General features: G+C 40.2%; 1 protein-coding gene across 1 annotated transcript; it reads right to left on the bottom strand.

Moving 5' to 3' along the window:
• Positions 1-39,549: 39,549 nt before the first annotated feature.
• CFAP107 (cilia and flagella associated protein 107) lies at positions 39,550-137,963 on the bottom strand. Its single transcript, XM_053690426.1, has 6 exons — positions 137,510-137,963; positions 128,228-128,362; positions 91,628-91,843; positions 78,626-78,739; positions 47,818-47,992; positions 39,550-40,542 (listed from the first exon to the last, which is right to left on the bottom strand). Exons 3-6 carry the CDS (start codon positions 91,706-91,708, stop codon positions 40,265-40,267), a joined length of 648 nt encoding a protein of 215 aa, XP_053546401.1. The 5' UTR covers positions 91,709-91,843; positions 128,228-128,362; positions 137,510-137,963; the 3' UTR covers positions 39,550-40,264.
• Positions 137,964-144,179: the final 6,216 nt, after the last annotated feature.

Here is a 144,179-nt window from a genome sequence, read left to right as displayed (position 1 = left end):
TCCTAGATCTTCTTCCCATTTTAAGACTATGTTGGGCTTAGGTTTATGTTTGCCTTCCTGAATGTCAATATAGAGTTTGGATATCATATGTTTTTCCCTATCTGTCGACTTGCAGGCCCTTTCGAGATTTGTATTTGGTTGTCGTTTATAATGTTTAATGTATTTAGTTAGGGCTGATGTAATCTGTAAATAAATGTACCAGTGTAATTTATCTGGTTGTAGGGTTTCTTGTAGCTGATTGAAGGTGATTATACGACCACTTATCATAAAGTCTGCTACTCTATAAAGCCCCTTGTTTATCCATTTACCTATCTGTCTCTGTGTTTCTTTGGGTAGAAGGTATCTCAAGGGTCTAACCCACGTATGTGTAGGCAAGAGTTCTTGGGTCTTTGTGAGAGAATTCCACAGGGATATTGTGTCTGAAATAATGGGAGTCCCACTACTGTCTCGTCTCGGTTTCAATCCAGAGTCCCATAGTATACTATCTGAGTTGTCTTGGCCAAATAGTTCTTTCTCTATTATTGTCCAGACAACATTATGTGTCTGCTTGCTTAAAAGCGAGGCTTGAGATATCCTTGAAGCTCTGTAATAATCTGTCAAATTTGGCACCCCAACTCCTCCCAATTGTCTGTGCTGGGCCAGGACATGGGATGCTATTCTCGCCCCTCTATCTCCTCGTAAAAAGGAGTGGAGGTCGGATTGTAATTTCTGCAGATCCAGGGGGGGTATAGTAATAGGTAGTGCCCTGAACAAATACAGCAACCTGGGGAATACATTCATTTTAATAATGGACAGACGACCATACCATGAAAACTTTCCCTTTTTCCACTTTCTTAGATCCTGTCTAATAATTTTATATAGTGGGATATAATTGAGTTTATATAATTTATCTATTGAGTCTGCTAATTTGGTTCCCAGATAGGGAAGTGAGTGTCTAGCCCATGTGATCTCAAAATTAGTTTCTATTAGTTTTTTTGTATGAGAGGGGATCGACAATGGCAAGGCCTCGCATTTGTCCAAGTTAACCTTGTATCCTGAGATTTCCGAGAATTCCTGCAGAATCTGATATAAGTGTGTCAAGGAGTCTAAGGGCTTAGTTAATGTCAGCAAGACATCGTCTGCAAACAGCGAGAGCTTGTATTCAGAACCACTTAATCTAACTCCTCTAATGTCCTCTGACTGTCTTATTCGGGCTGCCAACGGTTCGATGCAAATTGCGAACAGCAATGGGGATAAGGGGCAGCCCTGTCACGTACCATTTAAAATACTTATGGATCTGGATTGGTAGCCAGCAGCACTAACTGTTGCTGAAGGTGCCGAATAGATTCCCTTAACTGCCTGTATGAACTCTCCCTTGAAACCATAATGTGATAAAACTTCAAACATGTATGTCCAATCTATTCTATCGAACGCCTTCTCCGCATCCAGTGATAGGAGCAGAGAAGGCGTCCCTGTCATCTTCAAGTATTCCGTTAAATCTATGGTCCTTCTGATGTTATCCGGGGCCTCTCTCCCCTGAATGAACCCCACCTGGTCAGGGTGTATAATGTCTGGGAGTACTAATTTGAGTCTATTGGCTAATACTTTCGTAAGGATTTTTACATCTTGATTGATCAAGGAAATTGGTCTATAATTCTTGCACTGTGTGGGGTCTTTCCCTGGCTTTGGGATGACAACTATCTTGGCTCTTAGAATATCTATTGGGATCTCTGCCCCTTTCATAATGTCATTACAGAATTTCTTAAAATGGGGAACTAATGCCATCTTGAATAATTTGTAATACTCGCCAGGCAGGCCATCCGGTCCTGCTGCTTTGCCTGTCTTGATCTCCTTGATCACGTTAACTATTTCCTGCTCTGAGATCTCTGCATTCAGTCCCTCTATATCAGTAACACCAAGAGTCTTACCTTTGGTTTGTTGTAAAAATCTCGTCAACAGTCTCTGTGTCTGATCTGATCTTATAACTTTCCTACCATCATATAATGTTTCGTAAAAATTTGCAAACGTATCTGCTATTTCTTGTGGGTTAGAAGTCTGTTTCCCCCCCTGGATCTGTATACATGGGATAGAATGCATTTTAGTTCTTTCTCTGAGTTTGTTGGCTAAATACCTGTCAGGCTTGTTTGAATGTATAAAGTAAGTTGTTTTCAGTCTCTGGATTGCTCTCAGCGCCGAATCATTTAATAACTTTTCAAGAAGCATTCTTTTAGTCTGAAGTTGTTTGAAAGTGGTTCCTGACAAATTTTGTTTATGCATAGCCTCCAATGTGTGTATTTCTGCTTGTAACTGATCTATATTTTTGTGAGAGGTTCTAATGAGCTTTGATTTTTCCTGTATGAGAATCCCTCTTACATAAGGTTTGTGCGCAGCCCAAGAGGACAGTGGATTGTTGGTGGAATGCTCATTACGTTGCCAATATTCCTCTATTAATTTAATAGTTTGGTTATGTGTATGTTCGTTATTAAGTGTATTTGGGTCATACGTCCACGATCTCTGTCTGTCGAAGTTAAGTATGCCTGTCAGGTCTACCTGCACCACCGAATGATCTGACCATACACATGGGTGTATGAACGCGCTTATGAGATTGGGGATCATGATCTGGCTAATCATCACATAGTCCAGTCTAGTGTACGTCTTGTGTGCATGTGAGTAGAAAGTGTGGTCTGACGTTTGACCGTAGAGTATCTCCCAAGTGTCCACTAAGTTGTGTAAGTCTAATGAATCTTTCACTGATTTGGCAATCGAGCTTTGTCTCTATTGTTTCTTTGTAAATGTTTGCCCTGTGTTCCTTTTATGTGATGGCAAAGAAATATTAAAGTCTCCAGCTATGATTGTTCTGGATTGGGACCATTGAGTGAGGTGATGAGAGATCATTTTAAAAAAGGAGTGTTGTTGCTCATTCGGGGCATAAACATTGCAGAGTGTAACCTTCGTGTTGTGTATTCTTCCCCTAACTATAAGAAATCTACCTTCTGGGTCAGTTATAACTTCTTCTTTTACAAAATCCAGGGATGAGTGAATGAGAATAGTAACCCCTCTTTTTTTTTGATCAATGGTGGAGTGGAAGTGTGTGGGAAAGGACTTATGCCAGAAGTTTGGGGTTAATGTTTGTGTGAAATGAGTTTCCTGAAGGAAAATAATCTTGGCTTTCAGTCGTAAATATTGAGTAAGGGCTATTTTGCGTTTGACATTTGTGTTTAGGCCTCTCACATTATGCAAGAGAATAGTAAGTGTGGAGGACATTGCATACAATGGTAAAAATTTTCAATCTCTTAAACCATACCATATGTTTCGTTATCTTAGACTGACATAGTTTCATTAAAAAATCGGTAACCCAGTTGACCACATAGAAAGAACAACACACAGAAATTTTGAACAGTTTGAACTCATAACAATAACTAACTAGGCTTAACGCCTGCATATTACTCTTGGTTTCCTTATATATCTTACTAACACAGGAAATAAGATGAAAAATAATAGGGAGAAAAAAAAAAAACAGTTAAATACTACGTGCAGGATAGTAGTATTATATAGATTAAGCTATAATAACAAAGGTTATTTCAACCTGACTCTATCATGGTGTGAGTCCTGAAGACCTTTCTTAGTGTCCAGTCTTATGACAGCATGGCTTACTTAATCACTCTTATGATCTTTCTAGAGTCCCGTAGCCATTTGACAGTCTTTAAAGCATGTACAATTATTAACCAAACATCACTTTAAGTACTTATCTGTTACTTGTCATTCCGAAAGGTCTGAGGATACGGCAGTAGGCTAAGCATCAGTCCCCTGTTCTTTCTGATGTCATTTTGGTTTCTTCTTTGCTACTTTGGTCCACTTTGCTCTTTTATTGTTGTCTTCACCTCGGGGGTGTCGCTCCTCTTCGGGGTCGCCATTTTCTTTAGGTAGATCTGGTGTATCTAATCCAATATATGAGCATATTTCTGGGATGTCTTGTCTGTCCTTTATTGTCAGAGTTTTCCCCTCGTGGAGGATGTATAATGCAAAAGGGAATCCCCAACGATAAGTTATTTGATTTTTCCTGAGCAATGAGGTGAGAGGTCTGAGTGCACCTCTCCGTTGTAAAGTACGTATGCATAGATCTTGATAGAATTGTACTACCACACCTTGGTATTTGAAAGTAGGACTCTTTCTTGAAGCTTGAAGAATTGCTTCTTTTTCTGGGAATCGGAGCAATTTAACTATTACATCACGGGGGGGGTAGTCACCCTTCGGTTTTGCCTTAAGGGCCCTGTGTGCCCTTTCTATCTGAAAAGAGTCTTCTTCTGTACATCCTGTGATTGCCTTAAATAATTGCTTTAGGTAATTCTGCAGATCAGACTGTGTTATGCTCTCTGGGACTCCTTTGATTCTCAGGTTGCTTCGGCGTGAGCGGTTCTCTAGATCCTCCAGTTTATCCTGGAGAGTATCTAGTTCTTGTTGATGATCTTGTGACTTTTGTGTTAATGTGGTCACCATCTCCTCTACGTTGTTTTCATTGTCCTCTAAAGCGGACACTCTGGTGCCTAAGTCAAGCATCTCATGCTTTAATTCCGCTAGACTGTTGGTGATGGTGGTTTGAAAGGAATCCATCTTATGCCACATTTTTTCAAAGTTCTTGTCTATGTCCGTTTTTGAAACTAGGGCCAGAATATCCGCTCTCGTGACCGGTGTGGTATCGTCAGTGCTGACCTGTGTCCCCTGTTCTACATCTGACTCCTCCTCTTGTTCTACATCTTGGGGTGCTATTGCTTTCTCCCCCTTGGAAGATTTAAAAAATAAACTGGCCGCTGCCGATTTTCCTGCTGCAGATGGTTTGTTCATCTTCCTGGCCGCCATTGTGTATGGGCCAAGAATTTACTTCAATAGTGAAGCAAACTGTCCCCTTATATAGTATAATGTGTGAAGTGGTGGCTGTGTAAATATAATTGGGGTGTCTGTATCTTTAAACAGAGTTCCTAAGATCAGATCCCAGCATTTATAATGTGTTCCAAACTTCTGTTATAGCCAGTGTGGGCTTTATTTGCTCATATACAATTTTGGTCCCTTGCAGCCTGTTATATTTTCCTCCTAGCAGCAATCACAGTGTTAAAGTAATCACCATTTGGGTACCGCTTCAAATAAGGGAGCTTCTAATGCCAGGAGAAGGACTTATTTCCATTCCGCTATTCTGCTTAGTAGTTCTGTCATCAGGGTAGGGTGACAGTGTGTCTGTTAATGTAGATAATGTGGGGAATCCCCTTTCCCTTCCCCGGTAGCTTTCAAACAGCCCTGCCGCCTCTATCTTCACATATGACTAGCCAGGATTTTACATATTACCTCCGTGGAGTTTGTAGTGTATTTGCGCTGACTTGCTGCTTTCGTTACCGAAGCGCTACTCCACGTGGTCCGGCAAGATGGCGCTGCCTCTAGCTGCTCTCAGAACGGCTTCTTTGCTGTGCCCCATGTTTATTCTTAGTTGCGATCACTAAAAGTTTCAATGTCACCTTCCGATTATCCTGGAGGTCTGTCTCTGCCTGCCTATGGCAGTTTGGTCATCTTTTGCAGGTTTAAAATCCCCTTTTTATATTATCCTGCACGGAGCTAAGCAGTTATGCTTCCATCTCCGTCTGCGGTCAAACTCCGCCCTCGCGTCTTTATTTTTAAAGGGACATTACAACAAATATTTTCTTAAAATGATCCTGAGAGAGAATACATTTTTATACTTTAAAATGAAACTATCAATTTAGATTAATCTTTAGATATCCTTAACAGAAGAAATTGCAATGCACATGGTTGAGCCAATCACACAAGGCATCTCTGTGCATCCACCAATGTTCAGCTACTGAGCATATCTAGATATGGTTGTAAAGGAAATAATCCAAAAATAATTATTTAAAATGGATGATAGAATTAAATGTTAATAATTAAATTTTATTTATGATTCCAGAAAAAAACGCTTTTTAATTACCGTCCCTTTCATGAGCTAGTATGCAATCTTGAACTTGATCTCAATACATCTGGTAGGAAGCAGCCTGCCTATCACTGACTTTGGAATGAACTTTCCAGCCTTTATTATTCTAATTTCATCCTCATTGTTTACAGTATTGGATTGTATTGTAATTTATATTTTGTGCTTATTTATTTCGTTCATACACATTTTTCACATGTTTTTTTTTTTTTTTTTTGTACGTTTAATTTTATTTTTGACCCATTGATCACTATTATTTTCTAATATATGCGGATTCTTTTGCATATATATATATATATATATATATATATATATATATATATATAGGTACAGCATTTTGTGCAAAATCTAGCACAATAACGCACTACTGTGACTACGTTATTATTTATATCTTCCAGGCCAATCTCAATTTTTTGGTCCCAGCTTTATTTTTTGCAGCCCTCTTAAAAAACACCACTTCCCCCTCTTTTATTTATTTCGTTCTTGCATTCTTTTCTATATTGTCCACAGACCACACAATATAAGGGGATTTCCAGCACATAACATTAGTTTATAAATTTTCCTTTTTGAGTTTTATACGGCCATTTTCCACGAGTTTTCACGAAACACAAAAACACACCGTATGACACACACCTTGGCGCACACTATTATCTATATCTTATATATAGTATTTGGTAAATCTAAATACATCTGTCTAAACATTGTAAATATGCATTGTTGGCCAGCCACAATGAAGTAGATATTTCCCAATAATGCTTTGCTGATCATAAACCTATGCACCTCCCTTTCTAAAAATTAGTATAACATGAGAATCAAGCATATTTGCATTACCTTCTGTATTGTTTGCCCCACTGTGAATGAAATATCTTCTAATGGCTGTATTTATACAGCTTTACCTTAAAGTGACATTAAGCTATATGTTCTATACTGATTTAGATGTATAATACAATGTTAAAACAACGACACATTTGGTTTTATTCTCTCATTAGCTTTTTTTCCATTTATATTCTTGACTGAAAACCATATATAGATAGGCTTTTTTGCTGCTGATTGTTGGTTGCACATAGATGCCTTATGTCATTGTTTAATAACCCATGGGCATTGCTATTTCTTTAACAAAGGATATATAAAGACTGAATATAATTAGATAATAATAGTACATTTAAATGGTGTTTAACTAAAATTTGTATTGTCTATAATTCACTAAATGAAATATTTTTGGAATGTCTATTTAAGGACCAAACCATTAGGAATATGTGGAGTTAACATTATATAAAGAAACTAAATGGGACTGAAAATACATCTAGTTATGTGATATCTATCCAAGAGGCAAGGAGAATAATTGCTATAAGTTATCTTTTGATCTATCTATAGTTAAATGACCCTTCAAATGACTCCACTAGAACTGAAAAGTAATCAATATGGCATACAATAATTAGCTTGGTCTAAATATGAAATTAACTTACTTTTCATTTACAGATAATTTCTAACATATTACCTTTAAGAAAATTAAAGATGAATAACCTATATTTATTGTAATAATGTTTTTGGATACCTAAGGAAAATCCAAGATATTATTATGTAAATCTAACATTCAACTACACTGTCACTTTAATGTAAGTTAAACACTTTCCTTTCTTAAAAGTGAAATGAACAATGATGTTTTGTATAATTTAGACTACATATCCTCGTCATAAACATTTTATGATTTTAACATCTATGAATCACACAATAAAAGCATAGATTTATTTAAGTCCAAATTAAATTGTTGAAAGATACTTCACTTTAACATTATCTGAATAAGCTGTGTTGATATTTTACATTCAATAAATTAACCAAAATGATTCTATTTTATATCTGGTATGTGCTTGTCAAATAGATGGCTAACAGTCATGGGAGTAATATTTGGTTTACTTGTCAGATTAGATGGATATGTTTCTTCTTATCTTACTGTGATAGAGATATGTCCCTAAGAATATGTATTTTAATTTAAAAAAAGGGAAGATATAATATGAAAATAAATTTATTGACAAGAAAATAAATAAAATTTCTTTTAAAAAAAAATCATCACAGATGAAACTCTGAAAAAGAAAGAAAAACATTATAAACATTAGTTATTTCATGAACACGTCTTAAAATATTCATTAAATCGAATAATTGTTAAATCCTCTTGTGTCTATGCTCTAACATGTATTTTTTTGGTCTTGATATTTAAAAAAAAGGTTCAGACATGAAATCTATATCTATCCATAATTAGAAATACCATTATATTGTCTAATCAATCTTAGAATTAAACATTAGCATTTTAAATTAGACAAAATAATACATATCACATTATAAAAATCTATTTATATTGTATGCTGAACATAATTGAATGTAATATTTCATGTCCCTTCAAATAATATACCTCTATATCAACTATAGAATGTATTCCTTTGTCTGATTGGTCAGAATGTGAGTCCTCTCTAGCACAAAGTAGGGGTAATGTATGTAAAATAAACATTCTAATATAGGACATGTATCTATTCCTAATTCTTTTAACATTCTTCCTCCTGTGATTATTAACTAGCATGCATTGTACAAACTAACCTGGATGTATGGTCTTTGAAAGGCAATTATCTTCAAAATATCAGTTTATCTTTATTAGGTGTCTTATTCATCATTTTCAAAATAGAGGATTGTGAAATACCATCTATAAAAAGAAAAATAATCTAAGTGTCTCCAATAGGATGCATCCACAGCCTCAGTCCATAAAATTGTTGCCACTTACCTTGTGAACGTGTCTTTGTATGGTTTTCAAGGTCAGCACATTTGAAAGACAATGCCAGACATGATCATATTGGTATTCATCACTTTCAATCTGGGATTCTTCACTTTCAGTCTTGAATTCTTCACTTTCAGTCTTGAATTCTTCACTTTCAGTCTTGAATTCGTCACTTTCAGTCTTGAATTCATCAATTTCAGTCTTTAGATGAAGTCATCTCCCTAATGGCCGAAAAAGGGTAAATAAAATTATTAATGGAAGTGTGTGAATTAGTTCTGCACCCCCCGATTTCTGAAACTATTTATATCACTAGCTTACTAAGCATGTGTAGCATCTTGTGTTATGTTCTATCAATCAAGTGTGAAGATGAGTCATACATTGTGCAGACCTAACCTCTGATGTGTGACTTTGAATATGACTTTGAAGCATATAGTCTTGCTAGAGGATCCCTTTCTGAGTATCCCAAATTCTAGTAATGTGTAAACTAAATACTAGTTTGTAAAATGTATGCCATATGATGGGTGATTGTGCCAAATTCCCGCCAGCCACAGTCCATACATTATTTATACTTACCAGCTGATGTCTTTAAAAACCAGATGGCGAAGTCGTTACAGGACCCAATGCCAGGAGCATCACCTATAATAATCAAAATACATTTTTATAATCATTTGATTAACAATCCTAACATGTTTGCACAATTCTCTACTTCTCATTTCCCTAGAATTCACACATATTCGCAATACTCCAATCTAACTTCTATTATTTACCGTCTAAAGTGGCGGTTGATGATGTTTGCTCTGACATTAAGCCCCTCGTCCTGGATTGGCCCCTCTAGAACAGGGTCGTCCTCCTCATCTTGGAGGAGGCCTTGGGGTGCCTGGAGGGCCTGCAGCATCCCAGCCCGCTGTGCAATGTTATGCAGGACACTGCAGGCTATAACGATCTTCGCCACCTTACTAGGGCTGTATAGGAGGGCTCCTCCAGACCTGTCCAGGCATCTTAGTCTCATTTTGAGGAGCCCTAACATCCTCTCCACTACAGCCCTAGTCCGCTTGTGCGCCCTATTATAGCGCTCCTGGGCCTCGTCAGTGGGGTTACGTATAGGCATAATGAGCCAAGGCCGGCTCATGTAACCAGAATCACCTATAAATAATGAACATAACAAAATGACAAAAATTAATAATTTATTTATAATTATTATATTAAGATACTTTTCATTTGTGTACACGAAAATCCCCTAAAATAAACATTTTCCTAAAAAAGAATTATATGTTTAAATCGCATTCTTTATCTGCACATTTAAGCTAAGACATGCTACATATCTGTTTTGAAATAAAACTAGACAATTGCGGAAAGAGACAATGACATGGTTAAATTGCATTCTCTATCTGCCCATTTAAGCTAAGACATGCTACATATCTGTTTTGAACTAAAACTAGACATTTGCGGAAAGAGACAATGACATGGTTAAATTGCATTCTCTATCTGCCCATTTAAGCTAAGACATGCTACATATGCGTATTTCACGTAAACCAGACATTTGCTAAACTAAAAACAAAATGGTTAAATAGCATTCTCTATCTGCCCATTTAAGCTAAGACATGCTACATATCTGTTTTGAACTAAAACTAGACATTTGCGGAAAGAGACAATGACATGGTTAAATTGCATTCTCTATCTGCCCATTTAAGCTAAGACATGCTACATATGCGTATTTTGCATAAACCAGACATTTGCTAAACTAAAAACAAAATGGTTAAATTGCATTCTCTATCTGCCCATTTAAGCTAAGACATGCTACATATCTGTTTGGAGCTAAAACTAGACATTTGCGGAAAGACAATTAAATGGTTAAATTGCATCCTAGAGCTGCACATTTTGCACATTACACAAACACAACTGTTTTTTAAGACTACAGTGGCAATTGTCTAACTAATTAACCATGTTGTGCACAAGTACTCACCAACGAGCCACCCAGGTGGAAACTCTCTGTCCTCAAACTGCCGCCACAGGGATGACTGTCTGAGGATGCGGGCATCATGACAAGCCCCACCGAAATTCGCACACACCTGCATAATCCGCATACGTGCATCACATACAAACTGCACGTTGAGACTATGGAAGTGTTTGCGATTTCGGAAGGGCAAGTCATGTTGTGGAGCATGCAGCGCAATGTGGGTGCAATCTATTGCTCCCAAGACATTGGGCATATGAGCGATAGCAAAGAATTCCCTCTTCAGGCGCTTCCAATCACCATCATTCTGAGGGAATCCTATGTAACGCTTACTGACTCGTACCATGGCGTCCAGAAAATTGTCAAAAACCACAGAGAAAGTACCCTGAGCAAGCCCATGCATGTACCCCTCTCCAGATTGAAAACTCCCGGAGGCCAGGACGTGTATACAACTAAGCATCTTGGTCATACCAGGGATTGCCATTGCCATACGTCTACGTGGCTCCATATGAGGTCTAAGAACATCGTAAAGGCCAATGAGCTGTTCGCGATTGAGCCTATACTTGTCATAAACCTCAAAGTAACTCATGTTGTCCAAGGTGGGTCTTACCCTATGAACACAAGGACCTTGAACCAAACTAGCCCTTTGTCTCTCTTGGAGCTGCCGAGCCCGCCTGATTCTATAGAACGCTACTTGTGCAGCAGCACCAGCAGCATCTAACTGAGCATCATCCATATTTGCCAAGCTAAGCAGCACAAAGCCAAACAGCAGAGCAAACGCACAAGGAGTAACAAGGTATGCAAAAACACAAAAGCGATTTGATACAATGTCGATCACAAGGGTCGCTTTGGCCATGTTGTTTGGGGGATTTATAGTGCAATTAGTCCAATGGTAGCGTGTTCGTAAGGATTGCTGATTGTATACACTTGTTTGTATGTGAGCGGCGCGAATGCTTTCAAAGTGGGCGTTTTTTTTCAGCGTTTGCTAAAATTTTGTTTTCCCCCAATGAATGGCAATGTGAAAATGTAAAATGTAACATATACAGTGCATCATCGTAATGTTTATTCATATGCGTAATAAATACTTATTAAACGCAATCTTATAAAAAAAAGCACACGTCCACGCTAACATGAATGAAAGTGCATACTTGTGTATAATGGCATAGAATCTGATCGATCAGTGTTGCTGCAATATTGTTTGTAAACGATAAAGTAACTGCTGACATCTATAATATTGTATATATATATATGTATAAGTGATTGGCGAGATGTTTATTAGTGATGTTGCGAACCTAAAATTTTGCGTTCGCGAACGGCGAACACAAACTTCCACAAAAGTTTGCGAACCGGCGAACCGGGCGAACCACCATAGACTTCAATAGGCAGGCAAATTTTAAAACCCACAGGGACTCTTTCTGGCCACAAAAGTGATGGAAAAGTTGTTTCAAGGGGACTAACACCTGGACTGTGGTATGCCGGAGGGGGATCCATGGCAAACTCCCATGGAAAATTACATAGTTGATGCAGAGTCTGGTTTTAATCCATAAAGGGCATAAATCACCTAACATTCCTAAATTGTTTGGAATAACGTGCTTTAAAACATCAGGTATGATGTTGTATCGTTCAGGTAGTGCAAGGGTTTTTTTTTTTAACCCCTTAAGGACCAGCGACGTACCCTGTATGTCACTGGCAGTTTTTGGGGACTTGATTGTTTTATAGCGCGGTCTTGCCACCAGCGTTGAGACTTCTTTATTCCACAAAGCCTGCTGGAGGGAGGGCATTAATAGTGTGTTCTTGCTAGACTTGTGCTATTATGTCCTGAAAAAACCCTTAACGACCAGTGACATACAGGGTACATTGTGGTCATTAAGGGGTTAAATGTACACTACTGTTTTAGCAGATATGACTTGCACTGGTGTGACACTGTGCCCTGGCAGGACCTGGAACGCACACATGTGAGGGAAACTGACTGCTATTATTTCACAGTAAAAAAAGGTTGTTTTTTTTTTTAAAATGTATGTACACTACTGTTTTAGTAGATATGACTTGCACTGGTGTGACACTGTGCCCTGGCAGGACCTGGAACGCACACATGTGAGGGAAACTGACTGCTATTATTTCACAATAAAAAAGGTTTTGTTTTTTTAAATGTATGTACACTACTGTTTTAGCAGATATGACTTGCACTGGTGTGACACTGTGCCCTGGCAGGACCTGGAACGCACACGTGTGAGGGAAACTGACTGCTATTATCTCACAGTAAAAAAAGTTTTTTTTTTTTTTAAATGTATGTACACTACTGTTTTAGTAGCTATGACTTGCACTGGTGTGACACTGTGCCCTGGCAGGACCTGGGGCGCACACGTGTGAGGGAAACTGACTGCTATTATTTCACAATAAAAAATGTTTTTTTTTAAATGTATGTACACTACTGTTTTAGCAGATATGACTTGCACTGGTGTGACACTGTGCCCTGGCAGGACCTGGAATGCACACGTGTGAATGAAACTGACTGCTATTATTTCACAGTAAAAAATGTTTTTTTTTGTTTTTTTAAATGTACACTACTGTTTTAGCAGATATGACTTGCACTGGTGTCACACTGTGCCCTGGCAGGACCTGAAACGCACATGTGTGAAGGAAACTGACTGCTATTATTTCAAATTAAAAAAAGTTTTTTTTTTATTTTAAATGTACACTACTTTTTTTTAGCAGATATGACTTGCACTGGTGTCACACTGTGCCCTGGCAGGACCTCAAACGCACACGTGTGAAGGAAAATGACTGCTATTATTTCAAATTAAAAAAAGTTTTTTTTTTGTTTTTTTTAAATGTACACTACTGTTACACCAGATATGAGTGGTGGCACTGGGCAAGTGGGCACAGTATACGCTGTGAGCCTGAGCTGGCAGGCAGGCTGCAATTAGAATACATTAGATTAGGCTGCAATTAGAAGAAAAAAAAAGCAGACTGATGTTCTAGCCCTAAAAAGGGCTTTTTGGGGTGCTGTCCTTGCAGCAGAGATCAGATGAGTCCTTCAGGACTGTAGTGGACACTGAATACACTAGCCTAGCTATCGATTTCCCTAGCTATCGATTTAAATCAGCAGCAGCTACACTGTCCCTCCTCTCACTAAGAATGCAGGCTCCGAATGAATCTAAAATGGATGCTGTCCAGGAGGTGGGAGGGTCTGGGAGGGAGTGTCTGCTGCTGATTGGCTGGAATGAGTCTTGTGACTGTGAGCTACAGGGTCAAAGTTTACTCAATGATGACGAATAGGGGGCGGATCGAACATCGCATATGTTCGCCGTCCGCTGCGAACGCGAACATGCTATGTTTGCTGCGAACTATTCGCGGCAGAACTGTTCGCGACATCACTAATGTTTATATTATACGCGTCCCATTAAAATCGCAATAATAATGACGATCTTCCGGCTGACATCTCTAGTATTGTATATATAAGTGATTTGCGAGATGTCAATATTTTACGTGTCCCAGTAAAATCGCAATAATAATGATCTTCCAGCTGACATCTCTAGTATTGTATATATAAGTGATTTGCAAGATGTTAATATTTTACGTGTCCCTTTAAAATCGCAATAATAATGAAGATCTTCCGGCTGACATCTATAATATTGTATATAAAAGTGATTGGCGAGATGTCAATATTGTACGCGTCCCATTAAAATCGCAATAATAATGATGTTCCAAACTCTCGTTTACGTATATGTAGTATTGTAGTATTGAGTGCTAAACTTCTGAAAGGGGCGGTACAGTCCAAAAGCTGTAATGTGTATGGTTGAAGCTTCTAATGACGTCATCATATTATCAACCTGCCTGTCTAGGTATCAAATCCTCATTGTGTTGTTGTATTTTACTACATTGTTATTGTGTGCTGATTAAAATATAAATGTGTGCTTTGTGGTTGCGTGATGCGTGTTATGTACATATACGTATATATTGTGATTCTCTCCCACATATGCTGACTTATATAAAGCAGTATAGCATTGTTGTTCCTTCCCAAAAAGTGACAGCTGTAATCTGTTCTTATTGTACGTAATTCCTAATGGTATATTCTGAGTGAATCGTGATGTTAAAGGGACAGTAAAATCCCTATTTTATGTTTCATGATTCATAGAGAGAATGTAATGGTTTTTTTTGGCCATAATATCAGTGCACATGTATGAGTGAATGATAAAAGTAATGTATGTGCATCCATTAATGATCATTTGTTAAGCCATTGTAGATATGCTGTTCATGCAAGCATATGCGTTGAATAAATGAAATGCTATAATAGAGGTAAATGAGACGTGTTTCCAATTGTCTACTCTTTGTGAATAATGAAATGTTCAAATTATTTTTCTGTCCGTTTAAATATGATGTAATTTATTAAATATATTTCGTATTGTTGATGGTGATTTGTAGTTTATGTAATGTAAATGTATAAAATAATTTGATGTTGTAGTGAATTTCACAGAAGTAAAAGCCATAACTCTATAGGGAAATAGCCATTTCTTGATCTATTTGTCATAGCAGAACTAACGCAAGAAAGCATGAGTTAGTTTCACAATTTTAACGCTGGTATTACGAGTTTTCTTGTCTACGCTTTTTCCGTGCGTTAGGTAAATCTGGCTGTCGCGTGCACGAGCACGTCTTCCCCATAGAAGTCAATGGAGGATAAAAATGTGTGTAGAAATAAAATCCAAGACTTGTTTTTTTTTTTTTGTGATTCGTGGATGTTTTTTTTCGTGGTAGATGTTAACTACTGGGTCTGGGTTGACGTAAATGATTTCAGCGGAGACGGATATTTTTATGGTATTAGGGAAACTCGTAATGCCAGCGGGCGGTAAAAAGCAGCGTTAGGACCGGCCAATGCTGCTTTTTTACCCTAACGCCAAACTCGTAATCTAGGCGTTAATGTGCAAAGATATGTTGCCTGCATACACGGTTAGTAAAGAAGACTTCAAAAGAATGATACACACACTCGACAAGAGATACTAACTGCCATCTCGCAATTATTTCTCAGTAGTTGCAATCCCAGAAGTGTATGCAAAATGCAAAGCTGTAGTTGAATCTGAGATAAAACAATTGAAATACTATGCAACAACAACAGATATGTGGTTAAGCCGAACAATGGAGCCTTATATGAGTTTATCCGTGCACTTAATCAATGATGATTTTGAGATAAAAAGTCTATGCTTGCAAACATCATACTTTCCTACTGACCACACTGGAGAGAATGTGGCTCAAGGTTTGAGAGAGGGTTTGACCTCATGGGGACTCCGTGAGGAGCAACAAGTATCAATCACCACAGACAATGGCGCAAACATCGTCAAGGAGGTCACTCTGAATAAATGGACAAGACTACAGTGTTTTGGGCACAGGTTGCATCTTGCAATTAAAAATGCAGTGAAAGTTGAGCCTCGCATTTCTAAAGCCACAGGCTTGTGCAAGAAAATTGTTTGCCATTTCTAACACAGCTGGGAATAGAAGATGGCATTAACTCAAGCCCAGGAAGAACTTCAACTGCCAAAGCATTCACTTATAACAGAGTGCCCAACAAGGTGGAGCTCAAGACAAAAGATGATAGAGAGAGTTTTAGAGCAACAGACAGAAAAACCAGACATCTGGTTCCACAATGGCAGGACACTGATGTTCTTGAATATGTGAGTAAGGCACTGGGTAAAGTTCAAGATCTTACTGATGCCCTTTCTGGAGAGAACTACGTCAGTGTATCATATCTGAAACCAGTTCTGCATCTATTAAACACAAAGATACTGGCTCTGGAGAAAGATGATTCTGACCTGACTGTCACAAATACTCCGTGATTGAGATGCTAAGGGGTTCATTTTCTGTAGTTTTGTGCTAAAAACATTTGGTTTTCAAGAAGAAATGTGTCCTGTGTTTAATTTGATATTCCCTTTGATGTGCCAGGACCCTCATAAATACTTTGTAGTATACACAGAAGAGATCTTTATGGCTCAAACTATCAGCAAAGGGCATGATGGAACACAGAGCCTCAAACCAGGAACTACACTGGAGTCATTGATAGGACAGCCAGCTCAGTAAATAAGTGATTTTATAAGAAATAATGCTCAGAGAATGCAATATATATGGTGTTGGGTATTAAAATTCTCCTCACAATATTCCTAAGAGATTGCATTTTTGTATATATGCAATAGATTTACTTAGCAGAAATTATAATGTGTTCTATAATGTCAGGCAAAGACTTAGAGTTGGAAAACTGGAAAAATATACAGAGGGCGACTCCTAGTGCAAATCAGTTGATACAGTTGTAAACCCCAAATGATCCCTTTAGAGAGATACTCACATATTATGGAGCACACTATAGTGCTAATGAGGCTAGCTGGGTATATTATGGTATTGAAATCCATCCTAGGGGAAAAACCTCTTTGCACGTTTAGGTGAGCACCAACAATAAAAGAAAAACTGGCACCGAGCAAAATAGTGATGTGTAACAGAGAAACAGACCCCTCTTATAATAGAAATCCATCATCATTAGGAACCACACACAATGCTAAGATGGGTTTCTTTAGATGTAATAAGAGTAGATGCAGTATGTGTAAGCACACAATCAATGGACAGAATACCATTGAAGCTAACAACACAGGGGAGATTTTCACACTAACACAAAAAATAACATGCAGCTCTACATATGTGGTCTACTGTATCACCTGCATTTGTGGCCTACAATATATAGGCCGCACCTGCAGGATGATAAGACAAAGATGGTCAGAACATCTCAGATGCATTAGGAAAGGACTAGATAAATATAGCACTTCTAGACACCATACAACTACACATGGTACTATGAAATGTCTTATGAAGATTACTCCATTGGAGATAGTAACTGCCAGCAATTCACAAAATAGGATGACAAAACTCCGTCAAAGAGAGACCTTCTGGATTTATAAATTTTCTACTCTATATCCAGAAGGTCTAAATGAAGTTATAGACACAGCAGCATTTTAATACATATATCAACACTGTTAGTGACATTCAAGTATTATCTTATATAATAAATACCATGTTTATATATATATACACATTAGAGGAATTTGTCCTTAAATTTCAATTTGTTCATATAGGTAGAACACTTATTTTATTAATATTTCATTCATCACACGTAATTTTAATTAGTTTATATAGGTAGAACACTTTTTTTATTAATATTTTATTAATCACATTATTATATCACAGATATACACGTTATAGGTTTATTTAAACAGAGGTGGAATATTCTTCTACCATCACACATATAATTAGTATATATATTATATGATCTCTTTATTAATAATTCACAGTTAGGTAACAACTTATAATACACAAGCACATTATAATAGGGTAATTATTATACACGGGGTCACTATAATAGTTTGTCATATATCAATAAACTGTATACACACATATATTCATTCTTTATTAATAATTCACAGTTAGGTAACAACTTATAATACACAAGCACATTATAATAGGGTTATTATTACACATGGGGTCACTATAATAGTTTGTCATATATCCATAAACTGTATACACACATATATTCATAAATACACATTATAGCTTATAGACATCAACATCAAATGTTGGTGCCCACTGTGAGTAGTTATGAACTAGAACAGCTAATATTCTATTACTTGGTTAGCTCCATCTCAAAAGTAATTCATATATTAATTTCATAAAAGTTAATAGTTCACATCACACTTTTAATGCAGCCTTATAGAAATCTAACGGACACTCCATTGGTAGTAAAGTTTAGTTAATATCATAAGATCAGCTCGTGAGCACATTTAATCTATATATACAAGTGTTATTAACATCTATAAAAGTAAAGTTTAGCTAATGTCATAAGATCAGCTCGTGAGCACACTAAATCTATATATACAAGTGTTATTAACATCCATAAAAGATCATTGGTTCATACGGACACACCTCTATATGGGGGGTGAAGAAAAACATTTTTTTAGTTCAGCATCAACATTGAGATTACGGCACAATTGTCCTTTATTCAGTTTATGATTTGCGATCAAAAATTAATTTGACTTAATAGATGAGGGTATTTTTCTATATACAGTAAGGAACTTAAGGATCAAAACTAGTAATAATATAGCCGGATATTCAGTCTGTTCGGTGACAGCTATATAGGCTAAAGGCTATACGGGTAAAGATCAGCACTAATTTCAAACATAGAGAACGACAGACTTACACTGATTGGCCCATTCTAGAAAATCACTGATTGGATGACTGGCACACACCTCTATATTTCATTGGACATTTAGTGCACAACACTGTAATTATACAACAACATTGGTCTAGACCGCAACTGCTCATGACCACTTCCGGCAGAGAGCGCAGCAAATTTTAAGAGTAAACATAAGAAAATCCTGTCAATTGCATAAGACAACACAAGGAAACAAAAGTCGAGCGAAAAATTACATACATCGATTAGCTATATCTCACACATACTGCAACACAAGATGGTTCTAGCACTGCAAACAAAAAACAAGAAGATGAAGCTAAGTGCCATATACTTATTTTTATTTGGAAAGTATATACACTACAAATAAATACAGTCACTCTATATTGTGATAAATATAGGTTTTTGGTTGATAGATTTATCTATACAAATGTAAGTGTTCCTTAGTTTTATAGGATGATCTGTTACATTGTACTAAGAATTTAACCAATGTTGAATAACATACGAAGTTATCTTTATCAGATCTCTGTAGTAAATATATCAAACATGTTGTATATGCCATTTAAGGAATGTTAGGTGTAGTCAGCAGAGTTGCTATGGTAATAGTAGCAAGAGCTAATTAAAAGGGTGTGTAATGGGTGTAACCGACATCCCAATTAGTTTTTTTGGGTTTAAATAGGAGACTTCAGTCATATTTCAGTAGAACTTGCCTGAGGAAACAGAGTGGTGAGCTCTGAAAAACGCGTAGCGTGTTTTACTGATTGTTTTTATGTTCATTTATTTATTTTTATAAAACTTATTTTTGATATACTTCTGGAGTCTCCTATCTTTTATTTGCTACATTGATCCACTGCTTGCCAGAGTGTTATGTGCGCTGGGCCACCATAATATACCCAGCTAGCCTCATTAGCACTATAGTGTGCTCCATAATATGTGAGTATCTCTCTAAAGGGATCATTTGGGGTTTACAACTGTATCAACTGATTTGCACTAGGAGTCGCCCTCTGTATATTTTTCCAGTTTTCCAGATCTTTTCCATTCAAGAGGAGCAGCCCTTCCCATGGTGCACAGTCAACTGGGACACTGATAAGTTTCCAGACCATCTACCTAGGCATTATCGTTGCCTTCACTACATGTGAGTATAAAATCTGCTAATATATATTATCTACTTACAAAAATTGGCTACACTAGGAGGCGCCCTTTCTTTTTTTGTTTCAAAAGACTTAGAGTTTATTGACTGTCATAAAAGATAGGGGCTTCCCAGCCCCTGCAAAGAGGGTTGGGCAAGCAACCTGATCTCCTGAAAGAGGTATAAAGTTTTGTGTTTTAACATGTAAAAGTTGTTCTTCTTACATGGGGGGGGGCATTATAACAACAGAGTGAGAGACCATCTTTTCCTGAGAAATCTCCCTGGCACAGATACCAAGGCTAGTAAAGTATAATAGTTCTGCTTTTTTTCTTTAAAAAACTGTTTGCTTGTGTAATTCTATTTGTTAATATCCTTTTATTATTAATGCAGTGTGCTATTTTTTCGCATTATAAAAGTTAATTTATTAAGCTTTGGCCTTTGTCTAATATTTGAACCACATTAATGAAAGAGACTGGTAGTATTAGTACTGTGATTTTATGTTATTTTTGCTAAATTGTAAACTGGGATTTAATTTGTAATTTTCTGGGTTTTCCTTAAGATTTCCCATATCATATGATTCAGTGGGTGCAAGGGTTAACAGCGCTCTCTAGTCTGTGCTAGACATAAAAAGAAATGCCCAAAACTCCCCTTTAATGCCACCCACACTAAACTAACACTATATCTATCTGCCACCTCTTAAGATTTTAAGTAGTGGCAGCTAGATATAGTGTTAATTTAGTTTGGGTGGGTGGCATTAAAGGGGAGTTTGGGGCATTTATTATATGCCTAGCACAGACTAGAGGGTGTTGTTAACCCCTGCACCCACTGAACTAAGTCACAGGCTTGCTTGGAGTGGCTAAACTGTGACAGAGTAGTGACAGTAGAAGGGATCTGATAACCATTTCTGTGCCAAACAAGTGACTGGCGCAGGTTTGGTTAACCTTGGTCGTCACACTGACCAAGACACTGAAATCCAAAATTCTTGAACATATGAATAGAAATTATGAAGATGAAGATACTCAAGATCTGCTAGATATGGCATCATTCCTTGATCCATGATTCAAGACAACCTACATAAATGCGGATAAAATTACTCAAGGCCAGGGTAATGTCTGATATGGCCATTGTGTCTGAGAAGCAAGTCATGCAGGAGCCAAGTCAAGCAATCAGCAGTCCCCCATGCAAAGTAATAGATGTAGAAGAAGAAACAGTGCCAGCAACTGCAGCAGATGGTCCTCCTCCCGCAAAGAAATCAAGAAAGTCTTTAGGAAGCTTTTTCAAGACTGAGTCCGATGCACCATCTCTGCAACTTAAAGAAGCCATAGCATCAGAGCTAAACAGCTTCTGCTTTCTCCCTCAATTGATAGTGAGAAAAATCCTCTGCAATGGTGAAAACTACATCAGATTAACTTTCCCAAATTGAGCAAGCTTTCACAAAAATATATTTGTGTTGATGCAACTAGTTCATCATCAGAGAGGGTGTTTAGCACAGAGGAAAAGTGGTGACCTGTCAACGTTCATGCTTGAAGCCAGAAATGGTACATATGTTGTTGTTTTTTTAGCAAAAAAACTTAACCACCAGTAATGCTTGAAATCCAAAATGGTACTACTGTCATAATCAGATGTTGTTTTTTAGCAAAAAAAAACCTAACCAATCAATAAACCATACAAATTTTTAAAGTTATATAATATATTATTTATGTTATTCTCTTGTTTAAATATATATAGTAAATAATAATATTATATATTATGTTATTACATATTACTAAATGATTTACTAGTAATACAAATTACAAATCATCAGAATTTATTCATGGGCCCTCCTGTTACAAGCTCTACTTTATAGTTTGTACTTAATGTGTCACTCACTATGACTAACTAACCCATTGTGATATTGTCAGCACAAATTTTTATTGATTCACTTTTCCCTCCTGTGTGAAACTGTGCATGCACTTTGTGCACTGACTGCAGTCTGGCTGTAGGGATGGCCAATGCCTTAACCAGGGCAGGTTCCAATGTTTTGTATTGTATTCTCTGTTTTAATTTTGAAAAATGTACTCTTACTGTACTATGCTGCAGTGCTGCTGCTATTAGTTGATGCATGGATGTTAAAAGCAGGTTGCAGGATTGACCTTATCATTGCCACATCCCTCATGTTTTCCTGGACAGTCACTCAGCTATATGACTAACACATGAAGCAGTGTGCGTTATACTAAGTACTACCTTCACTGTGCACTTAGAAACACAAATCAGACATGGTGCTGGACAGTCAGCACTTTGCAGGTTTCTCTATGCATACACTGATTCATATGTTACTCATACCACAGCTATACTGACTGCCCAAGAAAACATGGACAATATGGTAAGAACTGGCCAGCTAATTTCATTTCAAGTAAATGTGTGTGTGTTGAGTTCACTTGTTTCTATTATGTACTTTAACTATAACTGTTCTTAGTGTTCTGTACTACAGCTATAGCTGTAAACATTAATGTAATAAGACAGGCTGCAGGATGTGAGAATTGACTTTGTCAATGCCACATCCCCCATGTTTACCTGGACAGTCACTCAGCTAAATGACTAACACATGCAGCAGTGTGCATTGTACTACCTTTACTGCACTTAGAAACACAAATCATGCTGCTGGACAGTCAGCACTTTTCAGGTTTCTCCATGCATGTACACTGCTTTATATGTTACTCATACCACAGCTAGACTGACTGCCCAAGAAAACATGGACAATGTGGTAAGAACTGGCCAGTTCATTTAATTTCAAGTAGCTGTGTGTGTTGAGTTCACTTCTTTGTATTATGTATACTCTAACTATAACTGTTCTTAGTGTTCTGTACTACAGTTATAGCTGTACAAATTTATGTAATATGACAGGCTGCAGGATGTCAGGATTGACCTTGTCAATGCCACATCCCTCATGTTTGACTGGGCAGTCACTCATCTAAATGAATAACACATGCAGCAGTGTGTGCATTGTACTACCTTTACTGCACTTATATTATACACAAGTCATACTGCTGTAAAGTCAGCACTTTTCAGGTTTCTCCATGCTTACCCTGCTTCATATGTTAATCATACCACAGTTAGAATGATTGCCCAAGAAAACATGACAATGTTGTGTCAGAAGACCTAACAACTGGCTAGTGGCTACTATGTAACCACAGCACAGGCAGCTAATTTTATTTTAACTATTTTGTGGTTTGAATTATTATGCTCCAAGAGTGTATTGGACATTGAGAAACATGTACATTAAGATTCTTTAGTGTTAAATAAATATTTTATTGAAAAATGAAGGTGTTATAGTCATTTGTAAGAAACTTGCGATTAAAATCGCAATCACGATTTTTGCTTCCAAAATCGCGATTTTCATTTTTTGCCCATATTGCCCAGCCTTGGTATACACTATTATCACAAAAAAACACACATCCGTCATCTCAAGTGCAACCTCAAGGTGGGCCTTAATAACACAAAATATAACATAAAACATGGTCACAGCTTCTGGCTTCTAATGCACGGTTCCATTCTGCATTGTGATCATTCGAAAAACATGCTGACCAATTTGGCTGAAAAGAAAAAGCCATCTCTTGAGCAAATAGCTTATAGATTGTGATTGTCTACTACATCTTTTATATATTAAATGACATAAAACCCCCAACAACTTTCCAATTTACTTCTATTTTTTTTTTAGTTTTACCAAGCTTTATTGTAACAAAACAATATACATGTTACATACCACTGTTCTACAAATTAACATTGATACATGAGAGAGTCCCACAAACTTTTGCCTAACAACTTGAAAAATCGGGTATTATTGTAAGTCCATAAAAATAGATCCTTTCTTAGTCCAAGTCAATGAGTCAGAGGTTTTGCAGATAAAGGCAGTAACATTCCAGTGAAAATACATAACCAACAAAAAACAAATCAACTGATTACATTAAACTTCTTAGATAACATAGTAGCATGCTTCAGAACCTTTCAGAACATTACGTAACGTGTAATGTACATCTCTGTATAATGTATGTAATGTGTTGAGGTGTAGTATAAACTTTAAACATTATTGTAGTTGGAGATTAGATGGAGGGAGGGGGAGTTCCTTAAAAGTATGATTGGTAAACTGGGCTATGTGTTAGCATCTAAGGGTGTCAGGGAGAGGTGGTACTCTTCCCAAGTGAAACGGATAGCATGGAAGTCATCTAGTTTTCTTATTTTGGAATAGTGATATTGTTCCAAGGTTAAGGCCACATCGACCCTTTCTCTCCAGAAGTGGACAGTAAGGCCTAGATTTAGAGTTCGGCGGTAGCCGTCAAAACCAGCGTTAGAGGCTCCTAACGCTGGTTTTGGCCGCCCGCTGGTATTTGGAGTCAGTGATTAAAGGGTCTAACGCTCACTTTACAGCCGCGACTTTTCCATACCGCAGATCCCCCTACGCCATTTGCGTAGCCTATCTTTTCAATGGGATCTTCCTAACGCCGGTATTTAGAGTCGTTTCTGCAGTGAGCGTTAGAGCTCTAACGACAAGATTCCAGCCGCCTGAAAATAGCAGGAGTTAAGAGCTTTCTGGCTAACGCCGGTTTATAAAGCTCTTAACTACTGTACCCTAAAGTACACTAACACCCATAAACTACCTATGTACCCCTAAACCGAGGTCCCCCCACATCGCCGACACTCGATTAAAAATTTTAACCCCTAATCTGCCGACCGCCACCTACGTTATACTTATGTACCCCTAATCTGCTGCCCCTAACACCGCCGACCCCTGTATTATATATATTAACCCCTAACTTGCCCCCCACAACGTCGCCGCAAGCTACTTAAAATAATTAACCCCTAATCTTCCGACCGCAAATCGCCGCCACCTACGTTATCCCTATGTACCCCTAATCTGCTACCCCTAACATCGCCGACCCCTATGTTATATTTATTAACCCCTAATCTGCCCCCCTCAACGTCGCCGACACCTACCTACACTTATTAACCCCTAATCTGCCGAGCGGACCTGAGCGCTACTATAATAAAGTTATTAACCCCTAATCCGCCTCACTAACCCTATCATAAATAGTATTAACCCCTAATCTGCCCTCCCTAACATCGCCGACACCTACCTTCAATTATTAACCCCTAATCTGCCGACCGGAGCTCACCGCTATTCTAATAAATGTATTAACCCCTAAAGCTAAGTCTAACCCTAACACTAACACCCCCCTAAGTTAAATATAATTTTTATCTAACGAAATAAATTAACTCTTATTAAATAAATAATTCCTATTTAAAGCTAAATACTTACCTGTAAAATACATCCTAATATAGCTACAATATAAATTATAATTATATTATAGCTATTTTAGGATTAATATTTATTTTACAGGCAACTTTGTAATTATTTTAACCAGGTACAATAGCTATTAAATAGTTAAGAACTATTTAATAGTTACCTAGTTAAAATAATAACAAATTTACCTGTAAAATAAATCCTAACCTAAGATATAATTAAACCTAACACTACCCTATCAATAAAATAATTAAATAAACTACCTACAATTACCTACAATTAACCTAACACTACACTATCAATAAATTAATTAAACACAATTGCTACAAATAAATAAAATTAAATAAACTATCTAAAGTACAAAAAATAAAAAAGAACTAAGTTACAGAAAATAATAAAATATTTACAAACATAAGAAAAATATTACAACAATTTTAAACTAATTACACCTACTCTAAGCCCCCTAATAAAATAACAAAGCCCCCCAAAATAAAAAATTCCCTACCCTATTCTAAAATACAAATATTACAAGCTCTTTTACCTTACCAGCCCTGAACAGGGCCCTTTGCGGGGCATGCCCCAAGAATTTCAGCTCTTTTGCCTGTAAAAAAAAACATACAATACCCCCCCCCAACATTACAACCCACCACCCACATACCCCTAATCTAACCCAAACCCCCCTTAAATAAACCTAACACTACCCCCCTGATGATCTTCCTACCTTGTCTTCACCATGCCAGGTTCACCGATCCGTCCTGGCTCCAAGATCTTCATCCAACCCAAGCGGGGGCTAGACATCCACTGAAGAAGTCCAGAAGAGGGTCCAAAGTCTTCCTCCTATCCGGCAAGAAGAGGACATCCGGACCGGCAAACATCTTCTCCAAGCGGCATCTTCTATCTTCTTCCATCCGATGACGACCGGCTCCATCTTGAAGACCTCCAGCGCGGATCCATCCTCTTCTTCCGACGACTAGACGACGAATGACGGTTCCTTTAAGGGACGTCATCCAAGATGGCGTCCCTCGAATTCCGATTGGCTGATAGGATTCTATCAGCCAATCGGAATTAAGGTAGGAATTTTCTGATTGGCTGATGGAATCAGCCAATCAGAATATAGTTCAATCCGATTGGCTGATCCAATCAGCCAATCAGATTGAGCTCGCATTCTATTGGCTGTTCCGATCAGCCAATAGAATGCGAGCTCAATCTGATTGGCTGATTGGATCAGCCAATCGGATTGAACTATATTCTGATTGGCTGATTCCATCAGCCAATCAGAAAATTCCTACCTTAATTCCGATTGGCTGATAGAATCCTATCAGCCAATCGGAATTCGAGGGACGCCATCTTGGATGACGTCCCTTAAAGGAACCGTCATTCGTCGTCTAGTCGTCGGAAGAAGAGGATGGATCCGCGCTGGAGGTCTTCAAGATGGAGCCGGTCGTCATCGGATGGAAGAAGATAGAAGATGCCGCTTGGAGAAGATGTTTGCCGGTCCGGATGTCCTCTTCTTGCCGGATAGGAGGAAGACTTTGGACCCTCTTCTGGACTTCTTCAGTGGATGTCTAGCCCCCGCTTGGGTTGGATGAAGATCTTGGAGCCAGGACGGATCGGTGAACCTGGCATGGTGAAGACAAGGTAGGAAGATCATCAGGGGGGTAGTGTTAGGTTTATTTAAGGGGGGTTTGGGTTAGATTAGGGGTATGTGGGTGGTGGGTTGTAATGTTGGGGGGGGGTATTGTATGTTTTTTTTTACAGGCAAAAGAGCTGAAATTCTTGGGGCATGCCCTGCAAAGGGCCCTGTTCAGGGCTGGTAAGGTAAAAGAGCTTGTAATATTTGTATTTTAGAATAGGGTAGGGAATTTTTTATTTTGGGGGGCTTTGTTATTTTATTAGGGGGCTTAGAGTAGGTGTAATTAGTTTAAAATTGTTGTAATATTTTTCTTATGTTTGTAAATATTTTATTATTTTCTGTAACTTAGTTCTTTTTTATTTTTTGTACTTTAGATAGTTTATTTAATTTTATTTATTTGTAGCAATTGTGTTTAATTAATTTATTGATAGTGTAGTGTTAGGTTAATTGTAGGTAATTGTAGGTAGTTTATTTAATTATTTTATTGATAGGGTAGTGTTAGGTTTAATTATATCTTAGGTTAGGATTTATTTTACAGGTAAATTTGTTATTATTTTAACTAGGTAACTATTAAATAGTTCTTAACTATTTAATAGCTATTGTACCTGGTTAAAATAATTACAAAGTTGCCTGTAAAATAAATATTAATCCTAAAATAGCTATAATATAATTATAATTTATATTGTAGCTATATTAGGATGTATTTTACAGGTAAGTATTTAGCTTTAAATAGGAATCATTTATTTAATAAGAGTTAATTTATTTCGTTAGATAAAAATTATATTTAACTTAGGGGGGTGTTAGTGTTAGGGTTAGACTTAGCTTTAGGGGTTAATACATTTATTAGAATAGCGGTGAGCTCCGGTCGGCAGATTAGGGGTTAATAATTGAAGGTAGGTGTCGGCGATGTTAGGGAGGGCAGATTAGGGGTTAATACTATTTATGATAGGGTTAGTGAGGCGGATTAGGGGTTAATAACTTTATTATAGTAGCGCTCAGGTCCGCTCGGCAGATTAGGGGTTAATAAGTGTAGGCAGGTGTCGGCGACGTTGTGGGGGGCAGATTAGGGGTTAATAAATATAACATAGGGGTCGGCGATGTTAGGGCAGCAGATTAGGGGTACATAGGGATAACGTAGGTGGCGGCGGTTTACGGAGCGGCAGATTAGGGGTTAAAAGTGTAATGCAGGGGTCAGCGATAGCGGGGGCGGCAGATTAGGGGTTAATAAGTGTAAGGTTAGGGGTGTTTAGACTCGAGGTACATGTTAGAGTGTTAGGTGCAGACGTAGGAAGTGTTTCCCCATAGGAAACAATGGGGCTGCGTTAAGAGCTGAACGCTGCTTTTTTGCAGGTGTTAGGTTTTTTTTCAGCTCAAACAGCCCCATTGTTTCCTATGGGAGAATCGTGCACGAGCACGTTTTTGATGCCGGCCGCGTCCGTAAGCAACTCTGGTATCGAGAGTTGCATTTGCGGTAAATATGCTCTACGCTCCTTTTTTGGAGCCTAACGCAGCATTTGTTTGAACTCTCGATACCAGAGTTAAATTTATGGTGCGGCCAGAAAAAAACCTGCGGAGCGTTAACAGCCCTTTTACCGCCGAACTCCAAATCTAGGCCTTAGTAAAGTGGTCTTTTTCCAATTATATGGAATATATCACTTACCTGCATTGATCATTAATGTCAAGAGTTTAAGTCTATATGTGCAGCGTATGGGGGAGGTATATTGAACAGGAATGTCCATGGTGTAAAGGGGATAGGTGAACCTAGCACCTTCTCTATTTCTTTGTTAATGTCTGACCAGTATTGTTGCGCAGGCAGACATGTCCACAAGATGTGTGTGAATGTGCCTCTGTGTTCGCAACCCCTCCAGCACCTTGTGTCACAGCCAGGTATAATTTTTCCCAGTTTATCAGGAGTATAATGCCATCTGCAGAGCAGTTTGGTGTTCATTTCAGTGACCTGCATAGATGAGGTTGAGGAGCTCATTAGTCTGTATATTCTATTCCAGGTCTTAGTTGGTTGATGGTCTTTCAATTCTGACTCCCATCTAGTAACATATGTTGGTGGCTGTATAGACTGATGAGAGAGGAGCATTTTATAGGATAGAGAAAGGGTGCCCCTATGTGGTAGAGGTATATAGCACGTAGACTCAAATGGTGTCATAGGCCTAGAAATGTTGGGTTTGTTTGGGTGGATCTGTAGTCCATGGAAGATCTGATGGTATACCAACCAATTATTATGATCAAAGTTCAGAATATCTAGGATTTCCTGTTTAGTTTTTAGCTTGCCATTTTGAAGGGTAATATACTAGGGTAGAGCTTGGTGTATTTTAAGAGCATGCTGGGTGTATGTTTGAAGTTGAGTAAGGGACTTAATGTCATGGAGGAGTGGAGTCAAAGGAGATTGCGGTGTCGAGATTGATTTGTATGACCTTAATATCTTATTCCATGTCTTAAATGTTTCTTGGACTGCAGTGGGCCAAGAAGATTTACCATGTTCAACATGGCCTCGGGTATCCGATGACCAACACTATCCCCCCAACTGGATACCACTGCAGATTGCGGATTCTAGGGTTACCCATTCCTTGTGGTCTGCATGTTTGCACCAGTCTACTTTTCTTGACATGAAAGTTGCGTGTTGGTAGAGCTGGATATTCGGGGCTCCTATGTCGCCATGTAGTTTATGGCGATATAAAGATATAAAAGAGTTTATTATTTTTTGGAGTTGGTATACAAGCTTGTCAGGGATAGGGAGTGTTTGGAGAAGATAGAGGATTTTCGGGAGAATAATCATCTTTACGGAATTAACCCTACCTAACCAGGATAAGGGTCTGTGTTTCCATGATGTTAGGGTAGAGATTATATGTTTTTTGAGGGGTTCAACATTTAAAGGAATTACTTTTTTGTGGAAAGGGGGAAATATAACCACCTAGGTATTTGAGAGCTACTGTTTGTTGTTTAAATTGATATGTCATGAGTAGGTGCAATTCTTGTTGTGGTGTGCCTATGTTGAGAAATTCTGACTTTGAGTAGTTAATGCGAAAAAATGGCATCTCGCCATATTCTCGCAATGTTGACATGAGTGCTGGTACAGTTAAGGTGAGTATGACGTCGTCTGTGTATAAAGAAGTCTTAAATTCGGTTTAGTCTACAACTATGCCTTTTATTTCCGGTGTATGTCTAATATACGTTGCCAAGACTTCCATTGCTAGAGCGAACAAGGTAGGAGATAGAGGGCAGCCTTGACGGGTATTATTGTTAATTTGAAAAGGTTCGGATAGGGAGTCATTCAGTCTAATTTTGGCTGTGGGATTGTTATATAGGACAAAGATTTTATTAAGAAACTCAGTGTTAAAGCCAAATCTTAAAAGAGTGTGTTTGAGGAAGGACCAGTTCAGGCGGTCGAATGCTTTTTCAGCATCCATAGAAAGGATTACTGAAGGTATATGGTGAGCTGTTGCGTATTCTATGAGGTTTAGTATTTTAGTAGTGTTGTCCCTAGCCTCTCTGTGTGGGGTGAATTCTACTTGGTTAAGGTGAATCAGGCTTGGGAGGACTCTATTCAGGCGAGTGGCAATGATTTTGGCGTATAGCTTAACATCTACATTTAGTAGGGAGATGGGGCAGAAATTTGAGGGGTTAGTAGTCAGTCTGCCAGGTTTGGGCAGTACCACCACATGTGCCTCTAGCATAGAGGACAGGAATTTGGCTCCCTGAGCTATTTTGTTAAAGATCGTGGCTAGGTGTGGAGCCAAGCTGTCTCTGTCTCGGAAAACTTTGTAATATTTTGTGGAAAACCCATCCTGCCTTGGGCTTTTTCCATTTTTAAGTGATTGAATGGCCTTTAGGATTTCTGGGATAGAGAAGGGAGAGTTAAGCTGTTCCAATTGGGGGTTTGTCAGTGTAGGAAGGGGGCATTTCTGAATGTAGTGGTCTAATTTATTTTGAAGTTAAGAAGGGCTCAGCATTTGGGGTTATATTGTACAAATTTGAGTAGTAAGAATGGAACACCTGTAGAATCTCGGGGGTAGTAGTTTGTGGTGGTTTATTAGGGGGTCTTAATTCATAAATATGTGACTTGAGTTTCCTTTTTTTAAGCATTGTTGCGCAGGCAGACATGTCCACAAGATGTGTGTGAATTTGACTCTGTGTTCGCTACCCCTCCAGCACCTTGTGTCGCAGGCATGTATAATTTTTCCCAGTTTATCTGGAGTATAATGCCATCTGCAGAGCAGTTTGGTGTTCATTTCAGTGACCTGCATAGATGAGGTTGAGGAGCTCATTAGTCTGTATATTCTATTCCAGGTCTTAGTTGGTTGATGGTCTTTCAATTCTGACTCCCATCTAGTAACATATGTTCGTGGCTGTATAGACTGATGAGAGAGGAGCATTTTATAGGATAGAGAAAGGGTGCCCCTATGTGGTAGAGGTATATAGCACGTAGACTCAAATGGTGTCATAGGCCTAGAAATGTTGGGTTTGTTTGGGTGGATCTGTAGTCCATGGAAGATCTGATGGTATACCAACTAATTATTATGATCAAAGTTCAGAATATCTAGGATTTCCTGTTTAGTTTTTAGCTTGCCATTTTGAAGGGTAATATACCAGGGTAGAGCTTGGGGTATTTTAAGAGCATGCTGGGTGTATGTTTGAAGTTGAGTAAGGGACTTAATGTCATGGAGGAGTGGAGTCAAAGGAGATTGCGGTGTCGAGATTGATTTGTATGACCTTAATATCTTATTCCATGTCTTAAATGTTTCTTGGACTGCAGTGGGCCAAGAAGATTTACCATGTTCAACATGGCCTCGGGTATCCGATGACCAACACTATCCCCCCCAACTGGATACCACCGCAGATTGCGGATTCTAGGGTTACCCATTCCTTGTGGTCTGCATGTTTGCACCAGTCTACTTTTCTTGACATGAAAGTTGCGTGTTGGTAGAGCTGGATATTCGGGGCTCCTATGTCGCCATGTAGTTTATGGCGATATAAAGATATAAAAGAGTTTATTATTTTTTGGAGTTGGTATACAAGCTTGTCAGGGATAGGGAGTGTTTGGAGAAGATAGAGGATTTTCGGGAGAATAATCATCTTTACGGAATTAACCCTACCTAACCAGGATAAGGGTCTGTGTTTCCATGATGTTAGGGTAGAGATTATATGTTTTTTGAGGGGTTCAACATTTAAAGGGATTACTTTTTTTGTGGAAAGGGGGAAATATAACCACCTAGGTATTTGAGAGCTACTGTTTGTTGTTTAAATTGATATGTCATGAGTAGGTGCAATTCTTGTTGTGGTGTGCCTATGTTGAGAAATTCTGACTTTGAGTAGTTAATGCGAAAAAATGACATCTCGCCATATTCTCGCAATGTTGACATGAGTGCTGGTACAGTTAAGGTGAGAATGACGTCGTCTGTGTATAAAGAAGTCTTAAATTCGGTTTAGTCTACAACTATGCCTTTTATTTCCGGTGTATGTCTAATATACGTTGCCAAGACTTCCATTGCTAGAGCGAACAAGGTAGGAGATAGAGGGCAGCCTTGACGGGTATTATTGTTAATTTGAAAAGGTTCGGATAGGGAGTCATTCAGTCTAATTTTGGCTGTGGGATTGTTATATAGGACAAAGATTTTATTAAGAAACTCAGTGTTAAAGCCAAATCTTAAAAGAGTGTGTTTGAGGAAGGACCAGTTCAGGCGGTCGAATGCTTTTTCAGCATCCATAGAAAGGATTACTGAAGGTATATGGTGAGCTGTTGCGTATTCTATGAGGTTTAGTATTTTAGTAGTGTTGTCCCTAGCCTCTCTGTGTGGGGTGAATTCTACTTGGTTAAGGTGAATCAGGTTTGGGAGGACTCTATTCAGGCGGGTGGCAATGATTTTGGCGTATAGCTTAACATCTACATTTAGTAGGGAGATGGGGCAGAAATTTGAGGGGTTAGTAGTCAGTCTGCCAGGACTCTAGCATAGAGGACGGGAATTTGGCTCCCTGAGCTATTTTGTTAAAGATTGTGGCTAGGTGTGGAGCCAAGCTATCTCTGTCTCGGAAAACTTTGTAATATTTTGTGGAAAACCCATCCTGCCTTGGGCTTTTTCCATTTTTAAGTGATTGAATGGCCTTTAGGATTTCTGGGATAGAGAAGGGAGAGTTAAGCTGTTCCAATTGGGGGTTTGTCAGTGTAGGAAGGGGGCATTTCTGAATGTAGTGGTCTAATTTATTTTGAAGTTAAGAAGGGCTCAGCATTTGGGGTTATATTGTACAAATTTGAGTAGTAAGAATGGAACACCTGTAGGATCTCGGGGGTAGTAGTTTGTGGTGGTTTATTAGGGGGTCTTAATTCATAAATATGTGACTTGAGTTTCCTTTTTTTAAGGGCTCTTGCCAAGTATTCACCAGCTCTAATGTTCTTGTAGTGGAATAAGCTATTAGTCTTAAGTGAAAGATTATGGTACTCTATTTGTAAAAAGTCATCAAGAGCTTGTCTAGTGTTTGTTATTTCTGTTAAGATATCGACGTCTGATGGGGATTGTTTGTGAAGAAGATATAAATTGGATAGTTTGGTAGTGACGTTGTCATAAGTTATCCTTTGGGTGTGTCTCATTTGGGCTTTAAGTTTTATAAGTTTTCCCCTAACTGGTTGGGAGTCGAGGGGGTATTTATTTGAAAATATTCTTATAAGAGTTTATTTAGCTTGTCAATTGTCTCCACATTGGTGATCAAGGTGTCATCCAATCTCCAGAGGAATGGTATAGTGGAGTGTTCTGGCCAAATAATGTGTAGTGACACTGCAGAATGGTCTGACCATGCTGTAGGGGATATTTTACATTTTTTCACCTGGGGTAGGCCTATTTGATTAGTGAGAAAATAATCAATGCGGCTATATGATCCATTGGGTTGATAATAAAACTTGTAGTCCTGGGTAGTGGGGTGTTGAAATCTCCAAACGTCATATAATTTGTGAAGTATAACTGTTTCCAGAAATATGCAGGGAGTTTCGTACTGGGTTGGGAGTGAGGGTTGTTACTGTCTAAATGTGGTTGGAAGTGCAGATTAAAGACCCCTCCAATATAGATGGGGCCTTTTGAAATATCTAATATGTGGTTAAATAATTTTGTAAAGAAGGGCTTTTGGTCACTGTTAGGTGCATATAGATTAAGGAAAAAAAGCCCCATTAAGCCCAAGAATCGGCCTTCTTTGTCTGTTTCCTTTTTTATTAGCGTAAAAGGTACATTTCGTCTTATTAAGATATTAACGCCACATTTTTTAGAGGGGGCTGTGCTGTGGTAGTGCTGTGTATACGTTTGACCCAAGAATTTTGGTATGTTTTTCTTTTTAAAATGAGTTTCTTGTAGATAGAATATGTAAACCTATCTTTTTGAAATATCTGAGAGAGCTTTTGAACGTTTACATGGGGAAATGAGGCCCTTGGCGTTTTGGGACACTAGAGGGTGCGCCTTGTTAGACATAGTAAGAGGCATTGTCTGGATGAGGTCACCAGCTGGAATTAGATGTGTCTAAGCTTGTCAGGTATATTTTGCATGTGTGAGAAATAATAAGGGTCCCCCATGAGTCAATCAGGTCTGAGCATGCATTTTCCTTATGTAAACAGTAAAAACAAACAACGTATCTTTTCAGAAAGATAAACATAACACTGTATATAACAATAAACAACAAAATAATAAATACAGATACGAATTTATTTCTAAGTCTGAAATCAGACATAAAAAGAGATACCGGACTTCCGGTGGGTGGCGACCCAAGATGGCCACAGAATCCTGGAGCTCCATGCTGCTTTAGGCAAAAAGTGGCTAAATATTTAGCCATCCGCATATCCCTTGGCAAATTTTGTGCCTGGGAACTTCCCTGGATCAAGGTACACCACCCCTTGGCTGCCGAGAAGCAGATTAAGGCCGTTTGGCGCCGTGGCAGGCATTTGGCTGCCACGCTGTATATAGTTTCATCCTACTGCGGCTGCATATCAACCTCCTCCCTGATCCTGAGAGATGGATATGCCCACTACTACTAAAGCAAGCAGCGACAATGGTATACTCGCTGAAGTTAAGGCTATATTTCTGCCCAGGTTGGATAGACTCCTGGCGTCCTGCATGGACCTATGCGCAACAATTGAGGTACCGAAACAACTTCCCCGACTGCAGAACCATGTATCTGGTCGACATGTCCCTACCTCACAGACTATGGGAAGTACCATTACCTCCTACTCTGGCGGTACAGATGACGGCCGCATGATCTTAACTCCCTCAGGGGGTGAGGGGATAGCAGCGGCAATGGAGACTGGAGCAACTCACGCCTGCCTGAATCGGTTGGAGCCCCGCATGGATCCTATTTCTTCCCCGGTGATCGCACCAGACACAGCCCTTGGATCCAGAGCGGAAGAGAAAGCCGCCTCCATTGCTCCTAATCTCGCAGTGGCGGCAAAGATCCCTCTCAGCACACAGGGTGTGAACGCTGTTAGTTGTGGAGACTCGCATGGTAACTATAAGTTTGTATATGCCACCAACCCCGGACCGGACGTGATAGTCAGTGGAATTAACAACTATGCAGTAGAGAGGGACCAAGACACAGACTTACAGAGATCACTTTACTACCCATCCCACAAGTTGTCCTACGGCTGGGAACAGTGTAGGACCCGTTTGGCTACAGGTATCGGCTGAATGGCAGGCCTTTTGCTCATCATGGTCGGGGTACACTGACTCTGACGAAGCAGCTTGTGTATCTTGCTGCAAGATCCTACTGAGACTTTAGTTTCACTGTGTTTGCCATATAGGCTGTATATACTGTTCCTATGCAAAAATGTCTGAATGTGAATGTATGCTGGACTCGATATGCACACCCATATGCTTTCTTTTGTTCTCTGGTACTCTGTCTACAATAGACTGCATAAGTGTAACAGCTAGTGATTTAAAACTTCCTTCTAACTCCTTATAGACCTGAATAATATACCTAAGGCTAAAATGGTTCAATTGTGCCAGGCTGTATGTCATCCATAGTAATAGAAGGTGTCAACCTACTTTTTCATATTAAACCACTGAAGGTCAGCAATGTCTAATGGGTGTATGGGTCCCAAATATACAATTTATCTGGTTCGCTGCCCTGTCCAGCATTATCTCTTCCCTCTCGACAATTAAACACTGCATTATGTCCCTCAGTGTTGTTTATATAAAAATGTATCTCAGCGGATGTGGTATGTTAACGTAGCTGGATCCTACAGGTTAATTTAACACTTATATGATCTTTGAAATTTCATAACTGAAACGCATGCCCTAAGCCCAGATTTACTTTCTGACACCGCCAATATACCTCCAGGTTTTCAAATCTGAATGATGCTAGGGAACCTAGTTGACACGGCGGTCCTATCTGGAAAATATGGGGCAGGATGAGTCAGCTTTATGGTGTATTTTTAGTTTAGTTTAGTTTTTATGCTTATTTTATTGTTATTATTATTTTTTATTTATTTTTTTCCCAGTTTGTTAAGAGTTATAAATCTTGATGCTATTATTGAATATAGTGGCGGTCCTACTGTCAACCCTGCTGGGGGGGGGTAATGGATCTAAATAACAATTGGCGCCCGATGTTTACTCTAGCATTTAAGTCAATGTATAAGCTTGTTTCATTAGTTAAATAGTCTCTTAATCCGCAGACATGCTTATTTGTAAGCCCAACTACATCATAAAGCATTACCAATGCACAAATCTATGTCTTAATTACATAACTTAGTGCACATTGCTAAACTCGACGTTATCTTAATTAATAACATGACCAAGCCAGGCCACAGGACAGTATAGCTTCATAAGCACCGTACCTATAAATATTGAGCCAACAGGTACTTTACCACCAGCATAGAATTACTCTCTACCTGATCAACAGTTATTTGAGAGATACAATCTAAATGTACCCCGCGTCCACTCAGACAGGCCTGACTATGAGCCCTTTGTGCTATACAGTATCCTTACAATGAATTAGCCCACTAGTTCCACCACCCTAAATACAATGCACTATAAAACCCACAAGGTGCACCACACCTTGCCCAATAATTTCTAGACATATTTGGGCATGCAGAAAAAACGGAATGAGCATTCTAATATCATGCATGTCCTCACTTAACTGAGTCTGGTTTCTAGTAGTTTAGTTTAGTTTAGTTATAATATAATAATAAAACCTGACAACATATCAAAAGACTTGAATGCTGGGCTTCGGAGGGGATCTAATATACAACAAACATATAAAATTGTGAAGCGAATATTCACCCTAAAAGTATATAACAGCTACGCTGCACATTACTCGGAAGCCCTATCAGGCCCACACAGGTTTTTTTTTTTTTTTTTATAGACTAGGTATAGGCAACTTTATTTTTTTGGTTTTGTTTAGTTTAGTTTAGTTCGTATGATGAGGTTAATAAAGTTTAAAAAAGGCAGAGAGTTCGGGTAATAGTTATTGAAGATACCTTGGTGTTCATGTGCACTGAATATATATGATTATGTATTATATACACCTTTTCTATAATTTAAATTATTGTACATCTTGGAAATGCACCTCTTCTCACGCACGTTTGTATTGTGAGCCAACAGCTATTGTTTCCAAATGCCATGTATTCTGTATCAAGTGTTTTCTTTTCATAATGTCTATTGTTGACTTACTGAATGTGACTTCAAACATTGACGAAATATCTGTATACATGTATTATGTACCTGAGCTCTCTTTAATAAAAAGAATAAAAAAAAAAAAAGAGATACCATGTTTGGGGGGAAAGTACAAGTATAAGGTCTCAAATTCTGTAATAGTAAAGAGTTCTTGCCTATCCTGCACCAAGGATGAGGCATAGTTATAAATGTCCTGGTGTACGTAGTAGCCCTGGTAGGGACAAAGAGTGTGGTGAGTCTATCATGATACTCCATACATTATTGTCGTTGCATATGTATAGAATAAAAATGGAGTACCTTGTATAAGACGTTACTTACTGCGACCCCATACCCGGCGGGTGTCTGGCGTTGGTCAATCTGCATGGTCAGGCAGAGTTCAGGTAGGTGGACCAGCAGAGCATATGCTTCTGTGTTTCTCACTCCACTTCAGAGTTAGAGGAGTGACTGGATCTCGGGGAAGGCTGGCTCTGTTCAAGTTTGTCCGCCTTTGGTGGTGTTCTGTTCCTTCAGGGCACCTTTGTTTGCCAGCATGCAGGATTAATGCTTTGCCTTTTGGAAGTTTTCTGTCGTTGTTCTATGGGTAATGGAGTTAGTTCCGTTGGGTGGTCTATAGGTCTTTGCTGAAGGCATTCATATCTTCAGGTTTATTACATATGAATCTTCTGTTGTCCTGTATGACCATGAGATGGACGGGGAACCCCCATCTATAGGGGATCTTCTTGTTGCGAAGTAAGGTGGTCAGTGGAGTGAATTCCTTCCGTCGCTGAAGAGTTTTCGTGGAAAGATCTTGGTATATTTGAATAACATTAGCAGCAATACACAACACTTGTGCAAAAATAGGAGCGCTCAATATGTGCAAGCAATATCACAAACCAATAAATAGAAGTGCATATAACACAATTAAGGTGCATATAGCGTGCATATAAATAACACAACTAGTATATGCCAATCGGCACTAACAAAAGGATATGCTTGCTTCAGTTTTTAAGTACATCAGTTAGGACATCAGTTAGGAGTTGCAGCTTCCCATTAGACACAGCACTGGTGGCTGGATACAGCTAATACAAAAACAAGAAAAGAGAAAGGGAGGCGCAAACACCTCTAAATGCAGACTGTATGTACAAATTGTAATTTATTAGGATATTCACGATATAACACTCACACTTAGGACCCTCAAACATATGAGGTATGTAAATTCACAGCAAACATAAGGCACTCAAAGGTTCCTTAACGATATGTACAATCCAACGTAAAACAATCCTCCTTAAATGATCCAATGTTCAGTCAGTTGCAAAGAGTACTGTTAAGTTCACTGTAGAAGTACATGTATCATTCAAAACAAGTATTAAAATTATCGCCAAAAGCTCATACTACACCAAACTGTCAGGATGAAAAAAGCCGGCTCTCCTTCAGCTGATGTGTACGGCGTGGCGTAAAGACGGTGGGCGGGGTAGTATGCACGCTACCTGTCTATATATCTCTTCAGCAAAGAATAACATGAGAACAAAGCAAATTTAATAATATAATTACATTTGGAAACATTTTTAAAATTGTATTCTCTATCTGAATCATTAAAGACAAATATTGGGTTACATGTCCCTTTAACCTTCAATATATCCAGTTTTCTCTTTTAAATCCTCACTTGAACAATACAAAAAAACATCAATTTACTGTGTGAGACAAATGCCAGCTCATGTGTGGAGAGAGGTAATACAGACTAGATAAAAAGAGGTAGAGAAAATGGAGTAAAAAGGGATTAAAAGGATTGTGGCAAGATAAAGCGATAGTAAGAAGCCTTACAAATGTGTCATCTAAAGCAAATAGAAGAATTTCTTCTGGAATGAGAAAGAATCCAGTTCAATATTAGATCTCCAAATTGTTTAAATGTATGTAGTTGAGCTCCTTTTCCACTGATCAAGAACAGGTGTTGAGATGTCCATCTCCAAATATATTTCCCAGTAAGGCAACACATTTAAGTTTTGCAATTTATTTATTGGCAATGGTTACATAATAATTACATAACTGAAAGCAAAACTTTGTCAAGGTCTAGATTATTACTCTGTTATGTTACCTATGTTAGAAGAACTATTACCAGATTTTAATATTTATTTATTTTTCTCTTGAACATATTTATGATTTTAAAAAGCTTGGTAAAGTCCATACTATATCTAATCATTTTTAGGATTCAGGTTACATTTGTTTAAGAATTAAATGGTTTGGGAAGTCTTCAAAATGTTCTATTTGGCAATTGTTCTAGGACCCTTAAGAAATAAAAAAAAAATAATATTATTTTTTTTTTATTTTGCTTAAAGGGATACTAAACCCACATATTTTCGTTCATGATTCACATAGAGCATGCACTTTTAAACAACTTCTAATTTACCCTAATTATCATTTTGTCTTCATTCTCTGGCTATATTTATTTGAAAAGGCAGGAATCTAAGTTAATGAGCCAGGCTATTTTTGGTTTAGCACCCTGGATAGCACTTTCTGAATGGTGGCTACATAGGAGTAAATATGAATCATGAAAGAAAAATATGAATCATGAAAGAAAAAAAATTGGTTTAGTATCCCTTTAGTATAGACTTGAAAATCATAAAGAAACAAATAAGTTGCAAAGTGTCTCAGGAAATCATAAAAATGACTACTGGACCTGAAAATTTAATTGCGTAATGCAAACTGATAGCTAAGCATTGGATCTTATCAAAGAGTTGTCATTTGAACTTCCTACGGGGAAATCTGGGACATGAAGATGTCTTTGACCCCTAAAGTGTAAACTTTTATTGACGTTATTGTTAGTATAAGAGCTACTGGAAAGAATCCGAGGAACAACTCCATATCTCATGGTAATAAGAGCAGATGATGGTGGTTGCTTGTAAGAAGCTGAATAGATGCTTTTCAGATCAGAATTTTCACTCCATTGTTTTTTCTTTTCTTCCAACCGACCAAAATTTGTTGGTGGATCTGAAATAGCATTGAACATGGTTATAGTAATTACCCTGTATTTAAAATAATGTTTTATTATTTAAAAGCCACTATTACTTTTAATTTCTAGCAAAACCTGTTTCAATATCCCATTATAGGGACAGTTAAGCCAAAATGAGTCTTCATGATATAGACAGAGCATCTTAAGTGAGACAGTCTACTTGAAAATTAACAACGGCCTCTATGACTACATGTATCTAAGTCTCTGTAGACTGCCCCTTATCTCAGTGCTTTTTTTTTGTTTAGCTTTTTATAATCTTGCATTTTAGCCCTGTTAGTGCTGGTTCTTGTGAACCCTTTATAATTTTCTACGGGAGTGAGCACAATGTTATGTAATTGGCACCCACGAACTAGCACTGTCTGACTTCAGTGCAAAATTATAAAAAGCTAGAAAAGTATTGAAATAAGGGGCGGCTTGCAGGAACTTAGAAACAGGCAACCTAGAGGTTTATAATAAGCTGGTTATCATGCCTCTGAAAGTGGTTATCATACTTTTAACATTTAAAGGCAAGGCTGTAGAGTACAATAACTCCTTTTATATGTGTTTTATATGCCTTTTTCTACGTGTTTAATCCCTTTGAAGTGGAAGGACTAGATTACAAGGAGACCGCGCTAACTTCTGTGCTTATTACAAGTTTAAACTAAACAGGTGTGCTCAAGCACAAACTAAATTTTCATTCATTGGGTTAGCACAAGTGAAGACCCAGTGTAAAGTGTAAGGGTTATAAAAAAAAATTCACCGAACACAGCATAAATACATTAGCCCCTTAAGCTAATGTACATTAATGTACAGCGACATACCCTTTACGTTGCTGGTCTTTTTTTGGGGCTTGTGTGTTTGATAGCAAGGTCTCGTCGTCATTGGCAAGACCACTCTATAACACAAGGCCTACAGGAGGGAGGTTGTAATAGCGCGGCCTTGCCGGGAGCGAGACTCATGCTATTATGGGCAGAAAAAACTTAAGACCAGCAACATAAAGTGGTCGTTAAGGGATTAAAATAAATTGCTACACTCATATATACAGTATGTTATAAAATTATTAATATAAATATTGATAAAAAAAATATTATAAGGGTTAAAAAGGTATATGCTATTTGATAAGGTGTTTGAATGGAAAGGGCTATATTGTATACCTATATGTTTAAAATGTATACTTTCAGTGGTGTTTGAGCACAAGCCGAAAAATAAGTTACGGTAGAATATGATATTAATTTCCAAATTAACCAAAATAAACATTTTTGGCCAGATTACAAGTACAGTTATGCACAAGTGAAAAGGAGTTTATTGCTATTGTTTGCGCGTGTTGCGTCTATCGCTCGTATTACAACTTGAAAGTAAATGCGATCACTTGAGTGCAATTGGCGTCAGGATCGTCAAGATAGTGCAGCCTCAGAGCTCTGGTTAACTGTTTTGCAAAACAAAAAAGTGTCACAAAACACATCAAAAATACATTACAAAGTAGAGTTACACTAATAATAACACTATCTAATAAAAATATTTAAAAAATATTGCACAAAAAAGTTATAAGGGCTCAAAGATTTGAGATCTCAGGTAGGTAAAGGGCTTTAACATAGTGATACATACAAATACTGTATATGTCTAAAGATATGTATGTATGTAGGTATGTATGTATGTATATGTATATATATATATATATATGTGTGTATACATATGTATACCTATATAGACATATATAGAAGTGCATTGTAGCCCTTTGCAGTTAAGTAGATGAAAACATAAAACATATAAATGCAATATTCATTTTTAATAAAGTGTTAAACTGTGTATTTACTGTAAATATTTCACATTCCAATGTTCTGCACATAGCAGAATATGTTCTAAGTATTTTTAAATACATATGCCTATATATATCTGTATAGATCTATACCATGTAAATCATGTATATACTGTATATAGATAGATAGAGATATAAATGTATTTGTGCTAATATATATATATATATATATATATATATATATATATATATATATATATATATATACCTCCAACAAATGCAGGCACTCACCGGGCTTGAAGTGGCAAAAAACCTTATTCCAACAGAGTGACGTTTCGGGGTTTTACCCCCGTCCTCAGACTCAAACAACAACAATGAAATGCTCAACAACCTCCATTAAATACCCTGTTCACCTTACATGTGTTTCAAATAAGCGTTAATTACCTTGTGTGCAAAACCAGGTGTTAGCAAGCACTTAGCAAACATTACTAAATAGCATTGCTTGTAGCCTAGCAACCAAACACTAGGAATTCAATATGCACCTACATGTGTTTCAAATAAGCATTAATTACCTCGTGTGCAAAACCAGGTGTTAGCAAGCACTTAGCACACATTACTTATTAGCTTTGCATGTAGCCTAGCAACCAAACACTAGGAATTCAATATGCACCTAAGCAGTAGAATCTATTACATTAACAACATATACCAATATATGTGTGTTTTAAAATGACCATATGATATCCGCTAACGTGACTTATAAAACATCCGTTTACCAAATTATGTGTAGCGGTGATTTACCCAGTGTCTGTGCGAGTGTCACTAATGGATGCTGTGAAAATGTGTGACTTAGCAACTAATCGCATACCAGACACATAGTATCCAATGTGTTAACTAATTCCATTACCCAAAAAATACATATAAACATGAAAACATGTGAAGAAATGTTAAAAAAAAACTCTAAAACTCTAGTCAGCATGTTAAGAAACCTATATATTAATGCGGGCTATTATAACTATTCCTAGGGCTCAAAAGGCTACCTCTAATGGAAAGCATATAAGCATAATTGACCATAGTGGATTATAGTGAGGGCATATACATAGCGCCTATTAACTAATATATCCTAGGTCAAAATTAGACTGGGTGCAACGCAGCAGTGTACATATGGGATTTTGTATACAGAATTACACACTATGCTACATATAACTGAGTTGCCTAAACTGAGCGTGAATTACACATATACAAATAGCTAATACAAGGATATAATTTGTGCTAGGCATGGAAAGATTGGCACTGGAAAATTACAGAAAGCTGTGCCATTCAATTTTAGTATTAAGGCCACTTCAAACCCGGCGAGTGCCTGCATTTGTTGGAGGTCTATGAAATATGTTGCTGAGCACCCCGGTCATAAGGAAAGTATTGTGAGTGCTAAACTGCTGTGTATTGATTATATATATATATATATATATATATATATATATATATACACACACAGTCCTTGAATGATCTGCACAACACCAACTTTACTTACATCCCAGGTGCAAGGTTAATCTTTATCCAGTAGCACTTGTGAACAACCTGAGACTGGCTCCAGCCCTAGTAGGTATCCACAGACAGGCACTCACGGCACATATAACGAGAAAGCCTTTATTTCAGCAAGGAATCAACATGCCATAACGTTTCGGTTCCAACCTGAACCTTGTTCACATGGAGGCACATTTAACCTAACATTATGCGCTAAACACCCCCCTTATATAACCATACATTACCTCTTAATTACCTTTGCAATTACCAGCAGTTGTCAATGGATTCACTTGTGCACGTATCAACACCCTGCGCCGTCTGATGACGTCATCAGTATGCACGCATCACCATGACAACAACCGCATAACAACATTCGGTCACAATCGCAAAATCTGAGACATAAGTGTTCGTGCCATAACCATAAATGTCCCAAAGCCTCAGGCATCATGTTAGGCTGTAATCATGGACACTACACATCTGCTGCTATCAAAGAAGATTGCGTGTTTCTGACATTGTTTATATGCGCGTTGCCATAGTAACCATAGACGCCATGAACAAAGTACCGTGTCAATTCGAGAACTACTAACTGCTGGATTTGCAATAAAATAGTGCAATTAAAAACAAATAATGTAGGCAAAAAGAGATGTAAATTGTTATCCAAAAGACTATACCTAGAGGTTAAGGTTATGTATATATTGGCCGTATTTGTACCGGCAATCTAATTATCTCAATACATAACATATTCTAGATACAAAAACATTATACACATCTCAAGTGCTCATATGAATGAAAATTAAAAAAAACTTTTTACTTATGCAACAAGGAGTATTTTAGAAACTTTCACTTCAAGAGAGGAATTGCCCACATTTATTTCTGCCAACAGCTATAGTCTATCACGGAGTCCTCTTGGACTAACTGTATCCAAGGTATAGATCCAGTTGGTCTGAAGTCTCAGTAGTGGCAAAGCAAGATCTCATCTGGGGTATATGATCTATGAGCATTGTTCGCAGAGAGGATACCGGATGCCCTGCATGCTGGAAATGCCTGGCCACAGGTTGCTCTGATTCTCCCTTCTTGTATGCTTGTCGTATTGCAGACTTAGGGGCATATTTATCAAGCTCCATATGGAGCTTGATGCCCCTTGTTTCCAGCAAGCCTGAAGTTATAAAGCAGAGGTCTATGCTGTCAGCATTTATCGATGTGCAGCGGACATGATATTCTACTTCGTATCATGTCCGCTTGCACATTGATAAATATACCCCTTATGATTTAGCCAGTCTCTCAAAAAAAAGGGATTATGTTTTTATCAATATAATAAAGGGAACACGGGCAAATGCTGGCATAAATAACATGGTCTGTTGTACATGTTAGTCTGTGTCTGATGTCAAACATTTGGTTTGTGTGTGGGTGATGGAATTTATTTACCAGTGATCATGCTGTTGCATGTAACACAATTCCCACAACGATAACATCCAGATTTGGCTTTTGGTAACCATGTATGTGCTTGATAACATTGTATCAGATCTGATTTCACCAGTCTCGTAAACCGCTTGTACACCATTCTTGGTGAAGATGAGCCAACAAATGGTAAGCTCTCATCAGTGGCCACAATGGACCATTTTTTTTGTGATGTTGTCCCGCACCCCTTTCGTGACAGGGGTATACGTAGTGATAAAATTAATTCTCTCTTTTTTGATCACAGATGGTTGTACCATCAAATCTTCCTGTGTGAGGTGTCCAATCTTTTCACATTGCTGTTGTAGCAATAAATTTGGGTATCCACATGTCTGGAATCGTTGAGACATCTCTTGTATCTGTGATGTTTTGTCGGTTTCCTCAGTGTTGTTGCGGATAACCCGCAGGAGCTGCAAGGAGCTCACCCCTTTCTTTTGGTATTGTAGGTGAAAGCTTGTGTAGTGCAATGTTGAAATTTTGTCAGTAGGCTTATTATACAACGTAGTATGTAATTTTAAACAACACAGTGTATCCTTTTTGTAAATTTCTAAATTGAGAAAATTTACCTTAGTCAAATATTTCTCTATTTTAAAATGTATCGTAGTGTCAAGAGTATTAAGATTGTCAAACCAAGTCATAAGTGTTTCTAGACCCACCTCGCCAAATCAAGAAAACATTGTCGATGTAGCAATGATAAAATTGAATTGGATCATGTGTACCTGAGAAACTGTACTCCTGTTCAAACATTGCCATATAGATATTTCCTATATGTTGACTCATCATTGAGTTGCCTAAGTACTTCTGTTCTATAATTGGTATAGTCTAATACTCATTGTTGCATGAGTAAAAAGGTTTTTTAATTTTCATTGATATGAGCACTAAAGATGTGCATAATGTTTTTGTATCTAGAATATGTTATGTATTGAGATGTACGATTAGATTGCCGGTATAATCTATAAGGCCAATATACACATAAGCTTAACCTCTAGGTATAGTTTTTTGGATAAAAATTTACATCTCTTTTTGCCTATATTGTTTGTTTTTAATTGCACTATGTTATTGCAATTCCAGCAGTCAGTGGTTCTCGAATTGACACGGTACTATGTCAGAAACACGCAATCTTCTTTGATAGCAGCAAATACGAAGCAATGTGTAGTGTCCATGATTACAGCCTAACATGATACCTGAGGCTTTGGGACATGTATGGTTATGGCACGAACTCTTATATCTCAGATTTTGCGATTGTGAACGAAAGTTGTTATGCAGTTGTTGTCATGGTGATGCACGCGTACTGATGACGTCATCAGAGGCCCGGGGTGTTGATACGTGCACAAATTAATCCATTGACAGCTGCTGGTAATTGCAAAAGGTAATTAATGGGTAATGTATGGGTATATAAGGGGGGTGTTTAGCACATAATGTTAGGTTAAGTTTGCCTCCATGTGAACAAGGTTCAGGTTGGAACCGAAACGTTATGGCATAAGGCATGTTGATTCCTTGCTGAAATAAAGACTTTCTTGTTATATATACCGTGTCTGTGGATACCTACTAGGGTTGGAGCTAGTCTCAGGTTGTTCACAAGTGCTACTATATACTGTATAAATATATATATATATATAGATAGATAGATAGATAGATAGATAGATATATAGCATGCTTAGGATATTTATAAGCATTCTATCCATTCTGCAGACATGGGTTATAACTATAACACGCATGCTTTATTCAGCACAACTATATTCACATATATGAATTTTGAATGTACGCACCACGCTATTATGATTGACTATATAAGAAGTACTTTTTTACAATATGAATGTTGTGATGCTGTGGTTTTTCAGTGTTTTTGACACCACAATACAATCACTATGAATAATGACATGCCATGACAACCAATTTGGCGCTAATTTACTCACTGGGGGAGGGGTTATGATTATTTAAACTCACTTGTTTGCTGAGGAAGGGGAGTGTGTCTCCGAAATGTCACATGGATTAAATACCACATATTGAAAAAGACCAGTGAGTGCCTTCATCTTATATTTAACCGCTGGCACCCTAGCGGATGTATTTTTGAGTATGAGTGCGCGATAGAGAGATAGATAGATAGATAGATAGATAGATAGATAGATAGATAGATAGATTATAGATATAAACACATATAAATATATACTGTATATATGTGTGTGTATACATATATATATATAGGTATAGATATATATTGTACCAAAATACCATCAGATATATGTAGAAATATGTATTTATGAATAAATAGAACATATTCTGCTATGTAAAGAACATTGGAATATGAAATATTCATATTTTCATTTTGGGTTAATGCTAATGAAAATATGAGATTGTGTTTGCGCAAGAGTGAGGTCTTAGTGCTAACACTCAAGCTGGAGCTTTAATTTGAGGTTCACTCGTAATCTGGCCCAAAATGTGTAAACTAATAATATTTGGCTCTTACCATCTTAAAAACATAGTGGCATAAACATGTAATCTGCATCAAAAGTTTCTCTAGTTTAAAAGAAAAGACAATTACCTTCTATTGGATGTTTGGATTTTTCTGGTAACCATGCCATATAATTTCCATTCCATTTGCGTAGAGGGGGCAAAGTGGGATTACCATGTCTGATAAAATTATCATCATATGATGATACTAAATGTTTATCTTTTGGTTCTCCATGATGTGAAAGCAGAAATTGTTTTGGTAGACCCTGAAAAAACATTATTTTTTAATTTAATTACATATGTGATAAATACAAAATATCAGCTGTCTTATAGGTAATAAACACTTTTAATCTATACCCTAGGCAAGAAAATGATTTAAAGCTACTATTTCTAACAGTTAAAGTGGTGCAGACCCTTAAAAACGCCATTTAAATTTAAAGGGACAGTAAACTCAGACGATGTAAAAGCTAACGCTAACGTCCTCTATATCCTTACATTCTAACCGCATTGTTAAATTTGAAAAAAAAATTATAACATGTTTTATTAAATAATAATTATTGCAGCCTAACTGTTACGCTATGTCCTCTCTCCAACCCCTCCACGGCATCTCCAACGTGGGCGGTATAGACCGACTCTTTACTTCCCACATGCAAATGATGTGAAGCACATTTATCCTCCCACTGAAGCTCGCTCTCGCTCACGCTCCTGTGTCTAGTATATGCAATCTTGGAAGCATCGAACGCTTGACGTGAACATATGATTTTGGGCATGCGCAGAACTAGGAATAGTGGAACCCAGAAGCAGATGATGTCATTGTGCGCGCGTTCGCATAGCAGGTACATAGCGCGACAGATATCAACACTATAGGATGATTGCTAATTCTTCAAATATAGGGAGAAAAAGCGGCGGTCATGGAGGTGGACAGTGAATACACAAGTAGTACAAGTTTGACGAGAAAATAGATAAGATAAAAACTGTTTTTACAATTTGATGAATGAAATTTTGGTTAAATAATTGTTGCACATGTAATTTTGATGGTTGAAATTCAGAGTATACTGTCCCTTTAAATGCCAGAACAGAGGGCAAAAGGAGAGGGTAAAGCAGTTTTAAGTCTCTAAGGCCTAGATTTGGAGTTTGGCGGTAAAAGGGCTGTTAACGCTCTGCGGGCTTTTTTCTGGCCGCACCATAAATTTAACTCTGGTATCGAGAGTTTAAACAAATGCTGCGTTAGGCTCCAAAAAAGGAGCGTAGAGCATTTTTACCGCAAATGCAACTCTCGATACCAGAGTTGCTTACGGACGCGGCCGGCCTCAAAAACGTGCTCGTGCACGATTCTCCCATAGGAAACAATGGGGTTGTTTGAGCTGAAAAAAAACCTAACACCTGCAAAAAAGCAGCGTTCAGCTCCTAACGCAGCCCCATTGTTTCCTATGGGGAAACACTTCCTACGTCTGCACCTAACACTCTAACATGTACCCCGAGTCTAAACACCCCTAACCTTACACTTATTAACCCCTATTCTGCCGCCCCCCGCTATCGCTGACCCCTGCATATTTTTTTTAACCCCTAATCTGCCGCTCCGTAAACCGCCGCAACCTACGTTATCCCTATGTACCCCTAATCTGCTGCCCTAACATCGCCGACCCCTATATTATATTTATTAACCCCTAATCTGCCCCCCTCAACGTCGCCGACACCTGCCTACACTTATTAACCCCTAATCTGCCGAGCGGACCTGAGCGCTACTATAATAAAGTTATTAACCCCTAATCCGCCTCACTAACCCTATCATAAATAGTATTAACCCCTAATCTGCCCTCCCTAACATCGCCGACACCTAACTTCAATTATTAACCCCTAATCTGCCGAGCGGACCTCACCGCTATTCTAATAAATGTATTAACCCCTAAAGCTAAGTCTAACCCTAACACTAACACCCCCCTAACTTAAATATAATTTACATCTAACGAAATAAATTAACTCTTATTAAATAAATTAATCCTATTTAAAGCTAAATACTTACCTGTAAAATAAAACCTAATATAGCTACAATATAAATTATAATTATATTGTAGCTATTTTAGGATTAATATTTATTTTACAGGCAACTTTGTAATTATTTTAACCAGGTACAATAGCTATTAAATAGTTAAGAACTATTTAATAGTTACCTAGTTAAAATAATAACAAATTTACCTGTAAAATAAATCCTAACCTAAGATATAATTAAACCTAACACTACCCTATCAATAAATTAATTAAATAAACTACCTACAATTACCTACAATTAACCTAACACTACACTATCAATAAATTAATTAAACACAATTCCTACAAATAAATACAATTAAATAAACTAGCTAAAGTACAAAAAATAAAAAAGAACTAAGTTACAAAAAATAATAAAATATTTACAAACATAAGAAAAATATTACAACAATTTTAAACTAATTACACCTACTCTAAGCCCCCTAATAAAATAACAAAGCCCCCCAAAATAAAAAATTCCCTACCCTATTCTAAATTAAAAAAGTTACAAGCTCTTTTACCTTACCAGCCCTGAACAGGGCCCTTTGCGGGGCATGCCCCAAGGATTTCAGCTCTTTTGCCTGTAAAAAAAAAAATACCATACCCCCCCCCCAACATTACAACCCACCACCCACATACCCCTAATCTAACCCAAACCCCCCTTAACCCCTTAACGACCGAGGACGTGCAGGGTACGTCCTCAGAAAAAAGGCAGTTAATGCCTGAGAACGTACCCTGCACGTCCTCGGTGTGGAAAGCAGCTGGAAGCGATCCTGCTCGCTTCCAGCTGCTTTCCGGTTATTGCAGTGATGCCTCGATATGGAGGCATCCTGCAATAACCTTAAATGGCCATCCGGTGCAGAGAGAGCCACTCTGTGGCCCTCTCTGCACCGGACATCGGTGGCCGGTAACGTTGGTGGGTGGGAGCTGACTTGGGAGGCGGGTGGGCGGCCATCGATGGGCCGGGTAATGTAGAGGGGGGCGGGATCGGGGGCGGGGGCGATGGGGGCGCGCACAGGCGCGCGCGCGTGCACGTCGGGCGGCGGGCGGGCGGGCGCGTGCACGGGGCGGGAGCGGGTGGGAACCGCTACACTACAGAAAAGACTGTGGTAAAAGTTTGTGTAAAGCTTTTTATTTTTAAAACAAACCCAGTCAAAGGTATCTAGGAGGGGGTGGGGGTTTGTTCTTTGGTGGGTAGGGGAGCTACACTACAGAAAATGGGGGATAATAATAATAATAATAAATAATAAAGCAACTATTTTTTTTTATAAACTGGGTACTGGCAGACAGCTGCCAGTACCCAAGATGGCGGCCATTAAGGCAGAGGGGGAGGGTTAGACAGCTGTTTGGTGGGGGATCAGCCAGGTTGGGGGCTAAGGGGGGCTCATACACAGCAGCATATGTAAATATGCTTAAAAAAAACCCCAAAAAGCCTAAATATATATTTTATTTTAGTACTGGCAGAGTTGCTGCCAGTACTTAAGATGGCGGGGACAATTGTGGGGTGGGGGAGGGAAGGGAGCTGTTTGGGAGGGATCAGGGGGTCTGATGTGTCAGGTGGGAGGCTGATCTCTACACTAAAGCTAAAATTAACCCTGCAAGCTCCCTACAAACTTCCTAATTAACCCCTTCACTGCTAGCTATAATACACGTGTGATGCGCAGCGGCATTTAGCGGCCTTCTAAGTACCAAAAAGCAACGCCAAAGCCATATATGTCTGCTATTTCTGAACAAAGGGGATCCCAGAGAAGCATTTACAACAATTTGTGCCATAATTGCACAAGCTGTTTGTAAATAATTTCAGTGAGAAACCTAAAATTGTGAAAAATTTAACTTTTTTTTTAATTTGATCGCAATTGGCGGTGAAATGGTGGCATGAAATATACCAAAATGGGCCTAGATCATTACTTGGGGTTGTCTACTACACTACACTAAAGCTAAAATTACCCCAAAAAGCTCCCTACATGCTCCCTAATTAACCCCTTTACTGCTGGGCATAATACCCGTATGGTGCACAGTGGCATTTAGCATCCTTCTAATTACCAAAAAGCAACACCAAAGCCATATATGTCTGCTATTTCTGAACAAAGGGGATCCCAAAGAAAAATTTACAATCATTTATGCCATAATTGCACAAGCTGTTTGTAAATAATTTCAGTGAGAAACCAAAAGTTTGTGAAAAAATTTGTGAAAAAGTGAACGATTTTTTGTATTTGATCGCATTTGGCGGTGAAATGGTGGCATGAAATATACCAAAATTGGCCTAGATCAATACTTTGGGATGTTTACTAAAAAAAAATATATACATGTCAATAGATATTCAGGGATTCCTGAAAGATATTAGTGTTCTAATGTAACTAGCGCTAATCTTGAAAAAAAAATGGTTTGTAAATAGCAAAGTGCTACTTGTATTTATGGCCCTATAACTTACAAAAAAAGCAAAGAACGTGTAAACATTGGGTATTTCTAAACTCAGGACAAAATTTAGAAACTATTTAGCATGGGTGTTTTTTGGTGGTTGCAGATGTATAACAGATTTTGGGGGTCAAAGTTAGAAAAAGTGTGTTTTTTTCCATTTTTTTCTCATATTTTATAATTTTTTTTAAAGTAAATTATAAGATATGATGAAAATAATGGTATTTTTGGAAAGTCCATTTAATGGCGAGAAAAACGGTATATAATATATGTGGGTACAGTAAATGAGTAAGAGGAAAATTACAGCTAAACACAAACACCGCAAAAATGTAAAAATAGCCTTGGTCCCAAACGGACAGAAAATGGAAAAGTGCTGTGGTCATTAAGGGGTTAAATAAACCTAACACTAAGCCCCTGAAGATCTTCCTACCTTGTCTTCACCATACCAGGTTCACCGATCCGTCCTGGCTCCAACATCTTCATCCAACCCAAGCGGGGGTTGGCGATCCATCATCCGGTGCTGAAGAGGTCCAGAAGAGGCTCCAAAGTCTTCCTCCTATCCGGCAAGAAGAGGACATCCGGACCGGCAAACATCTTCTCCAAGCGGCATCTTCAATCTTCTTCCATCCGGTGCGGAGCGGGTCCATCTTGAAGCAGGCGACGCGGATCCATCCTCTTCTTCCGTTGTCTCCCGACGAATGACGGTTCCTTTAAGGGACGTCATCCAAGATGGCGTCCCTCGAATTCCGATTGGCTGATAGGATTCTATCAGCCAATCGGAATTAAGGTAGGAATTTTCTGATTGGCTGATGGAATCAGCCAATCAGAATCAAGTTCAATCCGATTGGCTGATCCAATCAGCCAATCAGATTGAGCTCGCATTCTATTGGCTGTTCCGATCAGCCAATAGAATGCGAGCTCAATCTGATTGGCTGATTGGATCAGCCAATCGGATTGAACTTGACTCTGATTGGCTGATTCCATCAGCCAATCAGTTTTTCCTACCTTAATTCCGATTGGCTGATAGAATCCTATCCCGCTCCGCACCGGATGGAAGAAGATTGAAGATGCCGCTTGGAGAAGATGTTTGCCGGTCCGGTTCTTGCCGGATAGGAGGAAGACTTTGGAGCCTCTTCTGGACCTCTTCAGCACCGGATGATGGATCGCCAACCCCCGCTTGGGTTGGATGAAGATGTTGGAGCCAGGACGGATCGGTGAACCTGGTATGGTGAAGACAAGGTAGGAAGATCTTCAGGGGCTTAGTGTTAGGTTTATTTAAGGGGGGTTTGGGTTAGATTAGGGGTATGTGGGTGGTGGGTTGTAATGTTGGGGGGGGGGGTATGGTATGTTTTTTTTTTACAGGCAAAAGAGCTGAAATCCTTGGGGCATGCCCCGCAAAGGGCGCTGTTCAGGGCTGGTAAGGTAAAAGAGCTTGTAACTTTTTTAATTTAGAATAGGGTAGGGAATTTTTTATTTTGGGGGGCTTTGTTATTTTATTAGGGGGCTTAGAGTAGGTGTAATTAGTTTAAAATTGTTGTAATATTTTTCTTATGTTTGTAAATATTTTTTTATTTTTTGTAACTTAGTTCTTTTTTATTTTTTGTACTTTAGTTAGTTTATTTAATTGTATTTATTTGTAGCAATTGTGTTTAATTAATTTATTGATAGTGTAGTGTTAGGTTAATTGTAGGTAATTGTAGGTAGTTTATTTAATTATTTTATTGATAGGGTAGTGTTAGGTTTAATTATATCTTAGGTTAGGATTTATTTTACAGGTAAATTTGTTATTATTTTAACTAGGTAGCTATTAAATAGTTCTTAACTATTTAATAGCTATTGTACCTAGTTAAAATAAATACCAAGTTGCCTGTAAAATAAATATTAATCCTAAAATAGCTATAATATAATTATAATTTATATTGTAGCTATATTAGGATGTATTTTACAGGTAAGTATTTAGCTTTAAATAGGAATCATTTATTTAATAAGAGTTAATTAATTTCGTTAGATGTAAATTATATTTAAGTTAGGGGGGTGTTAGTGTTAGGGTTAGACTTAGCTTTAGGGGTTAATACATTTATTAGAATAGCGGTGAGGTCCGCTCAGCAGATTAGGGGTTAATAATTGAAGGTAGGTGTCGGCGATGTTAGGGAGGGCAGATTAGGGGTTAATACTATTTATGATAGGGTTAGTGAGGCGGGTTAGGGGTTAATAACTTTATTATAGTAGCGCTCAGGTCCGCTCGGCAGATTAGGGGTTAATAAGTGTAGGCAGGTGTCGGCGACGTTGAGGGGGGCAGATTAGGGGTTAATAAATATAATATAGGGGTCGGCGGTGTTAGGGGTAGCAGATTAGGGGTACATAGGGATAACGTAGGTGGCGGCGCTTTGCGGTCGGAAGATTAGGGGTTAATTATTTTAAGTAGCTGGCGGCGACGTTGTGGGGGGCAGGTTAGGGGTTAATAAATGTAATACAGGGGTCGGCGGGGTTAGGGGCAGCAGATTAGGGGTACATAAGTATAACGTAGGTGGCGGGTGGGCAGATTAGGGGTTAAAAATTTAAATCGAGTGGCGGCGATGTGGGGGGAGCTCGGTTTAGGGGTACATAGGTAGTTTATGGGTGTTAGTGTACTTTAGGGTACAGTAGTTAAGAGCTTTATGAACCGGCGTTAGCCAGAAAGCTCTTAACTCCTGCTATTTTCAGGCGGCTGGAATTTTGTCGTTAGAGCTCTAACGCTCACTTCAGAAACGACTCTAAATACCGGCGTTAGAAAGATCCCATTGAAAAGATAGGATACGCAAATGGCGTAGGGGGATCTGCGGTATGGAAAAGTCGCGGCTGAAAAGTGAGCGTTAGACCCTTTCCTGACTGACTCCAAATACCGGCGGTAGCCTAAAACCAGCGTTAGGAGCCTCTAACGCTGGTTTTGACGGCTACCGCCAAACTCCAAATCTAGGCCTAAAAATGCCGTGCCCATACTAAGTTGAAAGTAAACTAGTTTGATCGAATGAAAACTAAATTAGAGCGTTTCGGGTCTGCACGAGTGCAAAGAGTAAGAGTTACAAAAATATATATATATTAAAATAAAGTGTTACATTCATATAAATATTAACCCCTTAAGGACAAGGACATTTTTCAATTTCTTACCCTTAAGGACCAGGACTAATTTTACATTTCTGCGGTGTTTGTGTTTAGCTGTAATTTTCCTCTTATTCATTTACTGTACCCACACATATTATATACAGATTTTCTCGCCATTAAACTGACTTTTTAAAGATACCATTATTTTCATCATATCTTATAATTTACTATAAAAAAAATATAAAATATGATGAAACAATGGAAAAAAAAACACTTTTTCTAACTTTGACCTCCAAAACCTGTGACACATTCACAACCACCAAAAAACATCCATGCTAAATAGTTTCTAAAATTTGTCCTGAGTTTATAAATACCCAACATGCTCTTTGCTTTTTTGCAAGTTATAGGGCAATAAATACAAGTAGCACTTTGCTATTTCCAAACCATTTTTTTTTTTTTTTTTAATTAGCGATACGTTACGTAGTAAAACTGATATCTGTCAGGAATCCCTGAATATCCCTTTAAATGTATATATTTTGTTTTAGTAGACAACCCAAAGTATTGATCTAGGCCCATTTTGGTATATTTCATGCCACCATTTCACCGCCAAATGCGATCAAATAAAAACAATTGCTAACTTTTTCACAAACTTTAGGTTTCTCACTGAAATTATGTACAAACAGCTTGTGCAATTATGGCACAAATGGTTGTAAATGCTTCTCTGGGATTCCCTTTCATCAGAAATAGCATAATATATGGCTTTAGTGTTGCTTTTTGGTAATTAGAAGGCCGCTAAATGCCACTGCGCACCACACTTGTATTATGCCCAGCAGTGAAGGGGTTAATTAGGTAGCTTGTAGGGAACTTATATGTTTAGTTTTAACTTTATTGTAGTGTAGTAGACAACCCAAAGTATTGATCTAGGCCTTTTTTTGTATATTTCATGCCACCATTTCCCCGCCAAATGCGATCAAATAAAAACAATTGTTAACTTTTTCACTAACTTTAGGTTTCTCACTGAAATTATTTACAATTAGCTTGTGCAATTATGGAACAAATGGTTGTAAATGCTTCTCTGGTATCCCCTTTGTTTAGAAATAGCAGAAATATATGGCTTTGGCGTTGCTTTTTGATAATTAGAAGGCAGCTAAATGTTGTTGAGCACCACACTTGTATTATGCCCAGCAGTGAAGGGGTTAATTAGGTAGCTTGTAGGGTTAATTTTAGCTTTAGCATAGAGATCAGTTTCCCACCTGACACATCCCACCCCCTGATCACAAACAGCTCTATTCCCTCCCTCATCCCACAATTGTCACCGCCATCTTAAGTACTGGCAGAAAGTCTGCCAGTACTAAAATAAAACCTTTTTTTTTTTAAAGCATTTTTCTACAATAAATAAATGGTTTCTGCAGTGTAGGTTCCCCCCTAACCTCCACGATCCCCCCCCAAACAGCTCTCTTAACCTCCCCCCTCTTCCTATTTGTAGCCATTTTAGGTACTGGCAGCTGCCTGCCAGTACCCAATTTCTTAAAGGGACAGTCAACACTTGCGTTAACATTATTTGATATTGAAAAATAAACTACGAAGATCCGCCTGCACTATACCCCTTCTGCCTTGCCGCCTTGCTTCTTGTACTAATCACCGTCGCTAACTTCTCTAATACCAGGTAAATATGGCAGCCGAACTCTTCCCACTGTTACGTAGCTGCCTTCTTCTTCAAATGATCAGCAAATCAGAATCCAATCCTCGGTCAGAAATTGCAAATGCTTGCAATTTCTGACCGAGGATTGGATTCTGATTTGCTGATCATTTGAAGAAGAAGGCAGCTACGTAACGGTGGGGGGAGTCTGGCTGCCATATTTGCCTGGTATTAGAGAAGTTAGCGACGGTGATTAGTACAAGAAGCAAGGCGGCAAGGCAGAAGGGGTATAGCGCAGGCGGATCTTCGTTTTTTATTTTTCAATATCAAAAAATGTTAACGCAAGTGTTGACTGTCCCTTTAACAAATTTGCTTTTTTTAAACATTTTTTTAATTTTTTCCCATTTTTTGGTAGTGTAGCTGCCCCCCTCAATATCCTATCCTACCCCCTCCCCCTCCCAGATCCCATTCCCAACAACATTTCCCATCTTCCTCCTCCCTCTCCCACAGGCCGGACTGTTGCCTGCGTGGGCGCGCGCTCCCGCCCTGCGAGCTCCCGTCCACCTTTCCGGAACAGTGGCCGGTGTCGCCACCAGAACTTGTCCAGCGATGGGCCGCCCACCCACCTCCCTGCAGCTGTTCCCACCCACCAACGATCGGCACCATCGCTGGCCGATGCAGAAAGGGCCACAGAGTAGCCCTCTCTACATCGGTATGCCAAAAAAGGTATTGCAGTGATGCCTCAATATGGAGGCATCACGGCAATACCTTGGAAGTGGCTGGAAGCGATTAGGATCACTTCCAGATACTATAAACTGCTAACGGCGTACAGGGTACGTCGTTGGTCTTTAATAACCAGTTTAAGAATGACGTATCCTGTACGACGTGTGTCGTTAAGGTGTTAATACAAATATATTTTTTAGAAGGGTTAAAAAGGTATATAGCATATGACAAGGTATTTGAATGGAAAAGGCTATAATGTATATATGGGTGTGTGTATGAGTGTGTATGTGTGTTTACATATATATATATATATATATATATATATACAGTATATATATATATATATATATATATATATATATATATATATATATATATATATATAAAGGGTAAGAGTTAAAAAATATATATATATATATTAAAATAAAGTGTTACATTCGGATTTAGATACTTGAGGGAGGACAGGGTTGAAGTTCATGAATATATGAAAGAACTTTGGAGACCATCGACTAGATAGATCCAAGCCTTCTCAATCACTCCTATACCAATACATAGATTAGTGTCTTATACCCCCCTTTTTTTTTTTTTTCTCTCTCACCTTCCCCTCCTTCCTCGTCCCACGATGAAACCCTCTTCCCTTTCTCCATCAACATCCTTTCCCTCTCTCTTATTTTTCTCTCTACCTTTTCCTGTTCCTTTTTTCTTTTTGTATCTTCTTATTAGGACGAGCATCGTAGTTCCTGATGCACGTCATACTCTAATTTGATAATGTTGATTGGTGTTCTCAATTAATTCAATCTTCTCATGATCACATATCTATGTTATGTTGAATGTCTTACTTAATAGACTCCTGCAATATTTGTAATTTTCATAATGTGATACTGAATACTGTAACATGTTGTCACTCTCATTTGTGAATTGTATTTTGTTAATTTTCAATAAAGCTTTTTTAAAAAAAAAAAAAAAAGTGTTACATTCATATAAATATTAATACAAATATTTTTTTTATAAGGGTTAAAAAGTTATATGGCATAGGACAAGGTATTTGAATGGAAAGGGCTATAATGTATATATGTATATCTCTAAATATGTGTATGGGTGTTTATATATATATATATATATATAGTGTATATCTATATATACTGTAAATATACACATATATACATAGATAGATATATATATATATATATACAGTAAATATATATATAAATACACACACACATACATATATATATATATATATATATATATATATATATTTACACACACATATATACATATACATAAACATACATACATACAGGGCTCATAATTTTAAGCCCTACGCTACTAGCCAGCCCAAAATGTTATTCGCCACTTTTTTTTTATATAGTTTTTTATTGAGGTTGAGAAATGTTGAAACAGAAAACAGCCAGTTTGCATATGTGAAAGCAAAATATCATCAGTCATATTAAAGAAAATAAAAATAAAATGACAACAACATGAATGAATTTTCTGTTCCATATTAAACTTTTTCTAATAGTAGAGCTATAAATGTAACAAGGGTAAATAAACTGGGCTTAGAGATTTGGAACCTCTTTTTAAATATTATAATGGTACCTCTAATTACGCAAAGGGTTACTCATGGACCCAATTGAGAGTTGATTTACACAGAGGAGAACTGAAATAATGAAAACGGTCACTTTTGGACCTAGGGAAAATGATGGATTATTGATGCTGATGATAAATATAGAAAAGTAGCAGGCAAGAGCCGCTCTGATAAATACTCTAGATGACAAGGGCTAGTAGTATTGTGAGAGAAATGCTAGAGAATGTTATGGTATAACCCGGATATCAAGGGTTAATACCTGATAAAAGATGCCCTGAATACGGGATCAGCAACACACAACCCCAGTTAATTCCCCCCCAAACACGAGACCAAGCTCCATCTTGCGGGTAAAACAGAATGTGTTTTATTGAAGGCTATATGCACAGTATTTATGCAGGTCTCCCACCTGGTTGACAAGTATAGTACATTAGCCAATCGCAGTAGCTCAGGCATAAACGCTCCCCTTGGTACCAGTGAATCCCTCCTCCCTATCCTGGAGATAATTGAGAAGAAATCCAACTATCTCCATGGCTAGAGGAAAACACCCTTTTACAGGATACAATAAAGATACATTGCATAAACAATTAAACAATCAAACACAAGAAAACTATTGTCTATTCACAGGTAAAACAGATTAACATATCAAGTTAATCAACTGGGGAAGAAAATTTACTCAGACAATCTGATGTTGGGCAGTTTAGTTAACATAATCACACAGGGACACAATCAGTTTACCCAGACAGACTCCTGAGACACAATCAGATCAGAAACATAAAAAAATACATCTTATTACAGAATATAAGAACAGCTCTTATTATTAACTATGAAGTCCTTTATGCCCCCTTGGTTTATAGAGTCACAATTGCTCCCACAAGGGGCACTCACACCCTGTACCCATCCTCTATTTATGGATACAGGGTGACATGGACATAAGACAGCGTTATGAAAGTACATGGGGTGTCCAGCATATAAAATTCTACATTTCCATGCAGTCTCTTACCCATTTCCATGCAGTCTCCTTAAGCCCATGTACCTCCAGCCCAAAGAATGCTCCATAACAGGCCCTCCAATGCACAGTGGCGAGATTGGTCTCATCACATCTCTCCCCTTTTCCAAACAGACTAACAGGGTATCTGACCTCCTGTCGGTCAGTGCCCTGGTTAGTCCAGCAACCCACCCATAAAACACAATTAGTAGTACAGCCCACCCACAATAAATGGTTACTACACCTGAGTACGGGGAAAACTTGTCCATGTCCAGGTGCCTCACCACAGCTGTGTGGGGGAATGGTTCGCTGAATTGGTGAGTTGCGAGGTGGGCAGAGACCAGCTGTACTCTGCCCGGGTGCCAGCACTACCATGGAAATAACCTGGTGGGAGCCTGGTTGCTGGAGGGGGAGACCGACTGTCTCCCCTTTGGATACATAGCTGTGCTGCTGGAGGGCGAGACTGATCGTCTCCCCTTTGGCTAAACAGCCCTGTTGCTGGGGGACAGGACCGACTGTCTCTACCCCCTGTGCTGTAAGTGCAGAGACCACAGTCCCATCTGCACGGTTGTGGGGCTTACTGTCTCCCCATGGTGTGTTAAGCTGACGCTGGGGAGAGGGGGTAACAAGCTCCTCTCTCTCACTCTGCTGATGGGGGACAGGACCAACTGTCTCTGCCCCCTGTAACTCAGCCTGCCGCTGGGGAATGGAGACTGGGCTCCCGATTCCCTGCATATTCCTCTGCTGCTGGGGGACAGGACCAACTGTCTCTGCCCCCTGTAACTCAGCCTGTTGCTGGGGAATGGAGTCTGGGCTCCCAATTCCCTGCAGGACCAGTGGAGAGACCTCGGTCCCATCTCCACCGGCCACCTGGGGTCCTTCCCAGTAAATCTCCACAATATCTTCCCAGCTGAACGGGTCTGGATCTGGGTCTGTCATCTTGCTGTCCTGCTGAGCCTTCCCAATGGAGTGGAAGAGATCTCGATAGTCCTGCTCCAGTTCCCACTCCAGGGTTGCTAGGTGAGCCAGGTCTTGCTCTGCCTCATGGGGGTCATCCCAGTCATGCCTTGCCTCCCTCTAGTGGAAAATGTCCTGAAGTCTGGTCTGCGCAGGGCTCCCGAAGTCAGGCTCTGCAAAGGACTCCCACAACAAGCCAGGACCATCTAACTCCTCTCCTTCTGGTTTGTCATGCTTGGCTGTCCAGGGTATACACTGTGCCATATACCACCAGAGCGCCTGGTAGGCATCCTCCAGCCATAGCTCCTGCCATACCCGGTGCTCTAGTTCCTTCACCCATTCCTCCAGGGGCTGCTCTCCCAGGAAGGGCATCCGCAGGGCCACTTGCTTCTGCAACCGCTGCTCTTCACTGGGGAGACTCTCACCCCGCTGGTATTGTAAATTATCCAGAGCCTGGTACCAGATGCCTTTCCTTAATGCATCCCGGCCATCCAGGTCCTCCTCCTCATATAACACTGCTTTGCCCCCAACTTGTAAATCCCCGGATGTGTAGTTGCTCTTCTGGGCGATGAGGACAATCCTGTCGCTTGCCACCAATTGTTATGGTATAACCCGGATATCAAGGGTTAATACCTGATGAAAGATGCCCTGAATACGGGATCAGCAACACACAAACCCAGTTAATTCCCCCCCAAACACGAGACCAAGCTCCATCTTGAGGGTAAAACAGAATGTGTTTTATTGAGGGCTATATGCCCAGTATTTATGCAGGTCTCCCACCTGGTTGACAAGTATAGTACATTAGCCAATCGCAGTGGCTCAGGCATAAACGCTCCCCTTGGTACCAGTGAATCCCTCCTCCCTATCCTGGAGCTATAGCCCTGTCTCGGCTGATAGAGCACAGGTATTATGTTCAAGGGATAGAACTCCTTTATATTAAACATTATATTTAGGCAAGTGGATAGTTAAAACTTAAAGGTTATTCGTTACAGTCATGACTACTGAAGTATAGAACCTATATATGGGATTTCTTGCTGCACTATTGGCCACTCATACAAAAGGTTAAACATTATATTTTGGCAAATGAATAGACTAAGAGGTTAAAATATGCATACATAGATAGACATATTATATTGATTAGCATTTAACCCACTGTTTCAGTTGTATATATGTACAATACTAAGTAATACTCCAGATAGGTAGAAATTAAGTCAAAGGATATGCACAAGTCAGTACACTCAGGGGAGAAGAAGCATAAGGGATAGACTTCTGACACATAGTACCAGGGATTGGGGAGTATGTGGCAGTCGCATCATTGAGGTTAGCCACTATCCCTCTGTCTTGCGGTGATCTGTGATTTTATCCAACACCCATTCTTCTAAGGGTCAGAGAGGAAAGAGTTTCAATTATAGATTGATCGTCCAAAAGCTTAAACCTAATATGGATGTCCGGTTGCCTGAAGGAGAGGGGGGAGCAAATATGAACAGGTTGCTGTTGAGTCATTAGGAGCCTAGGCAGTGATCTTTTGAAGGGAGTGGAGGGGCTCAAAAAATCCTGTAGATGTCCTCTTGGATCCATTGATGAATCTCCTGTAGCACTAACTGTCTGGGCCGAGGGAGTGGGTCTTGGGGTGCCAGCCCCCTTTTCCCCGTAGTCAGATTGGAGCTTGTCCAGATAGACTAGGTATGGTGGTGCAGTGTAATCCGAGGATTGTGACTCTCCCTGTGCTCTATCTCATGCGCGGTCATTGCAAGGGCGCTCTGACCGGGATCTGCTGTAGTACTCATCCAGCTGTTGTTTGAGGCCTTAAAAATGATCAGTGAGGAGATGATTCACTTGTGCCTCCCATCGATCGATGATTAAGGCTGTCTACATAGTACTAGAGTGAGAAAATAGCACTTCAGTTTTCTGCAGTCTTTAGGCCTGGAAAGTTAGTTGGTGTGTATATAGGCAGGTTCACTCATAGATTAGCATGGGGGGCAGCGATAACTGAAGGTAAGGCCGCTGCCTGAAGTCTCAGCATTTAGGATAGCAAGGCACAGGTCATAAATGCCACTGAAGTGGGATCAAAATGCTCTGCTAGTAGCGGGAGATCTAAAGAGATGTTTAGTTGTCCTTGATGGTGTTGTCACACACAGATAATCAACGGATTGATGATTTAGTCATTGCAGCCTCTGAATTTGCAGCCATGCTTGATCAGTGCTTGAACATGCCCTCCCATTACTCACCACTTTTGATCCCACCCATTACTTGCCCACACCACACCCACTAACCCCCCTCTTTGCATATGTTTAGCCAATGTGAAACACCTTATTGTGCAGTAATTTTTTTTTTTAAATTGTTTTACACCATAAATTAAATAATGCTACAAACAGTAATAAATTAGCAAAAATAAGTGCATAGCAGTTAGAAACATCAACTAGGGTTCTGGGGAAGACAACAGCTGGACAGAAAAAGGAAGATGTTGAACAGAGAGAAACCAGAGAGTGTTGACATTAATGTGAGGTCGTAGCAGACCTGGAAAAATTGTTTTATAATTATTTCTCATCTATATTTCTCCACTTCCTCCTCTCTTCAATCTCTCTTTTTACCTCCTCACTTATCTCTTAGGCCATATCTCCTCTTTACAATCTCTCTCCTCTCTTCACTCTTTTTTTTTCTCCACTCTCTTTGAACGCTATCTCTTTGGCCCGTTTACCTTCTCAGAACCCTTTCATTAAATTTTTGTCAGGTTCTGAGAAGGAAAATGGGAGCAGAGAGATTAGTGTTAAGAGAGAGTGGAGAAAAAAAAGAGAGTGAAGAGAGAGAAGTGGGTTAGGCGTTCAAAAAACTAGTTTTCCAGTTTTAAAGTTACTGGAAGCCGTGTCATGGGAAGGTAGTTTATAGGAGAATTAGGGTCAACAGAGGGTTTTTATGAGGAGGGGGTGACCTTTGCATGTTTGAAAGAAGATGAGAATGAACCGGTAGAAGGGGATAGGTTTAAGACGTGAATAAAAACTGGAGTGAGGGTGGAAGACAGAGAAGGTATTAGATGTGAAGGCATAGGGTTGAGCAGGTATTGAGGCGTGAGGAAGACAATAAGGAACCCACTTCATTCTCAGTGGCTGGGGGGGGGGAGATGCAGAGAGTGGCAAAGAGGCTAATCAGGGGTGGAGATAGAAGATTGCAGGCTTGTGTCAGGATGTTGCTTTAGATATTGTGCATTTTGTTTAAAAGTAGTCTGCAAGGTCTTGAGCACTAAAAGCAGGTGAAGGGGTGGTGCAGGTAGGTAGAGGAGAGAGTTGAGAGTAGAGGAGAGATGTTTAGGGTTTGAGGAGGGAGTAGATATAAAAGAAGAGAAGTAGGTTAGATTGGCTAAGTGAAGGGCAGATGTGTAAGAATGAAGAATAAACAGAGTGGATGAAATCAGGTTCAGGGTGAGATTTCCTCCAGGCACGCTCAGCAGTGCGGGAGCATTTTTGCAGGTAGTGAGTTTGTTTACATAAATTACATTTATAGTTTTAAAAGGGCTAAGGAGTTTGACTGGGAAGGGCTCCAGTGTGTATATGTATATTTGTATGTGTACATGTGTAATTATGTATGTGCACACATACATACATATGAAAACACACATTTGAGTCCCTCCCAGTCAAATGTCTTAAACATTTGCAATATAATTTTTTATTAATTTTAATATTTTTTTATGTGTTTTGAATATAAATACTTGAAATGTATACGTTCTTCACTTAGGAGATTTTTTAATAAATATATCTATATATATTACAAAAAATAAACAGATATCGAAATATCTATTGAAAAAATGAAGAACATAGGAATTTCAAGTATTCCTAACACATCTTCAGTTTATGTAGCACAGTTTCAGGTTAGCGCATGAGCGATAAATTGAAATTTAATGCGCCTCATAGAAGTTAGATTTGCCACCCAGCCGGTATTTTACTGACATGGCCGGTATTTTTAAGGTTCAGGTCAAAGTTGAAAATAAAGCTTAAATATAGAAATAAAGATGCTATCATGGTCGAACTTTTAAGTGTATTGACTTATAGAGGCCTATTTATCAAATGTCTGTCGGACCTGATCCGACAATGTGGATAAGGTCCGACAGACATCGCTGAATATGGAGAGCAATACGCTCTCCGTATTCAGCATTGCACCAGCAGCTCACAAGACCTGCTGGTGCAACGCCGCCCCCTGCAGACTCGCGGCCAAAAGGCCGCAAGCAGGGAGGTGTCAATCAACCCGAAAGTACTCGATCGGGTTGAATTGTGACGATTCCTGTCCGCCTGCTCAGAGCAGGCGGACAGTGTTATGGAGCAGCGGTCTTTAGACCGCTGCTTCATAACTGCTGTTTCTGGCGAGTCTGAAGACTCTCCAGAAACACAGGCCCTCAAGCTCCATTTGGAGCTTGATAAATGGGCCTCATTGACTAATGATCATTTAAAATCAGTCCTAGCAGCTTTAGCTCCTGATTTATGCTGTATAATTATTTATGTATATTTATGCTAAGGAGCATGGCAGGTATTTTTTTCAAGAAAAGGTGTTAACTCTAATAGAAGTATATAGAGAGAGGGGGTTAGTGCGGCTGCGATATCCCAAGTCCTGAAGTTTGAGCGTCTGAGTCTTTTGCTTGCACGCTTTTTACTTACAACTTGAAATAATAGCGCTGACTAGGGAGCGCTAATTTATTTGCCTTAAGAACAATTAGCAAGCATGAGAGATTAAAAAATAAACTACAAGAGGGCATTTGGGGCACATTTTTTAAATTAACCAGAGATCTGATCTCTGGTTAATTTTAAAAGCGCTAATTGCTACCGTAAGCTCGCTGTTGCAATAACCAGCCACTTGTAATGGCTAATTAATTATCGTGCACCCACAAATGGGCAAATTTGCCCGTTTGCGGGCTTGCGATAATGTAGCGCTTCACTTGTGATTTAGCCCAAAATGTTTAATGTTGTGACCACTAACACCGAGTTTAAAACAAGCTATTGCACTAATCTAAGTAACAGTGAATAGCACGGTTAGGTCAGGTTAGTGAAAAAGCAGAGGTAAATTACAATAAAAGAGGGCTAAATAAAACATTACATTGTTTTATCATTTTCATATTAACGCCCATTTAAATACTTTATTTAAAGATATTTCAATATTCAGTTGTTTTCCCTAGATAGTGCTACTATTCCGAAAACTGCTGATAGGGCATTCAAATATTTAAATGTCAGGTTATTATTGGTGATATATTCCTGATCTTTAAAGTTAATAAAAGAAGAAAAAAAATCTTCTCCATAAATAATGCTCAGTAAAATAAAAGTGTAGAGCACACAAATGCACATTTAAATTAGTAAAGAGACTACATGTTCATTTGTAAATCAAATTCTCAATGCATCACATTTATGCTTTTCACCCAAGATTATCAAAAACCCTCTATCTTGAAGAGAAATCACAAAAGTTTAGATAACTGGGCCCCCAGAGAGCTCTTAAAGCATTCCCCAATTGCTCCAGGTGAGGATTAGTCACATAAACCAATTTGAAGTGGGCTCCAATCACTATCCACATAATCATATGGCACATGGACATTCCAGGAGAGCAGGTAATATATTACAGTTCTGGGAGTTTTTTTTTTTTTTTTTTTTTTTAACAATAAAGTGCTAGATTGTTAGTGGACCACTAATGATCACACCCGCTCGCATGCTAACTTGTCTTCGGCTTCGCAAAAAGTGGAGAAAAAAAAACTAACACCCAACAAGTCGCACAAACCCTATTGCATTTGCTAAAGTGTGCTAACCCAACATAAAATATGTTCTATGTATGTATGTATGTGTGTATATATATATATATATATATATATATACATACATACATACACACACACACACACACACAACTATTTGTCACCTAAATTACAAAAGTTGCAGTACGGCTATACCGTTGAAAAATTGGCCTTTGCGAGTAGAATATTCATCTCACCCGTATTACAAGTCACGCCAGTACGGCTATACCGCTAGCGTTTTAGCCTATACCGCAACTCTCCATTCTACACCCAAAAAAATGGCTTTTGAGTGTGGAATTTTCCGGGCTATTATGCTAGCGTTATAGCTTATACCGACACGATCCATTCCGCTAAAAAAGACCAGTAGTTATGGATTTTGCAAGACAAAAATGTTTCACAAAACTCACTAACATCTAGGAACTACCTATTAACCCCTAAACCGATTTGAACAGCCAATAGGATTTAAGCAGCTTTTATCCTATTGGCTGATTCAAAATTTCAGCCAATAGGAATGCAAGGTACCCCAATATAAAAGGGGTACCTTGCATTCCATCTTAAGTGTGTGGGGAGATTGAATGAAGAGAAGGCTCCATGCTGGACATCGCCGCTGTTGCAATTCCTGCTTCACTCCGTGCCTGCCACAGTGCTGGATGAAGACTTTACTCCGCCTTGAAGAAGATGGATGTCCGGACTTTTGGAATGGTGAGTACATTTTTTACGGTTAGTGGTAAGTTTTTAGTTTTTTTTGGGGGGGGGTGTTTTTTTTTTTAGATTAGGGCTTTTTTTATTTTTTAATGGGCACTAAAGAGCTGATTGTCCATACAAATGCCCCTTTAGGGGCAATGGGTAGCTTAGGTTTGTTTTAGAGGTTTTTTTTATTTTTGGGGGGTTGGGTGGGTTGGGGGTTTTACTCTTAGGGGGTACTTTGTATTTTTTATGTAAAAGAGCTGATTGCTTCAGGGCAATGCCCTACAAAAGGCCCTGTTAAGGGCTATTGGTAGTTTATTGTTAGATTAGGGGGTATTTTTATTTTAGGGTGGCTTTTTGTTTTTATAGGAGTATTAGATTAGGTTTAATTTTTATTATTTTGGATCATTTTGTTTATTGTTTTTTTGTAATCTTATTTTTTATTTTCGTAAATTTTGTACTTTTAGTTTTTGGGGGTTTTCATAGTGTTAGGATTTTTTAATTTTTTAATTTAGAGTTTTATTTTTAGTTTATTTTAGTTTTTAAATTAGTAATGTTAGGTTTATTTATAGTTTAAGCTTAGTTTTTTTTTTATTTGAAAGGTAAGTTTTTATTTATTTTAAGGTAGTTATATTGTAACATAGTAGATGAGGTTGAAAAAAGACCGAAGTCCATCAAATTCAACCTATACAAATTGAAAATACTTACAAAAAGCTCCAGTTAAGCTTAAATAATTCCACTAAAAGGTGACCCATTTAATACTAGCAATCATATCCATGAATTTGTTTCTAGACAGAAATATATCCAAACAATTTTTAAATGTATCTAGGGTATTGGCATTCACTACCTCCTTTGGTAATCAGTTCCATAATTTTATTGCTCTTACAGTGAAAAAACGTTTCCGTTGCAGGAGATTCAATCTCCTTTCCTAGGGGCTAATAGGTTTATTTAGTGTCGCTGATGTCAGGGAGGGGCGGATTAGGGGTTAATATCTTTATTTAGTGTTGGCGATGTCGGGGGGCCGGCAGATTAGGGGTATTTAGACTAGGAGTTTATGTTAGGGTGTTAGATTTTTACGTAAACTTCTTGTCCCTATAGACATCAATGGGGATTGCATTATAGCGAGTGCCATTCCACAATTGCAGGTGCTAGGTTTTTTTTAAAACTTTTTCTCCATTGATGTCTATGGTTGAAAACATTCACGAACACGTCAAGTCAGGACTTGGCTTTTGTGCGGTATGGAACTTATCTCACCATACCGCACAACACAAGAAGGTTTTTGTGTAACTTGAAATAGCAGCGCTACATTTTTAGCTTTATTTACGCACCGGGTTTAGCGCAAAACTTGTAATTTAGGTGTATGTGTTTTACTGTACATATTTCACATCCCAATGTTCTTCACTTAGAGTATGTTACGTTTATTTTTAAATACATATACAGGTATACCTCACTTTATAGCGCTTCGCTAATACAGTGCTCTGTGGAGCTGAAGTTCAACCTCCAAGGATTTTGAAACAGTGCTGTAATCATTGTGATATTGCAAGAAAAGTGACTGGCACCATTTTGTTATGCTAAGTTCACTCTGTTTACAGCATTACAGTGCAATCTGTGTCTTAGTGCTATAGTCTGGCAAATTTTACTACAGTAATTGTCCCTATTTTACAGGTACAGTATTTATTGAATCCTAATTGAATACTGTGCTGTGCTAGTGTTAAACTAAACTTAGCACGGGGGGAGGAGCCAACTCCAGAGCTGACCGGTCGCACAGCCTAAGAGCTCCTGCTATAATATGATAAAATGCTAATTTAGCACTGAGCCAGCACAAAAAAAAGTGGGCATTCTACCAGATCAGATACCCTAGAAGACATATACAACACATTTCATATTGAGCCGGGTATGAGTGAGGAGATCTAATAACCCAGGTGTGTTTGTGCACAGGACTACTACTTGGAGCGGCCATCTTGCGGCCTGCCTGGTGTTAGAAGGGAAGAACAAGATCAGCTGCAAACTACTAATATATCCCCTGGATTCGGCGACCACCTCGCTACTACACTATGGAGCCTCCGGAGGCCATTCTGGAGGAAATTTACAGCTTTTTAGATGGCTGCCGCGAGATGCTCGAATACTCCTCTAAGTCAGCGCCTCAGCAAGTCGTAGCCGCAATACACATGGAACACGCTGCCTACATTTTTCCTGCTCTGGGCGCGGCTGAGATAGAGCCTATGATAGTGGCGGAACTGCACATAATGGAGTGGGATGCCGCGGCTCACACCACAGCTGAACATTCACACTTTGTCAGTGCTGCCCCCAGGGCACCGAATATATCGGACCAGGGTTTTGCAGTACGACTCCTTGTGACCGCGGCACCCATGAAGAGGGCATGTCCTCAATTAGAAGCGGGACTGCCTCGCTGCGCTCCAGGGGTGGAAAGTAGAGGCAAGGTTTTGGTGGCGAGCCCCGAAATTAGCGCATCAGCAACTCCAACTTGTCAGCTTGGGGCTCTTACTATTCCCAACATGGCGGTAGAGAAACCGGAGATGGGGACTCCTCTATTACATCAGATTCCAGCGGAGGGTGAGGAGAAGGCATACAGCTTTATCTCTAATCTTTTGAATGTAACTCTCCCAAACTCTGAGCTGACATCTGCAAAATTTTGGCCTAACAAGTGGATTTCTTCTCTGGGGTCTAGAAGGCAAGTTATAACACAAACACAAATTGTTTTTAGCGAACTCAAATGTGGAATCGGCTAGCATGTAGATGAACATTAAGTGGTTTAAAAGCGAGATGCTTCCCTGCCATGTTGAACATTTGCTTTTTTTTTTTTTTTTTTTTTGCAACCCCCGGTGACTCTGGAGCGATTGAGAGCGATGGCGCTTCCATTTGTTTACTGTTCTATGCCCAATATGCCTCACTGACTGTTAACAGATGGTTCATATTCTGGACGTTTTGTTACATCGATAAGGCTATTTACTACTACTGTTACATCCTTAGTTTATATTTGCACCTTCATTTATGCTAATGTGCTTAGGATCTGTATGCTTTAATTAGCCTGTTTTAGTATGTAGCTTACACGACACTAAGACACTGTTGTGGCCTAATTATTTATAGATGTCAGCAGTGACACCTCACGCTTCCTGATATGAATAGCTGGGAACCCCCATATCCTTCAATCTATTTAATCTGGGGCTCTACAGCTCCACATGCTGCAACTATGTGTTTACTCCTGGAGTTTTTTTTTTGCCTTTACTGGGATTCCTTTTTTCAAATTCAATGTTTGGTGTTGTTCCAAGTGATGGACATACGTTTATATGCACAACTGTTTGTATTGTTTTCATAATTAATGTGTCCAGGAATATAAATGTTCCATTATGTTTACTGGATCCATCCCTTTATTGTTATGATGTTTTCCCATTGTTGACATCTCCGCCTATAGCAGATCTTTTACTCATTTAAATGTGGGTGACAGTTTAAATAAGGTGTGTGCCTGTTGCTGGGCATAGGGCCCGTGCCTAAGCAGCAGAAGCACACTAATGTTTTATTCAGCTGCTTTAGCGCTTGTTCTCCCTATAGGAATCATCCCCTTATAGCATCTGCATTTTATATTTTTCTGTGAATTTAATTATCTCTTCAGTCCCAGTGTGTAATTTTTTGGGGTGAGGAGACGCTTCCCTGTTCACTTATTTTTAAGGGCAAGATCCCCTTAGATAACTAGCTACTAATAATAATACCTAATAGGTTTGAGCCTGCCTACAGTAAGTTTTGTTCCCCTCCTCGTCCTAGATAGATACCAATCTCGGCGTGGAATAATGTTATCCCCTATTTTTTGTTTGTTGGCTCATTGATATATTGACTAGTATACATATCAAAATCACGCCCAACCACAATTTGAAGTACAACATCAATTCAATACTCCAAGTATGTTCCTGTTGCAGGCTGGCCCTGCATTAACATTCCCATCATTTGGGATCTATATACTTACAACACTCATAATGCAGCGTTACTATCATGAGTAGCTAATCTATATTTACTTCTCCCCTAGTTTTCCACATGCTCTTGAGACCTTAATTAGAGTCATGTTAAGTTTTACCCACCTAGTTTAAATAACCACCTATAGTAGTTAGCCCAATTACAACCTATTTCCTGTGCATCTGTTTGGCAAATTTAGAAGACAAGCTGACATCTCTTATCTGCTTCTCGTAGGTAACTCATCACCTCCACCCCCCCCACTCCACTTAATATGCCTCCCTTAAGTGGGAGGACTGACTACGCGGTTTTTCTCATATATACCGCATCCTATATACCCTCCTTTCTAGCTAAATCTTGCAGGTTATCATTATACTCAGTTTTATTTTTTTCTTAATCTATGCAAGATTGTCCAAATATATATATGCACGTAATAAAATTATCCCTTTAGCACCTTACTTAATTTACACACTATTCATATTAGTATGAGATAAAATTATAAAAAACTGAGGTTTATCAACGAGACCCACAAGTGGTCTCTTTTGTTTGCACATGCCTTCTTTTATCTTAAATGCTTGTGATGGTCCAAGAGCGGCCTAGGATTTTATTTAAAAGGCATTTCAATATTTGGCATTCTATGTATCTCATGGTTGCATGATATGTAAATTGTTACACTTGCGTTTATTTTCTGTGTTTGTTTCCTCATTCTTGTAACACTAAATCTTACTGTATGTGACATGCAATGCAAGAACCTGTTTTTATGACTATTGTATGCCTTTGAATATTCCTCAATAAAAATTATTATAAAAAAAAAAACTAAACTTAGCACTATTGCACCCCTAATATATGTTAGTTCAAACATGTTTTCAAGTTTTTAAACACACTGGCAAGTGAAAAGAAAGCTTAAACTGCCTTGTTTCACTTTAAGGAGGTTTTCACTTTACAGCGGGGCTCCGGTCCCTAACGCGCTGTATGAGCGGGGTATACCTGTAAATATAAATATATATATACATACATACATATATACTGTACAATGATATACACACACACATACATACATACATACATATATACTGTACAATGATATACACACACACACACATACATACTTTTACCTGCATATCTATTCCTATAGATATATAGGTATAGATATATATTTTACATGACCACATTAAGATCTAAATTCAGAAACAAAATGCGCAAAACACATATTTTACATTCCTGTGTTCTTCACATAGAAAATAATGTACTTTTTATTACTAAATACATATTTCTATGTATACTGTTCATGTAAAATCTATAGGTATAAAATGTATAGGTATATATATATATAGAAATATGTGTTTAATAAAAATAACATTATCCTGTAAGTGGAATGTGAAATATGTACAGTAAAACGCTGTATAGAGCAGTGTTTTTCAACCAGTGTGCCGTGGCACACTAGTGTGCCGTGAGAGATCCTCAGGTGTGCCACGGCAGACTGACAACAGTGTGACATATTTTTTAAACTTTGCTTGTTTTTTACTCCCAGTGCAGGGGTAGTTTGTAGGAGGCATGGCATAACAGCACAATACATACAGTATGTGTGTGTTTGTATGTATGTGTATATATATAAGCTGTATTAGGCTACAATGTGTGATTTTTTAAAAATTTTGGGATGGTGGTGTGCCACAGGATTTTTTAATGTAAAAAAGTGTGCCACGGCAAAAAAAAGGTTAAAAATCACTGGTATAGAGTATGTGTCTCTATGTTAAAGCCCTTTGCAGCCTTTCTTTCTAACACCTGAGACCTTTTATCTTTGAGCCCTTATAACTTTTTATTGCATTTTTTTCCAATATTTTTTATCAGACAGTGTTAATATAAATATAACTGTAATTTTAAATGTATTTTTGATGTTTTTTGTGACACTTTTAATTCAAGCGTAAAAGCTAACCAGAGCTCTGAAGTCTCGCTAACCCGACACACGTTAAAATCAATTGCGCTCAAGAGAATGCATTTACTTTCAACTTGTAATATGCGTATTATTTCCAGCACAAGCAAACATCTGCAATAACTTCGATATCACTCACGTGCAACAGTTAACGCACCACTCGTAATCTATCCTAGTCTTGGTCATATTGTTTTTACTTTTTTTCTTGCCAAGCTTGGTAAGATTGTTCTTTTCTGTTGTGATAAATCTATCTATTTTTGTAATTTTTCATACGTAATAAAAAAAAAAAGTTTACTACTGCTCTTTCATCTGCACAATATAAACTACTTAAGTACACTAGTCTTTTAACCTCACAATCTGCCTGTGATGATAAGCATTTTATGTTCCATTAAATAACAATGCCAAGCTGTATGCCCATGGTATGCAATTTTAAGCAACTTTCTAATTTACTCCTATTATCAAATTTTCTTTATTCTCTTTCTTTATTTGAAAAGAAAGAATGTAAGTTTAGATGCCGGCGCATTTTTGGTGAACAACCTGGGTTGCTCTTGCTGATCGGTGGATAAATTCACCCACCAATGAACAAGTGCTTTTCAGGGTACTGAACCAAAAATTGTCTGGCTCCTTAGCTTGGATCCATTCTTTTTAAAATAAAGATAGCAAGAGAACGAAGAAAAAACATAAATTATGCTTACCAGATAATTTCCTTTCCTTCTGTATGAGGAGAGTCCACAGCTTCATTCCTTAATTGTGGGAATTCAGAACCTGGCCACCAGGAGGAGGCAAAGACAACCCAGCCAAAGGCTTAAATACCTCCCCTCATATCCCAGTCATTCTACCAAGGGAACAAGGAACAGTAGGAGAAATATCAGGGTATAAATGGCGCCAGAAGAACAAAACAAAAATGTAAGTTCCGCCCATCGGAGAGTACGGGTGGGTGCCGTGGACTCCTCATACAGAAGGAAAGGAAAATATCTTGTAAGCATAATTTATGTTTTCCTTCTTAATATGAGGAGAGTCCACAGCTTCATTCCTTACTTGTGGGAAACATATACCCAAGCTCTAGAGGACACTGAATGAAACGGGAGGGTAAAAAAGAGAGGCGGACCCTATTCTGAGGGCACCACAGCCTGCAAAACCTTTCTTCCAAAAACTGCTGCAGCCGAAGCAAAAACGTCAAATTTGTAAAATTTTGAAAGGTATGTAAGGAGTACCAGGTAGCCGCCCTACAAATCTGATCCATAGAGGCCTCGTTCTTAAAGGCCCAAGAGGAAGCCACAGCTCTAGTTGAATGAACCTTAATCCTCTGAGGAGCCTTATGTCCCACTGTCTCATATGCTAAGCGAATAATGCTCCTCAACCAAAAAGATAAGGAAGTGGAAGAGGCCTTCTGTCCCCTACGCTTCCCAGAATAGACAACAAACAAAGAAGAAGTCTGTCTAAATCCTTCTTAGCCTGAAGATAGAACTTTAAGGGCCTGACACCACGTTCCTTCGAAGAAGAAGGATCAGGACATAAGGAAGGGACCACAATCTCCTGATTGATGTTGCGATCTGAAATAACCTTAGGAAGAAAACCTAACCCAGTATGAAGAACAGCCTTATCAGCATGGAATACTAGGTAAGGGGGCTCACATTGCAAGGCAGCCTCTGATACTCTGCGCGCCGAAAGAAATAGCCAGTAGAAAAAGAACCTTCCAAGATCGTAACTTAATGTCAATTACATGCATAAGCTCAAACAGAGCCCTCTCACAACACTTTAAGAACAAGATTTAAACTCCAAGGAGGAGCAATAGATCTAAACACCGGCCTGATTCTAGTCAGAGCCTGAACAAAAGACTGAACATCTGGAAGCTCAGCGAGCCTCTTATGCAGACCCTTAAGAGAACTAGCAGAAAGTCCCATCTCCAGGCCATCCTGGAAAAAAGAGAAAATCCTGGAAACCCTGACCTAATGCCAGGGGAATCCATGTTCTTCACACCAGAATAAGTAGGTCCTCCACACCTTATGATAGATGCAACGAGTAACTGGCTTATGAGCTTGAATGAGAGTATCAATAACCCTCTTGGAGAAGCCCCTCTTGGTGAGGACTAAGCGTTCAATCTTCACACAGTCAGCCTCAGAGAATCTAGATTTTGATAAACAAAAGGACCCTGTTCCAGCAGATCCCTGCGACAAAGTAACCTCCATGGAGGAGATGAGGACATCCCTACCAGGTCCGGGAACCACATCCTTCACGGCCACGATGGAGCAATTAGGATCACGGATGCTTGCTCCTGCTTGATGCAGGCCACTACACAAGGAAGGAATGGTAACGGCGGAAAAATGTAGATCAGATGGAACCTCCAAGGCACTGCTAATGCATCTATTAGCTCCGCCTGAGGATCCCTGGACCGTGACCCATATCTGGGTATCTTGGAATTGAGCCGGGACGCCATGAGATCTATCTCTGGTGTCCCCCATCTGTTGCAAATCTCTGCAAACACCTCGGGATGGAGAGACCATTCCTCCGGATGAAAGAATTGTCTGCTGAGGAAATTTGCTTCCCAGTTGTCCACACCCGGAATATGGATCACTGACAGCAAGCAGTTGTGGGCCTCCACCCATTCCAGAATCAGAGATACTTCCCTCATTGCTAGGGAGCTCCTCGCCCCCCCTGATGGTTGATGTAAGCCACCGAGGTAATGTCTGATTGGAATCTGATAAACTGGGACAAACCTAGAAGAGGTCAAGCCTTCAGAGCGTTGAAGATCGCTCAAAGTTACAAAATGTTGATCGGGAGGAGAGATTCCTCTCGAGTCCAGAGGCCCTGTGCCTTCCTGGGACCCCAAACAGCTCCCCTTCCTGAGAGTCTTACGTCCATAAATGGAAGGGAAAGAAGTCTTGACTTCGAAGTCATGTCCACAGACCAAGACTTCAGCCAGAGTGCCCTACGGGCTTGAACAGAAAAACTTGAAGCCTTGGCATTCAGGCAAATAATCTGCATATTAGCATCACAAATAAAAGAATTAGCCACCCTTAAGGCCTTGATTCTTTCTTGGATCACGTTGAGGGGACCCTCCACCTTGATCAACTCAGATAAGGAGTCACACCAGTAGGTAGCTGCTCCAGCAACTGCAGCAACAGCCGCTGCCGGTTGAAACAAATAGCCTGTATGATGAAACATCTTTCTTAACAGAGTTTCTATCTTCTTATGCATGGGCTCTTTACAGATGAACTATCCTCAAGTGGGATAGTAGTGCGCTTAGCAAGCATGGAGATAGCGCCATCCACCTTGGGAATGGAGCCCCACAACTCAAATTGTGAGTCCGGAACTGGGAATATTTTTTTAAAAGGAGAAGAAGGGGAAAATGACGAACCAAGTCTTTCCCATTCATCTTAATAATGTTCACCATCTGTACGGGAACCGGGAAAGTCTGTGGTACAACCCTGTCCTTGTAGACCTTATCTAATTTAGGAATACAAGGTTTCTCAGGCAATTTAGGCTCCAGAACCTCTAAAGTAGCCAAAACTTCCTTTAGCAGAAAGCGTAAATGTTCAATCCTAAATCTAAAGTCTGGTTCCTCCGCAGCTGGAGGCTTAGAGGCAGCCGATTCTGACCCAGAAAGAGCATCCTCTGAAGTATCAGAGGCGTCTTCATCAACTAATAATCTAGTATCAAACTTCAATACGCTAGCCGATGGGAAGGATAGCAATATTTGACCTTTCGCTTGCTCTTAGCAGGGCGAGGTAAAGCACTAAAGGCCGCAGACACTGCGATTTGTAATTGTTCAGTGAAGTCTGGCAGTAAAAGGGCCCCTCCAGATGAAGTATCAGGAGTGCTACGGGAAGCTTCATGTGTAATAGGAGATGACTGTAGGGTGCGCACCTCACAGGTACAGAAACTCCTCAGAGGTGGACAGCTCAGTGGTACTAAACATATTGATTTTCCTTGACATGATTACCTTATCAAGGCATGTGGAACATAATTGAGCAGGCGGGTATACCATGGCCTCCTCACAATATAGACAGGTATTAGACTTAGGTAAAGAGGGAGTACTCTCTAATGTATCAGAGTCCTCCATAGTTTACGCTTATAAAAATGGACTATAGAAAACAATATAAAATGGCACCTTTATACCTCCAATGGCTGGGGCACTCACCACCTCCTATGACCCAGGCCAAACAGAGAAACCGCTTTGTCTCCTTAAACCGCACGGCCAGGAACAAGAAAATCAGTGTGACCACACCCGGTCACGTGGTGCGCCATGCAGGACCACCTCTGCTGTAGGAAAAAGCACGCCAAGCCTAACAGTCTGCGCAGCTTACCCAAAAACAAAAGGAGACCTGTACGTTCCACATCTGCCTGAGCCTCATCTCACACATGTCGCAGCATAAACATAATAAAACAATTTATGTGATTAATACCCCCTGTTCAATAATCCCCTTCCAGAGATATTAACCCTTGATTCCATACAGATAAAAGGAGCCACACTGTGACCCTGTCTTCTTGCGTTATCATATGTGTATAAAAAATGAAACAATCTTACCGGAATCTATGCTGTGGAACAGAAAACACAGCCTCTCAAGTTTGACAGTCTTGTAGCATCGCTCCTGACATGGACTGTACTTGAGTGATGGAAGCAGGCAGTGAAACTCGTCCACATTGATTGCTTAGGAGCTGTTAATACGAGTCTGGATGGGTTAGCAGAAAGACTCTCCCTGCATCTCCAGACCCTAACTTTCGTCAATGCTCTCACTGAGAGGCTGACAAGACTACTTAAAACTCCAGTCCCATTCCAAAGGATAGATACCCTCCATAAGGAACTATTCTGTATCTTCTGACACTTCTCTTTCAACCTCCTGTGACGAAAGACAAAGAATGACTGGGATATGAGGGAAGTGGGGGAGGTATTTAAACCTTTGGCTGGGGTGTCTTTGCCTCCTCCTGGTGGCCAGGTTCTGAGATCCCACAAGTAAGGAATGAAGCTGTGGTCTCTCCTCATATTAAGAAGGAAATTGATAATAGAAGTAAATTAGAAAGTTGCTTGAAATTGAATGCACTATCTGAATCACGAAAGAAAAAAATTGGGTTCAGTGTCCCTTTAACATTCATATGCCTTAATAAATAGGATTCAAATTATGAGACAGTTACAATTTATACCTCCATTTTCTTCTTAAGATATCTTCTCATGACATAATCAGTCTTTGTTTCAGGAAAAGAGATGAAGTTTGATCTGTAACAACTGTCGTATGTTGTTTCACAGAATTTTTCAAACTAAAATAGAAACAAAGTGATAATATTAAAGAAATATTGATTACGTAAAATGATTCAGTATTTAGCACAGATATACATATGTGTTTCTCCAGTCTGACATTTTCAAAAGACATTTACCTTTATTTTATGTAATTTTATTATTAGAGTATGCATAGTTAAAATATTTTCATATGCCATTCTAAATTAAAGGGACAGTCTACTCCAATTTTTTACTGTTTAAAAAGATAGATAATCCTTTTATTACCCATTCCCCAGTTTTGCACAGCCAACATTATTATATTAATGTACTTTTTACCTCTTTGAAAACCTTGGGGCCGATTTATCAAAGCATCAATCTAGGCGCATTCGCTGGAGTCAATGCACTTGCCAGACATCGCTGTCGCGAATCTACATTCGACGGCCTTATTTATAAAAAAAATCTGTCAAAAACACGCACGTCAAGTCCGGCTCGATGAGCATCGGACTGCTGATAAATAAGAGTCATCGATGTTGCGGATATTCTGTTTTTTTTTCAACTTTATTTATACCATTTCATTACTGTCCATGAACAAGCACATTTCTCTAAAGCTAATCTTTATTTTTCATCTGTTAATGTCCAAGAAATGGCTAGATTTATACCTGAACAAACAATAATATCTTATAGATAGTTATCTTCCATGTATTTGTTATACAAAAAACTGATATATGATATATTCACATAAATTAATGTGTATTTGTATTTCTAGAAATCCTGATATGCCTATCTCATGTTTTTTTCTTTTTTTTGTAATTGATTATTAATGCTACAATTTGTACATATATCTTTGCACATACTTGTATATATACATATATGTGTTATGTCAGAAATCTTTTGCAAACATATTTACATCTCTCTAAATTCTTTTCTTTTTTTGTTCTAAACAATGTTGTCATTCATATCACTGTGTTTATTTGTACCCCTGTATGTATATAGTGTAAAATATTATTATTCTGAGCAAGAATATTTGCTAATATAACATGGTTATATGTATCATATGTATTTATTTGCAAACAATGGATATTTTAAGAGCTGAGACAGTTTTCTTGCACCTGTGTATCACGTCCTGATTGCAGTCTAGTTTTAAACACCACTCCTACACAGGTGTTAAAAAATGGGCTGGCAAATGAAAATTAAATTCAAGGAAGAAAAACACTAACAATAGCATGACAGTAAAGAGGTGATTTTAATTTCTGCTGTATCTGATTCATGACAGTTTAATGTTAGGTAGACTATCCCTTTGCGCTATCATCTTAAGAGTTTGAGTATTGTGTCCAATTTGGTGCAAAGTGTAGAGTGGGGACTTGGTATTCCATGCGTTAAACATGGTGCAAATAGATTTATCCTAAAAAGGATGTTAGCTATATTATGTATTGTATTGATTTCATTTATATCCCTATATCTACTAGTGCTGCTGCCAAACAGGCATTGCCTGTCATTATAGGTGATTTAGTCATTATAAACTTACATGGCAGGCTAAAATTATGGAAAAACAAATAAGAATAAATAAGAATAAACCAAAGATTTATAGAAATGCTTTGGAAATGAATTTGTCCCTTGAAATTACATGTGATTATAATATTGTTATTTAACATATTATTTAGATACTGAACATGCGTCTTTGTTGGCTTTGTTTTAATAAACTTTCTAATTTACTTTTATTATCTAATATGCTTCATTCTCTTGCAGTGTCGAACATAACCTTTGTGTGTTTTCAGACTCCCATTGATTTCTATGGCATTCGCGGCCTCAATGGTGGAGGTTTAAGCGATAGGTATGCTGTGTCAGAATAGACGCAAGCGTACCTGTTGAATGTTTGACAAATTGGCAAGAGGGTCAAATAAAGTTGAATGTGACGGTGGATAAAAGTGTTCTTCTCGAATAACGCAAGCATCGATCTGCGTCAGTTTGATCTCGCCGGAGCGTATATTACGTCACACATTTCAACATTTGACAAACTTGACGCTTTGTTAACTACAGCGGATCATCTTTGCATCTAATTAATGCAGAATTCCAGAGTATTATCAGTTGAAGCATTGCTAAATCGGCCCCCTTGTATCTAAGGGACATATTTATCAAGCTCCGTATGGAGCTTGATGCCCCGTGTTTACGACGAGCCGGAAACAGAAGTTATGAAGCAGCGGTCTAAAGACCACTGCTCCATAACCTGTCCGCCTGCTCTGAGGCGGCGGACAGAAATCAACCCGATCGAATGCGATCAAATTGATTGACACCCCTTGCTATCAGCCGATTGGTCGCAAATCTGCAGGGGGCGGCATTGTACCAGCAGTTCACAAGAACTGCTGGTGCAATGATAAATGCAGAGAGCGTATGCTGTCGGCATTTATCGATGTGCAGCAGACATGATCTGCTATATCGGATCATGTCCGCTTGCACCATAGTAAATAGGCCCCCATGTCTCTACTGACAGCCCCCTGGTCACATGACTTTTTATTTATTACCTATTGACTTGCATTTTAACCAATTAGTGCAGTGTCATGCACAACTCCAAGGGAGAGAGCACAATGTTATCTATATGGCACACATTAATTAACAGTCTCCTGTTGTGAAAAGCTAATGAAAAAGCATGTGATAAGAGGCTGTCTTTAGTGACTTAGAAACAGGCAGAAATGTAGAGGTTTAAATGTTATAAAGTATATTAATATAACTATGTTGGTTGTGCAAAGCTATGGAATGGGTAATAAAGGCATTATCTATCTTTTTAAACAATAACAATTTTAAAATGTCCCTTTAAATGTCATTGAATTCCTTCTAGTGTTTTCATATTTGTCTTTAGAAATACAAATAATATTACATTAGCAGAGTTAAATGGGGCATAAATCAAAGCAGTTGTAAATATAAGAGCCCATCATCAAAAAAACAAAACAAAAAAACATAACAATAAAGTACAATTTTATGCTAAGGTGTAAGCAGCACTAAATGCACATTAAAGGAACAAGAAAACAAAACAAAATCTTACATGATTCAGAAAGCATGTACAATGTTAAACAACTATCCAATATACTTCTATTATCAAATTTGCTTCATTCTCTTATTATCTCTTGTTACAGCAATGCATTACTGGGAGTTTGTTGAACACATTGGGTGAGCCAATAACAAGAGGCATGTGTGTGCAGCCACCAATCAGCAGGTACCTCCCAGTAATGCATTGTTGCTCTTAAAGGGACAGTCAAGTATAAATTAAACTTTCATTATTCAGATAGGACTTTTAATTTTAATTGACTTTCCAATTTACTTTTATCATCAAATTTGCTTTTTTCTCCTGGTATTCTTAGTTTAAACTAAACATAGGTAGGCTCATATGCTAATTTCTAAGCCTTTGAGGGCTGCCTCTTATCACATGCTTTTTAAATCTCTTTTCAACACAAAGAGACAGAAAGTACATGTGGGCTATATAGATAACACTGTGTTCAGGCACAGAAAGTTATTTAAGATCTAGCACAATACAATGCTAAATTTAAGACAATAGATAATACACAGTCACAGTCATGTGATCAGGGGGCTGGAAGAAGGTTCCTAGATACAAGGTAATCACAAAGGTAAAAAGTACATTAATATAACTGTGTTGGTTATGCAAAACTGGGGAATGAGTAATAAAGGGATTATCTATCTTTTAAAACAATAAATGATGCAAATTATATAATATAATTCAATTTGAAAGTTTTTTTAAATTGCAAGCTCTGACTGAATCTTGAAAATTTGGGTTTTATGCTGGTTACTGTTTTCCTCCTGTATCTGCAGCTCTCTATAAAGCCATTCTCTTATTTCAACTTGTTATAGAAGTCAGTTGGTAAAGCTCTGCATCTTTATACTGGGTTCCGCCATCTTGGTACGTGTGTATTGCTGCACCGTGTGACAGAAGCATTTTTTAGATCAGGAATGTGACAGATGCACCTTACACTTTGGGTTAGCTCATGCAATAGAAAGCAGAAGCTTTACATTTTAGCAGTAGTTTTACACAGTTTAAAAGTTACGTAACAAATATAAAAAAAGTAATCAGGGATAATGTAGAGCCATGCAGCCACTGCAATAACATTCAGCAATTGATTTGTACTATGCTTGCTAAACTGTACTGGCAAAAAGACAACAATGTCTCTGGTCTGTAAATGTGCACTGCTTCTGTTGCAGCTACAAGAATAAATAATCTCCAAAATGGCAGCACCCAGTGTAAGACGCAGAGCTTGACTAACCAGTACTTGTAAGGGTTTAAAATAAGAGAACAGCTTTTAAAAGAAAAAACAATAACATGGTTAGTAGTAACTATGCTATAGTAGTTGTACCCAGCAGTTTAATGTCCCTTTAAGAAGACTTGTTTACTAAAAAAATGGTAAATATAACACAATTTCAATGGATCTGTGACACATCTGTATGAATTAGAAGAAAAAAAAAACATGCATTGCAATATCTTTTTTGCTTCAGAGCAGGAAAACAAATGACAATATATAAAGGGCATTTATGTGCACTTTGCATGTAACTTAGTGGCACTGTACAAGCTTTAGGACAACCGTCATGTAGCACACACCAACGGGACAATGCCTTAGAATTACTCTATAGACTGCGCATTACAGGTGTTTTAGCTGTGTAATGGGATTTGGAGACCGAGGGACAAGAGGGGGGAAAAAGTATATATTTATTTTCTTTTACACACAGTTGAAGGAGAATGAGAGATGGAATGAGAAGTGCACTGAGGGATGGTAGTGAGGGAATGAGATGGTGATGATTGGGTGCAGAAGTGGCAAAGGGACTGAGAAGGAAAAGGAAATGAGAGGGACAGAGACAGAAAGAGAGTGAGAGACTTGAAGGAAAAAAAGCACACGAACAAACAGAACACAGCAAGAGACAGAGGCCTCTATTTAACAAAGTCTGGCGGACCTGATCCGACAGTGCGGATCAGGTCCCCAAGATCTCCCTGAATGCGGAGAGCAATACGCTCTCCGTATTCAGCATTGCACCAGCAGCTCACAAGAGCTGCTGGTGCAACGCCGCCCCCTGCAGACTCGCGGCCAATGGGCCGCCAGCAGGGAGGTATCAATCAACCCGATCGTACTCGATCGGGTTGATTTCAGGCTATGTCTGTCCGCCTGCTCAGAGCAGGTGCACAGGTTATGGAACAGCGGTCTTTAGACCGCTGATTCATGACTGCTGTTTCTGGCGAGTCTGAAGACTCGCCAGAAACACGGGCCATCAAGCTCCTTTCGGAGCTTGATAGATAGGCCCCAGAGAGAGGGTGAATCACAGGTACAAGAGCTCAGATCTCACATTATAAAAAAAAAGAAAAAAAGAAAAATATATGAAAGACCTGGGACATAAAAGCAGGTTGGAGGGGAGACAAGAACCGTCCACACGTAAAAGAATTTGCTGTAGGGCTTCCCAAAAAACTTACAAAGAAAAAAACAAACAAAATATAATGATAAAGACACTTTAAATTTAAAGAGACAGTCTACACCAAAATTGTTAATGTTTAAAAAAAGATAGATAATGTTTTTAATACCCATTCCCTAGCTTTGCACAACCAACATTGTTATATTTATATACTTTATAACATTTAAACCTCTAAATTTCTGCCTGTTTCTAAGTCACTACAGACAGCCTCTTATCACATGCTTTTTTATTTGCTTTTCACAACAGGGGACTGCTAGTTCATGTGGGCCATATAGATAACATTGCTCTCACGCCCGGGGAGTTCTTAAAGTGTCAGCACAACACAGCACTAATTTACTAAAATGTCAACAGATAATAAATAAAATCAGAGGGCTTTCAGAAGATGCTTAAATACAAGGTAACCACAGAGGTAAAAAGTACATTAATATAATAATGTTGGCTGTGCAAAACTGGGTAATGGATTATCTATCTTTTAACCCCTTAACGACCAAAGACGTGCAGGGTACGTCCTCAAAAAAAAGGCAGTTAACGCCTGAGGACGTACCCTGCACGTCCTCGGTGTGGAAAGCAGCTGGAAGCGATCCTGTTTGCTTCCAGCTGCTTTCCGGTTATTGCAGTGATGCCTCGATATGGAGGCATCCTGCAATAACCTTTTGAAGCCATCCGATGCAGAGAGAGCCACTCTGTGGCCCTCTCTGCACCGGAGATCGATGGCTTCCTTCGTTGGTGGGTGGGAGCAGGACCGGGAGGCGGGTGGCGGCCATCGATGGCCCTGGAGATGTGGAGGGGGGCGGATCGTGGGCGGGGATGCCCGGGGGCGCGCACGGGAGGGCGGGGGCAGGCGCGTGCACGGGGAGGGAGCTGGTGGGAACTGCTACACTACAGAAAAAGGTGTAAAAAAAAAAAGGTTAAAAAGGGGAATCTGTTAAAAAAAACAAAAAACGATTAGTGAGGTGGTGGAGGTTTGTCTGGGGGGGGGGGAAGCTACACTACAGAAAAAAAAAACTAAGAAAAAAAAGCCCTTTTTTGTGCAAACCCAAGATGGCCCCCAATAAGGCAGATGGGGAAGGTTACAGAGCTGTTTTGGGGGGGGGATCAGGGAGGTTGGAGGCTAAGGGGGGTCCTACACAGCAGAAGAATTTTTTTATTTTTTTTAAAAAAACCTAAACCCCCCAAAAAACTTTTATTTTAGTACTGGCAGACTTTCTGCCAGTACTTAAGATGGCGGGGACAATTGTGGGGTGGGGGAGGGAAGGGAGCTGTTTGGGAGGGATCAGGGGGTCTGATGTGTCAGGTTGGAGGCTGATCTCTACACTAAAGCTAAAATTAACCATGCAAGCTCCCTACAAACTTCCTAATTAACCCCTTCACTGCTAGCCATAATACACGTGTGATGTGCAGCAGCATTCCGCGGCCTTCTAATTACCAGAAAGCAACGCCAAAGTCATATATGTCTGCTATTTCTGAACAAAGGGGATCCCAGAGAAAAATTTACAACCATTTGTGCCATAATTGCACAAGCTGTTTGTAAATAATTTCAGTGAGAAACCTAAAATTGTGAAAAATTTAACTTTTTTTTTTAATTTGATCGCATTTGGTGGTGAAATGGTGGCATGAAATATACCAAAATGGGCCTAGATCAATACTTTGGGTTGTCTACTACACTACACTAAAGCTAAAATTAACCATACAAGCTCCCTAATTAACCCCTGCACTGCCTAGATTAATACTTGGGGTTGTCTACTACCCTACACTAAAGCTAAAATAACCCCAAAAAAGCGCCCTACATGCTCCGTAATTAACCCCTTCACTGCTGGACATAATACACGTGTGGTGCACAGTGGCATTTAGCAGCCTTCTAATTACCAAAAAGCAACGCCAAAGCCATATATGTCTGCTATTTCTGAACAAAGGGGATCCCAGAGAAGTATTTACAATAATTTATGCCATAATTGCACAAGCTGTTTGTAAATAATTTCAGTGAGAAACCGAACGTTTGTGAAAAAATTTGTGAAAAAGTGAACGATTTTTTGTATTTGATCGCATTTGGCGGTGAAATGGTGGCATGAAATATACCAAAATTGGCCTAGATCAATACTTTGGGATGTCTTCTAAAAAAATATATATACATGTCAATTGATATTCAGGGATTCCTGAAAGATATTAGTGTTCCAATGTAACTAGCGCTAATTTTGAAAAAAAGTAGTTTGGAAATAGCAAAGTGCTACTTGTATTTATGGACCTATAGCTTTCAAAAAAAGCAAAGAACATGTTAACATTGGGTATTTCTAAACTCAGGACAAAATTTAGAAACTATTTAGCATGTTTTTTTTTTGGTGGTTGTAGATGTGTAACAGATTTTGGGGGTCAAAGTTAAAAAAAGTGTGTTTTTTTCCATTTTTTCCTCATATTTTAAAAATTCTTTTATAGTAAATTATCAGATATGATGAAAATAATGGTATTTTTAGAAAGTTAATTTAATGGCGAGAAAAACGGTATATAATATGTGTGGGTGCAGTAAATGAGTAAGAGGGAAATTACAGCTAAACACAAACACCTCAAAAATGTAAAAATAGCCTTGGTCCCAAACGGACAGAAAATGGAAAAGTGCTGTGGTCATTAAGGGGTTAAAACAATAAAAATTATAGTGTAGACTGTCTCTTTAAGCATATGATTTAGGATACTCCTGTCAGCAAACTGAAAAGCATACAGGCCTAAGATTTTAAAAACACAATAAAAAAAAACAATAATGATTGAAGGTTAGATTTCCTGCAGCAGAACGTCAGAAAAAAACTGCCTATCCTAAAAGATTTTCTGATCAAGGGCGCGATCCGATATAGATCGTAGTTTGCGGCGCAAGCGAGGGAACCCGCGTCGCCCGCAGTTTCAGCTTGCAACTCGAGCTATCCCATATACGGCGCCGTCAGATGCTAACGTGCCGTAAGTCGGATAAACCAGCGATGTCCAGAAATCTGCGCAAGTACAAATTTCTGGCGTCGCCAGTGACTTACGGCACGTTAGAAACTGCCGGCGCCTACAAAACCTGACTAAAGTCTAAATCACCCGCACTGTCTAACACGCCTCCCTAACATAGCCCGACACGTCTAACACGCCTCCCTAACATAGCCCGACACGTCTAACCCTCTATCCGCTATCCCCCCTCACTATCCTAACAATAAAATATGTATTAACCCCTAAACCGCCGCTCCCGGAGCCCGCCGCTACCTTATAAAGTTATTAACCCCTAAACCGCTGCCAGCTATATTAAATCTATAACCCCATAAAGTGAGCCCCTAACAGCGCCACCATCTACCTTACCTACCCCCTAAAGTGAGCCCCTACTCCGCCGCTATCTATATTAAATTATTTAACCCCTAATCTAATCCCCCTACCCCGCCGCCATCTATATAAAATTATTTAACCCCTAAAATACTAAACTATCCCTACCACTAAACCTAAGTCTAACCCTACAAATAGCCCTGAAAAGGGCTTTTTGCGTGGCATTGCCCCAAAGTAACAGCTCTTTTGCCAGCCCTTAAAAGGGCTTTTTGCGGGGCATGCCCCAAAGAATTCAGCTCTTTTGCCATCCCTTAAAAGGGCTTTTGGCGGGGCTTTGTCACAAAGTAAACTGCTCTTTTGCCTACAATCTACATCCCCCTACACCGCGGCCACCTATAATAAATGTATTAACCCCTAATCTAATCCCCCTACACCGCCGCCAGCTATATTAACTATATTAACCCTAATTATATTAGGGTTAATATAGTTAATATAGTTATTATATTATATATATTAACTATATTAACCCTAATTATATTAGGGTTAATATAGTTAATATCGTTATTATATTATATATATATATTAAGTATAATAACCCTATCTAACTCTAACATCCTAACTAAACTCTTATTAAAATAAATCCAATATTAATATTATTAATTAAAATATTCCTATTTAAATCTAAATACTTACCTATAAAATAAACCCTAAGATAGCTCCAATATAATTAATAATTACACTGTAGCTATGTTAGGGTTTATATTTATTTTACAGGTAAATTGTTAATTATTTTAACTAGGTATAATAGCTATTAAATAGTTATGAACTATTTAATAGCTACCTAGTTAAAATAATTACCCAATTACCTGTAAAATAAATACTAACCTAAGTTACAAATACACCTACACTATCAATAAATTAAATAAACTACAAATATCTATCTAAAAATACAATTAAATAAACTAAACTAAATTACAAAAAACAAACAAACACTAAATTACAAAAAATAAAAAAAAGATTACAAGATTTTTAAGATAATTACACATATTCTAAGCCCCCTAATAAAATAATAAACTTCCAAAATAAAAAAAATTCCCTACCCTATTCTAAATTAAAAATAGTTCAAAGCTCTTTTACCTTACCAGCCCTTAAAAGGGCCTTTTGTGGGGGCATGCCCCAAAGAAAACTGCTCTTTTGCCTGAAAAAAAAACACAATACCACCCCCCAACATTACAACCCACCACCCACCTACCCCTAATCTAACCCAAACCCCCCTTAAATAAACCTAACACTACCCCCCTGAAGATCTCCCTACCTTGTATTATTCACCCCGCCGGGCAGAACTCTTCATCCGATCCGGGCGATGTCCAATCAAGCAGCAAAGAAGAATTCTTTATCCCGGCGATGTTTTTCTCCAAGCGGCAGCAAAGTCTTCATCCATCCGCCAGCATCTTCTATCAAGCGGCATCTTGAATCTTCTCTCCACCGACGCGGAGCATCCATCCCGGCTGACAACTGAACGACGAATGAGGTACCTTTAAATGACGTCATCCAAGATGGCGTCCGTCGAATTCCGATTGGCTGATAGGATTCTATCAGCCAATCGGAATTAAGGTAGAAAAATCTGATTGGCTGATTGAATCTTCTTTGCCGCTTGATTGGACATCGCCCGGATCGGATGAAGAGTTCTGCCCGGCGGGGTGAATACAAGGTAGGGAGATCTTCAGGGGGATAGTGTTAGGTTTATTTAAAGGGGGTTTGGGTTAGATTAGGGGTATGTGGGTGGTGGGTTGTAATGTTGGGGGTGGTATTGTGTTTTTTTTTCAGGCAAAAGAGCAGTTTTCTTTGGGGCATGCCCCCACAAAAGGCCCTTTTAAGGGCTGGTAAGGTAAAAGAGCTTTGAACTATTTTTAATTTAGAATAGGGTAGGGAATTTTTTTTATTTTGGGGGTTTATTATTTTATTAGGGGGCTTAGAATAGGTGTAATTAGCTTAAAAATCTTGTAATCTTTTTTTTATTTTTTGTAATTTAGTGTTTGTTTTTGTAATTTAGTTTAGTTTATTTAATAGTATTTTTAGATAGATATTTGTAGTTTATTTAATTTATTGATAGTGTAGGTGTATTTGTAACTTAGGTTAGTATTTATTTTACAGGTAATTGGGTAATTATTTTAACTAGGTAGCTATTAAATAGTTCATAACTATTTAATAGCTATTATACCTAGTTAAAATAATAAACAATTTACCTGTAAAATAAATATAAACCCTAACATAGCTACAGTGTAATTATTAATTATATTGGAGCTACCTTAGGGTTTATTTTATAGGTAAGTATTTAGATTTAAATAGGAATATTTTAATTAATAATATTAATATTAGATTTATTTTAATAAGAGTTTAGTTAGGATGTTAGAGTTAGATAGGGTTATTATACTTAATATATATATAATATAATAACGATATTAACTATATTAACCCTAATATAATTAGGGTTAATATAGTTAATATATATAATATAATAACTATATTAACTATATTAACCCTAATATAATTAGGGTTAATATCGTTAATATAGCTGGCGGCGGTGTAGGGGGATTAGATTAGGGGTTAATACATTTATTATAGGTGGCCGCGGTGTAGGGGGATGTAGATTGTAGGCAAAAGAGCAGTTTACTTTGTGACAAAGCCCCGCCAAAAGCCCTTTTAAGGGCTGGCAAAAGAGCTGAATTCTTTGGGGCATGCCCCGCAAAAAGCCCTTTTAAGGGCTGGCAAAAGAACTGTTACTTTGGGGCAATGCCACGCAAAAGGCCCTTTTAAGGGCTGGTAATAGAGATAATTATTTTAGGGGGATTAGATTAGGGGTTAATAATATTAATATAGCTGGCGGCGGTGTAAGGGGTCAGATTAGGGGATAGATAAGGTAGATGGCGGCGGTTTAAGGGGCTCACAGTAGGGGGTTAGTTTATGTAGATGGCGGCGGTTTAGGGGTTAAATATTTTATTAGGGATTGCGGCGGGGGATCGCGGTTGACAGGTAGATAGACATTGCGCATGCGTTAGGTGTTAGGTTTTATTTAGCAGATCGCGGTTGACAGATAGATAGACATTGCGCATGCGTTAGGTGTTAGGTTTTATTTAGCAGATCGCGGTTGACAGTTAGATAGACATTGCGCATGCGTTAGGTGTTAGGTTTATTTAGCAGCTAGTTTAGAGAGTTACGGGGCTCCAATAGTCAGCGTAAGGCTTCTTACGGCTGCTTTTTGTGGCGAGGTGAAAATGGAGTAAGATTTCTCTATTTTCGGCACGTAAGTCCTTACGCTGTATATTGGATACCAACAAACTGCGCGGGTTTGGTATACCTGCCTATGGCCCAAAAAACTACGGGCGACGGCAGAAATATACGCGCGTAACTTCTAGGTTACGCCGTATATAGGATACCAAACCCGCCCAAATATTGGCGTCGCCAGCTTTTGCGGGCGACGATTTTTATCGGATCGACCCCCAAGGGTTATGTAGCTGACTGCATGGTTAGATCCTGATGCATAAAACACCACTTCTTTGATAATCGTATATAAAAATGGTGATCAGATATGGAAGATAGCTGCAGTATATCTGCAAAATGTTATGTTTTATTATATATACAGTTACATCACCCTTTACCCAAACTGCTTGGTTTGGATTTCAGAAAAGTTTAGATTTTGGAATATTTGTATGTTTGCATCTGTAAGATGGGACAGCCTGGAAGGGGGTGGGACCAAGTGTAAACAACAATATCTTATGTCATTTAGGCAGTTTTTAGTCATATACAGCTTATACATGCAGCCTAGTAAAAGGCAGTTTTATATCATTTTTATTACTATTGTACTATGTATAGTACCATTAGAAATATAGTCCAGGACTGTAATCGGAAAGGTTTTAAATAAATATAGTCTTTAATTTGCATTGTAGAACATAAAAACAAGCCAAGGAAGCTGGCAGATAATATAGTGACTTATTTGTGGGGAAAAACAAAAAAATATTGAAAAAGTCTACATTTTTAAAACAAATCTGGATTTTAGAATTCAAATGTTTATGACTTTGTACCTGCCGTATAATTATTTGCATGGCATGTGTTATATAACAATTATTATAGACACACTGCTATCTGTTAGTAAATATTAAAACAAGTTAAATGTCCCTTTTGACTCTTACCTTCTTTCTTTCTTCCACCCAATTTCCAATTAAAACTTTGTTGGAGTATCGTTGCTGTATTTTCCATTCTGAGGAAGCCATATTGTGGTCACACGGTTAGATGTTCATTTAATGTTCTTTTAGTGACATAGGAATCTGGTGTTTGCTTCCACATGCAAATTGTTACTATTGGAAGATCACATTTCACTGTTCTCATTGTGGAAGTCAGAATGTTTACTGTTGTTATGGAAACAAGGCACAGAATTGTTAACTATTCACAGCCTTAGATTCCACAGTTTAAACAAAAAGGAGCTACAGTAAGTACTTGCTTGTACTGTTTATATAAAAGGTACAAATATATACATTTGCTTTCAAAGACATTCTCCTAATCCTTTTTGCTGTAGGAACACTCTTAAAATAGAAATCAAATTTAAAAAAAACAATATTAAAGGGATATGAATCCCAAACATTTTATTTTTTGACTCAGAGCATAAAGATTTAAAAAAGTTTTCAATTTACTTCTATTACCATGTTGTTCTTTGTTGAAGAGCAACCTAGGTAGGAGTCTGGAGCAATACAGGAAATAGTGCTGCCATCTAGTTCTCTTGTAAGTGGATAACATTCTTGCAAAACTATATAGTGCTCCAGACAGATGCACACTCCATACATCCCTGCTTTTCAATGAAAGATACCAAGAGGATTAAGAAAATTTGATAATAGAAGTAAGTTGGAAAGAGGTTTAACCCCTTCGATTCCGGGAATTTCAGAGAAAAACTTGCCCAAAATATTAAAGATTTTTTAGTATTTGTGCTATCACTCCATTTAAACAGAAACAGAAATAGAGCGGAAAAAATAAAAAATAAATATATATATATATATATATATATATAAATAACAACCCAAGTTGTTCTAGGCCCATTTTAGTATATTTAATTCCACTGTTGCAATGCAATCATATTAAAAACATTGTTAATTTTTTCACAAACTTTGGGTTTCTCACTGAAATTAGTTGCACATAATTACTGCAGTCGGTTGTAAAAAGTTATCCTTTTTGTTCAGAAATAGCAGACATGCAATTAGTTTTTGGAAATTAGAAGGCTGTGTGCAACTGCACACCACACTCCTGAAATTTCCCGGCATTGAAGGGTTTAATTAGTTAGCTGGTAATGGTAATAGTATTTCTCCAACATTGGTGTGTCCGGTCCACGGCGTAATCCATAACTTGTGGGAATATTCTCTTCCCCAACAGGAAATGGCAAAGAGCACAGCAAAAGCTGTCCATATAGCCCCTCCCAGGCTCCGCCCCCCAGTCATTCTCTTTGCCGCTCTGAACAAGTAGCATCTCCACGGAGATGGTGAAGAGTATGTGGTGTTTAGTTGTAGTTTTTTATTCTTCTATCAAGAGTTTGTTATTTTAAAATAGTGCTGGTATGTACTATTTACTCTGAAACAGAAAGAGATGAAGAGTTCTGTTTAAAGGAGGAGTATGATTTTAGCAGCAGTAACTAAAATCAATTGCTGTTCCCACGCAGGACTGTTGAGCTGAGAGAACTTCAGTTGGGGGGAACAGTTTGCAGACTTTTCTGCTCAAGGTATGACTAGCCATTTTTCTAACAAGACTGTGTAATGCTGGAAGGCTGTCATTTTCCCCTCATGGGGATCGGTAAGCCATTTTCTTAGACTTAGAAAGAATAAAGGGCTTATTATGGGCTATTAACTGGTGGACACTCTTAAGGGCTAAATCGATTGTTTATTAAGTTATTTTTGAAAGTTTGAAGCAATTTTCACACTTTTATTGTTTGGGGAACGTTTTTATCGCCAGGCACTAATTTAGACACATTCCCAGTCAGGAAGGGCCTTTCACTATAGTAGGCAGAGCCTCATTTTCGCGCCATTATTGCGCAGTTACTTTTGAGTACAGTGCATGCAGCTGCATGTGTGAGGGTCTGGTATCCACTGAAAACATTTCTAGAAGGCTTGAATTGGTATCGTATACCCCCCTGGGATTGGTGAAGTCGCAACAAAGGCTGTGGCTGGGACTGTAGTGGGGTTAAAATTACAAACGGCTCCGGTTTCCACATTTTAAGGGTTAAGATTGGATAATTCCTTCATAGTTTTTCACATATTCAGTAATAAAGTGTGCCCTGTTTAACATTTAAAGAGACAGTAACGTTTTTGTTTTAAAACGTTTTTTGTGCTTTATTAACCAGTTTAATCCTGTTTAACATGTCTGTACCTTCAGATAGATCATGTTCTGTATGTATGGAGGCCAAGGTGGTCCCCCCTTCAAATGTATGTGATAATTGTGCCATAGCGTCCAAACAAAGTAAGGACAGTACTGTCACATTTAATAAGGTTGCCCAGGATGATTCCTCAGATGAAGGAAGTAAACATAGTTCTGCATCCTCTCCTTCTGTGTCTATACCAGTTAAGCCCACGCAGGCGTCCCCTAGTACTTCTAGCACGCCAATGCTTATTACTATGCAACAATTGACGGCAGTAATGGATAACTCCATAGCTAATATGTTATCCAAAATGCCAGGATTTCAGAGAAAGCGCGATTGCTCAGTTTTAAACACTGTAGAGCAGGAGGACGCTGATGATAATTTATCTGTCATACCCTCACACCAGTCTGAAGTGGCAGTGAGGGAGGATTTGTCAGATGGAGAAATTTCTGATACAGGAAGAATTTCTCAGCAGGCAGAACCTGATGTTGTGACATTTAAATTTAAATTAGAGCATCTCCGCGCATTACTTAAGGAGGTGCTACCTACTCTGGATGATTGTGACAATCTGGTCATCCCAGAAAAATTGTGCAAGATGGACAAGTTCCTAGAGGTCCCGGTGCACCCTGATGCCTTTCCAATACCTAAAAGGGTGGCGGACATAGTGAATAAGGAGTGGGAGAAACCAGGCATACCCTTTGTCCCTCCTCCTATATTTAAGAAATTGTTCCCCATGGTCGACCCCAGGAAGGACACATGGCAAACAGTCCCTAAGGTCGAGGGGGTGGTTTCTACTCTAGCCAAACGCACGACCATTCCCATTGAGGACAATTGTGCTTTTAAAGATCCTATGGATAAAAAATTGGAGGGTTTGCTTAAAAAGATTTTTGTACAGCAAGGATACCTCCTTCAACCTATTTCGTGCATTATTCCTGTCACTACAGCGGCATGGTTCTGGTTCGAGGAACTGGAAAAGTCGCTCAGTAGAGAGACTCCATATGAGGAGGTTATGGACAGAATTCACGCACTTAAGTTAGCTGAAAAATTCAGGGTTTGCAATTGTGGCGCGTAGAGCGCTCTGGCTAAAGTCTTGGTCGGCGGATGTATCTTCCAAGACAAAATTGCTTAATATCCCTTTCAAAGGTAAGACCCTTTTTGGGCCAGAATTGAAAGAAATTATTTCAGACATCACTGGGGGAAAGGGCCATGCCCTCCCACAAGATAGGCCTTTCAAGGCTAAGAATAAGTCCAATTTTCGTTCCTTTCGCAATTTCAGGAACGGACCGGCTTCCAGCTCTACAGCCTCTAGACAAGAGGGTAACGCTTCCCCGACTAAACCAGCCTGGAAACCAATGCAAGGCTGGAACAAGGGTAAACAGGCCAAGAAGCCTGCTGCTGCTACCAAAACAGCATGAAGGGGTAGCCCCCGATCCGAGGCTGGATCTAGTAGGGGGCAGACCCTCTCTCTTTGCTCAGGCTTGGGCAAGAGATGTTCAGGATCCCTGGGCACTAGAAATAGTCTCTCAGGGTTATCTTCTAGAATTCAAGGAACTACCCCCAAGGGGAAGGTTCCACATGTCTCACTTATCTTCAAACCAAATAAAGAGACAGGCATTCTTACATTGTGTAGAAGACCTGTTAAAGATGGGAGTGATACACCCAGTCCCAACTGTGGAACAAGGTCAGGGGTTTTACTCAAATCTGTTTGTAGTTCCCAAAAAAGAGGGAACTTTCAGACCAATTCTGGATTTAAAAATTCTAAACAAATTTCTCAGAGTTCCATCGTTCAAAATGGAAACCATTCGAACAATTTTACCTACAATCCAGGAGGGTCAATATATGACTACCGTGGATTTAAAGGACGCGTATCTACATATTCCTATCCACAAAGATCATCATCAGTTCCTAAGGTTCGCCTTTCTGGACAATCATTTTCAGTTTGTGGCTCTCCCATTCGGACTAGCCACTGCTCCCAGAATTTTCACAAAGGTGCTCGGGTCCCTTCTAGCGGTTCTAAGACCAAGGGGCATTGCAGTGGCACCTTATCTGGACGACATTCTAATTCAAACGTCGTCTCTTTCCAAGGCAAAGGCTCATACACACATTGTTCTAGCCTTTCTCAGATTTCACGGGTGGAAGGTGAACGTAGAAAAGAGTTCACTATCTCCGTCGACAAGAGTTCCCTTTTTGGGAACAATAATAGATTCTTTAGAAATGAAGATCTTCTTGACAGAAGTCAGAAAGTCAAAGCTTCTAAACGCTTGTCAAGTTCTTCTCTCTATTCTGCAGCCTTCCATAGCTCAGTGCATGGAAGTAATAGGATTGATGGTGGCAGCAATGGACATAGTTCCTTTTGCTCGAATTCATCTAAGACCATTACAACTGTGCATGCTCAATCAGTGGAATGGGGACTATGCAGACTTGTCTCCTCAGATTCAAGTAGACCAGTTAACCAGGGACTCACTCCGTTGGTGGTTGACTCAGGATCACCTGTCTCAGGGAATGAGTTTCCGCAGACCAGAGTGAGTCATTGTCACGACCGACGCCAGTCTATTAGGCTGGGGCGCGGTCTGGGACTCCCTGAAAGCTCAGGGTCTATGGTCTCGGGAAGAGTCTATTCTCCCGATAAACATCCTGGAACTGAGAGCGATATTCAATGCTCTCCAGGCTTGGCCTCAACTAGCGAAGGCCGGATTCATAAGATTCCAGTCGGACAACATGACGACTGTAGCTTACATCAATCATCAAGGGGGAACAAAGAGTTCCTTGGAGATGACAGAGGTATCCAAGATCATCAAATGGGCGGAGGATCACTCCTGCCACCTATCTGCAATCCACATCCCAGGAGTAGACAACTGGGAAGCGGATTATCTGACTTTTCATCCGGGGGAGTGGGAACTCCACCCGGAGGTTTTTGCTCAGTTAACCCAATGATGGGGCATTCCAGACATGGATCTGATGGCATCTCGTCAGAACTTCAAGGTTCCTTGCTACGGGTCCAGATCCAGGGATCCCAAGGCGACTCTAGTGGATGCATTAGTGGCGCCTTGGTCGTTCAACCTAGCTTATGCGTTTCCACCGTTCCCTCTCCTTCCCAGGCTTGTAGCCAGGATCAAACAGGAGAAGGCCTCTGTGATTCTGATAGCTCCTGCGTGGCCGCGCAGGACTTGGTATGCAGACCTGGTGAATATGTCATCGGCTCCAGCATGGAAGCTACCTTTGAGACAGGATCTTCTAGTACAAGGTCCATTCGAACATCCAAATCTAGTTTCTCTGCAGCTGACTGCTTGGAAATTGAACGTTTGATTTTATCCAAGCGTGGGTTTTCAGATTCAGTGATAGATACTCTGGTCCAAGCCAGAAAACCTGTGACTAGAAAGATTTACCATAAGATATGGAAAAGATATATCTGCTGGTGTGAATCCAAGGGATTCTCCTGGAGTAAGATTAAAATTCCTAAGATCCTCTCCTTTCTCCAAGAAGGTTTGGATAAGGGATTGTCAGCGAGTTCTCTAAAAGGACAGATTTCTGCTTTATCTGTCTTGTTACACAAACGACTGGCAGCTGTGCCAGATGTACAAGCTTTTGTACAGGCTTTGGTCAGAATCAAGCCTGTTTACAGACCCTTGACTCCTCCCTGGAGTCTAAATTTAGTTCTTTCAGTTCTTCAAGGGGTTCCGTTTGAACCCTTACATTCCATAGATATCAAGTTACTATCTTGGAAAGTTCTGTTTTTGGTTACTATCTCTTCTGCTAGAAGAGTTTCTGAATTATCTGCTTTGCAGTGTGATCCACCCTATCTGGTATTCCATTCAGATAAGGTTGTTTTGCGTACCAAGCCTGGTTTTCTTCCAAAAGTTGTTTCCAACAAGAATATTAACCAGGAAATAGTTGTTCCTTCTTTGTGTCCGAATCCAGTTTCAAAGAAGGAACGTTTGTTAGACAATTTAGATGTAGTCCGTGCCTAAAAGTTCTATTTAGAAGCAACAAAGGATTTCAGACAAACTTCTTCTTTGTTTGTTGTTTATTCTGGTAAGAGGAGAGGACAAAAACCTACTGCTACCTCTCTTTCTTTCTGGCTGAAAAGCATCATCCGATTGGCTTATGAGACTGCCGGACGGCAGCCTCCTGAACGTATCACAGCTCACTCTACTAGGGCTGTTGCTTCCACAAGGGCCTTCAAGAACAAGGCTTCTGTTGATCAGATATGTAAGGAAGCGACTTGGTCTTCTCTGCACACTTTTGCCAAATTCTACAAATACTTATGCTTCTTTGGAGGCTATTTTTGGGAGAAAGGTTTTGCAAGCCGTGGTGCCTTCTGTTTAGGTAACCTGATTTGCTCCCTCCCTTCATCCGTGTCCTAAAGCTTTGGTATTGGTTCCCACAAGTTATGGATGACGCCGTGGACCGGACACACCAATGTTGGAGAAAACAGAATTTATGCTTACCTGATAAATTACTTTCTCCAACGGTGTGTCCGGTCCACGGCCCGCCCTGGTTTTTTAATCAGGTTGAAAAATTTCTTTCTCTATACACTACAGTCACCACGGCACCCTATAGTGTCTCCTTTTTTTCTCCTAACCGTCGGTCGAATGACTGGGGGGGCGGAGCCTGGGAGGGGCTATATGGACAGCTTTTGCTGTGCTCTTTGCCATTTCCTGTTGGGGAAGAGAATATTCCCACAAGTTATGGATGACGCCGTGGACCGGACACACCGTTGGAGAAAGTAATTTATCAGGTAAGCATAAATTCTGTTTTTAATGTTGATTACCCTCCCACCTGACACTTCCACACTCCTACCCACCATCTTAGGTACTGGCAGACAGTCTGCCAGTATGAAGTTTTAGGTTGTTTTGTTTTTTTAATACATTTTACTTACTTAATAATTGTTTGCAGTGTAGGGTCACACCTCCCTGATCCCTCTCAAACAGCTCTCTAACCCTCACCCATCCCAATTGTGTCTGCCAGTACCTAGTTTATTGTTTTATTTTCACATTGTATTTATTTATTTATTTTCAAAATTTTCTGTAGTGTAGGGGTCCCCGCCCACCTCTCTGCAATCTCTTCTGTAGGCCCCACCCTGATTCCCCATTTTTTTCTGCACTGTAGTGCCCCTTCCCTCCCTCCCACTTTTAAATATTTTCTATAGTGTAGGACTACTCCCTATCCCTCCCCCCTCTGCCTTTGTGCCACCCACCAGCTGCCCTCCATTCCTCCCACACATCCACACGGCACTGAATTAGATTGTTACAGACAATGAAAGACTGTGTCACTGTCTGTAACAATATGGCAATCTGCATTCATATAATAACGGAGCACCGATTGTGCCCTGTTACCATGTAAGGCAGATACCTGCAGCCCAGGAAGAGCAAGTCTCAGTTGTCATTTGACAACCAATAATTCCTAAAGGTCCAACATAGATCTACGATATGTCGGATTGGTGCAAATGGTTACATTTGCATGCTCTGAATCATGAAAGAAACATTTCTTTCTCTTAAGCAAAGTTAAGTCGAAAGAAAGATACCATTAGAAATGTGTGATGTTTTCTCTCTACACCTGAACTCCATGTGATTTCCTAAGCTAAAAGTTTTAAAGAGACATTCTAATACAAAAATTACATGATTTAAAGGGAAATGAAAATATATAATTGCAGTAGCATGGTTATTACCTGCAGTTCTTTTTAAAGTATTTCTCTTATTTTTTTTTATTTTCAAAAGTAAGCTTTATTGAATGAACACATATATAATTACATCTTTTACATTTGAGATGAAACATAAAACCAAAGCGATCAAGATCGCCATATCAGATGAACATAAACATATCCTGGTAATAGGCTGATAAAGAGTTATAATATTACAATTGGCGTGTTCATTGTTTATCATTCCACTTTGCAATATGCCAAAAATACACATAAATTCCTGCGGTCGACAGCACCGGACCCGGGCATCCAATGGCCAAAAAACAACAAGGCAGCTAATATAGTGTTAGATGCGGGTAAGTCCGGCAGTGCCAACCCCATAATGTCTCTGAAAATTTCAGTGGAAAAGATGATAAGAAAAAAATAGATTCAGGAAGCAGATGGGAAGATGAAAAAAGGGGGAATGTTGGGTTAAGATAGTGTGGAGGTAAGAGGGAGGGGAAGAACAAGTATTGGGAGATGGGGAGGAGGAGAGAGGGGGGGGGAAAAAAAAAAAAAAAAAAAAGGGGAGGGGGGGAGGGTAAGGGAGGAATAAGTTCCAATGGTCACAGTAAATTTAAACTAAATAATCCAGATCTTTCATAAGTTTCGCCTCAACTGGCCACCCAGTCTCCAAAGTTTTCCCTGGCAGCTATATACCCCTACCCTCCCAGATCAAAATCATATATTCATGAGTCTCAAGTCTCCCAGTCTTTAGGTAATGGAACCTCTCCAGGCTCAAAAGATCCCAGACCCCAGCCCTCCACTCCTCCAGGCTAGGTGTGTGTATTGATTTCCAATGTCTTGGTATGAGTCCTTTTGCACAGTTCAGCATTAGGAGGAACAAATGGCGTTTCGCGGCCATGACAATTTTAGGTAGTTCATGAAATATAAGATATTTAGGGTCTGGCGGTAGAATGATCTCCAGTAACCTGCTACACTCCCGAAACACCTCGTTCCAAAAGGGTTGTATATGAGGACACTGCCACCAGATATGTAGCATGGATCCCTCCTCCCCGCAGCCCCTCCAGCACTCACCACCTGTGTGTGGGTATATTTTTTTTAACCTCTGTGGGGTGAGGTACCAACGACTCAGAAATTTAAAATGTGTTTCTTGCAGTTTCATCGAGACCGACACATGTTTCGCTTTGCGAAACATGGATAACCATGCCTTGAGGTCAGGCTCAACGCCCAGTTCTTGTTGCCATGCTGTTATGTAAGAGGGGAGCGCATCGTCGCCCCCCCCCCCAACAGCAATTTATACAGAATTGAAATGAGATGACGTGGTAGAGTTGGCGAGGTGCAAAGCACTTCAAATGGTGTTTTCTGTCTTTTCAGTAACTCTCTGTCACGCAGAGCACTGTAGTAATGATGGAACTGCATTGCCCTGAACCAAGAAGAAAACAAGTCACAATCCCATTCAGCCAGTTCCATATGTGACTTGATTTTGCCCCCCGATAATGAACCTGAAATCGCGGTCTCCGCTAGGGTATAGCAGGATCCCAGAGAGTAAGCTTTATTAGCTAATCCGTTATCTGGATTTTCACGAACGGGCATCACAGGTGATATGGAGGTAGAGATATACGGTTTCACCTTAATTAATTTATCCCATCTACACAACACGTCCTCAATCAGAGGATACCGTGCGAGCCAAGCAGGGCGTTGGGCAGGGCTGATCCACGCAAGAGATCCCACGTTACCCCTACAGAGGATCTCCCTATCCAAGCCTATCCAAGCTTTGTTGGGCGAACCATGGCACCACTCAACTATTCGTTGTAGCTGGATGGCCTTAAGGTATTCGCTTAGTCGAGGGACACCTGCCCCCCCCCCCCCGGTCTCTGGGAAGGTACATCGTCCTTTGGTTGATCCGTGGTCTTAGATCGTTCCAAATGTACGATTCAAGTAGCGACTGTATTTGATGGATTAGATGGTCAGCAGACGACAGAGGGATGGCCTGCATAATATATAGGACTCTGGGTAAAATGTTCATTTTAGCCACTTGTATTCTGCCCATCCAAGAGATGGTCTTATTTTTCCATGCCGCAAAATCCCGTGTGGTCTCCTCTCTGATACGTTTATAATTTAGGGACACAATTTCCCCGACCGAAGGTGCTAGTGTAATACCTAGGTATTTAAGGTGTTTTATAGCAATCCTCAGGGGGCAACCGTCGCTATGTAATTCAAAAGCTTCTCTAGGCATTGAAATATTCAAGATTTCAGACTTGGAAAGATTGAGTGAAAAATCTGACATCTGCCCAAATCTCTCAAACTCGGTTAGCGATTCCTGCAGAGACCCACCATTGTCGGCTAGGGTCAACAGCACATCGTCGGCGTACATAGCCAATTTGTGCTCGATTCCCCCTGTTTTAAATCCACGTATCTCTGGGTTTTTGCGTATCTGACAGGCTAAGACCTCCATGATCAGAGCAAAGAGCAGAGGCGAGAGGGGGCACCCCTGTCTTGTTCCATTAGAGATCTGGAATGTATCCGAGAACAGTCCGTTCACACGAACCTTGGCGTTTGGGTTGGAGTATAGTGAGAGTACATTGTTTATAAAGTGGGTTCCGAAGCCCATTTTTTCCAGGGTAAATCGCATAAAAGTCCAATTGACTCGATCAAAGGCTTTTTCCGCATCCGTCGACACAAGGACTAACGGAGCGGAAGCAGCCTGCGCATGAGAGATCAGCTGGATCACTCTGAGAGTGTTATCCCGTGCCTCTCTTGCCGGGATGAATCCTGTTTGATCTGTAGAGACCAGATGTGGCAAAAATATCTTGAGGCGGTTTGCTATGACTTTGGCCAAGATCTTGATATCGGAATTAAGCAATGATATCGGCCTATAACTGCCAGGCAGGTTCTCTGGTTTATCCGGTTTAGGGATCACCGAGATGAATGCTTCCAGCATCGAGTTTGGTAGAATAGGGGCTTCTGAAAGCCGGTGGAACACCTTAAGCATATGAGGTATTAAAATGCCTGCAAATCTTTTATAGTAGCGCGTACCAAACCCATCAGGGCCCGGGCTTTTCCCAGCTGGAAGGCTTTTGATAGCTGCTAGAATCTCCTCCGCAGTGAAGGGTGCATCTAATTGACATGCCTGCTCAGCGGTCAAAGATGGTACTCCCGCTTTTTCAATATAGTCAGATACCTTTTGTTCAAAAGTCCATCTGTTGTGGGACTCTACCCGCGGGTTTTCTGCTGGGCGTATGTTGTAGAGGGTTTTATAAAAATTGCCAAGGGTATTCGCTATGGATTGACCATCTCTATGCGTCACTCCATATTCATCTGTGATTTCATAGATATATGAGCGCAGTCTTTTCCGAGCTAGTGCTCGGGCCAATAACTTCCCTGCTTTATTACTTTGCTCAAAAAAAGTTTGTCGCATAATTAGGGCTTTTTTGTGTTGCTCCTCTTGTAGATGGCGTAACAACGCCGATCTGGCTAAGGCCAGCTCCGCATGAAGGGCCTGATCAGCGGGGCGGTCTTTATGCGCTAGTTCTTTTTGTGAAACCTGTGCCAACAGCGCGTTGTAGGTTTCCCTTTTGGATCTGCGCAAAGCTGCGCTGTGTCCGATCAAATGGCCTCTGATCACACTTTTGTGAGCTTCCCACACAGTGGATTCAGCAGTAGCCCCGTCCGCGTTTAGGAGGAAATATTCCTCAATGTTCTTTTGTAGCTTTGATATTAAGAGTTTATCGTCAAGAAGGCATTCATCAAGCCTCCATACATGTGAGGTTACCGGGGCGTTTGGCCAGTTGATAGAGCATTTAACAGGAGCATGGTCCGACCATGTAATCACGTTGATACTGCTTCCCGCTGTAACCGTAAGGCCCATTGAATCTGTGAAAAGGTAATCGATTCTGGTGTACTTCCTGTGGGGGTGTGAATAGAAAGTGAAATTTTTGTCTGTTGGGTGGAAGGTACGCCAGATATCGTGCAAGTTCAAATCTCTAAGAGACCTAATTAGATGTTTAGATACTTTATGTGGAGCGCTGGAGAGGCTGTCCGAGGTGTCCAGGCACGGGTTTAGGGAAATATTAAAATCCCCTCCCAGGAGGAGGATACCTTTCTGTGATTCCAAGATCAATTGTGTGATTTTCTTAAAAAACACATCTTGAGCCTTATGTGGGAGGTATAGGTTGACCAGGGTCACGGATCTACCATATAATTTGCCTATCAGAATTATATATCTACCATTGGGATCTTTAGTAGTTTGCTCCAATTGGAATGGGACATCACGGCGAAACAAAATGCCAACTCCATTTTTTTTGGAGGGCCCAGATGCAAAACAAGCCTCTGGATAATATCTGTTATACCATTTGGGTTCTCTGTGTTTAGAAAAGTGTGTTTCTTGAATAAAAATGATGTCACCGCCCATTCTGTGTAGATCTCTCGTGATAATCGAGCGTTTCTCTGGGCTATTCATACCCTTAACGTTAATAGTTAGAAGATCCAGATTGAGGGATTTATTTAATGGTTGTGGGCGCGCCATGGATGAAGTAAGGGAGGGGAGAGAAAAAAAAAAAAAAGGGGGGAGGGAGTTTAAAAGGAAGGAGGGAACAAGGAGGGGAGGGAAGGATAAGAACAAAGAGAGGAGAGTCTCAAAAGAAGTGGAGAGGTTCTAAGCAGTAGTGGGGAAGGTGCGTTAAAGAGAAGGAGCTAAGGAGAAGGGTGAGTTAAGATTGCTAGAGAAAAGGGTGGGGAATGTAGAGACAGGAAGAAGTGGGGAAAGGAAAGAGAGAGTCCAGAGAGAATCTAGCAGACACAAGCTAGATCCTCACACGTAATACAGAAGGATGTAAGATTGGAGGGCAAAAATCTATGTATTAAGTACACAAATAGGAGGTAGTAACCCCAAAACTCTTGCATAGAAAAATTAACTGATATTTGAACTTTGTAGGTAAAGTAACTCAATACATATCAATAACCATTGTCAGAACTAAAATATAGACTGGTAGCGGGAACACATAACTCTCTCCCATGCCAACCCTACCTAGAATCCCATGTTCTCTAGAGAATACCCATTGATAGCTCACTCAATTTGCTTAATTAATGACTAGTGCAGACTCTTCTCTACCCATCCCCCAGATTTTTTTTTTTTTTTTTTTTTTTTTAATTTAAGATTTCTTTTATTTATACACTCTGTAAATATGGTGATGTTTACATCCTATTACACCTAGGGGGGGCAAAAAATAGATTTGTTAATACCTGATGCTAGTCTTAATTGTTGATAAAACGTATTACTATATGTGAGAGATTAAATATACACACAACATTGTAAAAGTAGCTGCAGAAAACATTTGGATAAGCAACATAGAGCAAATGAGATGCAAACTCCCAAATGAGAGATTGGTTTCCAACACCTGTCGAAGTCTCTCAGTGTCCAAATGGCTTGTCCAAGGTGTCGGAAATGCATACTGTTAATTCTACAATTATATAGCCAAAATAGAAGGTTATGCATATAACATGTGTCTAGAGTTGAAATATATATTTATAAACTTATCTGTCGCAGAGGGTGGTGGAGTTTTCATTTCCAGGCAGGGTGTTCCATGGGAGATCAGTTCCATTAGCGTGCCAGATATGACACGGCAATGCGAATTGTCAAGGCCTCCAGTAGCCTAGTCAGGGCCTCGGTCTGCTACCCCATGATTAACATTAGGGCCAGGTTGTACAGGAACAGCAGGTATGTTTGGTGGTCTAATTTGTAAACCAAATGTCTGATTTAGGGTGGGAAGATCTTCCAGTGATTTATAAATTGCTGTTGAGCCATTTTTAGATGCGATGATACAAGTGGGAAATCCCCACCGGTATTGGATGTGGTGGTCTCTAAGGCTGGAGGTAATGTAGCGCAGATCTCTTCGCTTCTGTAAAGTTGCAGGGCATAAATCCGAAAACACCTGGAGATCAGTACCTTCATAGGTAAGGGGGTGCTTATTTCTAGCCAGCCGAAGAATTTCTTCTTTATCCCTGTAGGAGAGAAGTCTGATGACTATATCCCTTGGTGGGGCCCTGGCTGGCGGTCTGGGCCTGAGAGCCCTATGTGCTCTTTCAACTTGTATATCAGCTGCGTCTGGAGCATTTTTTAGGAATTTGAAGAAATCCTGAATGTAATGACCTATCTCAGGAGGATTCACTGTTTCAGGGACGCCGCGCAACCTCAGGTTGTTGCGCCTGCTCCTATTTTCAAGGTCTTCTATTCTGTCGGTCAAGGACTGGACCGTGGCATCCTGGGATTGCATACAGCTGGCCTGGTGTTGGAGGTCTGAGCGTATTGTTTCCTGCATTTCCTCAATCTGGGAGACTCTGTGATCCACTGCCACTATATCTTTTTTCAGATCCCTAAACATAAGTTTGACATCTGTCATTGCTTCCTGTATATCCTTTTTAGATGACAAGTGTGTAATGTCCTCTCTAGTGAGATAACAAGGCTGCAGGGGATCCAGATTGGAAGTCTGCGCAGCAGCAGCTTGTTTACTACTGTCTGGTAGTTCTTTATTGATGCCAGGAGCAGTTTCAGTAGAAATTAAGTAGTTTTCCATATTGGAAGATTGAGACCCCTTCACTGGTTTGGTTATGCGTCTGTTCGCCATTTTTGTTTACTGAGCAATAGGGTAGGGCAAGTGGAATTATCCTATGTCTGGCTGTATAAAGTATATGGACTCTCAGTTATATCTCTGTATAGGGAGCCAGTTCAGATCAGACAAGCCTGTGTAATTCAGCAATGCTTCAGTTGAAATCAACCAAGGGTTCTCCCTCACATCTATTAGGCTTATTTAGCTTAAGTATTCAAAGTGCCTGTTAATAAACTAGTAGACCTCAGCAAACGATGCCCCTTCAATTATGCGTGTATTAAGGCCACAGGGTTTGCTACTTTGGGCTTGTTTCTGCGGTCACAGCCTTGGCTCTTTATACCGGTATGGCATTTGTCAGCTTTAAAGACAACACAAAAAGCAACACCGGGCAGCTCCGAGCAGCTGAATGCACCTCCCTGTCTCCCACCACAGCTTGTAGGGTACCTGATTGCTTTTACCCAAGTCCTGCAGAGGTCAGTGATGTGGCAGATAGTGGGCCCGTTACCGCTCAGTGTCTTTACCCTCCGGTGCAGCGATCCGCTACTGCGCACTTATTTGGGCTGTCAGGTCACAAGCACACCAAACTCCCGTTTGTCTTGGCCTTACTTTGTGTAGTCACTGCTGCTCAAATGCGGTATCCGTTGATCTTTCCTTTACGCGGTCAAAGTTTTTACCGCTGCGGCTGGTTCCCAGCCCGCTCAGGCCTTACTGCGCACTAGTCTAAACACAGGTCTCCGTTATTGTTCCGCTCCTCAAAGTGGTTGTCGTAGGCGCTCAGACCCTTTATAGTTATGGGTCTGGGTTTTCCAGTTAGTTCTGACTTGTTAAAGTCTGCTTGTTACCTGTAGCAAGAGTCTTGGGGCTTCAGAGCTAATTCAATGTGCGGCCATTCACAGTCTTGGCCAAGCTCCGCCTCCTCGTATTTCTCTTATTTTAACACATTACAGAAGCAAAATGGTAAAGTTCTGTATCCTTATACTGGGAGCCGCCATCTTGGTATATTGTTGCATTATGTGAGAGAAGCAGTGTACTTTCACAGATCAGTGACATTGTTAGCTTTTGACAGCTGTACCTTGCACTGGATTAACTTGCAGAAGAGTTATATATTTGCAGTTTTTTTTTACATAGTTTGAAGGTTACATAACAAATATAAAAAAACATCTAATCTATACTATAATCACGTTTGTAATGCGTCCGTTGCCAGTTGCGCACGCATCCTCAAAGGAATATTGGCTTTGCATGCAACCAAAAGAATCCACCAGGATGCAGTGAAGCTGCATCCCGGTGGATTCCAAAAATAGCAGGGCATAAGCTGCATCCCAGTGGATTCTGAAAATGTCAGGGTGGTGAAAGAATCCATCTAGATGCAGCGTAAACAAACAAAGCGTAAAAAAAAAACATGCAACCATCCGCATGAAATAACGAAAAAACACGTAACTGCCCGCAAGAAATAAACAAAGAAAAAGCCTGCACAAAGTATTAAGAAAAAAAAATAACCCTTAAATCGCTAAACTCCCACAGCAGAAACTACCTAACCCTTACACCTCCAAACCCCCACAACACCAACTAAATAAATTACAATATTAACCCCTAACCCGCCATACCCTACAACGCCAACTAACTAATTATACTATTAACCCCTAAACCGCCAAACCCCCACATCGCAATAAACCTAATTAACCTATTAACCGCCAAACCCCCCACATTGCAATAAACCTAATTAACCTATTAACTCCTAAGCCGCCAATCCCCCACAATGCAAATAACTAACGGCCAGATTACGAGTTTTGCGGTAACAGGGGTGCGGTGCTAACTTGCACATTATTGTCACCGCTCACTTACCTACAGCGCTGGTATTACAGGTTTTTCTAAACCCGGCATTAAAAGGCAAGAAGTGAGCGTAGAGCAAAATTGTGCTCCATACCGCACTCCAATACCAGCGCTGCTTAAGTCAGCGGTGAGCTGGTTGTATGTGCTCATGCACGATTTCCCCATAGACATCAATGGGGAGAGCCGGCTGAAAAAAAGCCTAACACCTGCAAAAAAGCAGCGTAAAGCTCCGTAACGCAGCCCCATTGATTCCTATGGTGAAACAAAATTTATGTTTACACCTAACACCCTAACATAAACCCCGAGTCTAAACGCCCCTAATCATTCACTTATTAACCCCTAATCTGCCGCCCCCGGCATCGCCGACACCTGCATTATATTTATTAACCCCTAATCTGCTGCTCTGGACATCGCCGCCACCTACATTATACTTATGAACCCCTAATCTGCTGCCCCCAACATCGCCGCCACCTACATTATATTTATTAACCCCGAATCTGCCGCCCCCAATGTTGCCGCCACCTACCTACACTTATTAACCCCTAATCTGCCGCCCCCAACGTCGCCACCACTATATTAAAGTTATTAACCCCTAAACCTAAGTCTAACCCTAAACCTAACACCCACTAACTTAAATATAATTTAAATAAATCTAAATATATATTCCTATCATTAACTAAATAATTCCTATTTAAAACTAAATACTTACCTGTAAAATAAACCCTAAGCTAGCTACAATATAACTAATAGTTAAATTGTATCTAGTTTAGGATTTATTTTTATTTTACAGGCAAGTTTGTATTTATTTTAACTAGGTAGAATAGTTATTAAATAGTTATTAACTATTTAATAACTACCTAGCTAAAATAAATACAAATTTACCTGTAAAATAAAACCTAACCTAAGTTACACTAACACCTAACACTACACTATAATTAAATAAATTAACTAAATTAAATACAATTAACTAAATTCAAAACAATTAGCTAAATAACAAACAAAAAAAACACTAAATTACAGAAAATAATAAACAAATTACAGAAATGTTAACTAATTACACCTAATCTAATAGCCCTATCAAAATCAAAAAAGCCCACAAAATAAAAAAAAACCTAGCCTAAACTAAACTACCAATAGCCCTTAAAAGGGCCTTTTGCGGGGCATTGCCCCAAAGTAATCAGCTCTTTTACCTGTAAAAAAAAATACAAACAACCCCCCCAACAGTAAAACCCACCACCCACACAACCAACCCCCCAAATAAAATATTATCTAAAAAAAACTAAGCTCCCCATTGCCCTGAAAAGGGCATTTGGATGGGCATTGCCCTTAAAAGGGCAGTTAGCTCTTTTGCCACCCAAACCCTAATCTAAAAAATAAAACCCACCCAATACACCCTTAAAAAAACCTAACACTAACCCCCTGAAGATCGACTTACCAGGAGACGTCTTCATCCAAAAGGGGCGGATGATTAGGGTTTGGGCGGCAAAAGAGCTAACTGCCCTTTTAAGGGCAATGCCCATCCAAATGCCCTTTTCAGGGCAATGGGGAGCTTAGGTTTATTTAGATAGTATTTTATTTGGGGGGTTGGTTGAGTGGGTGGTGGGTTTTTTTACAGGTAAAAGAGCTGATTACTTTGGGGCAATGCCCCGCAAAAGCCCTTTTAAGGGCTATTGGTAGTTTAGTTTAGGCTAGTTTTTTTTTTATTTTGGGGGGGCTTTTTTATTTTAATAGGGCTATTAGATTAGGTATAATTAGTTTAAATTTCTGTAATTTGTTTATTATTTTCTTTAATTTAGTGTTTGTTTTTTTATACTTTAGCTAATTTAATTTAGGTAATTGTATTTAATTTAGTTAATTTATTTAATTATAGTGTAGTGTTAGGTGTTAGTATAACTTAGGTTAGGTTTTATTTTACAGGTAAATTTGTATTTATTTTAGCTAGGTAGTTATTAAATAGTTAATAACTATTTAATAACTATTCTACCTAGTTAAAATAAATACAAACTTGCCTGTAAAATAACAATAAATCTATTAGTTATATTGTAGCTAGCTTAGGGTTTATTTTATAGGTAAGTATTTAGTTTTAAATAGGAATTATTTAGTTAATGATAGGAATATATATTTAGATTTATTTAAATTATATTTAAGTTAGTGGGTGTTAGGTTTAGGGTTAGACTTAGGTTTAGGGGTTAATAACTTTAATATAGTGGCTGCGACATTGGGGGCGGCAGATTAGGGGTTAATAAATGTAGGTAGGTGGCAGCGATGTTAGGGACGGCAGATTAGGGGTTAATAATATTTAACTAATGTTTGCAAGGCGGGAGTGCGCAGCGACGTTGGGGGCGGCAGATTATGGGTTAATAAGTGTAGGTAGGTGGCGGCGACATTGGGGGCGGCAGATTAGGGGTTAATAAATATAATGTAGGTGGCGGCGATGTTGGGGTCAGCAGATTAGGGGTTCATAAATATAATGTAGGTGGCTCCGGTGTCTGGAGCGGCAGATTAGGGGTTAAAAGTTTATTTTAGTATTTGCAATGCGGGAGGGCCTCGGTTTAGGGGTTAATAGGTAGTTTATGGGTGTTAGTGTACTTTTTAGCACTTTAGTTATGAGTTTTATGCTATGGCCTTGTACCATAAAACTCTTAACTACTGACTTTTAAATGTGTTAGGGATCTTGACAGGAGAGGCTGTACCGCTCACTTTTTGGCCTCCCAGGACAGACTCATAATACCGGCGCTATGGAACTCCCATAGAAAAAAAAGTTTTTACGAAGTTTACGTAAGTCGTTTTGCGGTAAGGCCAAAAAAGTGTGCGGTGCCCCTAAACCTTCAAGACTCGTAATAGCAGCACTGGAAAAATACTTCTTTCACCAATATTCTATCCCTTTTTTGGGTTATGTGATCTCCAGCCAAGGATTCAAGATGGATCCTATTAAATTGTCTGCTATAATGGATTGGCCTAGACATGCTACTTTGAAGGCCCTACAGCTCTTCCTAGGCTTTGCTAATTCTATACAAAATTAAGGGATTCTTCATTATCACTGCTCCTCTTACCGCCTTAACCAGAAAGGGAGGTAATTGCAAGAACTGGTCAGAGAAGGCTATTTTTGCATTTGATTCACTTAAAACAGCTTTTTCTTCACCTCCAATCATTAGAAACCCTGACCACTCTTCAATTTATTATGGAAGTAGATGCATCTGATGTGGCAGTAGGGACAATACTCCAACGTACTCCAGACTCCAGCAAAAAACACCCTGTGACATTTTTTTTTTTTTTAAATCAACACGGCTTAATTATATAACGATATTGGCAACAAGGAATTGTTAGCCATCAAAATGGCTCTGGACGAATGGAGACACCTGTTTGAATGAACACTTCAACCCTTCATGATTTTAACATATCATAAAAATCTCTTGTATTTACAGACGGTTAAGAGGCTCAATGCTCGTCTTGCCAGATGGTCTTTATTCTTCTGCAGATTTAATTATGTTCTTTGTTACATTCCTGGAACCAAAAACTTTAAGGCAGATGCCTTGTCAAGGCAGATTATCCTGGATTTATCGATGAATCACACTCCACAGGTTATTCTCAAACCTCAAAAGATCATAGCTCCATTTACTTCTTCTGTACTACAAAGATTGCAAGTAGGACAATCCAAATTACCACCATCCTGTTCTCCTCCTCAGAAATGCCCCTTGTTTCCTAAACAACTACATCTAAAACTCCTTCATTGGGCTCATAACAATGTTTTAGCTGGGCATTCAGGTTTCAAAGGAACATTAAAAAGATTAACACAACATGTATGGTGGCTATCTCTAAGAAAAGATACCAAGGATTTTGTAGCAATCTGTGCTTCCAAAATATCCTCACATCAATTACCTTCTGGCCTGATTCAGCATCTTCCAATTCCTCACCAGCCATGGACCCACATATCTATGGACTTCATAACTGACTTGCCCATCTCTCAGGGTCATAATACCATATTGGTAGTGGTAGACTGTTTCTCTAATTCTGGTCATTTTGTGCCTTTACCAGGCTTGCCTACTGCCCCGATACTGTCTGATCTTTTTATACTTCATATAGTAAGAGTGCATGGCAAACCCTATGACATTGTATTGGACAACAATCAAATTAGTCTCAATTGCTGCCTCCTGTCAAACTAGCTTACAACTCTTGGCTAAATTCTTCTTTACAAACCTTCCCATGTTATGCTGCCTATGGCTTTGAACCTAGAATCTTCTCCATGTTTCCCTCTGACACTGGAGTTCCTGCAGCAGATTCATCAAGTGTTGAAGCAATCCACCTATCAATATAAATTCTTTGCAGACTGCAAATGCAAGTTGTCACCCAAATATCAATGTGGAGTTCAAGTCTGCATATCTACTACATTTCTCCATCTTGAGCAACCATCACCTAAACATGGTCCTCGCTAAATAGGACCATTTGGAATTTTACACCAAGTATGTCCATCAGCCTACCGAATGGCTCTTCCTAAGACCTTAAAAGTTCACTCAGTGTTTCATGAATCCCTTTTGAAACCACTAATGTCCATAACAAGGTACGCACAGAAAACCAAACCTCTTCCTCCTCTTGTTGTCTCTGGTCACCCGGAGTATGAGGTCAGTCGGATTCTTTACTCCACGTTTCGTGGTAACAAACTGTATTATCTGATTCAATAAAAGGGATACCCTATATCAGAATGGTCATCAGAACCTGCTCACCAAGTTCATGCCCCTGCTCTTATCAGGGCCTTTCATATTGCTTATCCCTTTAAGCCTTTTAAAATCCCCAGAGGGAACCTTGCAAACAGGGCACTGCTAGGTAATGCGGTGTAGGTCATCTTGCCGGCCGCTCCGGTGATGACAGGTGGCCTATTTACTCTCTAGCCGGTGGATCCTCTGTGCCCACTTGTTAGTTTTTGACTGCGCTGTGGCTCCTTCCTAATCTACTGCTGACCTAACCTCTCTACCTGTAAGCACCTCTGTCCTGCCTGCCTGAACTCTGCAACCATTCTCTACAAATTCTGCCTGCTACAGTAACGTCTTAACTACCAGTGAGTACCAACCTGCCTAATCTGCCTGCCTGAACTCTGCAACCTTTGTCTGTCAGTCCTGCCTGCTGTAGTAACCCCTTAACTGCCTGCGACTACAACCTGCCTAAAAAGCTTAAACCTCTGCTAGTCTGATCTACAATTCCTCAGCCTGTCTGACCTGCCTGCTGAACTTCTCTATTAGTGAATATAAAAAATATGTCCCACTGTAAAGAAGTTCATATAATAAAGGCCCCAGTTCAGGCTTCTATCCAAAGGTTAAAACCACATCAAGGATCAGCTCTTTCCCAAATGTAAATCCAAGATACTGCAAAAGAATAAAAAGAGACGGCGCTCCAATGGTATAGTATTTCACTGCTCCACTCCACAGCACTGAGCTTCTCACACATGAGGAAGAATACTCACAATTTGAAATGCACTAAAATAAGTGCAATGTAGGCATAATCAGAGCCCCCCAGCTAGCTCCCTCCATAAGCACAGCTTGCTAAGGGAATAGAGATAGACTCCACTAGTATCAAATGGGTATATTAAATCACCAAACCAATGTGATTCAGTGGGGAAAAATAGGCACAATGGATTTGTTTATTAAAACTTTAAAACCAATAATGAAATAAACTATTTTTATTCTTTTGCTGAACTTCTTCATTGCCTTTCTGTGAATATCCATCTCACCTGCCAACCTCTGCCTGCTGGATTTCTCTGCACATGAGTTTCTTCTTTATTCACTCAGTCTCATTCATCTATGCCACAGTTGTCTCTGGGGGTCACGTCCTGGGATATATTCAGTGTGCTAGAGTGTGATAAAAATTCAAAAGCGGTAGACCGGAGGAGTATAAATAAAATACCTTTATTGCTTCATTGTGGGGATTAGAAAACACAACGTTTTTGGAGCGTACCCCTTAATCATGTGATAGTAATCATGTATTTCCTGCCAAAATATATAAGTTCTGCTTACGGGGAGGGAGGACGACTACCTCCGCTCCCAGGGGATGGCTCTGCCGCTGGGAAGAGAGACCGACTGTCTCATCTCCCAGCTCCTGGCTCTGCCGCTGGGGAGAGAGACAGACTGTCTCCTCTCCCGGCTCCAGGCTCTGCCGCTGGGGAGAGAGACCGACTGTCTCCTCTCCCAGGAAGGGATTCTGTTTACGGGGAGGGAGGACGACTACCTCCGCTCCCAGGGGATGGCTCTGCTGCTGGGGAGAGAGACCGACTGTCTCCTCTCCCGGCTCCTGGCACTGCCGCTGGGGAGAGAGACCGACTGTCTCCTCTCCCAGGAAGGGGTTCTGTTTACGGATAGGAAGGACGACTACCTCCGCTCCCAGGGGATGGCTCTACCGCTGGGGAGAGAAACTGGTTGTCTCCTCTCCTGGCTCCTGGCTCTGCCTCTGGGGAGAGAGACTGACTGTCTCCTCTCCCAGGAAGGGGTTCTGTTTACGGGTAGGAAGGACGACTACCTCCGCTCCCAGGGGATGGCTCTGCCGCTGGGGAGAGAGACCGACTGTCTCCTCTCCCTGCTCCTGGCTCTGCCACTGGGGAGAGAGACCGACATCCATCTCTCCCTGCAAGGGGTTCTCTGCAAGGGGAGGGAGGACGCCTACCTCCTCTCCCTGGTTTCCTGGGGCTGTTACAGGTGCTGGGCAGAGGGGGGCGGCTCTCTACCCTGTTAATATAACACAAAGAAAAAGTCCAGCACTCACTCACAAGCTCTCAACTAAGATAAAAAGCAGCAATGGAAGAGTTAGTTACCGCATCTGGCCAAATGGGAAAAGCCCAGGTACCTCGTCAAGGTCTCTTCCAAAAAAACCTGGGTCCCTAAACAGCCACACAATGCAGGCTCACAATCAAACAACTGTGAAAAAAGCAACTGTGAAAAAATGGAGGGTGCACAGGCTTATGTAATCTCCCCAAACATATACAAAACACGGGTGGGGTCAGCACTCTCAGGCCGGACCGGGTAAACATCCTATGACCCTGCAACATGCACAGCCCTGGGTGCAAACCAGCACTCTCAGGAAGCTGCACTGTCACCAGAGTCGCAGGCAGTTAACCCCAGACAGGCCTGGGTGCAAGGCCCAAACATGGAAAATTACAAAAAATAATACATTAATATAACACACAGAAAAAGGCCAGATGCAGTAACTAACTCTTCCATTGCTGCTTTTTATCTTAGTTGAGATCTTGTGAGTGCTGGACTTTTTCTGTGTGTTATATTAATGTATTATTTTTTTAATTTTCCCTGTTTGGGCCTTGCACCCAGGCCTGTCTGGGGTTAACTGCCGGTGGCTCTAGTGACAGTGCAGCTTCCTGAGAGTGCTGGTTTGCACCCAGGGCTGTGCATGTTGCAGGGTCATAGAATGTGTACCCGGTCCGGCCTGAGAGTGCTGACCCCACCCGTGTTTTGTATATGTTTGGGGAGATTACATAAGCCTGTGCACCCTCCATTTTTTCACAGTTGCTTTTTTTCACAGTTGTTTGATTGTGAGCCTGCATTGTGTGGCTGTTTAGGGACCCAGATTTTTTTGGAAGAGACCTTGACGAGGTACCTGGGCTTTTCCAATTTGGCCAGATGCGGTAACTAACTCTTCCATTGCTGCTTTTTATCTTAGTTGAGAGCTTGTGAGTGAGTGCTGGACTTTTTCTGTGTGTTATATTAATGTATTTTTTTGCAATTTTCCCTGTTTGGGCCTTGCACCCAGGCCTGTCTGGGGTTAACTGCCTGCGACTCTGGTGACAGTGCGGCTCTCTGCCCTGTTGCCAGCGCTTCTGCTGGGGTGGCTCCTGTTACGGTTACCCTTAGTCTCGCTGAGAGATGGACCGCTTAGTAGCCTGGATCCCTATTGCTAAAGAGGGGAGAAGCTGCTTTCCATAGTATTCTATATGAGTCTCGCAAATATAGAATAATCTCCCTTAGCTGCAGTACAGCTAGGATACCCTTCTGCCCACAAAAACGAGTCAACGCTGCGATTGAGGGTCAAACAAGAACTCAGGACTGGGATGCCCAGCCTGCTTTTTATTAAGGTTACATGCACACAGGGCACTCCCAGGGGGAGAGGGGGGGAAGCACAAAATCCCCCATCACACATTTAGATAGAGAGCACTGTCCTTTGACAGGCCACAATAGGATTACAGTACTTAAGATAACAAGTTTACAAGTTCATCTTATCAATTAGCAGTCTGGCTCCAGAGGTGATTAGACAATAGTTTCTAAAAGCTGAAAAAAAAGAGTTAACTCTTTATGAAATGATACTTGTTACGGTTTTCTTGGAGCCCTTCTTAGGCGCTGGCTTGCTGGTTCAGGCATTGCTGCTGGGAAATAAGCTCTTCACAACAAAATAACTAATGCTTCTGTAACAGTGCTCCCTTTCTGTGGAACACTCTGGCAGACACGGTCTGACCCCTTTTCGGGGCAGACTAAGGCTGTCCAGACCGCTGGTTATGCGGGGCTGAGGTCAGTTTGTCTGGACAACCCGTCGACGTTGCCATTCTGTTTCCCAGGTCTGTAAGTAATGGTGAAATTGAAGGGTTGCAACGATAAGCTCCAACGTAATAGCCTGCCGTTATCTCCAGAGACCCGGTTCAGCCACACCAACGGGTTATGGTCGGTGACCAGAGTGAACTCCTGACCATATAAATAGGGAGTCAATTTCTTTAATGCCCACACCAAAGCCAAACACTCCTTTTCGACCGCTGCATAGCTGACTTCGCGGGGCAGGAGCTTCCGGCTGATGTAGGCAACTGGATGCTCCCCTCCATCTTCGCCTACTTGGCTGAGGACGGCTCCCAGCCCAAACATGGAAGCATCTGTATGGACGATAAAACGTTTGTTAAGGGCTGGGGCCGCCAAGACAGGAGCGTTAATTAGAGCATTTTTGAGAGCCTGGAAAGCCGTTTCACAGTGGGGAGACCACAGGACCTGTCGAGGTAAGTTCTTTTTGGTCAAGTCAGTCAGGGGTTTGGCAAGTGTGCTGTAGTCTGGTACGAACCGTCTATAGTACCCTGCCGTGCCCAGGAAGGCTAGGACCTGAGTCTTAGTGATGGGGGTGGGCCAATTGGCGACAGCTTCTATTTTGGCCGGCTCTGGTCGCTGCTTTCCACACCCCACCCGGTGACCCAGGTACTGTACCTCGGCCATCCCAAAGTGGCATTTTTCTGGCTTCAGAGTCAGGCCAGCAGCCCGGATCTGATCCAGAACCATTCCCACATGAGCTAAGTGGTCCTCCCAGGACTCACTGTGGATCGCTATGTCGTCCAGGTAGGCGCAAGCAAAACTCTGGAAGCCATCCAGGAGCCTATCCACCAAGCGCTGGAATGTAGCTGGGGCATTCTTCATCCCAAACGGCATTACCCTAAACTGATATAAGCCGAATGGAGTGACGAATGCCGACTTGGGGATAGCCTCCGGGGCCAGGGGAATCTGCCAGTAACCTTTGCAGAGGTCAATAGTGGTCAGGTAATTTCCCCTGGCTATACGATCGAGTAGCTCGTCTACCCTGGGCATAGGGTAAGCGTCCATCACAGTCTTTTCATTGAGCCTCCGATAGTCTACGCAGAACCGGGTGGTCCCATCTTTCTTGGGCACCAAGACAACTGGGGAGGCCCAGGGACTATCGGAGGGCTCAATTACCCTGAGCTGGAGCATCTCATCGATCTCCTTCTTCATTCCTGTCCTAACTGCTTCAGGGATTCGGTACGGAGCCTGGCGCAAGGGAGCTTGTCCCGGAGTATCTACCTGGTGGGTGGTTAAAGTAGTGTACCCTGGCTTCGGGGAGAAGGTGAGGTGTTTGGACTGGAGGAGTTGGTTGAGCTGCTCCCTTTCAGTGGGGCTAAGTCGGTCCCCTATCTGAACCTGCGCCACTATACCTGTGGGGAGGCTCTTTTCTAATAGGTCTGGAATGGGTAAACTGTCGGGGTCTTCCTGAGGGGAACAACATACGGCCGTCACGTTCTCTGGTCGCTCAAAATATTCCTTGAGCATGTTTACATGGAATGTCTTTCTAAGATTGTTGTCGTGGCAGCTAGCTATCACATAAGTGGTGTCTCCCCTTTTCTCTACGATCTGGTAGGGACCCTGCCAGGACGCCTGCAATTTGTCTGTCTTCACCGGCTTAAGTACTAACACCTTTTGTCCTATGGTGAAGATTCTCTTTCGGGCCCCCCGATCGTACCATACTTTCTGTCTTCTCTGGGCCAACTGGAGATTAGCCCGCACGGATTTGGCTAATTGCTCCATTCGGTCCCTGAGTTCCAGCACGTATGGCACAATTGGGACACCGTCAGCCTCCATCTCTCCCTCCCAGTGCTCCCGGATCAGGTTTAGGGGTCCCCGTACCTTTCTTCCGTAGAGCAACTCGAAGGGAGAGAACCCTGTCGTTTCCTGGGGCACCTCCCGGTAAGCAAATAGGAGGTGCGGCAGGAAGCGTTCCCAGTCTCGGTATTCCTGAGTGAACGTCTTGAGCATTTGCTTGAGGGTCCCATTGAACCTCTCACACAGCCCGTTCGTCTGGGGGTGGTATGGGGAGCTCAGGAGGGACTTAATTTTGCAAACCTGCCAGAGTTGTTGGGTCAATTCAGCCGTAAATTGGGTGCCTCGGTCGGATAGGATTTCTTTTGGAAATCCTACCCGGGAGAACACCTGTACTAGTGCATTCGCTACCGTATCCGCTTGTATGTTGGATAGGGCGACAGCCTCTGGGTACCTGGTAGCGTAGTCCACTACGGTAAGAATGTATCGCTTACCGGAGGGACTAGGGGTAGCCAGTGGTCCCACTAGGTCAATAGCAACCCGGCTGAAGGGTTCCTCTACAATGGGCATATTTACTAGCTGGGCTTTAGGGTGATCGCCTCGCCTTCCTACTCGTTGACACACATCGCAGGTGTTACAGTAAGTTCTAACGTCAGCGTGCACCCCTGGCCAAAAGAACGTGTGAGTAATGCGGTGTAGGGTACGGGTAACGGCTAGGTGGCCTGCTAAGGGGATGTTGTGGCCTATTTTGAGGATTTCTTGACGGTATTTGTGGGGCACTACCAGCTGTCGCCTACGCTGTCCCCTTTTCTCTGTCCAGCGGTATAGTTTCCCTTTTTCCCATAAGAATGTTTCGTTATCTGCCCCGCCCCCTCCGGTCTCTGCTCGTTCCCGGTACTTTTGTAAGGTCGGGTCAGTCTTAGACTCTGCCTCGAAAGCATCTGGGGTGTCCCAGGGTATGGGGCCTAACCTGTCAGGCAAGGTCGGGGTAGGTCTTACCTGTGTCTCCCGCACTGGTGAGAGCTCTCGCTCCGTCCGGGCTTGGGCCCGTGTAGTCACTGGGTCCGCCTCGTTGTTGCATACTGGAGCATAGGCAGAAGTCATGGGGCCCAAATCGTTGCCCAGTAGTACTTCGGCAGGTAAATTATCCATTAGGCCCACGTTCACAGCCCCCTTTCCTGCTCCCCAATCAAGATGCACTTTAGCTGTTGGAATTTTGTACACATCCCCCCCCGCCACTCTAACGGCCACAGTCTGTCCGGATCGCTTGTGCTCTGGCACCAAATGACTCTGTACCAGCGTGATAGTAGCCCCTGTGTCTCGCAATCCCTCGGTAGATCGCCCCTCGAGCCATACACTCTGCCGATGGTGCTGGCGGTTATCTGAGGCAGCATATACAGGGTCTGCCTCGTGAAGCGGCCCCACATATCCCTCCATAGGGGCCTCTTGGTTAACACAGAGGGCCCGGGCCGGACGATAGGACCCAGAGGGGTAATTGTAATTCCTGGGTGTCTGGTGCGTATTAAGGGGGCAGCTAGCCATGAAATGCCCTGGTTGCTTGCATCGGTGGCAAGTCGGTCTGGGACGCTCAGAGCTGTTATTGGGTGGTCCTGAGTGTCGGACGGGCCCTGTGGGCACCGGGGCTCGGAATTCAGCACGAGGGGGTGCACGGTAAACCTCTCTGGGTTCGACCCGTGCTGGAGCTCGGTAGTTCATGGGTTCGTGAAGACGGGAGTCATAATGTTCATCGGCCAATTTGGCTGCTTCTTCTAAGGTAGAAGGCCGCCTGTCTCGCAGCCATTCCTTCCCTTGCTGTTCCATGCCATTATAAAAATGTTCTAAGAGAAACAATTGTAAAATTTCCTCCCCAGTCACCGCTTTACTTCCGCTCAGCCAGTGATTTGCCGCTCTCCGCATTCGGTGCGCCCATTCCATATGGGTATCGTTAGGCTTCTTTTCCGTGCCCCGAAACTGTCGGCGATACGTGTCCGGAGTTACAGCGTACCGTCGCAACAGTGTCTCCTTAACTAGCTCATACTGTGTCACTTCCTCAGCACCCAGAGTACGAAAGGCTTCCAGGGCTCGCCCGGATAGTTTCCCAGACAATATCGTGGGCCACTCTCTGTTGGGAATCTGGTGCAGGGCACATTGCCTTTCGAAGTCCGCCAAATATTCATCAATCCCTGTCTCGCTCTCTAGGAAGGGTCGAAATGCCGCATAGGGTATCTTGGGCCTCCCAGCATTTTCGACAGGGATGATTACCTGCGGGGCTTCAGCATTGCGGTGTGCGTTCGCTAGGTTGAGTTCGTGGGCTCGAGTCTCTCGTATATCCTCGTCCGCCTCCGCCATCAACTGCTGTACCAATTCCATGGAGGGGTTCGGCCCGTATAATGAGAGCCTTTCCCGAACAATCCTTGTTTTTTCGTCACTAATCGTGGTCGGTGTTTCCGCCATTGTGAAGCTCTGATCCAGTTCGGTCAATTCTGCGATCAGCTCTCTCCTCGGCCGGTTGCTGGCGTACCCCCCTCTGCTTTCAAGTAAATCTTTTAGGGTTATACGCTTCAATTTTTCGTAAGCGCTCTCCATCCGTTCTGTACCTCTCCTAGGAAATCCAGGAAAATCCCGCCGCTGCCGCCAAATGTTACGGTTACCCTTAGTCTCGCTGAGAGATGGACCGCTTAGTAGCCTGGATCCCTATTGCTAAAGAGGGGAGAAGCTGCTTTCCATAGTATTCTATATGAGTCTCGCAAATATAGAATAATCTCCCTTAGCTGCAGTACAGCTAGGATACCCTTCTGCCCACAAAAACGAGTCAACGCTGCGATTGAGGGTCAAACAAGAACTCAGGACTGGGATGCCCAGCCTGCTTTTTATTAAGGTTACATGCACACAGGGCACTCCCAGGGGGAGAGGGGGGGAAGCACAAAATCCCCCATCACACATTTAGATAGAGAGCACTGTCCTTTGACAGGCCACAATAGGATTACAGTACTTAAGATAACAAGTTTACAAGTTCATCTTATCAATTAGCAGTCTGGCTCCAGAGGTGATTAGACAATAGTTTCTAAAAGCTGAAAAAAAGAGTTAACTCTTTATGAAATGATACTTGTTACGGTTTTCTTGGAGCCCTTCTTAGGCGCTGGCTTGCTGGTTCAGGCATTGCTGCTGGGAAATAAGCTCTTCACAACAAAATAACTAATGCTTCTGTAACAGCTCCTTTGTCCAGGTCTATAAGCTCGGGCCCAGGCTGCTGATCTGTATCTAGCAGCTCGTCTGCGTTTATGCTCTGTTGCCACTCATCTGAGGCCAACCTCCATGATTCCCAGAGTGCTGCACCACAGCTCCGTGCAGACTCCGTGGCATGCTGCAGATTTCGGTCTAGCAGCCTCTTGTATGCCTTTTCCAGTCCCCATTCTTGGACAATAAGCAATACCATATCGGATACCAGCCAGGGTATGCCCGAGAGATCCAACAGCTGCTCGCGGGAGTGGCCAATGTTCATTACTCTCAGTTCCGCCCCGCTCCCAAATTCTGGGTCTTCTGTCAACTTTTCCAATAGTAACCCAGGGCTGCCGAAGCCAAAGCACTCTGTGGGGGAGCAATCCTCCAGCCATGGCCGTACTTGCATAGCGAACCATCGGAGGTCCTGATAGCCGTCCTCCACCCACATCTCTGCCCAAACCAGTCAATCTAGTTCCGATAGCCATTCCTCCATGGGCTGCTCTCCCAGGAAAAGCACTCACAAGTCTCACTGGACCCAGTACCTGTCGTCATCTGTGGGGAGGACCTTTCCATCACAATCCTTTTCTTGTTGAAGCCTCTCCCTCCATAGTTGCCGGCGGATAATGCTCCTGCAGCTCAGCTGGTCCAGTTCAGAACCAGGACCATCCAGCTGGATCAGTGCCTCCTGTACTCTCCTTAGGTACTCGGCTTCCATAGTTTCCAGCTACTGTTACCCTTCTCTGTCAGCAGGAATCGTGTGGAAGAAGCAGATCCCACCGCTGCCAGCCAATGTGACATATACCCTGGCTACCTCGACTGGGTAGCTCCGCCAAAGGGGTCCTGCTTCCTCCCTGCTGACTGCAGCTATGTACCTGGCAAGTGACCACAGCCTGTAGCCACCCCTGATGCCTGAAAGCACCAGTACTCAGGGTCCCACCTTGTGGCAGACTCCAGCTACCCAGACTAGGTAGCTCTGCCAGAGTGTCCTTCCTCTGCCTGGAACAGGCTGCTATGTAGCCCAGGCAAGTGATTGTAGCAGGAGCCCACCCAAATAACTAGACAGACTAGCATTCAGGTGAAATAAAAACTGTTAATAAACAAGTCCTGAAAGACAAAAAAACGAGAGGCGCTGTTTGTGCAGCATGTTCTATGCAGACACTAATGACAGAACAATGGTGATTATATACTCACAAAAGGAATTGCACATCCAGTGCAATATTAGACAAGCCGAAACTTCAGAGCCGTTCGGCTGACTCTCCAAGGCTGTGTACGCTGTACCAAAACGAGGCTCCCGACAGACAGCTGCTTCCGGTATTAGTCCCAAAATAGGACGCCAATGATACCTGTCACAAACGAATGGCTACAATGTGCAAACATAGCCTTTAAAAGGGCTTTTAGCTATTTTACTGCCCATCCCTAATCTAAATAAACAAACCCCCAAAAAACCCTTAAAGGTTGGTACTCCCGGTTCCTGCAGTCCGGCGGAGATGGTCCTGTTCCAGGTGATGAAGTCTTCTTCCAGGAACATCCTGCGTGGAGCGGTGCTGAAGACTGAAGACCGCGGAGCTGAAGACCGGCGACCCTGGAACTGAAGACCGGCGACCGCGGAGCCATGGAGCATGGATGATCCTCTTTGTATGATCTCCACCGTACACTGAATAGTGAATTCAAGGTCCACAATTAAAGATGGCGTCCCTTGAATTCCTATTGGCTGATTTGAGTCATCCAATTCAAATCAGCCAATAGGATGAGAGCAAGTGATTTGAATAGCCAATAGAATTCCACTTGCTCTCATCCTATTGGCTAATTTAAACAGCCCTTAACCGTCAACCACCCACATCGCAATACACCTATTTACCCTATTAACCCCTAAACCGCAAAACCCCTACATCGCAATAAACCTAGTTACCCTATTAACACCTAAACCGCAAAACCCCCACATCGCAATACACCTATTTACCCTATTAAGTCCTAAACCGCAAAACCCCTACGTCGCTATAAACCTATTTACCCTATTAACCCCTAACCCGCAAAAAAACCACATTGCAATAAACCTACTTACCCTATTAACCCTTAAACCCCCTACATCGCAATAAACCTATTTACCCTATTAACTCCTAAACCACAAAACCCCTACATCGCAATAAACGTATTTACCTTATAAACCCCTAAACTGCAAAACCCCTACATCGCAATAAACCTAATGAACTTATTAACCCCTAAATCACAAAACTCCCACATCGCAATAAACCTATTTAACTTATTAACCCTTTAAACAGCCAAAATCCACAATGCCAATAACTGTTTAAATAACTAACGGCTAGATTTAGAGTTCTGCGGCCAAAGGGGTGCGTTAACTAAGCATGCTTTTTTTCCCCCGCACCTTTTAAATACCGCTGGTATTTAGAGTTCACAGAATGGCTGCGTTAGGCTCCAAAAAAGGGAGCGTAGAGCATATTTACCGCCACTGCAACTCTCGATACCAGCGTTGCTTACGGACGCGGCCAGCTTAAAAAACGTGCTTGTGCACGATTCCCCCATAGAAAACAATGGGGCCGTTTGAGCTGAAAAAAAAACCTAACACCTGCAAAAAAGCAGCGTTAAGCTCCTAACGCAGCCCCATTGTTTCCTATGGGGAAACACTTCCTAAGTCTGCACCTAACACCCTAACATGAACCCCGAGTCTAAACACCCCTAACCTTACACTTATTAACCCTTAATCTGCCATCCCCGCTATCGCTGACCCCTGCATATTATTATTAACCCCTAATCTGCCGCTCCGTACACCGCCGCAACCTACATTATACCTATGCACCCCTAATCTGCTGCCCCTAACACCGCCGACCCCTATATTATATTTATTAACCCCTAATCTGCCGCCCCTGCTATCGCTGACCCCTGCATATTATTATTAACCCCTAATCTGCCGCTCCGTACACCGCCGCAACCTACGTTATCCCTATGTACCCCTAATCTGCTGCCCCTAACACCGCCGACCCCTATATTATATTTATTAACCCCTAATCTGCCGCCCCCAACGTCGCCTCCACCTACCTACAATAATTAACCCCTAATCTGCCGACCGGATCTCACCGCTACTCTAATAAATGTATTAACCCCTAAAGCTAAGTCTAACCCCCTAAGTTAAATATAATTTAAATCTAACGAAATAAATTAACTCTTATTAAATAAATTAATCCTATTTAAAGCTAAATACTTACCTGTAAAATAAACCCTAATATAGCTACAATATAAATTATAATTATATTGTAGCTATTTTAGGATTAATATTTATTTTACAGGTAACTTTGTATTTATTTTAACCAGGTACAATAGCTATTAAATAGTCAATAACTATTTAATAGCTACCTAGTTAAAATAATTACAAAATTACCTGTAAAATAAATCCTAACCTAAGTTACAATTAAACCTAACACTACACTAGCAATAAATTAATTAAATAAAATACCTACAATTATCTGAAGATCTCCCTACCTTGTCTTCACCACGCCGGGTTCACCGATCCGTCCACCGAAGTCTTGATCCAAGCCTCCGAAGTCTTGATCCAAGCCCAAGCGGGGGCTGAAGAGTGACGTCCATCCTCCAGCTAAAGTCTTGATCCAAGCGGGCAGAAGAGGACATCCGGACCGGCAAACATCTTCATCCAAGCCGCATCTTCTATGTTCTTCCATCCGATGACGACCGGCTGATCTTCAAGACCTCCAGCGCGGATCCATCCATCTTCACCGACGACTTCCCGACGAATGACGGTTCCTTTAAGGGACGTCATCCAAGATGGCGTCCCTCGAATTCCGATTGGCTGATAGGATTCTATCAGCCAATCGGAATTAAGGTAGGAAAATTCTGATTGGCTGATGGAATCAGCCAATCAGATTCAAGTTCAATCCGATTGGCTGATCCAATCAGCCAATCAGATTGAGATCGCATTCTATTGGCTGTTCCGATCTATTGGCTGTTCCGTCATTCGTCGGGAAGTCGTCGGTGAAGATGGATGGATCCGGGCTGGAGGTCTTGAAGATCAGCCGGTCGTCATCGGATGGAAGAACATAGAAGATGCGGCTTGGATGAAGATGTTTGCCGGTCCGGATGTCCTCTTCTGCCCGCTTGGATCAAGACTTCAGCCGGAGGATGGACGTCACTCTTCAGCCCCCGCTTGGGCTTGGATCAAGACTTCGGAGGCTTGCATCAAGACTTTGGTGGACATATCGGTGAACCCGGCGTGGTGAAGACAAGGTAGGGAGATCTTCAGGGGCTTAGTGTTAGGTTTATTTAAGGGGGATTTGGGTTAGATTAGGGGTATGTGGGTGGTGGGTTGTAATGTTGGGAGGGGGGGTATTGTATGTTTTTTTTTCCAGGCAAAAGAGCTGAATTCTTTGGGGCATGCCCCGCAAATGGCCCTTTTAAGGGCTGGTAAGGTAAAAGAGCTTTTCTATTTTAATTTTAGAATAGGGTAGGGCATTTTTTTATTTTGGGGGTCTTTGTTATTTTATTAGGGGGCTTAGAGTAGGTGTAATTAGTTTAAAATTGTTGTAATATTTTTCTAATGTTTGTAAATATTTTTTTATTTTTTGTAACTTAGTTCTTTTTTATTTTTTGTACTTTAGTTAGTTTATTTAATTGTATTTATTTGTAGGTATTGTATTTCATTAATTTATTGATAGTGTAGTGTTAGGTTTAATTGTAGATAATTGTAGGTATTTTATTTAATTAATTTATTGATAGTGTAGTGTTAGGTTTAATTGTAACTTAGGTTAGGATTTATTTTACAGGTAATTTTGTAATTATTTTAACTAGGTAGCTATTAAATAGTTATTGTAAGGCTGGACCTTTAAGGAACTCAATTTACAGATATTAAAGGAGGAACTTTATTAAGTAGTCAGCTTTGTAAATAAACAGGAGTATTATGCAATATCTCTTTAAGGAAACCACAACAGTATATAAAGAGGATGACGTCCATCCTCCGGCTAAAGTCTTGATCCAAGCGGGCAGAAGAGGACATCCGGACCGGCAAACATCTTCATCCAAGCCGCATCTTCTATGTTCTTCCATCCGATGACGACCGGCTGATCTTCAAGACCTCCAGCGTGGATCCATCCATCTTCACCGAAGACTTCCCGACGAATGACGGTTCCTTTAAGGGACGTCATCCAAGATGGCGTCCCTCGAATTCCGATTGGCTGATAGGATTCTATCAGCCAATCGGAATTAAGGTAGGAAAATTATGATTGGCTGATGGAATCAGCCAATCAGATTCAAGTTCAATCCGATTGGCTGATCCAATCAGCCAATCAGATTGAGATCGCATTCTATTGGCTGTTCCGATCTATTGGCTGTTCCGTCATTCGTCGGGAAGTCGTCGGTGAAGATGGATGGATCCGCGCTGGAGGTCTTGAAGATCAGCCGGTCATCATCGGATGGAAGAACATAGAAGATGCGGCTTGGATGAAGATGTTTGCCGGTCCGGATGTCCTCTTCTGCCCGCTTGGATCAAGACTTCAGCCGGAGGATGGACGTCACTCTTCAGCCCCCGCTTGGGCTTGGATCAAGACTTCGGAGGCTTGCATCAAGACTTCGGTGGACATATCGGTGAACCCGGCGTGGTGAAGACAAGGTAGGGAGATCTTCAGGGGCTTAGTGTTAGGTTTATTTAAGGGGGATTTGGGTTAGATTAGGGGTATGTGGGTGGTGGGTTGTAATGTTGGGGGGGGGGTATTGTATGTTTTTTTTCCAGGCAAAAGAGCTGAATTCTTTGGGGCATGCCCCGCAAATGGCCCTTTTAAGGGCTGGTAAGGTAAAAGAGCTTTTCTATTTTAATTTTAGAATAGGGTAGGGCATTTTTTTATTTTGGGGGTCTTTGTTATTTTATTAGGGGGCTTAGAGTAGGTGTAATTAGTTTAAAATTGTTGTTATATTTTTCTAATGTTTGTAAATATTTTTTTATTTTTTGTAACTTAGTTCTTTTTTATTTTTTGTACTTTAGTTAGTTTATTTAATTGTATTTATTTGTAGGTATTGTATTTCATTAATTTATTGATGGTGTAGTGTTAGGTTTAATTGTAGATAATTGTAGGTATTTTATTTAATTAATTTATTGATAGTGTAGTGTTAGGTTTAATTGTAACTTAGGTTAGGATTTATTTTACAGGTAATTTTGTAATTATTTTAACTAGGTAGCTATTAAATAGTTATTGACTATTTAATAGCTATTGTACCTGGTTAAAATAAATACAAAGTTACCTGTAAAATAAATATTAATCCTAAAATAGCTACAATATAATTATAATTTATATTGTAGCTATATTAGGGTTTATTTTACAGGTAAGTATTGAAGTATTTACAGGTAAGTATTGGTAAGGCTGGACCTTTAAGGAACTCAATTTACAGATATTAAAGGAGGAATTTTATTAAGTAGTCAGCTTTGTAAATAAACAGGAGTATTATGCAATATCTCTTTAAGGAAACCACAACAGTATATAAAGAAAAATAGTTTTGTTCCACCACAGAATTCAATTACTCAATATAATAAAGTAATCACAGATTTAGTGGTGAGTAAAATATAGAATGATTTTGAATTAAATAACCCAATAGAACTTATCTGGTTATAGAGAAGCTGGACAATCAAGAGTTAATACAAGTATGTTACAATAGAGAAAAGAATCAAGGTTGAATAACTAGTTCAGATTAACTATTCCCTGTTATATATATTAGAATTTGTACAGGATAACTGATTAATCTTGATGGGGTTTTGTAGTGTAAAGTTAATGAAGCTCTTACAGTTCAAGTACCTTAATTCAGTGAACTGGGAGTTAGGAATCCATTCCTGTCTGTAAGTGAGAGAGATCAGCTTGAGCTGCTGCAGATCGTCAAACCGGAAGTAACTGCAATCGTGTGGTAGAGGCTTCTGGGAAATGTAGTCCAGACTGAAAATGAAAGGATTAGAAGGTAAACAGCTTTTAACAACTTGTAGATGTTTTACCTTTGAAAATGAGCAGTAAATGCCAGGTATTTGAACTACACTTTGTAGTGTTGGAATGAGTGTCAAAATTTAGTTGAGTCCGGTTTAAATTATCCAGCTGTAATAGTGAAATGTCCGTGGTAGAGATGAGATCCTTCTCATGTGTTAGGAAGTGTGGCTTGGTTCTCAGGTGTTCACAGTGGGAACAATTAGAATAACTAAGCAATGCTGCTTAGTTGCTTAGGCAATTTAAAGGGGGAGTAACCAATAAGATTTGTAGGCAGTTAAAGATACAGGATCCCTTACAGTACCCCCCCTTCAAGGGAGCTGTTCCACAGCTACAGGACGAGGTCTATCCGGGTGCCGGCGATGGAAGATAGAAATCAGCCGGGGGGCATTGATATTTGCAGCCGGTTCCCAAGAGTCATCATCCGATGAAAAATTCTTCCAGCGAACAAGGTACTGTAAGGACCCATGACGTAATCATGAATCTAGAATGCTTTGAACCTCAAACTCATTGGGATCAGGTAGAATTGAGGGAGGTGGAAGGAGAACATCTTTAACTCTTTGTGCCGTATAAGGCTTTAAAAGAGAGACGTGAAACGTAGGGTGGATTTGAAGGCTAGCCGGGAGGTCAAGAGTGACAGCATTCTGATTTACAACCTTACTGATACGGAAAGGTCCAAGGAAGAGACTTGCCAATTTTTTGCTTGGAATTTGTAGCTTCAAGTACTTTGTTGACAGCCAAACTTTATCTCCAATGGAGTAAAGTGGAGGTTCCCTCCTACGTAGATCATAATGTTTCTTTTGTACAGATTGTGCTTGTTTGATGTTCTCATGGAGGAAGTTAAAGTTGTCAATTAGAGAATTGTGTAGATCATCAACGAGGGGAAAATTGAGATCATCAGTAGAATCCAATAGGAAATTCGGATGATACCCATAATTGGCATAGAATGGAGAGACCTTTGTAGAAGCATTGACAGAATTGTTATATGCGAATTCTGCCATAGATAAGAAGTCTAACCAGTCGTTTTGATGATAGGAACAGAAACAGCGTATGTATTGCTCTAACCACTGGTTAACTCGCTCTGCCTGGCCATTAGTTTGTGGGTGGAATGAGGTGGTGAATCTATGGTCAATCTGAGTAAGTTCACACAATTTTGACCAAAATTGAGAGGTAAATTGGGTTCCTCGGTCTGTTGTGAGGATGGATGGAATACCATGAAGTTTAACTATGTTATTAAGGAATAATTTGGCTGTTTCAGATGAGGTAGGAAGCTTGTGAAACGGTAGAAAATGAGCCATCTTTGTGAAAATGTCCACAATAACGAATATAGTGGTCTGATTCTTAGATGGCGGTAAATCTACGATGAAATCCATCGATAAGTGTTGCCACGGTTTTGTGGGTATTGGTAAGGACATGAGTAGACCGTATGGGGGTTTTCTTTCGGGTTTGGAAATGCAACATGTCATACAAGTTTGGATATATTGATGTACAGTATCTCTCATCTTCGGCCACCAAAAAGTCCTTTTGAGTAGTTCTAAGGTACGTTGGGTACCAGGGTGTCCTGAAAGGGGTGAATCGTGGTACATCTGTAGAAGTGTTGATCTCAATGTAGTAGGTATGTACATTTTTCCTTCATGATAATAAATTCCTGAACTCATCTTGAGATCAGGATGAACTTGAGTTGTGTCTTCTCTGGTATGTTTTTTTTATCTCAGAAAGTAATGTATTGGTGAGGCCAATGAATCGGTCTTTGGGTATGATATCTGATGGTATATCAAGTCTGTCAGGTTTTTCGGGCAATCTGGAGAGAGCATCAGCCTTCCCATTTTTGTTAGCGGGTCTGTAGATAATATTAAAGGAAAAACGAGAAAAATAAAGGCTCCAACGGACTTGTCTAGAGGATAGTGTTTTGTTGTTTTGTAGGAATTGTAAATTCTTATGATCAGTGTAAATTTTAATTGGATAAGTTGTGCCTTCTAAAAGATGTCTCCAGTATTCTAATGATTGTTTGATCGCTAAAAGTTCTTTCTCTCCGATTGGATAGTTTCTTTCAGCTGGTGACATTACTTTTGAATAAAATGAGATAGGATGAATGGGACTGTTAGGATTTTCTTGTTGAGACAAAACAGCTCCAATCGCAAAATCTGAGGAATCGACCTCTAATATGTAGCAGTGGGAAGGGTTTGGATATTTCAATATAGGAGCAGTAGTGAAGAGAGTTTTTAGCTTACAAAAAGCGTTTTCTGCCTCTGTTGTCCAATGGAAAGGAATTGAAACACTGGTTAATCTTGTTAATGGTCTTGCAATCCTGGAGAAGTTTTTTATGAATTTTCTGTAATAATTTGAAAAACCAAGGAATCTTTGAAGGTCTTTTCTGGTTTTTGGTGTCTCCCATGTGGAAACTGCTTCCACTTTTTCTTTTTGCATTTCAATACCGGTAGGTGATATCTCGTAACCAAGGAAAGTTACTCTGTCAGTGTGAAATAGACATTTTTCTGGTTTGGCGTAGAGTTTATGCTTGCGCAACCTCAGGAGAACCTCTTTTACATGTCTGATGTGATCATCATAAGACTGGGAATAAATTAAAATGTCATCAAGATAAATAACAACGGTAGTGTCTAGTAAGTCGTGGAATACTTCATTTATAAAGTGCTGAAATGTGGCAGGTGCATTGCACAATCCAAAAGGCATAACCAGGTACTCGTATAACCCGTACCTGGTTCTAAATGCAGTGAGCCACTCATGACCCTCTTTGATTCTGATGAGGTTATACGCACCGCGTAAGTCCAATTTGGTGTAAATTTTGGCTTCGGATAACCTCTCGATGAGCTCCGGTATCAGCGGTAGAGGATAACGGTTTTTAATTGTAACCTTATTAAGTTGTCTGTAATCTATGATGGGTCTGATAGTGGAATCTTTATTTCGGACGAAAAATATGCCGGCTCCTGCAGGGGAGGTTGATGGTCTGATGAATCCTTTTCTAAGGTTCTCTTCTAGATATGACTTAAGATGTTCGAGTTCAGGCTGGCTTAGTGGGTACAAGTGACCAAAAGGAATTGCTGCCCCAGGTTGTAGATCAATTGGACAGTCATACGGTCTGTGGGGAGGAAGATTCTCGGCTTCAGTTTTGCTAAAAACATCTAGAAAGTCAGAATATTCAGGGGGTAAAGTTTCCAATGTTAATTTTGTCTCTAATGGATCTGAATGTAAAACCAATTTATTGTTAGAACAGTATTCTGAACAGTACTGTGAGTTAAAATCAATTTTAAAGGGTAACCATTGAATATGTGGGTTATGTAACTGTAACCAATTAATGCCCAGAACAATTTTGTAGTTTGGTGAAGGTAAGACATCAAAAGATAACAATTCAGTATGACCTAGAACTGACATGCGTATTGGTATGGTGTGATGAGTTATGGGACCAGTTGTTATGGGTGAACCATCAATCACACGGACACAAATTGGTTTGCTTTTACGAATAAGGGGTATTTTATTAATTTTAACAATTTGTAAATCAACAAAATTGCCGTAGGCTCCGGAGTCTATTATTCCATCAACCGTCAGTTGCTTTTGGTCCCACTGTAGGAAAAGAGGTAAAATGAGAAAAGTGGGATTGTTGTTATAGGCATTGATGTACAAGAAAAACCAAACTTACTTCTTTTGTTCTTTAGGAGTATAGGGCAATCCTGTACAGTGTGCAAAGGATTTGCACAATACATACATAAGGATTTTACTCGTCTACGGAGTCTTTCCTCTGGTGTTAATGGACCGCGAGCTATTCCAATCTCCATAGGTTGTTCAGTAGGTTTTATGGATGGAGTGGCCTCATGGGTAGAATAAAGCTTAGGACGGAAATCGGTACTGTACCGTTCGGCACGCCTTTCACGCAATCTGCGGTCTAGTAGGGTGGCTGTTCTCATTAAGGCATCCAGGGTTTTCGGCAGTTCTACTCTGGCAAGCTCATCCTTTAAACTGTCAGCCAATCCAAGTCTGAATTGGTTTCGGAGAGCTACTTGGCTCCATTGAGAATCGGATGCGTACAACTTGAAATCAGCCACGTAATCCTCAACAGGCCTTTTGCCTTGCTTCAAACTTCTCATTGAGGATTCAGCTGTGAGTTGTACGTCCTTGTCTTGATACAAATCATCAAAGGCTTCAAAAAATTCATCAAGTGACCCCAGGAGGGGATCCTCAGATTCGCATAAATTATCTGCCCATGAACGGGGTTCACCTTTTAGAAAGGATATAACACTTAAAACTTTTACCCTCTCTGTTGGGTAGGTTCTAGGTTTTAATTGGAAGAGAAGATTGCAGGAGTTTTTAAATTGCCGATAAAATTTTCGGTTACCTGTGAATGGTTCTGGTAACATAACTTGTGGCTCAGGGCTGGTGTCATGTGATGGCGATCTGAGTGATATATAATCCCTTATTATAGATCTTAGGGATTGATTTTCAATCTAAACGTCGTGGACAGCTTGTGTTAACTGATCCACTTTCTGTGAAAGATTATACACAATTTGGGGTATATCTGTTGGTTCAATTTTTTTTTTTAAAGGCATAGGCCTAGATTTAGAGTTCGGCGGTAAAAGGGCTGTTAACGCTCCGCGGGTTTTTTTCTGGCCGCACCATAAATTTAACTCTGGTATCGAGAGTTCAAACAAATGCTGCGTTAGGCTCCAAAAAAGGAGCGTAGAGCATTTTTACCGCAAATGCAACTCTCGATACCAGAGTTGCTTACGGACGCGGCCGGCCTCAAAAACGTGCTCGTGCACGATTCTCCCATAGGAAACAATGGGGCTGTTTGAGCTGAAAAAAAACCTAACACCTGCAAAAAAGCAGCGTTCAGCTCCTAACGCAGCCCCATTGTTTCCTATGGGGAAACACTTCCTACGTCTGCACCTAACACTCTAACATGTACCCCGAGTCTAAACACCCCTAACCTTACACTTATTAACCCCTAATCTGCCGCCCCCGCTATCGCTGACCCCTGCATTACACTTTTAACCCCTAATCTGCCGCTCCGTAAACCGCCGCCACCTACGTTATCCCTATGTACCCCTAATCTGCTGCCCTAACATCGCCGACCCCTATGTTATATTTATTAACCCCTAATCTGCCCCCCACAACGTCGCCGACACCTACCTACACTTATTAACCCCTAATCTGCCGAGCGGACCTGAGCGCTACTATAATAAATGTATTAACCCCTAATCCGCCTCACTAACCCTATCATAAATAGTATTAACCCCTAATCTGCCCTCCCTAACATCGCCGACACCTACCTTCAATTATTAACCCCTAATCTGCCGACCGGAGCTCACCGCTATTCTAATAAATGTATTAACCCCTAAAGCTAAGTCTAACCCTAACACTAACACCCCCCTAAGTTAAATATAATTTTTATCTAACGAAATAAATTAACTCATATTAAATAAATGATTCCTATTTAAAGCTAAATACTTACCTGTAAAATAAATCATAATATAGCTACAATATAAATTACATTTATATTATAGCTATTTTAGGATTAATATTTATTTTACAGGCAACTTGGTATTTATTTTAACTAGGTACAATAGCTATTAAATAGTTAAGAACTATTTAATAGTTACCTAGTTAAAATAATTACAAATTGACCTGTAAAATAAATCCTAACCTAAGATATAATTAAACCTAACACTACCCTATCAATAAAATAATTAAATAAACTACCTACAATTACCTACAATTAACCTAACACTACACTATCAATAAATTAAATAAACACAATTGCTACAAATAAATACAATTAAATAAACTATCTAAAGTACAAAAAATAAAAAAGAACTAAGTTACAGAAAATAAAAAAATATTTACAAACATAAGAAAAATATTACAACAATTTTAAACTAATTACACCTACTCTAAGCCCCCTAATAAAATAACAAAGACCCCCAAAATAAAAAATTCCCTACCCTATTCTAAAATACAAAAATTACAAGCTCTTTTACCTTACCAGCCCTGAACAGGGCCCTTTGCGGGGCATGCCCCAAGAATTTCAGCTCTTTTGCCTGTAAAAAAAAACATACAATACCCCCCCCCCCAACATTACAACCCACCACCCACATACCCCTAATCTAACCCAAACCCCCCTTAAATAAACCTAACACTAAGCCCCTGAAGATCTTCCTACCTTGTCTTCACCTCACCAGGTATCACCGATCCGTCCTGGCTCCAAGATCTTCATCCAACCCAAGCGGGGGTTGGCGATCCATAATCCGGTGCTCCAAAGTCTTCCTCCTATCCGGCAAGAAGAGGACATCCGGACCGGCAAACATCTTCTCCAAGCGGCATCTTCTATGTTCTTCCATCCGATGACGACCGGCTCCATCTTGAAGACCTCCAGCGCGGATCCATCCTCTTCTTCCGACGACTAGACGACGAATGACGGTTCCTTTAAGGGACGTCATCCAGCCAATCGGAATTAAGGTAGGAATTTTCTGATTGGCTGATCGGAACAGCCAATAGAATGCATGCTCAATCTGATTGGCTGATTGGATCAGCCAATCGGATTGAACTTGATTCTGATTGGCTGATTCCATCAGCCAATCAGAAAATTCCTACCTTAATTCCGATTGGCTGATAGAATCCTATCAGCCAATCGGAATTCGAGGGACGCCATCTTGGATGACGTCCCTTAAAGGAACCGTCATTCGTCGTCTAGTCGTCGGAAGAAGAGGATGGATCCGCGCTGGAGGTCTTCAAGATGGAGCCGGTCGTCATCGGATGGAAGAACATAGAAGATGCCACTTGGAGAAGATGTTTGCCGGTCCGGATGTCCTCTTCTTGCCGGATAGGAGGAAGACTTTGGAGCACCGGATTATGGATCGCCAACCCCCGCTTGGGTTGGATGAAGATCTTGGAGCCAGGACGGATCGGTGATACCTGGTGAGGTGAAGACAAGGTAGGAAGATCTTCAGGGGCTTAGTGTTAGGTTTATTTAAGGGGGGTTTGGGTTAGATTAGGGGTATGTGGGTGGTGGGTTGTAATGTTGGGGGGGGGTATTGTATGTTTTTTTTTACAGGCAAAAGAGCTGAAATTCTTGGGGCATGCCCCGCAAAGGGCCCTGTTCAGGGCTGGTAAGGTAAAAGAGCTTGTAATTTTTGTATTTTAGAATAGGGTAGGGAATTTTTTATTTTGGGGGTCTTTGTTATTTTATTAGGGGGCTTAGAGTAGGTGTAATTAGTTTAAAATTGTTGTAATATTTTTCTTATGTTTGTAAATATTTTTTTATTTTCTGTAACTTAGTTCTTTTTTATTTTTTGTACTTTAGATAGTTTATTTAATTGTATTTATTTGTAGCAATTGTGTTTATTTAATTTATTGATAGTGTAGTGTTAGGTTAATTGTAGGTAATTGTAGGTAGTTTATTTAATTATTTTATTGATAGGGTAGTGTTAGGTTTAATTATAACTTAGGTTAGGATTTATTTTACAGGTCAATTTGTAATTATTTTAACTAGGTAACTATTAAATAGTTCTTAACTATTTAATAGCTATTGTACCTGGTTAAAATAATTACAAAGTTGCCTGTAAAATAAATATTAATCCTAAAATAGCTATAATATAAATGTAATTTATATTGTAGCTATATTATGATTTATTTTACAGGTAAGTATTTAGCTTTAAATAGGAATAAGTTATTTAATAAGAGTTAATTTATTTCGTTAGATGTAAATTATATTTAATTTAGGGGGGTGTTAGTGTTAGGGTTAGACTTAGCTTTAGGGGTTAATACATTTATTAGAATAGCGGTGAGCTCCGGTCGGCAGATTAGGGGTTAATAATTGAAGGTAGGTGTCGGCGATGTTAGGGAGGGCAGATTAGGGGTTAATACTATTTATGATAGGGTTAGTGAGGCGGATTAGGGGTTAATACATTTATTATAGTAGCGCTCAGGTCCGCTCGGCAGATTAGGGGTTAATAAGTGTAGGTAGGTGTCGGCGACGTTGTGGGGGGCAGATTAGGGGTTAATAAATATAACATAGGGGTCGGCGATGTTAGGGGCAGCAGATTAGGGGTACATAGGGATAACGTAGGTGGCGGCGATTTGCGGTCGGAAGATTAGGGGTTAATTATTTTAAGTAGCTTGCGGCGACGTTGTGGGGGGCAAGTTAGGGGTTAATAAATATAATATAGGGGTCGGCGGGGTTAGGGGCAGCAGATTAGGGGTACATAAGTATAACGTAGGTGGCGGTCGGCAGATTAGGGGTTAAAAATTTTAATCGAGTGGCGGCGATGTGGGGGGACCTCGGTTTAGGGGTACATAGGTAGTTTATGGGTGTTAGTGTACTTTAGGGTACAGTAGTTAAGAGCTTTATGAACCGGCGTTAGCCAGAAAGCTCTTAACTCCTGCTATTTTCAGGCGGCTGGAATCTTGTCGTTAGAGCTCTAACGCTCACTGCAGAAACGACTCTAAATACCAGCGTTAGAAAGATCCCATTGAAAAGATAGGCTACGCAAATGGCGTAGGGGGATCTGCGGTATGGAAAAGTCGCGGCTGAAAAGTGAGCGTTAGACCCTTTAATCACTGACTCCAAATACCAGCGGGCGGCCAAAACCAGCGTTAGGAGCCTCTAACGCTGGTTTTGACGGCTACCGCCGAACTCTAAATCTAGGCCTTAGTTATTATGTAAGGCTGGACCTTTAAGGAACTCAATTTACAGATATTAAAGGAGGAACTTTATTAAGTAGTCAGCTTTGTAAATAAACAGGAGTATTATGCAATATCTCTTTAAGGAAACCACAACAGTATATAAAGAAAAATAGTTTTGTTCCACCACAGAATTCAATTACTCAATATAATAAAGTAATCACAGATATAGTGGTGAGTATAATATAGAATGATTTTGAATTAAATAACCCAATAGAACTTATCTGGTTATAGAGAAGCTGGACAATCAAGAGTTAATACAAGTATCTTACAATAGAGAAAAGAATCAAGGTTGAATAACTAGTTCAGATTAACTATTCCCTGTTATATATATTAGAATTTGTACAGGATAACTGATTAATCTTGATGGGGTTTTGTAGTGTAAAGTTAATGAAGCTCTTACAGTTCAAGTACCTTAATTCAGTGAACTGGGAGTTAGGAATCCATTCCTGTCTGTAAGTGAGAGAGATCAGCTTGAGCTGCTGCAGATCGTCAAACCGGAAGTAACTGCAATCATGTGGTAGAGGCTTCTGGGAAATGTAGTCCAGACTGAAAACGAAAGGATTAGAAGGTAAACAGCTTTTAACAACTTGTAGATGTTTTACCTTTGAAAATGAGCAGTAAATGCCAGGTATTTGAACTACACTTTGTAGTGTTGGAATGAGTGTCAAAATTTAGTTGAGTCCGGTTTAAATTATCCAGCTGTAATAGTGAAATGTCCGTGGTAGAGATGAGATCCTTCTCATGTGTTAGGAAGTGTGGCTTGGTTCTCAGGTGTTCACAGTGGGAACAATTAGAATAACTAAGCAATACTGCTTAGTTGCTTAGGCAATTTAAAGGGGGAGTAACCAATAAGATTTGTAGGCAGTTAAAGATACAGGATCCCTTACAGTTATTGACTATTTAATAGCTATTGTACCTGGTTAAAATAAATACAAAGTTACCTGTAAAATAAATATTAATAAATAATAATTATAATTTATATTGAAGCTATATTAGGGTTTATTTTACAGGTAAGTATTTAGCTTTAAATAGGATTAATTTATTTAATAAGATTTAATTTATTTCATTAGATTTAAATTATATTTAACTTAGGGGGGTGTTAGTGTTAGGGTTAGACTTAGCTTTAGGGGTTAATACATTTATTAGAGTAGCGGTGAGATCGGGTCGGCAGATTAGGGGTTAATTATTGTAGGTAGGTGGAGGCGACGTTGGGGGCGGCAGATTAGGGGTTAATAAATATAATATAGGGGTCGGCGGTGTTAGGGGCAGCAGATTAGGGGTACATAGGGATAACGTAGGTTGCGGCGGTGTGCGGTCGGCAGATTAGGGGTTAATAATTGTAGGTAGGTGGCGGCGACGTTGGGGGGCGGCAGATTAGGGGTTAATAAATATTATGTAGGTGTCGGCGGTATTAGGGGCAGCAGATTAGGGGTACATAGGGATAACGTAGGTGGCGGCGGTGTGCGGTTGGCAGATTAGGGGTTAAAAAATTTTAATAGAGTAGCGGCGATGTGGGGGGACCTCGGTTTAGGGGTACATAGGTAGTTTATGGGTGTTAGTGTACTTTAGAGTACAGTAGTTAAGAGCTTTATAAACCGGCGTTAGCCCAGAAAGCTCTTAACTACTGACTTTTTTCTGCGGCTGGAGTTTTGTCGTTAGATTTCTAACACTCACTTCAGCCATGACTCTAAATACCAGCGTTAGAAAGATCCCATTGAAAAGATAGGATTCGCAAATGGCGTATGGGGATCTGCGGTATGGAAAAGTCGCGGCTGCAAAGTGAGCGTTAGACCCTTTCCTGACTGACTCTAAATACCAGCGGTAGCCCAAAACCAGCGTTAGGAGCCTCTAACGCTGGTTTTGACGGCTACCGCCAAAATCTAAATCTAGCCGTAAGTACACTAACCTAACACCCCCTAACCTAGCACCCCCTAACCTAACAACCCATTAAATAAACCAATATTACCTAAACTAATAAATTCTAAAGTTACAAAAAAAGAAAAAAACTAAGTTTACAAAAAATAAAAAAAGGCTAAGATTACAGAAAATAAAAAACAAATTACCAAATTTATCAAAATTAAACTTAATCCCTATGAAAATAAAAAAGACCCCCCCAAAATAAAAACACCCCCTACTCTAAGAATAAACTACCAATAGCCCTTAAAAGGGCTTTTTGCAGGGCATTGCCCCAAGATAATCAGGTCTTTTACAAAAAATAGACAAAGTCCCAACTAACATTAAAAACCCCAACCCCCAAAAATAAAAGAACCTAACTCTAAAAAATCTAAACTATCCATTGCCCTGAAAAGGGCATTTGTTTGGGCATTGCCCTTAAAAGGGCATTTAGCTCTTTTCCTGCCCATCCCTAATCTAAATAAAACAAACCCCCCCCAAAAAAAACTTAAAAAATCCTAAATCTGGGGGGCGTGTCCTAACAGCGATCCTGACCGGTCGCAACTTCCAAGAGCTCTGATTGAGAAGCTTAAAATCCGCCGATTATAGGCACTACTACACAGCTAAAATATAATAGTATTTGGTTGCAACGTCTGTTAGTCCCTCTGAGGGCTTATCACTAATATTTGGGCTGTATTTTTGACATCGGATCTCTGGAAAGGACAATAGGGGCCTGGAGCGGCGGCTCCTTAATGGCGGCGCTTCCCCCTCGGTAAATCCGAGGTACTTGTTCCTAACTGGGAATTACAGCATTTCTGCACTAGCGAGAAGAAATCAGATATCTACAGTAAAGTGAATTAACACACTTTTCAAAGAGAACAACAAACAAACTACCTTACATGGCGATACTTAAAATGGCGCCAATGGTGGGAGAATCCTACTTGCAGCAATCGGATGAGAGGCTGGAGAGAATTGAAAAGCTGTTTCACAGGATGATGGATAAAGCTCCATATGACTGTCTGATGCAAATATTGCATAATAAAGAAATACATGCCACACACCTAACCAGGTCTTTAACGGTGAAAGGGTCCCTTGACACAGAACTACTTGAAGACTTCTCACAGCCGGGAGAGCTGGCTGACTTGCCACAACCACAGGAGTCTCCTACAAAAGCCCATGCTGCGCAGAACACTGCATCGCTACCAAGATTGTCCGTATCGCAGGAGAAGCAGCAGGTCGCTTGCACTACAGACCTACAAGATCAGGAGACACAGAATATCACCTCGACCAGCACACCTCGTATGAGCGGGCGCTCTCAAAAAATTACTGGATCTATACCCCGGCATGTGAACCGGAGGCTAACAGTGCAAGACACAGCAGAGACGCTAGCCCAAGGGACACAAAAATGGACTCAGCCACCTGTTGTTTTACACTGGAGTTACGCTGAGCAGACATCTCGCTCTCCTTCACAACCCACATATAAGGCGCAACAAGCATTAAGAGAACTCAAGTCCTGTCATCGCAAAAATTCACAGGTTTTTATATCAGATAAAGGCTAGATTATTGTAATGTCAGCTAGCAGGGGTTAAACAACCACCCTGTTGTGCTGATCAGATGTGACTTTGCTCAATCCATCTAGGAGGTTGAACAGAGAAAACCACAAGGGACTCATTTTGAAAGGTGGCCCGTTGGCAGAGACGTTTAGTGTTTCACATGTTGTTTAGTTTCAGTTAATTATGTATGGGATATGATAGCTTGGATATGCCACATACCTCACTCTACCCTACACAGCCTGCTACTCTAAGATGCTTAATTTTATTTTTTTATAAAATAGCATATTCTTCCTCATACTATTGTACTGAAGGAAGGCTATCTATGGGAAAATAAATAATAAATAGCCTACATGTTTGTGGGATGCACAGTCTTTCCCTGGCGGCTGGCGGCCGAGGCCACAGGGAGGGCAGTATTATATTGCATTAGATGACATGTACAGAGAATCGCTATGTATCCCAACATTATAGTGATGGTATTGGCGGTATACTTTATGAAACAGCAGAAATATGTTGGGTCACCAATTCACTTTCAAGTATGTAACATGAATACCTCAGTAATTCATATCATATAGTATTAGTAGTTTTTTTAAGTCTTGTTACTATTGTTGCTGCAGTTACTAATTTCTCACTAATATTCATTGCTACAACATTGATAATGTCCAAAAAGATTGCCATACATAAGGTCTCATCATTAAGACAGATATCAAGAGGATCCTTTGTCAAATATCACATTTATTTATACCCTCACTTTGTGTATGTGTAGTATAATTTATCCTCCCTATTGCATATGGAACGTTAGACAGCTAGTTATGTTCTTAACTATTAACCCAGTTGGGACTTTTTTCTTTCTTTATTGTTTTCTTTATCACATTATGTAAAACCTTCCCTTTTTAGTTTTTCTTTCTGTTAGTTTATCCACAGCATTGAACTAATACTACTCCACACCAGATTTTAAATTTCTAAGGGGTCCAAGAGCGACTTAACATGATGTCTTAGGGGTATAAAAATGAAGTCTGTCTTGACTCCTATGTAATATCTTCTTTAAAGACTCAATTTACAAATTATATGTATAATTACTGCATGATAAGTCTGTATGTACCATTTCATTTGACAGTGCTGAAGGCTGAACACTGCAGAGCTGAAGACCTGTGACCCTGGAACTGAAGACCGGCGACCGCGGAGCCATGGAGCGTGGAGGATCCTCTTCATATGATCTCCGCCGTACACTGAATAGTGACTTCAAGGTCCGCGATTAAAGATGGCATCCCTTGAATTCCTATTGGCTGAATTGATTCTTCCAATTCAAATCAGCCAATAGGATGAAAGCTATTCAAATCCTATTGGCTGTTTAAATTAGCCAATAGGATGAGAGCAAGTGAAATTCTATTGGCTATTCAAATCAAGCAGTCTAAAGACAGTACAATCGGGTTGATTGACACCCCCTGCTGGCGGCCCATTGGCCACGAGTCTGCAGGGGGCAGCATTGCACCAGCAGCTCTTATGAGCTGCCGGTGCAATGCTGAATACAGAGAGCGTATTGCTCTCCGCAATCAGCGATGTCTGTCGGACCTGATCCACACTGTCGGATCAGGTCCGACAGACATTTGTTAAATTGGCCTCTTAGAGTAGGGGGTGTTTTTATTTTGGGAGGTCTTTTTTATTTTCATAGAGATTAGGTTTAATTTTGTTAAATTTTGTAATTTGTTTTTTATTTTATGTAATGTTAGCCTTTTTTATTTTTTGTAAACTTCAAATTTATTAGTTTAGGTAATATGGGTTTATTTAATGGGTTATTAGGTTAAGAGGTGTTAGGTTAGGGGGTTTTAGGTTAGGGGGTGTTAGGTTAGTGTACTTAGTTATTTTAATAGTTATTTGCGTTGTGGGTTTTGGCGGTTTATGGGTTAATAGGTTAATTAGGTTTATTGCGATGTGGGAGTTTTGCGGTTTAGGGATTAATAAGTTAATTAGGTTTATTGCGATGTATGGGTTTTGCAGTTTAGGGGTTAATAGGGTTAATAGGTTTATAGTATAGATGAAGTAGCTGATTTTGAGCTTTGAAAGCTTTGAAACCACATCCTATTGCAATGCGTTGAACTTAAAGGTGATATATATCTCATTATGTTATAACTTTGTGTACACACACTTGCTTCCTTATTTTTTATTTGGCTGGAACACCAAAGCTCAATACATAGAGTTGAGAGAACAATGGACAATTATCATTTTATTACTTAACTATCCTGCATCCCACTGAGAGTGTAATTTCTTCTGCTGGCTGTGTTTACTTGTCAATAGCATATACTCCAGTATCAAAACTTTCAGTATAGGTGGGGATACCACAGGCTAAATCAGCTATTTCAAATGCTAAAATAGGAGTAAAGGATCTGCTTGTAACCAATTTACTACACTCTAGCAGGTAAAAGGATCATTGGGAATATTTTAAAGGGGAGAACATTTTTGGGTGAACTGTCCCTTTAAGGTAGGCCTTTTATGTTTACTGAGGGATATTAAGTTCTTACTGCATCTAAATAAAAAATAGAGGTCTGTTTTTTGGAGAGACAGACACTTCCTTAGGAATGTACACAGTTGTGTGTATCTGCTTATTACTATGTGCATTTATATTTCTTGTGACTGGTATTTGTACACCGTATGAATCCAACCAGATGTCACTGTGTCTTTGTCTGTCATGTTATAACTTTTGACCTCAATAAAAACATTATTTAAAAAAAAAATGAATAAAGTGCATATACTTTTAGTCACTTGGTCAAAAATTGCACATATCAAAGGTGGGGGCTGATCAATGGTTAAGTAAAGCTGCCATTCCCTTTTTGTCTACAAACCCTTTTGGGCAGTAAAAGGAATGGGAGCTTTCCATGTCTAGGATGTGCGAACTGTAATAATGTAATAAAAGGTCCACATTTCTTTCATCCCCGTACTGACAAGAAATTTTCTATTAATGGCTTTTTTACTTGTAATAGTGAGTTTGTTATTTATATACTTAAATGCCTGTGTTCTAAGTTATACGTAGGGGAAACGACTAGGAGGGTCCGCGATAGGATCACGGAACATAACTCCAACATTAGAAACAACTATAAGAATAAAGAGAAGCAGGCCAACCAAGTGATTGAACATATCCCTATAGACAGGCCAGGGGGTGATAGGGAAAAGAGATTGAAGCAAAGAGAATCCTTTTGGATTTATAAATTAGAAACTCTGATACCAAATGGAATGAATAAGGACTGTGATTTAACTATGTTTCTATAAATGTGTACTGTCACTTTTAAAATGTTAATTTTTTTCTGATGTGCAAATGTGATGGCATTGAGGGTGGAGTCCCATTAAGGGTATTTAAGGAAGCTGTGTTATGCATGATTAAGGACAGCATTGTCCGAAATGTTGCTTGTGTTTTGTACACTTGAATAAAATCCTGTTGTAAGAACCCCTGGTGCTGCTGTCATATTTTGTTCTTCAAAAATTTCTCTAAGAGAGCTTTGAATACAGCCATTTACAAAGTGGGGCTTTAGATGTACAAATTGGTCTCCTTCTGTACTTAACCCTACATTCCACATTTTTAAATATGCTTTCACAACCATGCCTATACTTTGCCATCCTGACTGTGCTCTTCATTATATCTTAGA

The sequence above is a fragment of the Bombina bombina genome, chromosome 8 (assembly GCF_027579735.1).
Source record: "Bombina bombina isolate aBomBom1 chromosome 8, aBomBom1.pri, whole genome shotgun sequence".
In the NCBI taxonomy this organism is placed as follows: Eukaryota; Metazoa; Chordata; class Amphibia; order Anura; family Bombinatoridae; genus Bombina; species Bombina bombina.
Note: the sequence above shows the minus strand (reverse complement) of the source record. Positions and strands in the feature narration are given on the sequence as shown.

Bases quoted from the DNA above. Each gene is read 5' to 3' on its own strand.
- CFAP107 (XM_053690426.1), bottom strand. From the start codon at position 91,708: ATGGCTTCCTCAGAATGGAAAATACAGCAACGATACTCCAACAAAGTT. The intron at 78,740-91,627 runs GTAAGAGTCAAA...TTTCTATTTTAG, and splicing joins GGGTGGAAGAAAGAAAGAAG to TTTGAAAAATTCTGTGAAAC. The intron at 40,543-47,817 runs GTAATTGTCTTT...ATGCTATTTCAG, and splicing joins ATCCAAACATCCAATAGAAG to ATCCACCAACAAATTTTGGT.